Below are 144,179 nucleotides of genomic sequence, written 5' to 3' on the forward strand. Positions count from 1 at the left end.
CCATATCCCTCTCCTCCTGGCTCTGGTGGTGGCCAGCACTCCTTGGCTTGTAGGTGCATCATTCCAATCTTGCCTCTGTTGTCACATGACCTTCTACCCTTTCTGTTTCTCTGTCTTTTCTCTACTCAGGTAGGATTAGAACCCACCCAACTCTGGTATGGACACATGTTAACTGATAATATCATCAAAGACCCTATTTCCAAACAAGACCATGTTCACAGATACAAGGGGTTAGGGCTTCAACATAACCTTTTGGGGGACACAATTCAATTCATAACAGAATCTTATTTACTAAAACCTTTGAACTAATGATACATACTTCTGTCAGCTTGCAATTGAGCAAGCGGAGAACTTCCCCTAGCTACCTCAATAAGTGGCTAAACTTGGCAGAATTTTGGTGATATGGAGGGGTGCGCTGTACTCTGCTAGAGTTACAGCTTAATCCTATGTCTCGGTCTCTTAGCGAGTTGAATTCAAAGACATTTAAAACATTTAAAAATCTTTCTAAGAACGCTCCATAGGAATCTAATTTATTAATCTTATCTTTTACTGTAGGGTCCTCTTTAAATCATTTCAAATTTATTCTATGTATTCTGCAACTGTTTATTGGTCTACTAACACTCATTTTGTGTAAATATCATTTTTGGAAGGGACTTTGTAAATTAAATACTAATTTATATTAAAGTCTACTTTTTTTTTCCTAAATCCAAATTTTCCCAGAAAATAGAATTCAGAGGAGCTATGAATATTAATAGTCCTTTTCAATGCAAGTCTTAATCCAATACCACCCTATTTGTCAATTCTTATTGGCTGCATGACAGCAGTAATCCAACCTTTCCTTTCTTTGGATATTTCTTTTATTACTGTTCTTGGGCTTTATAAAAAAATGATTAATACAGTGATTTTTTTTTTTTCCCAGTAGGAAATGCAGTAACTCGTGCTGCATTGTACCGCAAACAAAGTAGTGAAATGGAAACATACAGACTACCTAATGCTTTAATAAAAGTAGACCCCAGTGGTCCTTAGATTCCTTCGAATGCTTCCAAAATCTCCAAGGTTCTTTGGAAGTCATGTCCAATGGAAAACACTTTGTAGTGCTATAGAAACCCTGGTGGCTAAGTGGTTAAGTGCTTCAGCTGCTATCCAAAAATTTGGCAGTTCAAATCCATCAGATGCTCCTTGGAAACTCTATGGGACAGTTCTGCTCAGTTTTATAGGGTCACTATGAGTCAGAATTGACTTGACGGCAAGTTTGGCTTTTTTGGTTTATACCCTACGTATCTTTAACTTCAGATTTGACACATTCGGTGTATTTTAGGCTGAGGGTAAATTAAAATTCCATATTTCCTCTCACTATTCATTCATTTGTTACTATAGTCATTACAAATACAACCCTGCAGTGGGTACCATTTACCTTTTGGTTAAGCGCTCGAAGTTAACGGAATAATGACAAATAAGCGTTCCCTGCAAGCTCTCTTGTCACACAGAAAGCATAGAAGGGAGGCAAAATGATTCAAAAGCTTAAGCACTGTGCCAGTTGATGAATTTTAGACTCATGTCTTCTGTTTTTCAACATTATTTTCCTATAATTTTCCCCATTTCTAGAGAGAGACTTGTACAATTCTAAGCAGTCCTTAGAAGACAATGAGTGAGGTACTGGACTTACAGTGGGAAGAGCTGCTTCTACTCCTGACACCACCTTATCGACTATGCTGTTGACAAGTTCCTCCAACTCTGTGACCCATAGTCCCCTTGTCTCTAAAATGGGAGTCACATAAGAAAAACATGGAACAAAATTCTAACACACAAAAAAAGACCAGACTTACTAGTCTGACAGAGACTGGAGAAACCCTGAGAGTATGGCTCCCGGACACCTTTTTAGCTCAAGGATGAAGTCATTCCTGAGGTTTACCCTTCAGCCAAAGATTAGACAGGCCCATGAAACAAAAAGAGACTAAAGGGGCAGACCAGCCCAGGGGCAATGACTAGAAGACAGGAGGGGACAGGAAAGTTGGTAATAGGGAACTGAAGATCGAGAAGGGGAGAGTATTGACATGTGTGGGTTGGTAACCAATGTCAGAGAACAATACGTGTACTAATTGTTTAATGAGAAGCTAGTTTGTTCTGTAAACCTTCATCTAAAGTGCAATAACAAAAAGTAAATTATTTAATTAAAATAAATAAGTATAAATGGATACAAAAAAAGTTGGGAAAAAAAGAAGAGACAGAGAATACAGAGAAAAAGTCAAACAAACAAAGCAGTCTCACGGGATGATTGCCATTAAGTAAACAAGAAAACGTAGGCAGTGAGCTTTCCAAGAGCGGTGCGCTTCATCAACGTAGCAGATTATCGGACTTGCCCGTGATGCTGAAAATCCAGTGTGCTTTAGAAATGCGACATCCAGGCTAATCAAGGCTGTTTGTGTTGTTGTATCAGAGAGAAAATTCGAAGTATACATTTCCAGCCTTCTTCTTTCCTGATGCTGAACAGAGACCCCCCGATCTTTGCGTGCCAAATGCAGCATGTGTGATAATACCTCATGATCATCTTTTGCAGGAATTCTTTCCAAGTGAGAAAGCACGTAATGGGGTCATGGGTTTTCTGCAGTAATACAACCCAGGTTTCTAGTGTGATTTTGATTAGCAAATTCTGTCCCTGGTTTTATTAGGGGTAAGCTGCGTTCTGTAATTTCATACATGTTCCGAAGGAAAAATAAGGGAACCCAAAACAAAACTACACCCATTGCCATGGAGTCAATTCGGACTCATAGCGACCTTATAGGACAGGGTAAGAACTGCCCCACAGAGTTTCCGAGGAGCAGCTGGTGGATTTGAACTGCTGGTCTTTTGGTTAGCAGCTGTAGCACTTAATCACTAGGCCACCAGAGTTTCCAAGGCAACCTAGCTAAAGATATTTTATAATTGTAAGAAAGCATCCTGGAATTCATGAAGGGTCATTTTAAGACAGCCTGATGCTAAGCAGGAAACCCTGGAGGTGTAGTGGTAAAGAGCTACTGCTGCTAACCAAAAGGTCAGTAGTTCGAATCTACCAGGTGCTCCTTGGAAACTCTACGGGGCAGTTCTACCCTATCTTTTAGGGTCAGTATGAATCAGAATGGACTGGACAATGGGTTTGTTTTTTGTTTTTTGGGTTTTTTTTTTTACCGCTAATCCGTTCTAGGCAATGAATCATAATGTAAAAGAAATCACAGATTAGCAGATAATGAACTGCCTATGGGGGCCACAAGTTGCCATCGCCACCACCCTCTTCATCCTCCTCCTCATCTTCAACACCCATGGTGAAAGTAATAAGATGGCAGCATGGTAGTCTCCTCTGGATTCTTAAAAATTCAATCTAGACAATGTCAGCCCAAGCCAAGTTTTGCCAAGGAAGATGTCAGTTGATACTGAGAAAGGCTTTCTTGTCTTCTCTATTCTCTTCAGTATTTTTTTTAAATCCTGCACTGAAGTATTAAATTGAATGAACGTCAGCACCTGGAAATGCATATCAGTGTATATTTCTACTCTGAAATCTGGGTGTTCTAGATCTGGCCACATTAGCTCTCATTATCTCAGAAGTTACCTGTTTACTATAGAGCCTCAGTAACTCAGCTTGACACATAACAAAAATTGAAAATATGGGATTAAAAATCTGTTTTTATTTTATTTTTTAACTACCTTTGATTTAACCTAACGCCATTCAGATTACAAACGACTTTAGTTAGCCATCCCAGAACTAGGGTTCATCCGTAAAAACAGTAGAATGCTGTATTTTCTGCAGTGACACATGCCTTCTGCGCTTGTTTTCCAGCCGAGCCCTGCCCTCTCCCCACCCCACAAGTGCTGCCATGCCAATCCTCTTCTGCAAGTTGCTGTAAAGAAAATTAGCATAGCACCCTTAGGAAAGAACTTTGCAGGGAGGAGAGGAGGGAGGATGTGGCTGGCGAACAAACACAGAAGGTACGCATTATTTGCACAAAAATACTATATATTTTGGAGCAGAAGCAAAAGCTTTTGCAATACCTTCTTTTTCAGCAGAAACCTCGCTGCCTGTAAGCTAATTTGGGATACATTGCCATCTAGTTATTTGTGGCTGGATTGTATATAGTAAAAAAGGGGAAAAAATTCATATTAAATTGGTGACTAAGAAAGAAACCCTAGATTAGCAATTCTAGAGTAATGAATTGGCTGATAATTAAGCCAGTCTGAATTCAGGATGTCCACAAAGGTCTGGGAGCTGGCACTGCTCCGGTCTTTCTCTCATTTCCTCATGACCTCTAAAAGCTTTCCCAAGGGAGACAAATGTGGGGATAAAATTTGGTGGATCTGTGTCTGCATTCGTTGCACACACAGATTGTACCTCAGACTTCCAAGGCAGCAGTGAAACTGCTGGAATGGGGACTTCACCCAGTGGCATCAACCACTCCTTGGGTGCTAAGTTGGTCCAGTATGATCAAGCCATACACAGAAGATAGGTACACAGTACAATAATAATATAACATATATTATAATAATAGTGAAAGCCACTATTATTTATAGAAAGTGAAGAGTAACCAATACTCACAGATTACTGTGGTGAACCGGTCCAGCACCACTATACCTAACCGATTTTTTACGGGGGGGACCTGCTTATGTTTCAAAGGGGAACCCCAGCTTAGCTTTCCCCAAATTACCCATGTCTATTCTTATGTCACTGGGCAGGCACACTGTGGTTCAGAACAGATGTTGTCTTCTCACCACCACTGCCTCTGGTCCTCACCACGTCGTCCTGAGCTCTTCTCACCACTGCCTCTGCTTCTCACCACGTTGTCCTGGGCTCTCCTCACCACTGCCTCTGGTCCTCACCACGTTGTCCTGAGCTCTGCTCAGCACTGCCTCTGGTCCTCACCACGTTGTCCTGGGCTCTCCTCACCACTGCCTCTGGTCCTCACCACGTTGTCCTGAGCTCTGCTCAGCACTGCTTCTGGTCCTCACCACGTTGTCCTGGGCTCTCCTCACCACTGCCTCTGGTCCTCACCACGTTGTCCTGAGCTCTGCTCAGCACTGCCTCTGGTCCTCACCACGTTGTCCTTAGCACTCCTCACCACTGCCTCTGGTCCTCACCACGTTGTCCTGAGCTCTGCTCAGCACTGCCTCTGGTCCTCACCACGTTGTCCTGGGCTCTCCTCACCACTGCCTCTGGTCCTCACCACGTTGTCCTGAGCTCTGCTCAGCACTGCCTCTGGTCCTCACCACGTTGTCCTTAGCACTCCTCACCACTGCCTCTGCTTCTCACCACGTTGTCCTGGGCTCTCCTCACCACTGCCTCTGGTCCTCACCACGTTGTCCTTAGCACTCCTCACCACTGCCTCTGCTTCTCACCACGTTGTCCTGGGCTCTCCTCACCACTGCCTCTGGTCCTCACCACGTTGTCCTGAGCTCTCCTCACCACTGCCTCTGGTCCTCACCACGTTGTCCTGGGCTCTCCTCACCACTGCCTCTGCTTCTCACCATGTTGTCCTGGGCTCTCCTCACCACTGCCTCTGGTTCTCACTACGTTGTCCTGAGCCCGGCACACTTAGGCCTCTGCCCTCTTGGTAAATGTTACAGCTCTCAGCAGGCACACCATCTGTCCTGCTGCAATAGGCCACCTACACCAGGGTGGACTGCATTTGCTTCCCCTTTAGGGGGTGCCCAACTTTGTCGGTGACTTCCTGCTTGGGGGCGCTCAGGTTCTCTCTGTGAGACAATAAGCCATCTCTGTCTTCAGTGCTACACCTTAGGGTTATAGCTCTACATCCATATTACAGCTCTTTTATTTGGGTCTAGCTGATTCCCAACTAGGGACCCTGGGTCTAAAGGACAGGTCTTCTCCAGGCTCTTCTTGATCATGACGTTCCCCAAAAACCTCTATGACACTGGCCCATTATGCAGGAAGACTCCCCATCTATTTCAAGGTGTGGTCCTCCCACCGGGACTACAAATCAACCAATCCCCTAGGTGGACCACAAGCCTTTCATTTCTATTGGGTGGATTACAAGCCACTTACGTGGCTAGTAAAGGAACCAATCCCTGCAAGCTATTTATACAGATAGTAAAAAGACCAATCAGTTGCAAGATTGTGGCTTGACCAATTATTTGGGGAGAATTACCACCCCAGGACCAGAAAGGCCGTATAAGAGAAACCCATTGTACCACAGTCTGGTTACAAAAGGAGTCTCTGGATGGTTAAAACCGTTAACACACTAGGCTGCTGACTGAAAGGCTGACAGTTCAAGGCCACTCAGAGACACCTCGGAAGAAAGTCCTGGTCATCTGCTTTCAAAAAATCAGTCACTGAAAATCCTATAGAACACGATTCCGCTCTGACACCCGTGGGGTCACCATGAGTGAGAATGGACTCGAGGGCAACCGGTTTGGTTTTGGTTACAAAAAAGCACATCCTTGGCATATAAAACATATTTTTTCAAGTGCTGTTTCCAAAATTCTTATTCATGGGGCATGAGTGTATTAGACATATAAAGGGAACTTTAATAGAAGAAATGAGGGTATGAAACTCTACAGAAAGAAGTTATTTGAATAAAATTCATCATACCTACACACACACATACACACATGCATTCTCACACGCTTGCACAGGTTGGAATCTTGCACTATCACCTTTGTGGGTAAATGGTGAATTGCAAACACCCCCAAGTCCAGAAGCAGAAGGACTTACTTTCTTTCAAGGTGGCAACTATTTGGAGTGACAGAAGACCTAAGCTTTACGGCCAGATAGACCTGACTCAAACACCAAGTAACTGCACGTGGCTGGACAAGTCACCCAACCTCCTGGATCATTAGTTCCCACCTCTGTAAACTGGGATAAAACACACACCTCAGTACATTGCTGTAAAACGTTAAGACAAGTTGTATAGATTGCTATTAGCACAGTGGTCGGCATATGGCTGGTGTTCAGAAGTGGGTGCGTATTATTAAGGTTAAGCCTGACAATCAATGCAAACTTGACACACACACTACTACAGCCAACTTCCCCAGGAAGAAAGAAGCTGAGAGAAGAATCCAATTTGAGTTCATTTTAAAAGCACAACCCAGAAGGCAACCTGGCCTGGCATCGCCCAGAGGAATGAGCCTTTTTCTTCCTTCAACATAACTGGCTACTTCTGTTTGCCAGGTAGGAAATTTAATATTCTAACAAACTACGAGTTGGTTACACATGGTTCCCCATTACGTAGACAGAACTTTGGGTGTATCAAAGCACTGATGACTGGCTTGGTCAGAAATCTGTCATGGTGAGCTTCCAATTACATTGCCATACTCCTGAATCCCTCTATAAATGGAAAGGGAACCACTTTGTTTTGACTGCCACTGTATTTTGGTTTAGAAACAAAGATCCTTGGATCACTATTAGAATTTCAACCTACTTTAATTCTTTATGGTATTGCTGACCTTGTACTTGCTTCTTTTTACTTGTCCTTTGGGTTCTTTTTATCACATTTTCAAAATATGTAGAGGCAATTGTACTTCCGTATATTCTTACTTGTTGTTAGTTGCCCTCAAGTTGGGTCTGACTCATGTCCACCATATTTATAACAGAATAAAACATTGCCCTGGCCTGTACTGTCTTCATGATCATTTGTATGTTTGCAGCTCTTCTCCAGTCATATTCGGAGTGCCTTCCAACCAAGGGGGCTCAGCTTCCAGTGCTGTATCAGACGATATTCTGTTGTGATTCATAATGCTTTCATTGGCTAATTTCAGAAGTAGATTGCCAGGCCTTTCTTTATAGCCTGTCTTAGTCTGGAAGCTTTGCTGACACCTGTCTACCACGGGTGACCCTGCTGGTATTTGAAATACCAGTGGAATAGCTTCCGGCATCATAGCAACATGCAAGCCACCACATTTCGACAAACTGAGAGAGTGGTGGTGAATTCTTAGATGTGGCCTACCGTAAAAGCAGTGTACAACAGCAGTGATGTTACAGGCTCTGATTCACTTCAAGGGACTATCAAACATTCATTTTTGCACTTAGGATTTTGTATAATTTAACCACCTCCAGGAAATTTTATTTTCCATGTGGAATTTTTTTTTTTTTAATCAGAATCTATCGTGTTGCTATATCTCACATAAAATTGTGGGGGGAAGAAAAGAAAAATGTAAAAATAAAAGGAGGAAATTTTGTTCTGTAGATCAGCTCACTGGATTTGGGAAGAGATTTGTTCCCCCTAAATTAATGAAGATTAAGGAGGACCACATATGTTTAGGTGCAAATTTTATTTCTAATCATTCCCTCTTTAGACATTTTAGACACACTGGGTTGAAAAAGTGACTCGGAGCTTGATGTATCATCTGCCAGAGAACAGAGTTCATGTTGCCTCTATGTGGGAGCCTGGTGTGTTTTAACTGGTCTACTTCTGCCCATGATTTAATAATTCACTTTGTTCTGAGTTCAGGGCATGTGTGTTCATCAAGATCCTCTTTTCTTCAAAGGAGTTTCCTATGACCTAACTCACAGGTTCTCCTGTAACTGTGTTTCCCCAGCTCCACAAAGGTGATGTCAAATTTTTATTTATAAGGACCTCTTCACCACTTTTTCCCTTGGACAGAAATAGAGGTAAGTTATTATTTTTTTTTATTTTATCTTAAATATATACATACATTTTTCCAGGGTCTTAATTTTATTGGGCCTGATGTCCTTAGGAACGTTTCCTAGAGGTGAATATTTCACATTAAAATCACCTAAAATAAAATCCAGTTGCATTGGGCTTTAATCCCTTTTAAATTCAAGGCATGTTTAATTAGCCATTTACTTCATTGCTCACCTAAGGAAGCCAGGACCCTACCTTGTCTCACAGAACCACTATCTCAGGTGTCTTAATTACCTAGTGCTGCTGTAACAGAAATACCACAAGGGGGTGGCTTTAACAAACAGAAATTTATTTTCTCATAGTTTAGGAGGCTAGAAGTCTGAATTCAGTGTGCTGGCTCTAGGGAAAGGTTTTCTTTCTCTGTTGGCTCTGGAAGAAAGTCCTTGGCTCTTTTCAGCTTCAGTTTCTTGGAGAAATGCTTGTGCCTTGCCATCTATCTTCCCTCACCCCCATCTCTGATTGCTTGCTTGATTCCTTGATCTGCTCTTTACTGTCTTGAAAGAGATTGACTTAGGATGTACCCTACACTAATAATGCCCCACAAAAAAAACAAAGAAAACCCATTCCCAAATGGGAGAGTAACCACAGGAATGTTTTGTTGTTATATGCTGCCTAGTCAATTCTGACTCATAGCGACCCTATGTACAATGGAACGAAAATCTGCCTGGTCCTGCACCATCCTCACAATCGTTATGCTTGAGCCCATTGTTGCAGCTGCTGTGTGAATCCATCTTGTTGAGGGTCTTCCTCTTTTCTCTGATCACCTATTTTATCTAGAATGATGTCCTTCTCCAGGGACTGGTCCCTCCTTACAACATGTCCAAAGTATGTGAGACGAAGCCTCTCTATCCTTGCTTCTAAGGATCATTCTGGCTGTACTTCTTCCAAGACAGATTTGTTCATTCTTCTGGCAGTCCATGGTATATTCAATATTCTTTGCCAACACCATAATTCAAAGGCGTCAACTCTTCTTTGTTCTTCCTTATTCATTGTCCAGCTTTTGAATGAAATGAAGTGACTGAATATGCCATGGCTTGAGTCAGGGGCATTTTAGTCCTCAAAGTAAAATCTCTGCTTTTTAACAGATCGTTGAAGTCTTTTGCAGGAGATTTGCCTAATGCAATACAGCATTTAATTTCCAGGCTGCTGCTTCCAAGGGCATTGATTGTGGATCCAAGTAGAATGAAATCCTAGACAACTTCAATATTTTCTCTGTTTATCATGATGTTACCTATCGTTGTCGGATTTTTTTTTTCTTTATGTTGAGGTGCAATCCTTACTGAAAGGTGCAGTCCTTGATCTTCTATAGTAAGTGCTTCAAGACCTCTTCACTTTCAACAAGTTGTGTCATCTGTGTATTGCAAGTTGTTAATGAGTCTTCTTCCAATCCTGATGAGATGTTCTTCTTCATAGTCCAGTTTCTCCGACTATATGCTCAGCATACAGATTGAATAATTACATTGAAATGATACAGCCCTGACACACACCTTTCCTGATTTCAGACTATGCAGTATCCCCTTGTTCTGTTCAAATGGCTGCCTCTTAGTCTATGTACAGGTTCCTCATGAGCACAATTAAGTGTTCTGAAATTCTCATTCTTTTCAATGTTATTCATAATCTGCTAGGATCCACACAGTCGAATGCCTTTGCATAGTCAGTAATACACAGGTAAATCTTTTTGGTATTCTCTGCCTTCAGTCAAGAACCATCCGACAACAGCAATGATATCTTTCATTCCACATCCTCTTCTGAATCTGGCTTGAAATTCTGGCAACTCCCTGCCCATATAACTGCTATAAATGCTTTTGAATGATCTTCAGTAAAATTTTACTTGCACGTGATATTAATGATATTGTTCCATAATTTCCACATTCTGCTGATCACCTTTCTTTGGAATGGGCACAAATATAGATCTCTTCCTGTCAGCTGGCCAGGTTGCTGTCTTCCACATTTCTTGCCATAGACGAGCGAGCACCTCCAGCACTGCATCCATTTGTTGAAACATCTCAGCTGGCATTCCGTCAATTCCTGGAGCCTCGTTTTCTGCTAATGCCTTCAGTGCAGCTTGGACTTCTTCCTTCAACACCTTTGGTTCTTGGTCATATGCTACCACCTGAAATGGCTGAACATCAACCAGTTTTTTTTGTTTGTTTGTTTGGTACAGTGACTCTGTATTCCTTCCATCTGCTTTTGATGCTTCCTGCATCATTTAATATTTTGCCCAGAGAATCTTTCAAAATTGCAACTCGAGGCATGAATTTTTCTACAGTTCTTTCAGCTTGAAAAATGCTGAGCATGTTCTTCATTTTGGATTTCTAACTCCAGGTCTTTGAGTATGTCATTATAATATTTTACTTCGTCTTCTCGAGCTGCCCTTTGAAATCTTTTGTTCGGGCCCTTTACTTCTCATTTCTTCCATTCACTTTAGCTACTCCACATTCAAGAGGAAGTTTCAGAGTCTCCTCTGACATCCATTTTGGTCTTTCTTTTTTTCTTCTTCTTCTTCTTTTAATGACCTTTTGCTTTCATCATGTCTGGTCTTCGGTCATTTGTGTTTAATGTGTCAAATCTTTCCTTGAAATAGTCCCCAAATTCAGGTGGGATATACTCAAGGCCATATTTTGGCTCTCGTGGACTTGTTTTAGTTTTTTTCAGCTTCAACTTGAACTTGCATATGAGCAATTGATGCTCTGTTCTGCAGTTGGCCCCTGGCCTTGTTCTGACTTGTGATATTGAGATTTTCCACTGTCTCTTTCCACAAATGTAGTCAATTCGATTCCTATGTTTTTCATTCAGTGATGTCCATGTGCCATTCATGTTGGTGAAAAAAAGTGTTCTCAATGAAGAAGCCATTAGTCTTGCAAAATTCTATCATGCAATCTCCAGCATCATTTCTATCACCAAGGCTGTATTTTCCAACTACCAATCCTTCTTCTTCGTTTCCAACTTTTGCATTCCAATCACCAGTAATTATCAATGCATATTGATTGAATGGCTGATCAATTTCAGACTGCAGAAGTTGGTAAAAATCTCCAATTTCCTCATCTTTGACATTAGTGATTGGTGTGTAAATATGAATAATAATTGTATTAACTGGTCTTCCTTGTAGGGTTAGAATTTACAACACATATTTTGTGGGGACACGATTCCATCCATAACACCAGGTTACTGTTTAGAAGAATTCCTTGAGATTGACCCTAACCAAAAACACCAAACCCATTGCTTTTGAGTCAATTCCTACTCATAGTAACCCCATAAGACAGAGTAAAACTGCCCCATAGGGTTTCCAAGGCTGTAATCTTTATGGAAACAGACTGCTACATCCTTCTCCAGTGGAGCCACTATGCATTAGAACCCTCGACCTTTCGGTTAGCATCCAAGCTCTCAACAACTGCCCCTCCAAGGATCCTCGATTGACCCTAAAAAAAAAAAAAAAAAAAAATTTGACCCTAGGATCTCTCAAAAAGAAAGTATAATTTATTTTGGAAAGTACACTGACTGGCTAAATGAAAGAAAATAGGAATGTTGATAAACATTAAAGGAAATGCTTTTCCCCATCCCTGAAGTTTCCACAAAGAGGAGTTGCCCTGAACACTCCTGGTCTTTTGCCCCACCCACTGCCCTAGGTCCTGGAAGAGAGAGTTACCTGACTGAGGATCTGGGGTGAATAACTGGGTGTGGTTGACCTTTTCTCCTTTCTCCTTGGAGCCGACTCTCCCCAGGAAGCAATTGTTCTTCTTGGCTCTTCCCTGTCATTTGTTTCAGAGGAACAAATGCTAACGGGGTCTCGCACTGCCTGTAATAGGGTGGGTGAGTCTGTCACTACTGAAGTTCAGTGTTAGGAAGCCCGTTTTACTACACACCCAAGGCATGTCCTTTGTTACTGTTAGCTGCTGTTGTGTTGACTCTGACTCATAGCGAACTTGTGTATAACAGAATGAAATGCTGCCTAGTCTTGTACTATCCGCATGGTCTTTGGTATGTCTGAGTCCATCGTTGCAGCTATTGTGTCAATCCTTCTTATTGAGCGCTTCTTTCTTTTTTGCTAGCCATCTATTTTACCATACATGATGTCCTTTTCTAGTGATTGGTCTTTCCTATTGACGTCTCCAAAGTAAGTGAACCAAAGTCTCACTATCCTTTATTCTAAGGAAAATTCAGGTTGTATTTCTTCTAAGAATGATTTGCTCATTCTTCTGACAGTCCATGGTATCATCAATATTATTTGCCAACAGCACAGTTCTAACGCATCAATCCTTCTGTCTTCGTTTTTTGTTATCCAACTTTCGCATGCATATGAGGCAATTGAAAAGACCATGGCTTGAGTGAGGAGCACCTTAGTGGTCAAAGTGATATATTTGCTTTTTAAAACTTTAAAGAAGCCTTTTTCAGCAGATTTGTCCAAGCCAACTTATCATTTGATTTATTGACTGCTGCTTCCATGGATGTTGATTGTTGGTCCAAGTAGAATAAAATTTTTGACAAATTTTTTTTTCTCTATTTATTATGGTATTGTTTATCAGTCCAGTTGTGAGGATTTTCTTTTGCTTCACCTTCAGGTGTAATCCATATTAAAGGTTGTAGAAAAAAGAAATTTAATTACAGACTTCATAAGAGTCCTCCTCCCCCATAAAATGCCACCCATATCAAAAACATGCACATATAATTAGTCTTTTGCTGGTATGTTTCTTTCTCTCAATTTCTGTTACTACCTGATCTACTAGCAAACCTCAGGTCTGGATCACAAGAATTTAGCTACAGCCATATGAGTTTATAACGGACTCAGTTTTTATAGAACTTCCCAACATCTAACCTATATCTCTCCTTTTATTGGTGGAGTAGTGAATAATACTAAGATAAGTAAAAATTACAGTGCTCTCAGCAAAGGATAATACTAGGCAAATTCACAATAGTGAAATAATAACATTGTACATTGAAATTTGAGGTACCTGGTACTGCTAATGGATGAGTTGATATAAGCCAAAACCAAACCCGTTGCCATGGAGTCGATTCCAACTCATAGCAACCCTAGATGGTTAAAATTTCTGGAAGTCAATAGAAAACCTACCGTTCAGAAAGTTGGAACTCAGATCTTGGCTCATCCTTATCATCTGCGGGATCTTAGAGAAGTAATTCCCCTCTTCTAGACCTTTATTATTATCAAAATAGAGATAACACCTAGCCTATTGTAAAAATCAGGTGAACTTAAAATTGTTAAAGAATATATTGCTATTACTATTCTAAATAGTGAATAAATAACACTTTAAATGTATGGAACCTTCTTTTAAAATCATAGTCATCTAAACTTTAATAAAATGATTTAACATTTTCTTTTTTTAAGTTTTTCTCTTAGTATAAAGCAACTCATCCAGCCAAAAAAAACCTGCTGTCGGCTGAGTCTATTCTGACTCTTAAAGCAAGTACATATTTATTGTAGAAATTCCGAAAATAAAGAAAAGCATAAGAGAAAATTAAACTCACCCATAATTCCACTACTTAGAACATTCTGTAAACATGATGTTATCTTCTTATTTAATTATTCTATGTGTATGGGACATCATATACAGGATTTATTTGGCTTTATGTTCACCTGACTGAGTGGCTCCCAAACGGAAGTGATTTTTGTCCCTCACTACAATATTTTAAAATGTCTAGAGATATTTTCATTGTAACCTGTGAGGGAAGGACTGTTACTGACTGTTATGGATTGAATTATGTCCCTCAAAGTTGTGTGTTGGAATCCTAATCCCTGTATTTGTGGATGTAATCCCCTTTGGGAATAGGGTTTTCTTTATTGTGTTAATGATGCTGTATCAATATAGGTGTGCCCTAAATCTAATCACTTTGGTGTTATAAAGAGCAGCATAAACACAGGTGGGAAAAAAAAAAAAAAAGCAGAAATGGGAAAAATCGATGCCACTGAAGATCACTATGGAACTGAAGAACACTGGGGCTACAGAAGCTGAGAAAAGGACCTTCTCCCACAGTTGATGGGACAAGAGAAAACCTTCCCCTATAGCTGGTGCCCTGAATTCAGACTTCTAGCCTTCTAAACTGTGTGAAAATAAATTCCTGTTCTTTAAAGCTACCCACTTGTGGTATTTGTGTTAGAGCAATGCTAGGAATCTAGGACACTGGCATTTGCTGAATAGAGGCCCGGGGATGCTGCTAAACATTTTACAATGCACTGGAAAGACCCCACGACAAAGAATTATTCAGTCCAAATTTCAGTATTGATGAAGTTGAGAAACTCTGATCCAATCTTACATCAGAAAGCTTCCTGCTGGTTTTTCCCACCCAGAGCAACCACAATTATCTGGTGCTACGCAAGAGCACCACGGACGTGCAATATTTAGACAGTATTTTATTCATTTAGTGACTAAATGAAGAAGATCTTTGTGAAACCTCAACTGCAATTTGGACTCCATTTTTCAACTCCAAATCCATAACAACAATAAAACATCACACAGTGCAATTAGAAAACAAAATACCAAAACCATCATCCACCATGCCACAACATGGTATAAACCATTCTCCATTATATATCTCAAAATTATCCGATTATATTAAAAATACTTACCCTGACATTTTCATCCTATTATGTGAAATCTGTAAGAATAGACTTAATATAATGTTTCCTTCCAATTAAACAAATAGCTGTCATTCACTTCCATCTCCTGGATCCTTTTGTCCACTTTCACCCCTCCCCAGTCCTGAGCTGTGGTCCCCTTGCCACTCCATTTCACATTCTGTTTCCCATTAGTTGAAAATACCCTAATGGGAGGGCGTCAACCTTCACTTTTAATTATGAGAAACCTAGGAATTTGAAGATCTGGATTCTGAATCACATTTTATTGCTTACTGTTTACAGTAAACAAGTCACTTAATCTCAGTTCTGTTTTTCTTGGATATAAATGACCCACATCTAAGAACTAGCCTGCCGACCTCAAAGAGTTGCCACAAAAATCAAATTAGAAACGTACCTTGAGTACTTCAAAAAATTTTGAACTACCAAACAGAAAATATACAAAGGTGAAGACATTATGCCTGTAGTAGTCAGCATCTAAAAAAGCGGTAGCCCCCAATGATCCATGTTTTCTGATATTTATGTTCTTGTGTAATCCCCTCCCCTTGAGTATGGGCTGGGTGTATTAATTCCTATCTAAAGAATAGAATATGACAGACATGACAGGATGAGACTTTTAAGATCAGGTTACAGGTGACTGTAACTTCTGTCCTGGGTGGTCTCTTTTGCGCCCTCTTGGATCACTCACTCTGGGGGAAAACTGTTGCCATGTCGTAAAGCAGCTTTTGGAGAGGTCCACATGAGGGAACTTGGCAGCAGATTCTCTGAGGCCTTCAGCAGTCCTTTGAGTGAGTTCTGAAGTAGATCCTTCACCATTTGAGCCCTGAGAAGACTGCAGACCTGGCCAACACCTTCAATTATAACATCCTAAGAGATTCTAAGCCAGATGACCCAGCTAAGCCACTACTGGACTCCTGATCTACTATGAGATAACAAAGGTTTATTATTTCCAGACACTAAGTTTTAGGGTTATTTGCTAAAATGCCAGCTCATGGTCTCATTGCCATTCCTCAGCCAAATGATGCCTTCTGGTTGTTTTGACTGATGATCTCCTTCTGGGGCTTAGTTGACTCCTGTTTTCATCCTTCAGTGCCAGCACCTTCCTCCAGCCCACAGCCTTCTCACTTCTTCCTGAAGAGTCATAAGAGTGTGTGTCACTGAATCCATGATGGCAAAATGAAAAGCAACCCCACACCGTTGAGAGAGACACGCTTTAACACGGCTGTTGAGAACTTGAATTTCAGATATTAACGTAGAATTTTTGTTGTTTGTCATTCACTTAGAGCTCTGTTACAAATTAAAAGGGAAAATAGAATAAAGAGAAGTATTAACTAAGTCTTTAGCATATTAATGTTAAAGAATCTCTTCAAAAGTGAATTTGCTGTGTAATTCAGTGAAAAATAGTCATTCAGGGAAATTACAAAGAGAAGAGATAAATATCTTTTGTTTATTTTCTCTCTATTTTACTGTGCTTGGCAGCAATATTGTTTATCAACATATTCAGCTAGTTGCCTTCATTTCTGTAAACTATATTTGTGTATATTTGACTTCTATTTTTCTGTATAAATCATGTCTGTGTGTATAACATGCAACTGGTACATGCATTTTGTGTGTGTATGTGAATATTACCAGTAATTCTTATAAGCCAGTTTATTCCACTATATACTTTTTTATCTCTATTCCTCAGTCGTTGAAGTCATTGATTAGTCTTTATTTTATACGCGTTTATGCCTTCTGTCTTTGGAAATGCTATCAATCCTCAATTATCTGCACAGTCTTAGTGGACCATATGAGGAATTTAAAAATTCCTGGCTGAGTTTCTGCTTCCATTCACCCAGCTCCCAGACTGCTTCTTTTCTCTACCTGTGACCAGACCCTCACTTTCATACTAGCCACAGTAAAAAAAAAAAAAAAAAAAAGATTGCACATATGATGGAAATTTGTTCGTATTTAATGTATTCCCTGAAAAAAAAAAAAATACTTGCAATGTCTCCTCAGTGGGGTTATCCCTTTATTAATTTTCCTAACTGACCTTCCTCTTTAAGTATGTTTCTGTTGTTTCCCACCTGTTAGCCAAGGCTCATGGAAAAATAAGGGAAAAGACATATAATTTGTATTAGTAGCATCTTTGACCTAAATTGACAATTAGGACAAAGAGTTGGACATGATATTAACTAGAACATGAGTAAAAATAAGGCAAATCTAGAGACACAGTAGAAAGAATGTAAGGGGAGACTTATTTTTTAAGTCCTATGCTAAAGGGCCTGACTTATGTCCCTGGAGAGCTGATTCCTGTATTCACAATACTGAACAAAGAATGGGGTTTGTTACTCCTGAACAGGTCAGAAGGAGGCTGGCTTGCTTCCTACTGGTTTGGAACTTCCTGAAATTCTCATCAAGGATGTAAGTTTGATGAAAATGATAGTTTTTCAGCCTTTGGGCTAGTCGGTATTAACACAGCACACTTGGTACCACGCCTATTTACTTAGTGATAAACGGTATCAGTACAACTTTCCCAAATGCAGAATGAGGGATAATTAAAACCAGGCATTTCCATCGCAGAGATGTGTGAACACTAATAAAGGGATTTCTGTAAAGCTCTTTGAGCTTTTGGAAAGAAGAATACAACATACAAAGTGTTATGATGTAGTGTAATTTGTAGTTACGCGAGAGAGTTTATAAGCACCTTACATCAAATGAAAAACATAATTAGTGCTACATTAATGCTTCAAAGGTCATTTTAAATACAAGGCAATAAATTTAAAGTTTGAGGATTTAATCATGAATTAATTTGTTTCACAGCATATGTTATATATAATAGATATATGTTTCAGAGTTAACTAACAATAAAAATGATGAAATACGGACAATGCAGGTGAACTATGTGGTTTTCTTCAACTTAAAACTAAATGAACCAATTTTTAAGATTTGTTTTCTGCAGTCTCTATGACTTCATGAATTCCAGGTTAAGGACAGGTTTCTGCAGACAACAGAGTCACATGTGGGAAAGAACTTACTCCCGCTGTGTTTTGAAATTTTTAATCTACATAGAGTAGATGGACTGCATTGGAGTGGAGGGAAGATGGATGTGGGAAGGTTGGATAGGACAAATGCAGGGGTTCATGGAACACGTTTTAGGGACCTAGAGTTGGATGGTGATGATGGAAGTGGAGAAACTGGAGGAGGAAAAGAGATATTGCCAAAGAATAGTCAGGTCTTCTGAATTGAGGGCACAAAGGAGAAAACGGTCATTTGGCTATAAGGAAACTGGCAGTGTGAGGATGTAGGACAGTGCTGTCTAAAGAGAATTCTCTGCAATAATGGAAATGTTCTATATCTTCACTCTCCAGTATGGATATAGTAGCCAGTTGGTCCGTGTCTCTATCAAGCACTTGAAAATGGCTAGTGCACTTGAGGGACTGAATATTTAATTCTATTTTTTTCAATTAACTGACATATACAATGATAAAGCCACTTGTGGCTAATGACTACCATATTGGTCAGTGCTGAGCGAGGAGAACTAATAGCATCAGAAGTGAGACTATCCCATTTCACCTAGATCTTCCGACTGACATTAGTAAACACAAGATTTCAATAACCAGCCATGCATGCGAAAGCTGGATGATGAATAAGGAAGACAGAAGAAGAATTGATACCTTTGAATTGTGGTGTTGGCGAAGAATACTGAATATACCATGAACTGCCAAAAGATTGAACAAACCTGTCTTGGAAGAAGTACAACCAGAATGTTCCTTAGAAGCAAGAGTGGTGAGACTACCTCTCACATACTTTGGACATATTATCAGGAGGGATCAGTCCCTAGAGGACAACATGCTTGTTAAAGTAGAGGGTCAGCCAAAAAGAGGAAGACCCTCAACAAGATGAATTGACATAATGGCTGCAACAATGGGCTCAAGCACAAAAATTGCAAGGATGGCACCAGACCAGGCAGTGTTTTGTTCTGTTGTACACAGAATTACTATGAGTCGGACCGACTTGATGGCACCTAACAATAACAGCCACGAACAGTTCATGATACACAGTCAGACATGATGCATGGAATAAAATTCAGAGAGCCATAAGAAAGGCTTTTCACAATTGTAATAATAACTCATAAAGGGACTGATGTATTTGGTGCAAAGAAATATTTTAGGTTATAGCTGCTAATTTAACAGAACTTATCTTGCTTCTTTCCCTCTGCCTCCAAATTGCCAACATTTCCCCAAGTTTACATACGATTAAACAATTTATTGACTACTAGAAGTGCGCATTTTTTCCACTTTAGCTACTTTCCAAGGAATAAATAACATGTAGTCCTGTATTGTACATGAAATTGCAAATGTTATCACCATGATAAAAAGTAATGTGCACGATGGGAAACTTTGAGGTTTTTAAAATATCAGTGAATTTTAGAAAGGTACAGAAGACTCTGTATACATAGTACATGCTAGCAGTTTATAATGTGGATCGGTTTGTACACAACTTGATTACCTCAGTACTCATTGCTTTTAATCTGCAAGCAACTTTCGAAATATGGCACATCTTTTTTAGGAGCGTGGCGTTCCATGCACCATAATAATGAAAGGGTTCACCAAGTGCAGCCCCAGAAATACGAGCTTTCATGGAATGTATGAATAAGGCTTGACCACAACGATGTATCACAGAATAAGACCCTTGCCAGCTTCAGTATCCTATGAGTGAGTCTGTAATGTTCAGTGAAGAAAAATGCCACAAGTGACTTATTAGATAATTTTTTAATTCCCAGGTTTAAAAACAAAAATATCTGTGAGATTTGTTTCTACACTCTCCCTGATAATAATGTGAACATAAGACGGGCTCGATTCACCCAGTCCCCTGCGGTAATACCTCCCGCAAACACAGTAGCCTTCATACTGTCTGTGCTCTCCAGGCAGCGGGCGGATAAAGGACTGCGCTTCAGGTGAGTCTCCAGGCTTACCTATGTTTGCCTCAACCCACACAGCTCCGTTTTTATGTTTTCTCCTTTGACGTTCCTTCTAAGATTTTGTTATAAAAATCGTTCTGCTACTAAAGCCAAAGAAAAAAACCAATATTGTCAACACACACACAGAGCACACAGCACACACAGGACTAACCACACACTCATGACACATTCACACTCACCAAACACATGCACTCACCACATACACACACACTCAACATACACATATGCACCCTCAATACACACACACTCACAACATACTCACATGTACATACTCATGACACACACCACCCACACACACTCACCACAAACTCACATATATACAATCACCACACAGACTCACCACACACCACACACAGGTGCACTTACCACACATGCACACACACACACACACTCCACACACACACCCTCACCACGCACACACATGCTTTCAGCACACATCCATGCTGAATTTTTTTCTCCGTTACTTCTTCCACATCCATTCTGCTCTCCTCTCTCCACTGCCCTGTGATCCAGGAGGCTGATTTTTAGAAGCAAATCACGAGCTGCCTTACCACACTGCCCCCCTGGCTTCCACGCAGTCTTATTCAATGGAGAGCATGGCAGGACATCTCTATAAGCCAGGTATTCACTTCCCCTTCTCCCTTCCTGTGTGCCTCAGGGGTTGGCTGTGCCCCCACAAAGAGGCCACCACTATTGTCAAATGGTCCACTTCAGAGACTATCCTCTCCAGTCTACTAAAATCTTCCTTCTCAGCTCCCTCAGGCCTAGTGCCACAATACTGCACTGTCCTTTTATCTCACTAAGCTCTTTCCACACCTCCTTTTTTATCAGTAGTAGTTCCTGATGCTCTCCCCAGATGACCCAGGTTGAGAGTGTTCTTTGTTTCTTGCTAGGACCCTAGCTGATAAACACATGCATACTTGTGCGTTCAACCATGTGCACACATGAGCACACACACACACTCATACACAAAACACACACACAAAAGCCTCCAAGCAAATTGCCACAACTACATTACGGCAAAATATCATGGGAAATTATTCATTTACCTTGTAGGAAAGAGAAGCTACTCATCTCCTCTGTCATTTCTAAAAATGAATATTATTCCCAGAATTACACAGGGAATTTACCTTAGAAGAGATGTAGTATTCTTTAGTATTAGAATATGAAAGAGTTTATTTAATATTTAATTTTCATTTTTCAATTTAAAATATCCTGCAAATCAACAATAACACTCTAGGAAAAAAATCTTTGGAAAACACACAAGTACATAAGAATATATGTTTAAGCATGTTTAATGCAGCAATCTATGTACAAGGGAAGAGAGGACCACTGTACAAAATAGGAAAAATTTGGAAAATCTTTAATGGCAATCATCAAAGAAACATAAATTTTGGTACATTTAACCTGTGTAATAGTATGGAAATAATAAAAATAATAAGAATATGATCTGGAATGGAAAGAAGTCCAAATCATATAAATAAGTAAAAACAAAAACAAACTGACTTATTATCAAAAAAGTAAAAAGATGGCCTACAGGTTGGGAGAAAAATTTTTAGGAACTGTATATCGGATAAGGGTCTAATACTCAAAATGTATAAAATACCTCTACAACTTAACCACAAAAAGGCAAACTACAGGTATTTCACCAAAGAGGATATTTAGGTGGCCAACAAGCAGATAAAAAGATGCTCAAAGTCATTAGCCATTAATGAAAACCAAACCCCTTGCCAGCGAGTTGATTCCAATTCACAGCGACAGTACAGGACAAAGTAGAATTGCCCCATAGTGTTTCCAAGGAGTAGCTGGTGGATTTGAACTGCTAACCTTTTGATTGGAAGCCAAGTTCTTTAACCACTGTGCCATCAGGGCTCCCCTTAGCCATTCCAAAAAACTCATGGCTGTCTAGTTGATTCTGACTCATAGTGTGACCCTATAGGGCAGAGCAGAACTGCCCTATAGGATTTGCAAGGAAAGGCTAGTGGATTTGAGCTGCTGACCAAGCTCTTAGCCAACCACTGTGCCACCAGGGCTGTAAATCAAATCCACAATGATATACCATCTCACCCCCATTAGATTGAAAGTTCTAAGAAGTTAATATTTCCCAAATAACATCAAACTGAAAATATTGATTATTCTTTCATTTGTGTTGGAAGTTTATATACTCTTCAAGTAAAGCTCCTTGTCAATGGTTCCGAAATATTTATTACGGTGAAAATAAGGTCAAAGAAGAAACTTTGGAATTTTTTTACTACATATTAATTTATTTTTTTTATGTCAAGTCAGAAAGCAAATAAAATTGCTTAAATCTTATAAAGAAAATTGTTTAAAAAAATATAACCTAGAACTCATAGTCATTATCAGTATGTAAACTAGAGTTTGAAATATTTACTTTAGGCTAATTTGTTTTCAGATATTTCATGCAAAGTTAGATATAACATTCAAAACACAGTTAGTTAAATCCTTGAAAAAGAAGCAAGATTGGAATAATTCTTTTAACACGAACTAAAAAACATTTACAAAAGCCTGAAAGAAGTTAAAATTACACATAAAAGTTGTAAAACTCACCCTGGGTACATTCACAGAAAACACTCAGAAAAGCCGATGAAAAGTCTGACAGGTAAAAGCTTAACAGTGCTTGAAATTTTGGAAAAGTGCCTTGTAATCCATGAAAATAGTCCATATGTTAAAGGAAAAAAAAAAAAGAAAAGATTGCCAAATATTCATTTTAACTCATTCATTAGTGGATTTTTTGATAAATCATTTATTTCCAACCTGTGAGTAATTATAAGATTCAGATGAGTAAGAAGAGAAAATTAGGCAGGAGCTGTATAGTGATGGATCTTGTATATCATTCTAAGCCGTTTGGTATGGGAGTAACGGTAGGATTTTATAAGTGAACCTTAAGATTTTTATGCACATTTTGGAATGATTTCTTTAGCATTGAGTGGGAGAAAGGTGAAAACAAGAGCAACTTCACACACACACACACACAAAAGTCATTTAAGAAACTGTTAATCTAAAAAGAAAAAAAGATGGACAAAGACGAATGAGCAAGCTCAAGAAGATTTGAATATTCTTATGAGTCGAGTCAACTCAACAGCTACAGGTTTGGTTTAAAATGATGAGTTTAATATAACTTTCATCTTGAACTGCTTGATAGTACCACAAGAAGAACCTCCTTTGTTCTCTAACATGCCATTTTCTCCTGCCCTTTCTGTGTCAGTCTCTTCCTGCAGTGCTGGGGGCCCTGTTGTGGTTGGATACCATGAGTTTATGGCAATACCAGTCATCCTGGGTACAGGAACCCAAACACAGTCAGGGTTGGCCTCCCGGTGCCTTCTGAGGCCAGAATACTATTATTCACTTCCCCTGACCATACTTTGCTTTCCCAGACATGTGTATACATCTAGTTAGAGAGAGATTTCCAGGAAATAACAGCAAAGCAAAGAGGCATCACTGGCAACGTAGACATGTGGTCTCACATTTAGCTTAAAAAACCCAACGCAGTGCCGTTGAGTTGACTCCGACTCATAGTGACCCTATAGGACAGAGTAGAACTGCCCTACAGAGTTTCCAAGCATTTAGCTTAGGAAATAGATTTCAGGAACAATATTTCCAGAAAAGCAGTGTAGTCAGAGGCAGAAAGAACAGAATCCCTAGAAGTAGTTCATGCTATTTTGGTTTCTGGCAATAACCAGATTTATTAGGAAATCAGACAGCAGTTAGGAGAAGGCACCCCAACAACAGTGCAGAGCTGCTGCAGGGTGTCAGCTGGAACTGGAGATTGGAGCTCCTTACATCACGCCTGAGAAGGAGATTGATTTGATAATCACACAAGTGGGAGGAGAGCGAAGCCATGAAAACCTACATTCTGAACAAGCATGTCTAGATGTATTTTCCCACTTTTCAACATGATTAAATAAGAATATAGAGAAATAACATTAGTGAGAGAGGAAAAAAAAAAAAAGCAAAAGAGAGTAGCACCCAAAGGAAGAACATATACTGAAAATGACAGCAACTAAAAAAAAAAAAATTCCAAGACAAATCCTTCAGAGAATCCAAGAAGACAAGCCTGAACTAATCAGGAGCACAGTACACTTACGATAGAACAGGTCAAGATAAATAAGCAACATGATCCAAAGAACAGAACAAATGAAAAGAGAAAGGCATTATATAAAGAGGACTACAAGGAAAAAAAAAAAAAGCAAACTGAAATGAAAATCCAGATTAGGTACAGTAAAAAAATAGAACTGATAAGGAATCAAGTCAGTGGCAGAAGGGACAAATTTGTGCTTACAGAACATAAGAAAACTTTAAAGAAAAAGGTCTGATTATTACAGAGGTCATTTCTATTCCCAAAGAAGAGATGAAAGTAAAGAGATCAGTAGCAATAATCAAAAAGATGAAAGAGTCCTGGCTAGGCAAATTTACAGTGGATCACCTGAATGCAGGCAAAATTAATTAAAAATATTTCCACAGGAGGGATCCTTGAACAGAGAGAATTCAAAATGTGCTATTTTGCTCTTAACGCAGAAAATAACAACAATATTGATAATTGAAAGATATTTACCTCTTCCTATGTGATTGTAACTTTTCAAAGCACATTATGTGTATTCACTTATTTATTCATCTATTATTTCAAAAAGAAAAAAGAATCATTGCCAACGAGTAGATTCCAACTCATAGAGACCATACAGAACAGAGTAGAACTGCCCTATAGGGTTTCCAAGGAGCTGCTGGTGGATTTGAACTGCCAGTCTTTTGGATAGCAGCTGTAGCTCTTAACCACCACACTCTATTATTAGTCCTAGTTAAAAGATAAGAAAACTCAGACAGAAAGGGCAATTCACTTGACAAAGATCACACAGCTAGCAAGTGCCAGACTGGAATTCAAAGCCAGCCAGTATGACGACAGTTCTAACTTGAAGAATATTATTAAAAATTAGAATTAGAAAAGCTACTGTAATGTAAAATAATATATACCTTCAGAATACTGGTGAAGATAAAAACGACAAAAATAATATGCCTATTGCAAGAGAAAGGAAAACCTTTCTGCATATACACGTAGTCAGAAAACAGAAAACACCAAAGATAACAACTCAAGTAAAATTCCATGTAAGATTATAATAAACATAAATCAATTAACTTTTATATTAAGGATAAAACAATCTTTGCCAACAATATATTCCGTAGGAAACATACACCAAAAACAGACAAAAAAGTGAGACAGTAACAGGATAGCAAAAGATGAACCTAATAAATGCAAACAAAAGGGAGTCAGGAATTGGAATATTAACATTAAAGAAAGTTGACATCAAAATTGACATAAAAAAACAAAAGAAGAAAAGGATACTTTTTTTAACAAAAGGTACAATTTACAATGGAAATATAATTGCTATAAACATGCAGACATCATATAAACTTTTAATAAAACATTAATTATAAGCTATCATTAACACAAAGATAAGTGAACAAATAAACAAATGTATTAAAAACATTAATATACTGTCATTGATCCAGTAAAGGAAAAATAAATGACAATCTCAAAGGTATAATTAGTAACACAGAGTTAAGGATATATATTAAATTTTAAAGTAAAATGAATAAATGTATATTAAATGTAAAATAAATATAAATGCATATTAGATCCAATAAAATTAAACAATAAAATGTATATTAAGTTTACATAAATACTAAACTGAATAAATATATAAATAAAAGTATGCATAATCTGTTAAATGTATATTAAATTTAAATTAATGCATATCATATGTAATAAATGTGTATTAAATGTAAATTAAATTTTCAAAATACACCTTCTTTTCTGGCAATTTGAAAATTGATAAAACTTGATCATTTATGGGTCACAAAGCAAAATTCAATAAATTCCAGTGTGAAATACATATTCACATTCTCTGGCCTCAGTGTAATTAAACTAGTAATAAATAAAAAAAAAACTTAACTATTCAAAAATGAATTTAATAAAAATAAAACACTTCTTGTGTCAAAGAATAAACAGAAACTATATTATATAGAATATGTGTAAAATTATAACTGTATTCAGGTAATTTTTATTTTTTCTTTTTGCTGGTTTATGTTTTTAAAAATGTCCAACAAAGAACATGCATGTGTTTTGAGATACCACAAAATATAATTTATAAATCGTTAAAAATAGCAACATTGAAGGCGGGGCCAAGATGGCGGACTAGGTGGACGCTACCGTGGATCCCTCTTGCAACAAAGACTCGGAAAAACAAGTGAATCGATCACGTACATAACAATCTACGAACTCTGAACAACAAACACAGACTTAGAGACGGAGAACGAACAAATACAGGCAGACAGTGATCGTTTTCAGAACTAAGAGCCAGCGTACCAGGCAGGTGACCTTCGGAGCCTGATCTGGGGCAGAGCCCAGGGGGGCAGACGGCACAGACAAGGGGCCCAGCCCTACCCCCCCCAAACCCATCCCGGGCGGGAGTCTAGCTGGTTGGCGCGGGCGGCGTAGCGGCGCAGCCAGAGGGAGAAGCACCCGGGAGGCAGTGACAGATCTTGGAGCGGGGAGAGCAGCATTCCAGCCGGGGAGCCGTCCCGCCGGGAGTTTGGCGGGAAGCGGGCGAGGCGCGAGCGTGGGGATCACCTATATTTCCCTAAAACGACCCCGGGGTGGGGGCGCCCAGACGTTCATGAGGGCCACGTCCACCCAGTTCACGCGAGCAGTGCGGCACACTGGAGGGAGAAATCCCCGGGAGGAAGTGACTGGTTTTGGAGCAGGGAGAGCAGCGTCCCAGACGGGGAGCCATCCCGCTGGGATCTTGGCGAAAGCGGGCGGGGTGTGAGCGCATTCCCCTGAACAGACCCCAGGGGCGGGCCCAGCAGTTCGTGAGGGCCACGCCCACTCAGTTCGCGCGAGCAGTGCGGCGGGCGCATGGGAAGGAGAAATCCCCGGAAGTGACAGATCTTGGAGTGGGGAGAGTAGCATCCCAGCCGGGGAGCCGTCCTGCCGGGATTCTGGCGGACGGAGGCAGAGCGTGAACGTGGGGATCAGCTCTATATTCTGTGGTGCTACACGCCTAGCTCTCTGATCCCTCCCCCACCCTCCCCAGGCAGCTCCATTACCATCTGAATACCCTGAGCCAGAAGGAGAATTCAGATAGGGATCTGACTGCATTTTTTTTTAGCTGATTACCTGGAAAATCTAGTTTCCCAGTGATGGCTCGGAGACAGCAGTCCATATCAAACCACATAAAGAAACAGACTATGACAGCTTCTCCAACCCCCCAAACAAAAGAATCAAAATCTTTCCCAAATGAAGATACAATCCTGGAATTATCAGATATAGAATATAAAAAACTAATTTACAGAATGCTTAAAGATATCACAAATGAAATTAGGATAACTGCAGAAAAAGGCAAGGAACACACAGATAAAACTGTTGAAGAACTCAAAAAGGTTATTCAAGAACATAGTGGAAAAATTAATAAGTTGCAAGAATCCATAGAGAGACAGCATGTAGAAATCCAAAAGATTAACAATAAAATTACAGAATTAGACAATGCAATAGAAGGTCAGAGGAGCAGACTCGAGCAATTAGAATGTAGACTGGGACTTCTGGAGGACCAGGGAAACAACACCAACATAGCTGAAAAAAAAATCAGATAAAAGAATTAAAAAAAATGAATCATGTGGGACTCTATCAAGAAGGATAACTTGCGAGTGATTGGAGTTCCAGAACAGGGAGGGGGGACAGAAAACACAGAGAAAATAGTTGAAGAACTCCTGACACAAAACTTCCCTGACATCATGAAAGACGAAAGGATATCGATCCAAGATGCTCATCGAACCCCATTTAAGATTGATCCAAAAAGAAAAACACCAAGACATATTATCATCAAACTTGCCAAAACCAAAGACAAACAGAAAATTTTAAAAGCAGCCAGGGAGAAAAGAAAGGTTTCCTTCAAGGGAGAATCAATAAGAATAAGTTCAGACTACTCAGCAGAAACCATGCAAGCAAGAAGAGAATGGGACGACGTATACAGAGCACTGAAGGAGAAAAACTGCCAACCAAGGATCATATATCCAGCAAAACTCTCTCTGAAATATGAAGGAGAAATTAAGATATTTACAGATAAACATAAGTTTAGAGAATTTGCAAAAACTAAACCAAGACTGCAAGAAATGGTTAAGGAGATTGTTTGGCCTGATGACCAATAATATCAGGTACCAGCACAATACAAGGTCACAAAACAGAACGTCCCGATATCAACGCAACTCAAATAGGGAAAGCACAAAAACAAAGTAAGATTAATTCTAAAAAATAAATAAATAAACAAAATAAAACACATAACATGAAATCATGGAAATCAATAGATAAACGATCACAATAATGAAAAAGAGGGACTAAATATAGGAGGCATTGAACTGCCAGATGGAGAGTGATACAAGAGGATATAGAACGATACAAGTTAGGTTTTTACTTAGAAAAATAGGGGTAAATAATAAGGTAACCACAAAAAGGAATAACAATTCCATAACTCAAGAAAAAAGTAACGACTCAACAAACATAAAGTTAAACATTATGAAAATGAGGATCTCACAATCAACTGAGAAAAACGTCTCAGCACAAAAAAGTATGTGGAAAAATGAAATGGCCAACAACACACATGAAAAGGCATCAAAATGACAGCACTAAAAACTTATTTATCTATAACTATGCTGAATGTAAATGGACTAAAGGCACCAATAAAGAGACAGAGAGTCACGGACTGGATAAAGAAACACAATCCATCTATATGCTGCCTACAAGAGACACACCTTAGACTTAGAGACACAAACAAACTAAAACTCAAAGGATGGAAAAAAATATATCAAGCAAATAATAAGCAAAAAAGAAGAGGAGTAGCAATATTAATTTCTGACAAAATAGACTTTAGACTTAAATCCGCCACAAAGGATAAAGAAGGACACTATATAATGATAAAAGAGACAATTGATCAGGAAGATATAACCGTATTAAATATTTATGCACCCAATGACAGGGCTGCAAGATACATAAATCAAATTTTAACAGAATTGAAAAGCGAGATAGACACCTCCACATTTATAGTAGGAGACTTCAACACACCACTTTCGGAGAAGAACAGGACATCCAGTAAGAAGCTCAACAGAGACACGGAAGACCTACTTACAACAATCAACCAACTTGACCTCATAGACTTATACAGAACTCTCCACCCAACTGCTGCAAAATATACTTTTTTTTCTAGTGCACATGGAACATTCTCTAGAATAGACCACATATTAGGTCACAAAACAAATCTTGGTAGAATCCAAAACATCAAAATATTACAAAGCATCTTCTCAGACCACAAGGCAATGAAGCTAGAAATCAATAACAGAAAAACTAGGGAAAAGAAATCAAATACTTGGAAAATGAACAATACCCTCCTGAAAAAAGACTGGGTTATAGAAGACATCAAGGAGGGAATAAGGAAATTCTTAGAAAGCAATGAGAATGAAAATACTTCCTATCAAAACCTCTGGGACACAGCAAAAGCAGTGCTCAGAGGACAATTTATATCGATAAATGCACACATACAAAAAGAAGAAAGAGACAAAATCAGAGAACTGTCCCGACAACTTGAACAAATAGAAAGTGAGCAACAAAAGAACCCATCAGGCACCAGAAGAAAAAAAATAATAAAAATTAGAGCTGAACTAAATGAATTAGAGAACAGAAAAACAATTGAAAGAATTAACAAAGCCAAAAGCTGGTTCTTTGAAAAAATTAACAAAATTGATAAACCATTGGCCAGACTGACTAAAGAAAAACAGGAAAGGAAACAAATAACCCAAATAAGAAATGAGAAGGACCACATCACAACAGAGCCAAATGAAATTAAAAGAATCATTTCAGATTACTACAAAAAATTGTACTCTAACAAATTTGAAAACCTAGAAGAAATGGATAAATTTTTGGAAAAATACTACCTACCTAAACTAACACATTCAGAAGTAGAACAACTAAATAGACCCATAACAAAAAAAGAGATTGAAACGGTAATCAAAAAACTTCCAACAAAAAAAAGTCCTGGCCCAGATGGCTTCACTGCAGAGTTCTACCAAACCTTCAGAGAAGACTTAACACCACTACTACTAAAGGTATTTCAAAGCATAGAAAAAGACGGAATACTACCCAACTCATTCTATGAAGCTACCATCTCCCTGATACCAAAACCAGGTAAAGACATTACAAAAAAAGAAAATTTTAGACCTATATCCCTCATCTATATTCATTATTGCATCATGAATATAGATGCAAAAATCCTCAACAAAATTCTAGCCAATAGAACCCAACAACACATCAAAAAAATAATTCACCATGATCAAGTGGGATTTATACCAGGTATGCAAGGCTGGTTTAATATCAGAAAAAACATTAATGTAATCCATCACATAAAAAAAACAAAAGATAAAAACCACATGATCTTATCAATAGATGCAGAAAAGGCATTTGACAAACTTCAACACCCATTTATGATAAAAACTCTTACCAAAATAGGAATAAAAGGAAAATTCCTCAACATAATAAAGGGCATCTATGCAAAGCCAACAGCCAATATCACTCTAAATGGAGAGAACCTGAAAGCATTTCCCCTGAGAACGGGAACCAGACAAGGATGTCCTTTATCACCACTCTTATTCAACATCGTATTTGAAGTCCTAGCCAGGGCAATTAGGCTAGACAAAGAAATAAAGGGTATCCAGATTGGCAAGGAGGAAGTAAAGCTATCACTACTTGCAGATGACATGATCGTATACATGGAAAACCCTAAGGAATCCTCCAGAAAACTACTGAAACTAATAGAAGAGTTTGGAAGAGTCTCAGGTTATAAAATAAACATACAAAAATCACTTGGATTCCTCTACATCAACAAAAAGAACACCGAAGAGGAAATAACCAAATCAATACCATTCACAGTAGCCCCCAAGAAGATAAAATACTTAGGAATAAATCTTACCAAGGATGTAAAAGACCTATACAAAGAAAACTATAAAACTCTGCTACAAGAAATTCAAAAGGACATACTTAAGTGGAAGAACATACCCTGCTCATGGATAGGAAGACTTAACATAGTAAAAATGTCTATTCTACCAAAAGCCATCTATACATTTAACGCACTTCCAATCCAAATACCAACGTCATATTTTAAGGGGATAGAGAAACAAATCACTAATTTCATATGGAAGGGAAAGAATCCCCGGATAAGCAAAGCATTACTGAAAAAGAAGAAGAAAGTGGGAGGCCTCACTCTACCTGATTTCAGAACCTATTATACAGCCACAGTAGTCAAAACAGCCTGGTACTGGTACAACAACAGGCACATAGACCAATGGAACAGAATTGAGAACCCAGATATAAATCCATCCACATATGAGCAGCTGATATTTGACAAAGGCCCAGTGTCAGTTAATTGGGGAAAAGATAGTCTTCTTAACAAATGGTGCTGGCATAACTGGATATCCATTTGCAAAAAAATGAAACAGGACTGATACCTCACACCATGCACAAAAACTAACTCCAAGTGGATCAAAGACCTAAACATAAAGACTAAAACGATAAAAATCATGGGAGAAAAAATAGGGACAACCCTAGGAGCCCTAATACAGGGCATAAACAGAATACAAAACATTACCAAAAATGATGAAGAGAAACCCGATAACTGGGAGCTCTTAAAAATCAAACACCTATGCTCATCTAAAGACTTCACCAAAAGAGTAAAAAGACCACCTACAGACTGGGAAAGAATATTCAGCTATGACATCTCAGACCAGCACCTGATCTCTAAAATCTACATGATTCTGTCAAAACTCAACCACAAAAAGACAAGCAACCCAATCAAGAAGTGGGCAAAGGATATGAACACACATTTCACTAAAGAAGATATTCAGGCAGCCAACAGATACATGAGAAAATGCTCCCGATCATTAGCCATTAGAGAAATGCAAATTAAAACTACGATGAGATTTCATCTCACACGAACTAGGCTGGCATTAATCCAAAAAACACAAAATAATAAATGTTGGAGAGGCTGCGGAGAGATTGGAACTCTCATACACTGCTGGTGGGATTGTAAAATGGTACAACCACTTTGGAAATCCATCTGGCGTTATCTTAAACAGTTAGAAATAGAACTACCATACAACTCAGAAATCCCACTGCTCGGAATATACCCTAGAGATACAAGAGCCTTCACACAAACAGATATATGCACACCCATGTTTATTGCAGCTCTGTTTACAATAGCAAAAAGCTGGAAGCAACCAAGATGTCCGTCAACGGATGAATGGGTAAATAAATTGTGGTATATTCACACAATGGAATACTACGCATCGATAAAGAACAGTGACAAATCTGTGAAACATTTCATAACATGGAGGAATCTGGAAGGCATTATGCTGAGCAAAATGAGTCAGAGGCAAAAGGACAAATATTCTATAAGACCTCTATTATAAGATCTAGAGAAATAGAAAAAACGGAGAAGAACACATACTTTTGTGGTTACAAAGGGGGGAGGGTGGGAGAGGGTTTTTTATTGATCAATCAGTAGATAAGAACGGCTTTCGGTGAAGGGAAAGACAACACACAATACAAGGAAGGTCAGCCTAATTGGACTGGACTAAAAGCAAAGAGGTTTCCAGGATAAAATGAAAGCTTCAAAGGTCAGTGGAGCAGGGGCTGGGGTCTGGGGAACATGGTTTGAGGAGACTTCTAAGTCAACGGGCAAAATAATTCTATTATGAAAACATTTTGCATCCCACTTTGAATTGTGGCGCCTGGGGTCCTAAATGCCAACAAGCGGCCATCTAAGATACATCAATTGGTCTCAACCCACCTGGAGCAAAGGCAAAGGAAGAACACCAAGGCCACACGACAACTAAGAACCCAAGAGACAGAAAGGGCCACGTGAACCAGAGGCCTACATTATCCTGAGACCAGAAGAACTAGTTGGTGCCCAGCCACAATCGATGTCTGCCCTGCTAGGGAGCACAACAGACAACTCCTGAGGGAGCAGGAGGCCAATGGGATACAGACCCCAAATTCTCATAAAAAGACCATACCTAATGGTATGATTGCGACTAGAGGAATCCCAGAGACAATGCTCCCCAGAACTTCTGATGGCACAGGACAGGAACCATCCCCGAAGACAACTCATCAGGCATGAAAAGGACTGGTCAGCGGGGAGGAGAGAGATGCTGATGAAGAGTGAGCCAATTAAATTAGGTGGACACTGGAGAGTGTGTTGGCAACTCTTGACTGGAGGGGGGATGGGAAGATAGAGAGGGAAGATGGCAAAATTGGCACGAAACGAGAGACTGAAAGGGCTGACTCAATGGGGGGAGAGCAAGTGGGAGAAGGGAGTATGATGTATGTAAACCTACATGTGACGGACTGATTGGAATGCTAAATGTTCACTTGAAGCTTAATAAAAGTTAATTAAAAAAAATAATAAAATAAAAAGGAAAAAAAAATAGCAACATTAAGAATATTATATACCAAAACTTATTGAAATAAGTCCAAAGTAGTATTCAGAAGATCAAACTCCTTATGAGATTTTTATGGAAAAAATTAAGATGAATGTATTAAACATGAATGTATTAATCTAACAACAGAATTCATAAAAATAACAAGGAACTCTAACAGATCCTGATGAAATATTTGAGATCTATGAAAGAGTAAATTAGTACATTAGGAACGGGTCAGAGAGATAAATCAAAAACAGGTTACCTGAAAATTCTGATGAACTTAAAATAATAATGCATGTTTCAAAAAATAATAGTTAAAAACAGCACATATACTCATGATTAGTAACAAAAACAAATATAATCACAGATTCTGATGACTTTTTCCAAGTATCAGCACACACTATGGACAACGTTGTTGATGTCGTAAGTTGCTGCTGAGTCAGTTCCTGCTCACAGACACTCTGCAAGTGTCAGAGCAGAACTGTGCTCAGTAGGGTTTTCAAGGCTGCGACCTTTCAAAAGCAGACCAACAGGCCTGTCTTTTGAAACACCTATGGGTGTGTTCGAACCACCAGCCTTTCAGCTAGTAGTTAAGTGTTCCTCTTTTTGAGCCACCCAGAACTCTAAAGACAACTTGAAGCTAATAAAATTTAAAATATAGCCTAAAAGTTCAACATCCAAGAAATACTAATAACTAAAATCGACACATTTATGAGTATCAAGCTTGATGATCATAAAATAAAAAGAATTTAAAGCTCTATGTCCACAGCCTAGCCAGAGAGTTTATATACTTGAATTCTTTCCGGGTGGTGCAAACAGTTTGAGATCAGGTAAATGACAAAAAAAAAAAAAGTTTGCAATATTAAATTTCAAAAGATTAATAACAAATTCCCAGTGAAAATCAATGAGCAAAGGAGCTGAACTGATAATGCAAGGAAGGGAGGAAGGGAGGGAAGAAGGGAAGGGAGAAAGAAACAGCACAGCAGGGAGGGGGAAGAGGGAGGGAGGAAAAGAGGGAGAAAATATAAAATACCCAGGAACACACAAAATCCTTTCTATCTCTTTAACAATCAGAGAAATGCCAAGTCAAATAACCTATAAAATTGGCAGATGTAAGTTGTTAGTAAATATGCCCTGTGTCGGCAAAGGTCAAACACATGGGCAGAGTTGTCTCAGATTCAGTTCCCAGGTAATGAATTGGAGAGAGACAGAGTTGGGTGTCTAATTTTATCGGGGTTTGCTTTTGGGACATTCGTCTGTAAAGAAGTGAGATGGCAGGATTCAGTATAGGGAAAAGTGGACAAGCTGTGCGGCTGCTACTGAGTCCTCATTCCATCCTACAGGGAGCTCTGAAGCTGGGATGGCCCTTTGGAGTTGCCCCAACTTGAGGCAAGGGGGCTGGGTCTGTGAATTCCTGAATCGGCCAATACCCAGTGAGAGACAGGCACGGATGAATCTTGAAAAGGCTAAAACAAAAAACCAAACCAGGTGTTGTCAAATGGATCCTGACTTGGCAGCCCCATGCGTTTCGGAGTAGAACTGTGCTCCACAGGGTTTTCAATGGCTGATTTTTCAAAAGTAGATGGCCAGGCCTTTTTCTCCAGGTGCCTTGGGGTGGATTTGAACTGCCAGCCTTTCAGGTAGTAGCTGAGTACTTAACCATTTGCTCCACCCAGGATTCCTTTGAAAACATTACGCTGACTGAAATAAGTCAGACACAAAAGGACAAATACTCTATGATTTCACTTTTATGAAATATCTGGAATGGGCAAATGCATAGAGACAGGAGCTTATTAGTGGTTCCCAGGGGCCAGGAGGAGAGGGGAGTGAGGACTAAACGTGTAATAGGTACAAAGTCCCTGCTAAAGTGATGAAAAATTTAGAAACAAGTAGTGATGATGGTTGTATAGCACGGTGAAGGTAATTAATATCGCTGAATTATACACTTAAAAAAGGTTAATACGGAAAAACGTTTGTTACATGTATTGTATCACAATAAAAAAATTTTTAAGTGGGGGGGCGGGAATCACCACCCATCAGGGGCTTTATCTCAAGCAGAATTCCTGACTCAGTCAGTGAAATGAGATGATATGGTAACTTGAGGGCTGCAGAAAGGTAAGTGTTCTTGGCTTGCTTTTAACCTCTGTGTGTTTGTGTGTGTGTGTGTGTGTATGCCATATGAGGTAACATTTAGATTACTTTCCATTTAAATGCCCCAAATTTATCCACAAATGTAATTTGGAAGCCCTTGTATTTGTCATTTCATTTAAAAAAAAAAAAAAAAAGCTATGCCAAATGTCTATTGCAATATTCAGGGTCATGTTATTACAACCTAAAAATCAGGGTACTTCTTTTTTTCTTCTAAATTTTACGTATTTTGTTTTTGTTGAGAATGTACACAGTAAAATATATACCAATTCATCAATTTTTACATGTACAATGGAGTGAGACTGATTTCATTCTACGAGTTGTGCAACCATCCTCACCCTCCTTTTCCAAATTGTTCCTTTCCCGTTGATGTAAGCTCACTGCCCCGTGAGGTTCTTGTATCATTCTGTTCTGCATTTTCCCCCTTTTGATCAGGATTCTTCTATGAAATCTTTGATCAAAATATTCAGTGATGACAGTCAGGCACCATCCAGTTCTTCTGGTCTCATGGCAAAGGAGGCAGTTGTTCATGGAGGCACTTGGCCACACATTCCATACCCACCTCCTATTCCTCTCTTCTTCCTCTGTTGCTCCTGATGAATAGAGACCAATTATTGTACATTGGATGGAAAATCAGGGTATTTTTAAAGATTCTCTACAATACGTGTAAACTGAAAGTTTAAATTTCTTAATGTAATTGATTTTAAACAGAAAAGATTTTAATGAGCTCAGTGAAAATAATACTAACCCATCATTTATCTCACTGTTAAATGTGTTTCAGTGAGAATATTGTCAAGCTGGTAACTGTGGAGAATGCATTTTTTCAAATGTAATTACAACCAAAAATTAGGAAGTCCAAAAATTTAAGTAATTTATTGTTAAAATTTTTAAATTAAACTCTACCCACTGCTATATCATTTTTTATTATTAAGTCATCTTTTTAACCTACTCATGCGTGTATCACCTTCAAAATGTAAGAGTTATCTAGCACACAAGGTGCTTTGGTGGTACAATGGTTAAATGCTCAGTTGCTAATCAAAGGTCAGTGGTTCGAATCCACCCAGCCGCTCTGCAGGAGAAAATACCTGGTGATCTGCTCCTGCAAAGATTATAGCCTGAAATACCTTAGGAGGCAGTTCTCCTCTATCCTGCAGGGTTGCTATGAGTTAAAATTGACTCACTGGCCCACATCACAACATGGAGCACACACACGCACACATTTGGTAACCTCTGTGTAAAATATTTAGGAAAAGATACTTTATTGTGACCCTGAGTCATGTTACCCAAAGAATTTTAAGATGCTCTTCTTCCTGTACTATTATTTAGACCCAAACCTTAAGAGAAATGTAGGTGTTATTTGATACTATACTATAGTCAATGTCATAGTTTACATATAATGTATCTACATGGTATAGTCAATAATTTACAAAAAATTTTTTTTTCCTAAATAATTTTGATTGGTGGATATAAATACATTGTATTGATAGAGCCATTCTTCCTTCCTTTTTAAAATCTAAGGTATAATAAAATGGAGTTACAGTCAAGTGGACCCCGATTCATGGTGACCCCCGTGTGTCAGATAGAACTGTACCCCACAGGCTTTTCAGTGACTGTATTTTTGAAGTAGATCACCAGATCTCTCTTCTAAGGTGCTGCTGGGTGGACTTGAACCTTCAACCTTTTGCTTAGCAGCTGAAAACATTAACTATTTGCACAACAAAGGGACTCCTTAAGATAAAACAGATAACTTTAAATTCAACTTTTTTGCCTCAAAATATAATTTCTGAAGACCTTTGGGTATAATCAGAGCAAGAAATCCATCAATTAAAAACTATTATATACCTTAATGTAGTCAGTTTACTAGATTCTTGTACACTTTTATACCAGGAAATACATGGTCATTCTTTTGATTTGAATAATACTTTATGATGTTTACATATATTGAAATATAATCATCTATTTGTAACTTTCAATTTCAGACTGCAGCAGCTGATAAAAATCTTCTATTTCTTCATCTTTAGCCTTAGTGTTTGGTACTTAAATTTGAATAATAGTCGTAGTAACTGGTCTTCCTTGTAGGCGTATGGATATTATCCTTTCACTGACAGTGTTGTACTTCAGGATAGATCTTGAATTGTTCTTTTTGACAATGAATGTAACATCATTCCTCTTCAAGTTGTCATTCCCAGCATGGCAGATTATATGACTGTCCAATTCAAAATGGCCAATACCAGTCCATTTCAGCTCACTAATGCCTAGGATATCGATGTTTATGAGTTCCATTTCATTTTTGACGGTTTCCCATTTTCCTAGATTTATACTCCATACATTCTAGGTTCTGATTATTAATGGATGTTTGTAGCTGTTTCTTCTCATTTTGAGTCATGCCACATCAGCAAATGAAGGTCCCGAAAGCTTGACTCCATCCACGTCATTAAGGTTGACTCTACTTTGAGGAGGCAGCTCTTCCCCAGTCATCTTTTGAGTGCCTTACAACCTGGGAGGCTCATCTTCCAGCACTATATCAGACAATGTTCTGCTGCTATTCATAAGGTTTTCACTGGCTAATGCTTTTCAGAAGTAGAATGCCGGGTCCTTCTTCCTAGTCTGTCTCAGTCTGGAAGCTCAGCTGAAACCTGTTCACCATGGGGAACCCTACTGGTATTTGGATATGTTATATAGGAGAGATCAGAAGGATGTTTATCTGTGTTTTATTGACTATGCAAAGGCATTCAACTGTGTGGATCATAACAAATTATGGATAAAGTTATGAAGAATGGAAAATTCCAGAACACTTACTTGTGCTCATGAGAAACCTGTAACCATAGATCAAGAGGCGTTGTTCCGACAGAACAAGGGGCTACTGACAGGTTTAAAGTCAGGAAAGGTCTGTGTCAGGGTTGTATTCTTTCACCATACCTATTCAATCTGTATGCTGAAAAAATAATACAAGAAGCTGGACTATATGAAGAAGAACGGGGCATCAGGATTGGAGGAAGATGCATTAGCCACCTGCATTACGCAAATAACACAACCTTGCTTGCTGAAAGTGAAAAGGGCTTGAAGCACTTACTAATGAAGATCAAAGACCACAGCCTCCAGTATGGATTGCACCTCAACATAAAGGAAACAAAAATCCTCACAACTGGGCCAATAAGCAACATCATGATAAACGGAGAAAAGATTGAAGTTGTCAAGGATTTCATTTTACTTGGATCCACAATCAACAGCCATGGAAGCAGCAGTCAAGGAATCAAAAGACGCATTGCATTGGGTAAATCTGCAAAGGACCTCTTTAAAGTGTTGAAGAGCAAAGATGTCACCTTGGGTCAGACTAAGGTACGCCTGACCCAAGCCATGGTATTTTCAATTGCCTCATATACATGCCAAAGCTGGACAATGAATAAGGAAGATGGAAGAAGAATTGATGCCTTTGAATTGTGGGATTGGCGAAGAATATTGAATATACCATGGACTGCCAGAAGAACGAACAAATCTGTCTTGGAAGAAGTACAACGAGAATGCTCCTTAGAAGCAAGGATGGTGAGATTGCATCTTACATACTTTGGGCATGTTGTCAGGAGGGATCAGTCCCTGGAGAAGGACATCATGCTTGGCAAAGTACAGGGTCAGGGGAAAACAGGAGGACCCTCAATGAGGTGGACTGACACAGTGGCTGCAACAACGAGCTCAAGCATAACAACGATTGTAAGGATGACTCAGGACGGGGCAGTGTTTCGTTCTGTTAAGCCTAGGGTTGCTATGAGACGGCACCTAACAACAATAACATTTGTAATTTATCCTTTCCTATTCTTCAATTCCAAATTTTACAATTGCTGAATATTACATTAAGTTCAAATGTACATAAAACTGAAAAAATAATCTAACTAATAAGTTATTAGCCTTAACACGTTATACGAACAGTTTAGGAGTAATACGTTTACACATCTCCTTTGCCTAATTATTACAGTGAATCTGGCATCACTGATTTTGAAATATTTTTATAGTGTAATGCACGTATAATATCTAACCAGAGACTCAAGAAATAAAATTTGATCCAGATATTAAATATTTCCTTTATTTTACATTTACAAAAAATCTGTTTGTTATAGATCTACAGGCTGAATTTTTTTTTTTACATAGCCCTCAGTTTTTTAATTTTTATAATTTTTATTGTGCTTTAAGTGAAAGTTTACAAATCAAGTCAGTCTCTCACAAAAAAACTTATATACACCTTGCTAAAAACCTTGCTACATACTCCCAATTACTCTCCCCCTACAGCCCGCTCTCTCCCTCCACTCTCTCTTTTCATGTCCATTGCGCCAGCTTCTAACCCCCTCTACCCTCTCATCTCCCCTCTAGGCAGAAGATGCCAACATAGTCTCAAGTGTCCACCTGATCCAAGAAGCTCACTCCTCACCAGCATCCCTCTCCAACCCACTGACCAGTCCAATCCATGTCTGAAGAGTTGGCTTTGGGAATGGTGCCTGTCCTCAGCCAACAGAAGGTCTGGGGGCCATGACCACTGGGGTCCTTCTAGTCTCAGTCAGACCATTAAGTCTGGACTTTTTATGAGAATTTAGGGTCTGCATTTTTTTTTATCCCACTGCTCTCCTGCTCCCTCAGGGGTTCTCTGTTGTGTTCCCTCTCAGGGCAGTCATCAGTAGTACCAGGAACCATCTAGTTCTTGTGGTCTCAGGATAATGTAGCCTCTGGTTCATATGGCCCTTTCTGTCTCTTGGGCTCGTAATTACCTTGTGTCCTTGGTGTTCTTCATTCTCCTTTGATCCAGGTGGGTTGAGACCAATTGATGCATCTTAAATGGCTGCTTGCTAGCGTTTAAGACCCCAGGGGCCACTGTTCAAAATGGGATGCAGAATGTTTTCCTAATAAATTTTATTATGACAATTGACTTAGATGTCCCCTGAAATCATGGTCCCCAAACCTCTGCCCCTACTACACTGGCCTTCGAAGCATTCAGTTTATTCAGGAAAGTTCTTTGGTTTAGTCCAGTTGTGCTGACCTCCCCTGTATTGTGTGCTGTCTTTCCCTTCACCTAAAGTAGTTCTTATCTACCAACTAATTAGTGAATACCCCTCTCCCACCCTCCCACCCGCCCTCCTCTCGTAACCACAAAAGAATGTTTTCTTCTCAGTTTAAACTATTTCTCAAGTTCTTATAATAGTGGCCTTATACAATATTTGTCGTTTTGCAACTGACTAATTTCACTCAGCATAATGCCTTCCAGGTTCCTCAATGTTTTAAAATGTTTCACAGATTCCTCACTGTTCTTTATCGATGTGTAGTATTCCATTGCGTGAATATACCATAATTTATTTATCCATTCATCAATCGATGAGCACCTTGGTTGCTTCCATCTTTTTCCTATTGTAAACAGTGCTGCAATAAACATGGGTGTGCATGTATCTGTTCGTGTAAGGGCTTTTATTTCTCTAGGATCTATTCTGAGGAGTAGGATTGTTGGATCATATGGTAGTTCTATTTCTAGCTTTTTAAGGAAGCGCCAAATAGATTTCCAAAGTGGTTGTACCATTTTACATTCCCACCAGCAGTGTAGAAGTGTTCCAATCTCTCCACAGCCTCTCCAACATTTATTATTTTGTGTTTTTTTGGATTAATCCCAACCTTGTTGGAGTAAGATGAAATCTCATTGTAGTTTTGATCTGCATTTCTCTAATGGCTAATGACAGTGAACATTTCCTCATGTATCTATTAGCTACCTGAATGTTGTCTTTAGTGAAGTGTCTAGTCATATCTTTTGCCCATTTTTTAATTGGGTTATTTGCCTTTTTGTAATTGAGTTTTTGCAGTATCATGTAGATTTTAGAGATCAGGTGCTGATGGGAAATGTGATAGCGAAAAACTTTTTCCCAGTCCGTAGGTAGTCTTTTTACTCTTTCGGTGAAGTCTTTTGATGAGTATAGGTGTTTGATTTTTAGGAGCTCCCAGTTATCTAGTTTTTCTTCTGCATATTAATAACGTTTTGTATACTGTTTAAGCCACATAATAGGGCTCCTAACGTTGTCCCTATTTTTTCTTCCATGATCTTTATTATTTTAGATTTTATATTTAGATCTTTGATCCATTTTGAGCTTGTTTCTGTGCATGGAGTGAGGTATGGTTCTTGTTTCATTTTTTGCAGATGGATATCCAGTTATGTCAACACCATTTGTTAAAAAAACTGTCTTTTCCCCATTTAATAGTTTTGGGGCCTTTGTCAAATATCAACTGCTCATATGTGGATGGATTTATGTCTGGATTCTCAATTCTGTTCTACTGGTCTATGTATCTGTTGTTGTACCAGTACCAGACTATTTTGACTATTGTGGCGGTATAATAGGTTCTAAAATCAGGTAAAGTAAGGCCTCCCACTTTGTTCTTCTTTTTCAGTAATGCATTATTTATCCGGGGCCTCTTTCCCTTCCATATGAAGTTGGTGATTTGTTTCTCCATCTCATTAAAGAATGTCATTGCTATTTGGATCATAATTGCATTAAATGTATAGATCGTTTTTGGTAGAAAAGACATTTTTATAATGTTAAGTCTTCCCATGAGCAAGGTATGTTTTTCCACTTATGTAAGTCTCTTTTGGTTTCTTGCAGAAGTATACTGCAGTTTTCTTTGTATAAGTCTTTTATATCTCTGGTAAGATTTATTCCTAAGTATTTTATCTTCTTGGGGGCTATAGTAAATGGCATTGATTTGGTGATTTCCTCTTTGATGTTCTTTTTGTTGGTGTAGAGGAAACCAACTGATTTTTGTATGTTTATCTTGTATCCTGATACTCTGCTGAACTCTTCTATTAGTTTCAGTAGTTTTCTGAAGGATTCCTTAGGGTTTTCTGTGTATAAGATCATGTCATCTGCAAATAGAGATACTTTTACTTCTTCTTTGCCAATCTGGATGTCCTTTATTTCTTTATCTAGCCTAATTGCTCTGGCTGGGACTTCCAGCACAATGTTGAGCAAGAGTGGTGACAAAGGGCATCCTTGTCTGGTTCCAGATCTCAGTGGGAATGCTTTCAGACTCTCTCCATTTAGGGTGATGTTGGCTGTTGGCTTTGTATAAACCCCCTTTATTATGTTGAGGGATTTTCCTTCTATTCCTATTTTCTTGAGACTTTTTAACACGAATTAGTGTTGAACTTTGTCAAATGCCTTTTCTACATCAATTCATAAAATCATGTGATTCTTATATTTTGTTTTATTTATGTGGTGGATTACATCTTTTTTTTGTAATGTTGAATCATCCCTGCATACCTGGTATGAATCTCACTTGGTCAAGGTGAATTATTTTTTTAATATGTTGTTGAATTCTATTGGCTAGAATTTTGTTGAGGATTTTTGCATCTACATTCATGAGGGATATAAAATCTATAATATTCTTTTCTTGTTGTGTCTTTACCTAGTTTTGGTATCAGGGATATGGTGGCTTCATAGAATGAGTTTGGTAGTATTCTGTCCTTTTCTATGCTCTGAAATACCTTTAGTAGCAGTGGTGTTAACTCTTCTCTGAAAATTTGGTAGAACTCTGTAGTGGAGCCGTCCGGACCAGGGTTTTTTTGGGGGGTAGTTTTTTGATTACCTTTTCAATCTCTTCTTTTGTTATGGTCTATTTAGTTGTTCTACCTCTGTTTGTTTTAGTTTAGGTAGGTAGTGTGTTTCTAGGAATTCATCCGTTTCTTCTAGGTTTTCAAATTTGTTTGAGTATAGTTTTTCATCATAATCTGATATGATTCTTTTAATTTCAGTTGGGTCTATTGTAATATCGCCCATCTCATTTCTTATTTGGGTTATTTGCTTCCTCTCCTGTTTTTCTTTTGTCAGTTTGGCCAGTGGTTTATCACTTTTGTTGATCTTTTCAAAAAACCAGTTTTTGGTCTTGTTAATTCTTTCAATTGTTTTTCTGTTTTCTATTTCATTCAGTTCAGCTCTAATTTTTATTATTTGTTTTCTTCTGGTGCCTGTGGGTTTCTTTTGTTGCTCTCTTTCTATTTGTTCAAGTTGTAGGGATAATTCTTTGATTTTGGCTCTTTCTTTTTTTTCGGATGTGTGCATTTATTGATATAAATTGGCCTCTGAGCACCACTTTTGCTGTGTCCCAAAGGTTCTGATAGGAAGTGTTTTCATTCTCATTGGATTCTATGAATTTCTTTATTCCATCCTTAATGTCTTCTATAATCCAGTCTTTTTGGAGCAGGGTATTATTAAGTGTCCAAGTATTTGATTTCTTTTCCCCACTTTTCCTGTTATTGATTTCCACTTTTTTGGCCTTATGGTCAGAGAAGATGCTTTGTAATATTTTGATGTTTTGGATTCTGCTAAGGTTTGCTTTATGACCTAATATGTGGTCTATTGTAGAGAATGTTTCATGTGCACTAGAAAAGAAAGTATACTTGGTTGCTATTGGGTGGAGTGTTCTGTATATGTGTATAAGGTCAAGTTGGTTGACTGTGGCATTCAGATCTTCCGTGTCTTCATTGAGCTTCTTTCTGGATGTCCTGTCCTTCACCGAAAGTGGTGTGTTGAAGTCTCCTACTATTATTGTGGAGCTGTCTATCTCACTTTTCAATGCTGATAGAGTTCGTTTTATGTATCTTGCAGCACTGTCATTGGGTGCATTAATATTTAATATGGTTATAGCTTCTTGGTGTATTGTCCCTTTAATCATTATATAGTGTCCTTCCTTATCCTTTCTGATGGATTTAACTTTAAAGTCTATTTTGTCAGAAATTAATATTACCACTCCTGCTCTCTTTTGATTGTTCTTTGCTTGATATATTTTTTCCATCCTTTGAGTTTGAGTTTCTTTGTGTTTCTAAGCCTGTGTGTCTCTTATAGGCAGCATATAGACGGATCTTGTTTTTTAATCCATTCTGCCACTCTCTGTCTCTTTATTGGTGCATTTAGTCCAGTTACATTCAGGGTAATTATGGATAGGTATGAACTTAGCACTATCATTTTGATGTCTTTTTTTTGTGCGTTGTTGACAGTTTCTTTTTCCCACTTATGTGCTGAGTAGATTATCTTTATATATTGTCCTTTCCTCATATTTGTTGCTGTTGATTTTCTTTCTGCTGAGTCTCTGTTTTTTTCTTGTATTTTATTTTGGTGAGTTGGACAGTTTGTCTCCTTTGTGGTTACTTTATTATTTATCCCTATTTTTCTAAATTTAAACCTTTTATTTCTTTGTATCACCATATCTTCCTCTCCATATGGAAGATCTATGATTACATTTCTTTGTCTCTCTTTATTATTTTAATGTTGTCTTCTTTTATATAATAACATGGCTGTTACCCTGTTTTGAGCTTTTTTTTTTAATAATTTTGCTTTGTTTTCTTGGGTTGTCTGGGTTGACTTCTGGTTGCTCTGCCCAGTGTTCTTGTCTTGGGTTGATACCTGATATTATTGATTTTCTAACCAAAGAACCCCCTTTAGTATTTCTTGTAGTTTTGGTTTGGTTTTTATGAATTCCCTAAACTTCTGTTTATCTGGAAATGTCTTAATTTCACCTTCATATTTAAGGGACAGTTTTGCTGGATTTTTGGCAGGCAATTTTTATCCTTCAATTTTTTTAATTTGTCATCCCATTGCCTTCTTGCCTGCATGGTTTCTGCCGAGTAGTCCGAGCTTATTTTTCTTGGCTCTCCTTTGTAGATGACTTTTCGTTTATCCCTCGCTGCTCTTATAATTCTCTCTTTATCTTTGGTTTTGGCAAGTTTGATTATAATATGTCTTGGTGACTCTCTTTTAACATTTACGTTACGTGGAGTTCAATGAGCATCTTGGATAGATATCTTCTCATCTTTCTTGATATCAGGGAAGTTTTCTACCAACAAATTTTCAACAATTCTCTGTATTTTCTGTTATCCCTCTCTGTTCTAGTACTCCAATCACTCGTAGGTTATTTCTCTTGATAGAGTCTCACCTGAGTCTTAAGTTTTCTTCATTTTTTTGCATTCTTTTATCTGATTTTTCTTCAGATATATTAGTGCCAAGTGATTTATCTTTGAGTTCAGAAATTTTAGCTTCTACTTGCTCAATTCTGCTCCTCTGACTTTCTATCGAGTTGTCTAATTCTGTAATTTTATTGTTAATCTTCTGAATTTCTGATTGTTGCCTGTCTACGGATTTTTGCAGCTTATTAAACTTTTCATTATGTTCCTGAATAATCTTTCTAATTTCTTCAATTGCTTTATCTGTGTGTTACTTGGCTTATTCTGCATATTGTCTCATTTCCTTCCTGATGTCTTGAAGGATTCTGTATATTAAACTTTTGTATTCTGCATCTGGTAATTCCAGGAATGCACTTTCATCTAGAAGATCCCTGGATTCTTTGTTTTGAGAGCCTGTTGAGGTGATCATGATCTGCTTCTTTATGTGACTTGATATTGACTGTTGTCTCCGAGCCATCAATAAGTTATTGTATTAGTTTATGCTTGCTTGCTGTGTCATACCTGCTCGCTTTGTTTAGTTTTGGTATACCCTAATGGGTTGCTTGAGTGAGCTATCTTGATTATTTTCACTTTTAGAGCTCTGGTGTCCTGTCCCCAGCTGGCTAGAGCTGTTATCAGGTGTATCAGTCTAGGAGTCCATTCAGGTTTCTTGTATGAATTCAGCTCAGGTTTCCACGTAGCTGATCATCAAGTGTGTGGTACAGGCTCTGTCCTACAGTCTTAGAGGGGCAGGGGTGATTGGCGTATATACCGGTATCCGATTGCAGCTGGGGGTCATGCTCTGAACAAGGCAGGGGGCTGAGAACTGATCCCCGAGTGTCTCTGAGGAAAGTGCGTCCCTGTTCCTTAGAGCATACAGGTGGGTGAGTTCTGCAGACGGACCATGGGCACCGAAAGTTTTTGGTTGTAAGGTCTGGGAGGTACCAGTTATCTCTGGACCCCTGTCGCAGGTGGCTGGGTGACCTGAGTGGAGCTACTAGTCCTTAGGTCCCTGATGTGGTTAGGTGGGGACCTTGTTTAATAGGCAAAGCAATGTCAAACATCAAACACCCACCTCTCCGCCGCACAGCTGAAGTGGTTGGAGTCTGCTAACAAGGGTCTATTCTCCTGAAATAGGCCCACGCAAGTCCATGCAGAAGGGAAAGGTGCTCAAAGTCCACGGAAAGTTTATGCCTGGACAGGAGCTGCTTCTGTCCTGAGCTCCCCCAGTTACTGGAGCTAGCAAATTATCTTTCCCCCCAAATGCAAATTTTTTCCTTTCCCAAGGCCAGGAAGATGGCTCTAGGCGCTCAACAATGCCTATCTCAGGCCCAGAGAATTCAGCCGCTGAAGCTGGTTTGCAAGTGGGGGGAGTGCATTAAAATATACGGGAGTACTTAGCTTTTGCCGAGAGCGCCCTTCTCCTCAGGTTCCGGAGGTGTGAGTGGGCTGGGTGGCTGTCTGCCTCTCCCTGAGGAAACTGCGGCTGAACACTAGGAAGGCCCGCCGCCGCCTCCGCTGCTCCAGGAATGGTGCCTGAGGGCTCCCCGCGATTCGGGTCCGGTAACTCCTCTCCACTTCTTAACGGCCTCTTCCTCCCCCGGCCCCTCAGTTCGTTGTCTAAGCTTGCCTTTGATGCTCAGGGCTCCCAGCTTGTCACAAATATACTTCTTTCCCTTGTTTTTTGAGTCTTTGTTGTAAAGAGGACTCCCCGGAAGCGTCTATTCCGGCATCTTGGCTCCGCCTCATGGCTGAATTTTTATTTTATCTAATTCTATGGGCAAATTCTGGCTTTTCTTTTTTTTTTTTTTTCCTCCCACACTTGGTGGGGAAAAAACTTACACCAATGTCAACATCCTCTGAGGCAGAAATATCTGCAGAGTTGGCAAAAGAGACAGTCATGGGCCCAAGTTCAATCACTTATCTGAGGAGAATTGATAACTACTTGTAATTATTTTGATATGTATCAATTATTTTAATATGTATCATCAGGCCTTTTTTTTTCCTAGGGTGTAATTCCGCTTTTACATCATTTCCTTGTTTCCAGCTCAAGGACATATTTTAGTGTTATTATTTGTTCCTCAAAATAGGACTATGATTTGTGTTTTAAGAGTGGTTTGTAGATTTTTTTGACAAGGACAGGGGCTCTTCATATGATACATATATTCCAGGAAATTGAAGCCAAACTACTTTTGCTCATTGTTGTGCTGACAATTTGGAGGATTCACAGCTCGTGAGCTTTGTGAGCTTACATTTCCAGTCCCTCTTTCCTCTGTTTCTCCATCATTTTGGACAAGGATTTCTCTTCTTAGCAGCTGGCCTCAGGTATCTATTACCACTGGCTTCTCCTGCCTGTATTTAAGGAGCAGTGAAGCAGTGAGGGCAACTCATCCTGTGGTCTAAGACCATCCACCTTTGAGCAAATGTGCACGAAGAGGACCAAGGTTTATTGTGCAGATTTGGACTTCTTTGATCCATATAAAGGTCTCTTGCTCTCAACCTTTTCAGGTAGGAGAATGGGGACCAGAGAAAATAATCATCTGTCCAAGTGTTTTAACTTGATAAAATAGTAATGTTTGAGGTCTTGTAAGGTCAAATGTGAATCCAGAGAGGAAGGCCAGAAAGACTTAAGGATTTGTTACCTCACAGCCTCTGGTGTTCACGGCAAGGCCATGAAGCAGGGCCAATCAGGGAGTTGCACCCACAGACACGGCAACAAGCTGGGATTTTCAGACAAGATTTATGCATGACAAGCAGGGTAGAGTTAGCTAGAGTTTCCTGGGCTTCCTGGGCATTGGGCATTTTGAATAATTAAGCAGGCTCCAGTGCAGAGGGCTGCCCCTAGTTGTTGGTCACCTGGCCCTGGGACAATTAGGATGAGCAAATGGCGGTCCAGGACTGTGAGAGCCCGATAAAGGGGTGGCTGGAGAGTGGTCTTAATCAGCTCCTCAAGAAAAGAAACTGACCTGTCTCCAGCCACGGCCTCAAAACTGGGCCTTGACAGCATTTGTGAAATATTACATTACACCAAGGGGTCCCAATTAGCTAGGGGTCAGCCGGGATTTGAATCTAGTTTTCTCATTCCCAAATGCTTGCACTTTTTCCCTAACATGTTGGGAGAAATAATACATTTGTAGAGGGTAGGGTGATGTTAGGACTTCTCCTGAAAGTTACCATTTTTGGTTGTTCAGTGGGAAAGACGATAAGAATGGGAAGACTCAGGACCCAGGACACCCCACAGTGGCCCCAAAACATCACACAGTGAAGCGCATCCATCTTAAGTGTGTTAGATGTTGCTGCTACCTATATGTATCTGGGAAAGATGATACTTCTTTCTTATGTGTCTACAATAATACCGAGACCACCCCAGGTCCTTTATTTCCTCCCTCTCACATCAGGCATGGAATACAGTCCTTACCCTTGAAAACTGTGAGAGCTTCAGGCTATCAGCCCCCAACAGAAGGCTTCCTCATAAAGGGTATTATGTCTCTTTCATAAGAATTAAAGATCTAATCTGACCATAGCTCCACCGATGCTGATCGGGAGACGGGGATAGAGGCGTCTTCAAAGATGGGAGACACATGATTACTTTTTATGGGCAAGATATTCTAATTATTCAGTGGGGATTTGTTTCAGGTTACAGGATTTTTATTGGAAACCATTTAATTTTCAGTACCTGTCAGTCGAAGTGGACAATGTAGGGGCACATTATAAGAATTACTGAAGCACGAGTCCAGGCCCTCTGTAATTTGCATACACCCATATAATGTAATTTTTATCTTCTTTTCACATAGAAAGGCAGTGAAATTACAGAAAGCATCCACAGATGGCTGCATAGTATATTGGTCATAGCAAACTGTTAATAATAGTAATAACAATGCAGAAAACTCAATTTTAGGAGCTAGGTATATTTACCCACACAAGAAGAACTTTCCCAGATGCCAGCTAGAGCAAATGAGAAGGAGAATGTGCATTTTCTCCCGTTCTTGGGGTTCTTTACTGTTCACTATGTTCAGAATTAAACCTAGTGCATAATTTCCCACGGCAACTGGATCATTTTCATAATGAAGATTAAACAAACTATAGACACACGAGTAAAAGGGGAAAAAAAAAGTGTAAGCAAATAAGTTAGAGTTGAAGTCTGTAAGTTGCTTCACTAATGTATGCTATCGGTTGATCTTAGGTCTATTAAAGCAATTTGTGAAGCTATTACATTTGATTTACGCAGCCAAGGAATATCTCCAAAGTCAGACAGCAAAAACGCTCTCTCCAAGCACTTAAACTCAGGTCTACTAATACCCTGAGAGATGCTGTTCGTCACCATTCAAATAAGGCCTCTAGAAGACACCTTGTCTTCAGGAAATATCACCTTGTCAATAAATTTGCATTTCATATGTTGCAGAATTATTCTAAGAAATGTCTTTTAGAACGGCACGCTTAAGGCAATGCCTTTTCAACTGTTTAAGATTCATACAGCTTTGCCTTCAAGCCTTCTGCCTGAACACTCTCTACACATTTCCCGTTGGCTCCCATCATCCGCCAAGCACCACCGCCACCCCAGCAATGAGGAAACGCAATTAGCTCCGTGATTTTAGAAGGAGGAGTAGAATGGTAATATTTTCCCTCTTGGAGAAGAACTTTGTGCCTGTCCACATAGAAGGTCCTCGATAAACATTAAATAAAAAAATGAAATGAGCAAATTCATGACTGAGAGAGAACTGCAATGGAAGGGCAGTGAGAAAATACATTGGTGTTGGAAGAAGAGACTGAAGGATTCATAGAATGATGGGGAAAAGGTCAGGCATGATATTGGGGATATGGTGGGATTCCTACCTGAATTCCTGCCCATGCCAAACAGCTGTTCCACTCTCTGCAGATGGATTCAATGGCTTCTCACAAGAGCCGCTCCTCACCCGCTGGAGCACCTTGACCCTGAATTCAAAAAACAGGGATTAAGTAAGTGGTCATTAGAATGAATCAGTTCTTTGATGGACCCTGAGGTCCCTGGGTACTGCGAACAGTTTGCACTCCACTACTAACCTAAGGGGTGGCAGTTCGAACCCACCCAGTGGTGTCTTGGAAGAAAGGGCTGGTGATCTGCTTCCATAAAGTGTACAGTCAAGAAAGCCCTATAGAGCAGTTCTACCCTGTAATACACAGGGTCGCCATGAGGCAGAATTGATTTGACATAATGGGTTTAGTTTGGGTTTTCTGTAGACTCTACAGTATAAGCTTTGGCAATCCTGTAAATGAGGCCTCCAGGATCATATAAGGATTAGGGGTGTGGCTATGGGATGAAGGCAACAAACTATTGCCATGGGTCAACGGGACCCGGTACCTTTCCAGTCAATACATGTTTCATTAACTGAGGCCTCAAAGCTCTTCAGAAGTTTCTCCTTTGCTTGCTCTAAAGTTAACTGTGATAGAAGCACCCAGGACCCGTGCCTTATCGGTATCCATAAAGCTTTATTAAACGGGGCCGTTTCCTATCCTAATAGCCCCTCTACCAGCACACTTAGTAACTCCCAAACAACCTTCCGGCTCCACAGTGCTCAACGCACACCACCTGTGGACAGGGCCATAAGTAGCGGGATCCAAAGGGAGCCGCATATCCAAAACTTCATATTTGAAACTTTGTGATCACAAACAGCATGGCACTAGAAGTTTTTGAACAACAAACCATTTGAGAGTGTGTAACGTGCTTGTGAAAATATTCAAGGCATAATTAGATAAATAACAGATCCAGGATCTATTTTTACTCTGCCTTGATGAGAAGCTTTGCAGGAGAGACGGCTGGTAGTTAATTCGCCTTAACAACAATCCGTGTAATCACAAACCCCAATTAGCCGCGCCTGTTCTACGCTATACAAACTATTTCCTCAGCGACTCATATCACTGCTTTGTAATTAGCTTTCATCTACACGAGCTTTGACTAAAAAAATATAAAAGAGTGTAAGTGATTGTACTGCCACTCAGTATTCTGCAAAATAATCGCCAGCGATTTCAATCAGATTAATTTTATCACCCGTATTAAGGAAAATTACCTCCCTCTTCACTCTCTACAGCTGAGGGCTATTTCATTTCCTGAGATGTTCATAAAAGCATAATATAAAGCAATCTGTGATTGTAAATATCCTTCCCTAATAACTTGGAGATATTTCCTTAATACATCTTTACATTTGGAGTTCCGTTCCATAAAATACAGTAACAAGTGCTCTATTATGTTTTAAGTGTGTGCTGTTAAGCTGGACAACTTAGTGCTGTCCTTCCTGTTTTTACATAGGGTTATATTTAACTTGCAGATAATGGGAACAAGGTTTAAAAGTGATGGAGCGGAATAATGGCGTTCCAGCAATAATATATCTTGCCTTTGTGAGGACTAGAACTTTACAGCCTATTTCAGGTCAGCCGACACTGGTGCCATTTTTCACAGCCTGACAACTTTCACCTTCACCCAAACTCCAAATGGGTTTTAAAAAACCCTTTCCAGCCAGGACATAAGCTTCTTTCCACTGGTGTCATTCCTCACGGACACCTTCCAAGAAGGTGAAAAATGAAGGAAAAAAGAAAAGGTGATTCATAGTCTCTGACCACAGATTCTTTGGGCATCCAGAAATCTCCAAATGTAACAGTTCAAAGTGTTGAGACCTTCCACTAGGTGTGAGTGATCACAGGAAAGATTTCAATCCTAGCCGTGCTGGGAACTGTGAGTCTCCTATTGGACAGAGTGCTTTAGTGCGTTTGTGTCCATCAGGCCCAGAGAAGTCTATTCTTCCAGTGTGGTGGCAGGCGCTGCCTATGCTGTGCTGAGCACTGCAGCCCGCTGCCTCCCTGACAAGACGATTTATTAGGTGAGCCGTTCCATCAGAGTTGTAACTGGAAGGTGAATTTTCGAAGTACTCAGGAATCTGAGCTCAAAAGCCCGTCAAAACCCCAAAGCTGGGGACCCTAGGGAGCCTACTTGAAATCTCACTGATAATATTACAATATAATTTGTATCCAGAGCTACCAATCCATAGTTTCATGCATAAAAAACCTACCAGCGTCCCAGACCCGACATACCTAGGCAACACACGCAACTGTATATGTCTGTCATGGTGGGCACAGGTCATTTACATTTGATAAAGACCGTGGGTGGAAGGATGGGGAGGAAGGGAAATTCCATTGCTCAGTGCAGTGGACCTTGAATTGTTCTCCATACAGTCAGGCCCCATAGGGAAATGAAGGGTTTAAACGGCTTTAATCTGCTCCCCTGTAGCAGACACAGTGGCTTTTGCCAGCTCAACTCAAAACCGCTCTCTCTTGCTTAGCATTCTTCATGCTTCTCTGTCTCCTGGCAGGTTTGCACAGTTTTTGTTTTGTTTTGTTTTGTTTTTTTACAAACGAATATCATGCAAACCAAAACTCTGGGGTTACAAATAAGAAGGGGAAAGAAAATAAAGTAAAAGCTTTTTTCTTTTTTTTATGGCTTACCAATGCTAGAGGAAACAACAGAGGTATGCATTTCTGTGCGAAGTAACATCCAATACGAAGGCTTAGGGGCCGTTTTCCCATATTGCTGTTTTTCTTAAACAGTGTCTGACCTCCAGCCACTGACGCGTGCAATGCGTTGGAGTAGCAACTGAGATCTGGGGCAACCTGTGACATCTTGCTACCTCTGAGGACAGGCCTTGCAGGATGTGAGCCGCGAGACAAAATTGAGACCCTGCAAACTAATTAGTCTTCTTAGTTTTATTTCCCTAGCTGTCTGGGTAGTCAAAGGAAAAGTGTTTAACATATGTTCTTGCCTTGTATATTTTAACATTTCCATCATGACAAAGACCTTTTAGAACGTGAAGGTGTCATTTGCAATTATGAAGGAGACTCAGCCTTGTGCATTTCACAAGAAATCAAGCACCCTCACAGACACTGCTTTAAGATTACCATTACCCAGCGCTTATTTGCAGACATCATTGGGCTACTCCCTGTTAGAGTCTAGCATAAAAATCTAACCCTGACAGGGAAAAAATGTTTTATAAGATCCAAAGATCTATGTTCAATTTTAACTTATTAACTCTATCTCCCAACACTGCAAATGTTAATGGACTATTACATGTGAAGTGATTTAAGGCCAACAAATTAGAGTCCCACAAAGTTTGTGTTGGGAAGGGGGGTGGAGGGATAATAACTTGACATTGTTCGACTAGATGGTTCAAAAAGGAAATTTCTATTTTGAATAGCTCTCATCAGTTGTTAGTAAAGAAGTAAAGTAGGCTTTTACCAGAGGTTGAATCTCTGGCTCTTTTCTCTGAGGTTCTAAGGCATAAGGAAAAGCCAGTGGGATCCAAATGGAGATGACTGGGAATGAGTCTTCAGTGAGGCTAAGGAGTGACTATTATGGAATGAATTGTGTTCTCAAAACAACATATGCTTAAATCCTAGCCTTCAGTGCCTGTGACTTTATCCTTAGCTTGGAAATAGGGTCTTTGAAGATCCACTTAGGTTACCACGAGGTCATGGTGGAACAGGAGTGGTATCCATATAAAAGAGGAGAAGAGACACAGAGCTAGACAGAGGGAAGACAGCCAGGCTGAGGTAGAGATGGAGTTCCACAGTAGCTGCAAGCCAAGGAACACTGCCTAGGCCTCCGAGAAGCCTGGAGAGACAAGAAAGGATCTTCTCCTAGAATGTTTGGAGGGAGGAGGACCCTGCCAACACCCTGAATTCCTACTTCTAGTCTCCAGAACTGTGAGACAATCAATTTATGTCATTTTAAACTGCCTAGTTTGTGGCAGCTTGTTATGGTAGCCTTAGGAAACAAAGACAGTGAGAGTTATAGACAACTTAAAGAAATGTGAGGACAGTCATGTACAATCACCCGTACTACACCGTGAGATGGGCTCACCCGGGAAAAGCTCAGCTGCTCTCTGTTTTTATGGAGATCAAATTGCACAATTATTTAACATAGTTTTCTTCTACAATGTAGAAAAATTATCTTGAGAGAAAAAAGTTTTAAATGCTTAAATATTTCTCAGCCTGTGAATTTTAAAGAGCTTATAAAAAGACAGTTTGGTTTAGAAGCATCACTTTCAGAGCACCAGAGGGTTATGACCATTCACTTCACGATGTATTTGTTTCTTAGGCAATTATTTTATTGAACGCTTACTATATGTCAAGCGATATTCCAAGATTTAGATATTAGGAAGAAAGTTGTTTTTTGCTTTTTGTTTTTTTTAAATAGAAAAAAAAAAAAGAATAGCCAGAAAAAAAAATTTTTTTTTGACACTTAATCTTATTGAGGAAAAGATACAAATACTGTAAACTATGAAATCCTTTTACAAGTTTTTGTTTCAATTGTTTCACATTATTGTTAAATATTTCCCGAAGAGGAAAAGGGTGGAGAAGCTCAATGACATAAAACATTTAAAATGTACGTTTTCTAATAATAAAAGTAACTCCAAGTAAAAACATCTATGATGATTGGAGTTACTAATTTAAATAAGACAAGTCAGAAGGACTTTATTTTATTTTTCAGTGATATTATTCAACTTTTAAAATCCAGTTTTATTAGCAGAGGTACACTTCCCTATTTTTCTTATCCTGGCTCACTATCGAACCTAGTGGCTAATAACTAAGCATATTACATTAGTGTGGTGCCATCTGTCTAAAGTTACTAAACACAGTATTTCTTGCAGTGCAGGTCTAACTTATTGCTGTCAAGTTGATTCCCTCATAGTGACCCTACAGGACAGAGTAGTAATGTTCCACAGGGTTTCCAAGGCTATAAATCTTTAAGGAAGCTAACTGCCACGCCTTTCTCCTGCCAAGCGCTTAACCACTGAGCCACCAGGGCTTCTTAATACAAGTCTACTGATAACGAATTTTCTCATTTTTTGTATATATTAAATTTTATTATCTCTTATTTTTAAGGCTACTTTTACAGGATAGAATTTTACACTGAGTATTGCTTTTTTCTTTTAGCATTAAAAAATGTTGTTCCACCAGAGACTACATCATCCTGAGACCAGAAGAACTAGATGGTGCTCGGCCACATCTGATGACTGCCCTGACAGGGAACACAACAGAGAACTCCTGAGGGAGCAGGAGAACAGTGGGATACAGACCCCAAATTCTCATAAAAAGACCAGACTTAATGGTCTGGCTAAGACTAGAAGGACCCCGGTGATCATGGCCCCCCAACCTTCTGTTGGCCCAAGACAGGAACCATCCCCGAAGCCAACTCATCAGACATGGATTGGACTGGACAATGGGTTGGAGAGGGATGCTGGTGAGGTGTGAGCTTCTTGGTTCAGGTGGACACTTGAGGCTATGTTGGCATCTCCTGCCGGGAGGGGAGATGAGAGGGTAGAGGGGCTTAGAAGCTGGCAAAATGGTCACAAAAAGAGAGAGTGGAAGGAGGAAGCAGGCTGTCTCATGAGGAGGAGAGTAACTGGGAATATGTAGCAAGGTGTATATAAGTTTTTTTTGTGAGAGGCAGACTTGATTTGTAAACTTTCACTTAAAGCACAATAAAAATTATTTTTAAAAATGTTGTTCCATTGACTCTTGACTTGCGAAGCTTCTAAACACAATTGGCAGCCACTATCTTTGTTCTTCTTTACATAATGTGGCCTTTTTTCCCTCGTCAGTTTCAAAATTCTTTGCTTTGTAACCAGTTCTAAGCAATTTGATTAGGATATACATGGCTGTAGTATTCTTCGAGCTTACCCATTGAACCTTGGGGTTCATGGAGTTTGTTAGATGAATGGATTTATAGTTTTCATTATATTTGGAAAAAAAAGTTACCTTATTTCTTCAGTTATTTTAGACCCCCTTCTCTCTCATTTCTTCCTAAGACTCCAAATACACATATGATAGGACACTTAGTATTGTCCCACAAGTCTATTAAATTTTTTTTAGCCTTTTTTTCCCCCTCTATGTTTTAGTTTGAGTATTTTCTCCTGCCCTGCCTTCAAATTCGCTAATTTTTTGTTCATCAGTGTCTAATCTGAAGTTAATCCCATCAGGTGAATTTCTCATTTTATGTATTGTATTTTTCAGTTCTACAGTTTCATTTGATTCCTTTTTATTGCTTCCATTTCTATCTTAATTATGTTCATTTTTTTTTCTTTAAATCATTGAACATATTTATAATAGTTTTAAATTCCTTGTATATTATGTATCTATCATTTTTGTCATGTCTGTATCCAGTAATTTTTCTCCAGGCTATGGGCACATTTTTCTGCTTCTTCAAATGTCTAGTAATTTTTTGTTGGATGCTGCACATTGTGAATGTTATACTGTTGAGTGACTGGACTTTCTTGCCTTTATATAGAGTGTTGGGCTTTGTGTCTGTCAGACAGTTAAGTAACTTGTAGACCATCTTAACCTTCTGAAGCTTATTGCTAAGATATATTAGGGTGGACCTAGAGTTGCCTTTATTAGGGGCTAATTTAACCCTTCTTGGATTTCTATTATATATCCTAGCTTTTCAACAAATTCTCTTCACTCTGGCTAGTTGAAACATGTCTGCCTACCAACCTTGTATGAGATCTGGGTAACTGTCAGCTTACAATTCACTGGTAATTGCTTTCTGTTCTGCTCACAAAGTTTTACTTTATGCATGTGAAGAATAATAGTTAGTCAGAGCCTCCTATAGAGAGAGATTTCTGGAGCATTCATTCTCTGTGTCTCTTTCTCTGTAATTCTCTCATTTTGGGCACTGTGCTTTGCAAATTCCAGCCAAATTATGCTACCTGAACTGAACTACAACCTCTGTCTATGCAATTTAATGACGTTACTGTTCTCTAATTCAATACCCCCTCCCTGGATTGCAGTCTGGAAATTGCATTGCAGGCAGCAAGCTGCAGTGATCATAGAGCTCACTTTGCTGTTTCTCTTCTCTCAGTGATTTCATTATTATAAAGTCTGTTTACCATGTACAAGAACAGTTAGATATTATGTCTAGTTTTATAATTGTTTATGGCATTAGGGCAGGTTAGTTACTTCCACGTGGCCAGAAGAGTCCTCTTCTTGGTTTCTAATTTTTAAACTACATAACTTACCCATGTCTACCAATACAATGTTTTTAGGAAGGTGATTATATAGAAATATTATATTTATGTCCCCAAAACTCAATACAACATATTTAATAAAACAATATATGAAAAAATTCTTGTATTATATGCCATATACAATTGGAAGAACCATGGGTAGTTGTGTCGAAATTCATGCCAAGTGTCAATATAAAAGATGTACATCTAAAATGTTGCTATAGTTAAGAGAGGTCACAGGAATGCACAAAAAATAACTGCTTGTTAACAACCAAGTTAATCTTTTGGTAATCTGAAAGCAGTTTTAGCCTTTTGCATCTTAACACAATAATTTATTGCATTTACATGGGGGTTTTAGTGGGTTTTGGTTATATTTTAGTATATTAGCTTGGCATTTTGTGTCCACATGTAAGATATAATTTTTCTCAATCAAGGTAATGGAAAATGGCTTTCTGGTGAGTGTTGTCAGACAGATACCTATTTTTCTATATAAAATTCCTGACATTAAGCATGAAATGGCTGTTATTTACCAATGGTGCAGGGTTCCCCCCGAAAAAACAAAAATTCCAAAACTTTCATGGGAGCATATTCTAATTCTTAGAATGCCTCAAATATCAGCTAAATATCTAGAGAATAGTTTTTAGGATCCAGTTGAACAAAATCATAAAGATATTATTTAAGGAACATTTCAGTCCTGACATTTTATACTGGTGGAAGTTGAGTAAACCTTGAAGCAGGATAACTCTAAACTAGCTCTAATAAAAAAACTAAAAAAAGAAAAAATTCAAGAGCGAACCTGAAACCTTTTGACCTAAAGAAGAGTTAATAGTATGAGAAGCTCTTGCAATGAGTGCACATGAAAATCCTTCTTACAAAAGAGATAACTGTTTATTAGAATGTTATACAAAACTTCTGACATAGAGTATTAAAACCACAGAAAAATCTAGTACTAGGGACTGGTGATTATGCAGAAATATGCAAAATCCACACATGATTATTTTGACCAAAGCTCCTTGATTTGAAAGGGTTAAGTAAGACTGAAGCCATTTAAAACATAAGCACCCAATTTACTAATGATTTGTGCCTACACGCAACTCAAATTAATTGCACTATTTCTGGAAATATTACAGGTAGAGAGAGAAATTTCCCATTTATCAAACCCATTTAAATCCATTTGGAACCCTTTTTGAGAGGCATTAAAAAGATTTAGCTGTTTAAGGAGTGCACAAGGCTATTTGGACACAATTATTTAAAATTATTAAAACACGTTTCTGGTTCCTCCTAAATTTAGTAGCATGATGCCCAGATCCTTCTGTAGCCCCCTCCTAGGCGATGATTCCTTCGTATGTTTGACATTGGCCTTGGTTGTTTTATTTTAGCAAAGCTTCTCATCATAAGAGTCCAGACCACTTTCCCCTTCAGGAAATATATATTATTAAGTCTTTAATTAGAAAGGAATCAAGAAATAGGCTGTCAGCTGAAATTTATGATTACTTACAAAACGTTAAGGGCCACACTGGTTCATTTTCAAATGCTAGCTGCCACTAACATTTCCTTTCCTTTTGTTGCAATCACTTAACAAAGAAAAGCCTTTCTGAGACACAGAAATTACATCTAAGAACTCACAGAAGTGATGCTCAGTGAAGTACTTTGCAGGACAGAATCTAATCATTCTAATGGGATTAGGTTTTAGTTTCACTTACCAAGCCTCTGTTTTATAGGCCCCCAAAGACTCTTTTGGGGGAAAAATGCAGCCATTTCCCCAAATTTCAAATGTCCTATTTTAGTGGTGCTAATGGCTATGTATGGGTAAGGCTAGAAGGAAGCAGAGTGGACGGGTGAGAGAGACAAGAGATATATCTTGTACCAAACAGTCAGTTGAACAGCATGCCTGCCATTTCTGTTAATAGAATGCACGCAGTTACAGCCCCATTCACCCAGTGAACAAGTACAGTACCCCGGCTTGTCCTATTACTGCCTTTTACTGGGGAACAACTACATTCTTCTCTTTCTACATTAAACACAGGCTGTACTTTGTGAAAAGACACACACAAGGTATTGGACCAGTGACCTGGCTCTACCGTCAACTTTGTGTACCACTTGGTATAGTACGTGTCTGCCCTGGCACAAGGCTGACATGTGGAGGCAGCAGGCAGCAGGTCTGTATGTGCAAACCACTGCCCTTTGAAGGGCAGGCTCAAGATTCCCAGCGGAATTAGCCTTGCCAATTATCTTATCCCATCTGCTGGTAGAGACTCACACAACCAGGGCCATTTACAGAAAAGTTTACTGGGATGTTAAAATAAACAGGCCCAGGAAATTTTTTTTTTTAATGTGTATTTTGAAATGTATAAAAATCTGAAGAAATCGCCTAGCATGCATAAAGCCAGTTATAGAGCTAACTCTTTTTTGTTTCTACATTTCTACACTGATCACCCTATTTTCAAAAAAAAAAAAATCCATTGCAGTTAAGTCGATTCTGACTAATAGTGACCGTATAGAACAGAGTAGAACTGCCTCATAGAGTTTCCAAAGAGTGCCTAGGGGATTCGAACTGCCAACCTTTTGTTTAGCAGCTATAAATCTTAACCACTACGCCACCAAAATTTCCTTATTTTCAAAAGCATTTTTAATTTACTTTTTAAAAAGGCCGTTAAGCCTAGCCCTACATGGCCTCATAAAAAAAAAAAAAAATTGGAGAATTTTCCAGGATGCTAGAATGTTGGGCAGAGTTTCTTTTGGCTAACAGATCCGTTGCTCTCTTAATCACCCAGTTGTCAAAGAGTAAAAAGGGTCCAGTTTATCCCCTAGACTGCATTCTAATTCATCTCATCTAGAGTGTAAATTTCATTATTAAGATGCTTGTAGTTCAGACAACCAGGCTGCCTTATGGTAACACCTCTTTCATCTCTATAGTGCTCTAGCCTGTTACCAATGTTCTCACATGCCAACCTTATCTCATTGAAGTTGTTGACCTTAAGCAGCAGATGAAGTGTCCGCACTGTCTGGGTTGGGTCAAGCACCACCACACCGACTTGGTCAGCCAAGAGAAAATAGTTTGCCTTTGTTACTGGCATCTTCTCTGCCATCCAATGCCTACGCCATGCCCCATGCAGCAATTGTCCTCAATCCCTTTTGAGACTTTTAGCTTTTATCCTGTCTCCAAGCCTGTATAGCCCTGCCCCACGTTTCCACTGTTTGCCCCCGCTTCATTGGACTTCCACCAATGCTTATCAGTCAACTATTAGACATACATAATCATGGGTTTTTAGAGCAGCAAAGCACTTAGAGGTAACTTCACTCAAGCTTACCATTTTACAAATGAAGAAACTGAAGCCCATATTGATGAAGTGAGTTGTCAGGGTCATTGAGATAGTCAGCGACACAGCAGATCTGGTAAATTCTAACCAAGGGTGTGCTTTCCCTATTTCAAGTCTAAGTCTTGCCCGGTAACTACTATTCATATTTATATGATAACCTGTTTAAAAAGATAATGCCAGTCAGCTTTCCCAAACAAGCATATGTTTATTTAAACAACTTTGTACTTTAACTGAAGAAATCACAATTCTGCTCTGATACACATGGGTTTGCCATAAGTCAGAGTTGACTGAACACAACTGTATTTTTTTTTTTTTTTATTGTTTGTTTTTAATGCCAGGCTAGGATTTTTCATCTGTGGTCTTCTTCTGGGTTGGCCCTCACTTCCATTGCAACTACTACTAATTAAAAAAAAAAAAAAAAAAACTACCACCAGTTCTGTTGTCCCATTGGTCTTCTTCAGGAACAAATAGATAGTCTGTGTCTTACAACCTCCAGAAAATGTTGAAGCTCTTTGACAAAGGGAATGACAACAAAAGCAAGTTTCTTATGAGGAGATTGAAAGAGTTGAAGTGCCCAGATATCCAAGGATTGTTGGAAGAAAGTATCTACTCAGGAGAAAAATCTCAACTCCCGGGAAGCTAGAAGCCACTGGAGCGACACCAGTGGTGGCGCAGCACTGGACGGCATCTCAGTAACCGCCGTGGGTCACGCTCGAGAACATTTCTCCCCGTCCGCCAACAGGAGGTTCACCCGGTGGAGCACTGCACGTTTGACTGTGCTCAAAGGCAACGGCCTTCCTGTTGCTGGAAGTCAAACCGTGGTGTGAGAGAGGACGCCTGCTCTGGGAGGGAGCCTGCACCCCACGAACGGTAAGGCTTTTATTATGGGTTTTCACACTGCTTGTTTTGACTATTGGCACTGAAAGCCATCTGTAATAGTAACCATCCCCTCATCAGGAAATATGCACACACCTTAAATGTGTGCACTTTCTCACATCAATTAACAGGCTATTATTTTTCCTATCTTATAGTTTGGTATCCCATTTTTAAGCCCTTTTTCCCCCCCCCAGAAACCAGTGGTAGTGATCCTTTGTGAGGATCAAATGAGTGCTTATATAGACAAAATAATCTATCAGAATATATGGTATTACCATTTTTTTTTTTAATTTTGGGGGCCTGGAAAAATAAAACAATGCATACATAGGCAAGAAGAGTTATCCCTAAAAAAGTAAGTAGATTTGATTTAAAAATACAAATAAACCACCCGAGGTCCTATGCCAAACACCATCACCATCAAATTAAAAGACATCTTCACACTACAAATTTTAAAAGCCTCAATACTTAGGTATGGGAAAATCCAGAATGCTATAAATTTAAGACACAGACACCTGATTTGTACACACAAATATATATTTTTGTATCCACAGAAACTTACATGTGAAAAAAAAAAAAAATCACACATACAAACACATTGGCTGCTTCCGAAAACTTGGCCCTGAAAGTTTACTATATTTTGCCATTGGCAGATGTTGTTGTTGTTTTTATCATTGGAGACATTGGTATTTTTACACATTTCAGAAAAGACTGCTGATATCACGAATGCTTTTTAAAACAAACTTAATCATTTATGTTCAGGGTCAAAAACAAGGTACCCATGGAAGCGGGCCTTGTAGATTGGCACTTTAATGAGTGTCTTTTATTTTCCCCCCTCCCTTTTTCCTTCTCTAAACAAAGGCAGAATGATATGTGATTCACTTTTCAAGCCAGGTCACCTTTAAAAGCCCAGGGATGGCTGTCGTCACTGAATTACTCGCCAGCCCTTGCCAGAGATGTCTGCCCGTGTAAAACCTGTGACAAAGGACTGAAATGACAGCACTCTGACTCACTCCTGCATTGTGTTTGTTTAGGAAGGTCCTAGAAATTGTATTTCACCAACCACATTCGCTATCAACACACAATTATCTGGCTTAATCATGTGGAACAGTGGCAAATTCACCTGGGGCTTAAGAACTAATGACATTCTCGTCTGAGCTGCTTTAGTGAAATGGCCTAGCACCTGAAGCAGGGACAGCAAGATTGCTCAAGAAAATTTGGTTTTCTGTTTTCATTTCACAGCATAGGGCCTCTGCTCAAATCAACAAACACTCCTGATTAAATAGCGGTGGTAGTCGACTTACTCGCACTTGTGTGCGTGGTTCTGAATGTACATCAAGCACCCCACCTTTTCAGGAAAAGAATTGTCTGTGACTTGTTTGTGATACATTGTCTTTCGGACAGGGGAAATAAGTAAATAAACTGGCATTGAATTATTTGGGTATTATTACAGTTATTGCTGTGAGCGACCCCTCAATGGCTCAAGACAGCTCCAGGACAGTAGCCCAGAGAATGCACTAACATGCTCAAGTATAGATTTTCATTTCCTCTCTCCATCTGCGGTGAGGGCATTAAGATTCTGCTTACTCCTGAAAAACCCAGGCCCTACCCTCGGCCTTAAACCCCCAATGTGCAAGGGCTTTGTAGAGTCACTGCTGACTCTGCGGCTAAATCCCAAAGAGGGGAGAGGCCAATTTTCAAAAGCTGGCGGTGGCAAGAATTTAAGTGTTCAGACTTCCAAATGCTTCAAAGACAGGGTCAAGCGTGGTGTTCCTCTTGGAGGGCTGCAGAGAAACGGCCTCCATCTATCAGAATAACGATTCACTTTCATTAGCATGCAAAGGGAGGCCAGAACATCACACCGAATGCCTGCTTTGTCCCTTGTTGGGTGCTCTCCACCAAACGTCCTTTTATACTGATTTGCGTCTTAACCCTCTCGTTAGCAAGGGTCATGGGGCTCAAAGGTGATAAGCAGAATGCTTTAACTTGAGCTAAATTATTTGGTGTTACTGTTAGCTCTAGAGCTGGGCTTCCTGTAGCCGGGCCTGAAAGCCAGCCCTTTAAAGAAAACGTGGAAGTCCTCAGGTTTGCCAGCTGTAGATGTGTGTGTTCTGCCTCTGATTCATTTATTCTCTTCCTTCCTGCCTCATTTCACCACCCCTAACCACTCCTCACATCACCGTTACCCCATCACCAATGAATACACGGAAATACATCAACGGGGATAAAAAGTACCTAGGGCAAAAGTAATAATGATGATAAACCCAAAAAAGAAAAGACAAGAGAAACCAGTCAAAAGTAAGAATTAGAGTCTGAAGTTCACTGTCCTACTGACTGTGAATGCTACATTTTATAAAGACTATCTTAGAAGAAAGTCTTTTGGTATTTGACAAGTTAATGGCCTTTGACTGTGCTCCAGCATTAACCTGCCTTATAATAAAATGTCTGTGGCACACACAGCTTTCCTGCAAGGCTTCATTGTGGGTAAATCACCACACTATTTTTTACCAGCCAAGTCAAGTACATATGGTTTCTTGGTAGACCCCCGCCAAAGTTACTGCTTCAAATGCTGGGAAACAAAATGCCATCAACTTTCTTTGTACAGTGCACATAAAGTTATCACACACTAATCAAAACAGTCCATGGCTGCTAATCATTGGCCCTAAGCAGCAGCTTCTGGGTTCATCGAAAAACAGTCCACAATACTGACCAGGGTTACGATGCCTTATGGAATATTTGTCATAATAAGTAGGTATTCACATATGAGACATTTTACATGTAAGGAATGGGGGCTCATTAGTTCAAAATCAAAAAGCTATCAGAAGCATGTCTACAACTTGCCTCAGTACCTTTTGCAGAATATCTATGAAGTCCCCCAAATCAAAATAACCTAGAAAAATCTAAAACCAGAGTTTTCCAAAATATTGCACATCCATAAGCCCTTTACCTTGGTAAAGAGTTCACTAATTTGTTGTTCTTGCATTTATTTTAGTTTCAGTCTGCCATCCAGCATCTCTTGCCCATTGGTCCTTGTACCCATCTCTCCACAACTTTGATGAGCATTTCTCCATTGCCCACTCTATGTACAAGCCATAAACGTTAATACAGCGCAATCCTGCCATAAAGAGGATCACAGTTTGCGTGTGTAGAGGCACAGAAAAATAAAATGAATAACTATCACTATAGGGACATACGCAAGGGCTTAAGGAACAAAGATGGAAACAATTCTTTTTTTCTGTTGCTAGAGGGAAGTGCAGAAATTTTCAATAAGTAAAAAAAGATATTTGCACAGAGCCTTAGAGTGTTGCTAAGAGATCTATATTAGTTTCTCAGAGAGAAAGGATGGGGAAGCGGCATTCCAGGTGGAGGAAACAGCATCCATTCATCCATTCATTCAATAATAATTAGTATTGCTTAAAAATAAAAAAATGTTGCTGTCGAGTCAATTCTGACTCACAGTGACCCTATAGGACAGAGTAGAACTGCCCCATAGGGTTTCCAAGGAGTGGCTGCTGGATTTGAACTGCAGACTGTTTGGTTAACAGTCATAGCTCTTAACCACATATATTGCTTTAGGTACTAGAAATAGAGTAGTAAAAACCTCCAAAAATCTCTGCTTTCAGAGCTGGAAGTCTACTGGGAAGACATAAAATCATCAGTTGATCGTATCATTGCAAAGTGTATAAACATCTCGAAGGAAAAGAGCAGGGTGCTATGAGACAGAATAATAGAGACAGCTTTCTAGGAGAGCAATGTCAGGCCACCTCGAGGTGGTGACATGTAAGTTAAGACCTAACAGATAAAAATGAGACAGCCAAGTGCACATTGCAGGGAGAACGTTGTAGGCTGAGGGAAGGACTTCCTTCTAAGAGCTATTGCAGAGAGACCTAACCTGTTAAAACCAAACCTGTTGCTGTCCAGTCGATTCCGACTCATAGCAACCTACAGGACAGATTAGAACTGCCCCACAGAGTTTCCAACTTCCAAGACTGAAATTTTTATGAAAGCCAACTGCCACGTCTTTCTCCCACAAAGCAGCTGGTTGGTTCAAACCTCTGACCTTTTGGTGTGCAGACTAGTGCTTAACCACTACACCATCAGCGCTCCTATACCTAACCAAACCAAAACCCAGTGCTATCAGGTCGATTCCGACTCATAGCGACCCTATAGGACAGAGTAGAACAGCCCCATAGAGTTTCCCAGGAGCACCCGGCAGATTCGAAACTGCCAACCCTTATGGTTAGCAGCCGTAGCACTTAACCACTACACCACCAGGGTATTTCCCTCCTATACCTAAAAAAACCTAGACAAGGTAAATCCTGACTAGTGGTGAAGAGTCGAGACCTGCAGCCCAAAATGGATAAAACCAGGTCAATAGCCTGCTTTGCAGAATGCTGATTTAAATCTCTCTTACCCTGGTGGCATAGTGGTTAAGTGCTACGACTGCTAACCAAAAGGTGGGCAGTTTGAATCTACCAGGTGCCCCTAAGAAATTCTATGGGGCAGTTCTACTCTGTCCTACAGGGTCACTGTGAGTCAGAATCGACTCGACGGCAATGGGTTTGGTTTTTTTTTTGGTTTTGCTAGATATGCCCCCTATGACTGTGAATTACCTCTCTCCAACGGTTCTACTTCGAGACAGATAATAAAGGGAGAAAGAAAGTCCAAACTGGATATGAAGTCAGAAAAGCAAATCAGTGAAAGACGATGTTAAAACTTTTGAATGAAAACAAGTTACTAAAAAAACAAAAATCCTGAAATACAATTTTTTTTTCTCCTGAAAGCTCTGTTTTTGCTTGATGTTACTGAATAACTTCTTTCCCCAGCCTTCGTGGCCTGGTGGCAGAGGTGCGTGCGGTGGGGGTCAGAAACTGTCTTTCCAACTGCCTCAAGCGAAAGGTTTCACCATCTCCCACAACAAGTTTAAATTATAAATTCCATGGAATTCTTGTTTAAACAAACAATAAAAAACCTACTTTATCTCTTTCTTCCTTGTCTTTAAACCTTCTATGTTGCTCCATAATCCACAGGTTAAAACAACAAAACTCATGATTTCTAATTAAGCAACAATATTTACATCAATTTATCACCAAAAGAACCCCGTTACTCTCTAAGCTTAGTAGCATCTTCAAAGTTGCAAAAGCAAAGTAGCATTGAGGAGCTCTAAGCTCAGAACTATCAGCTAACTAGTGGGGACAATGTACACACGCAGACAAGGGGGGAGACAAGGTGTGGCCAGGCGGAAAAGCTCTGGGTGAGAACCCACAGAAGTCTAGACTCTGATCGGCTGCTGGCCAGCTGGGCCACCAGGCGCAATCCTTGTAACATCTCTGGTTTTGACCTCAGTTTCTTCATCAAATGTAAATGGTCCCTAGTTTTCCATTCTAACTTGGGTGCTGAGAAATGCAAATGAGCTGCCACGTTTTAAAAAAACAAAAATTTTTAAAAATCACCCAACTAAACATGTCTAAACTTATTACACCACTATTACAAATGAGTTTCCTTAGATTAAAAAAGTGATTAAAGAAAAAAAAAGCTCCATCAGTCTATAAGGAAACGAAGTTGAGAACAAAACTCCAGAAGGATTAAAAGAGGTATGTGTTGCACACTATTTACAATAGCCAAAGGTGGAAACGACCTAAATGTACATCAACACACAAATGGATAAACAAAATATTGCACATATATATATACACCACAGAATATTACTTAGTTGTAAAAAGAAATGAAGTCCTGATACATGTTATAGCATGAATGAACCTTGAAAACATTATACTGAGTGAAGTAAGATAGCCATAAAAGGATAAATATTGTACAATCCCACTTATATCAAGTATCTAGAATGGGCAAATGAATAGAGACCAGGGGTGATAAAGAGAGGGAATCAGTGCTTTGGGGGCACTGAGCTTCTGTTAAAGGTTATGGAAAAATATGGAAATGAGGGCGGGTAATGGCTGCACAGGTCTCTGGGTAGCGGAAACATCTAAGAGCTCAACTACTAGCTAAAAGCTTGGGGGTTAAAACTCACCTAGAGGCAGCTCAGAAGACTGGACTGGTGATCTGCTTCTGAAGATCACAGCCTTGAAAATCCTACAGAGCAGTTCTACTCTGCACACACGGGGTCACCATGAGTAGGAATGGACCCAGTGGCAACTAATTGCATGTTAGTAGCATTTCAATGACTGAAACCGAAAAAAAAAAAAAAACGCATCTGCCACAAATCACTTTTTCTGCAGGGTGTTGTATGAGGTGTATGCTTTTTTGGTAGGAAAACCAGAAATTTTGAAAAATTTTACTTGGTATACATATGTACCACTGGACTCAGGGGAGACTCTGGGGCAGAATCAGTGAGACAACATATGCCCCTCTGGTCTCCAAGGGTAGGCTTCTGGGAGGGGGAAAGAAAAAAAATCCATACTACCTACCAAAAATTCAAACACATTCAATGATTCAGCATGCTTCCATTAATGAAAACACGGTATCAACACAAAATTAAAACCAAAATCGAACCTGTTGCCATAGTTAATTCCAACTCATGGATAACCCCACGCACTACAGAGTAGACTGCTCCATAAGGTTTGTTTGACTGTAACCTTAACAGAAGCGGGTCTCCCAGCCTTTCCTCTGAAGCGCTGCTTGGTGGGTTCAAACCACTAACCTTTAGGTTAGCATTCGAGCAAAAACCATCGGCACCACCCAGGAACCTTTACAAGTATTTATGTAAAGTTAAACTCTTTACGCTCACAATCTCTTATGCGTCCATAAAACTCAAACCAAACACAAACAAAATACAGAGCCAATAAAATTCCATTTAAAAAATTAATTTAATGTCACACATCATGTTTTCTTGCTGAACCAAAAATGCAAATCCTTCACTTAGTAGCAAAGCACTGCTTTGTATATATTATTTTCATTTAGCAATGGATTTTTTTTTATTTTGAACATGATGAAACATTTGAATAACTTATGTGGAAATATTGTTGATATTTTCTTTTAGAACAATGAATTTTTATTTTACGTGTAATTCTTCGCTTTCCAAGCCAAACCAACCTGTTGCCCTTGACATGATTCCGACTCATAGGAACTATATAGGACAGAGTAAAACTGCCCCGTAGGTTTTTCAAGGAGCAGCTGGTGGATTCAAACTGCCAACCTTTTGTTTAGCAGCCGTAGGTCTTAACCACTGTGCCACCAGGGGTTCTTCTTGCCTTTAATCAGCACCTGTTTAATACTGCACCTCAAAATACAATCTTGACAAAATGGAAAACACCAATTTAATGAAGTTCTTCAATGAGTAATAGCTATGATATGCACAATAAATATGTCATTACCTGCAGACATTGGATCCCCTTACACTATAAACTTGGTGGCAACAGCAGGGCCACATGAGTGCAACATAAGGATTCGGGTTCCTAAAGGGCAGGATAGTAGGTAACATCTGTATTTACACGTGATTTTTATTATATGTATATATACATAACAAAGATGAAAGTGCGGTAAAAGGCAAGAGCAGTCATCTAAGGGTAGTGAGATTAGAGATCAGTTTTTGGAGCCCTGGTTGCACAATGGTTAAGTGCTTGGCTGCTAACCAAAAAGTCGTCAGTTTGAACCCAGGAGCCACTTTGAGAGAGAAAGTCCTGGCAGTCTGCACCCTTAAAGTCGCAGCCTTGGAAGCCCAGTGGAGCAGTTCTACTCTGTCCCACAGGGTCTCTATGAGTCTGAATCAACTCAAGGGCAATAGGTGTGGCTTGCTTTTGGTTCCTTTAGTTTTGTGGGTTTTTTTTTTTTTTTCTTTTCCCTAAATGTGTAATATTTGAGCAATGAAAAGCTCTCTATTTTTACTAAATACCCAGTCATTAAGTGCAGCAGTTTAGAAAATCATATACAGTGTGAGCCACTAATTCTGTAAGAAATACAAACGAATGCACTTCGGTGCACTGAAAAATGTCCGTATGTGTATATCCCAAAAATGTAATAACAGCTATCTCTGGCCGATGAAATTCCAGATGATTTTTAAACGTTTTCTTCTCTGTGTTTTTATGTCTGTGGTAAGCCCCTACTAAGATGGCTCCCAAAGATTTTGGCCCCTCAGTATTCAGACTCTTGTAAAATCTGCTCTCCTCGAGTGTAGGCAAGACTTACTGACTTGCTTCAAAAAAACAGAATGTGGCAGATACGATGGAATGTCACTTCCAAGGTTAGATCTTTTAAAAAAGACTATTTGCTTCCATCCTGGACTCTCTCTGACTCTTCCCTGGATTGCTTGCAGAAGTCAGCAGCCACACTGTGAGGCAGCAATACGAGAGCTTCATGTGTCCAGAGACTAAGCTCACTAGAGTGAGCTTAGAAACAAATTCGCCTTCCCCTTCCCCTCTCCCACCAGTAGAGCCTTCAAAAGAGATCACAGTTGCAGCTGGCAGCTTGAACACAATCTCATGAGGGACCTTGGATCACAGACTCCCGGCTAAGCTGGGCCCAGATTCCTGGCTCACAGAAACAATGACATAACAAATATTTGTTGTTTTAAGCCACTAAGTTTTGGGGTAAATTTTTACACAGCAATAGATAATAAAATGTATTTTTCACATTCGAAAAAATAAAACTGAAAAAAGAAACAAACCTGTTGCCATGGAGTTGATTCCAATTTATAGCAACCCTCTTTTTCACTTTCTTTATAGGACAGAGTAAAATTGCCCCACAGCATTTCCAAGGAGCGGCTGGTGGATTCAAACTGCCGATTTTTGGGTTAGCAGCCCAGCTTTTAACCACTGAGCCACCAGGGTTCCCAATAAAATTAAATAAATGCATTAATTTTATAATCAGAAAGAAAATTGTGCCTGCTTGGTTTCCTTCCTTCCTTCTTTTCTTCCTTCCTTTTTCCCTTTGTTTTTTTCAGAATAACATGACTGAGTAGGATTACTCAGGACTCTAGGAGCCTAATCTCAATGGCCTTTGCTGACACTACAATCAAACTTCATGTCCTCTTGTTCTGATTTTGATTGGATCCTCATTTGTCATTCCCTACTGGAAATTGTTGTTAAAATCTGCACAATTTACGTCTTTTAGATAGAGAGATGAAGTAAAGTAGTAACCTTGCGCTCTCGGAAATTCTGCCCTACAGACTGGCATTGTTTTAACAGTAAGCTCGGCCTGATTCTTTTAAGACAATAAGAAGAATCTTGCCTGGTTTTTGCCTTGGGGTTACTTATAAAGATGAGTGTCAGTTTCTTTCTTTTTTTTTTAACTGTGTTTTAAGTGAAAGTTTACAAATCAAGTCAGCGTCTCATACAAAAACTTATACACACCTTGCTATGTAACACTAGCTGCTCTCCCCCTACTGTGACAGCACGCTCCTTCTCTCCTCCCTGTATTTCCGGTGTCCATTCAACTAGCTCCTGTCCCCCTCTGCTTTCTCATCTCGCCTCCAGGCAGGAGCTGCCCACATAGTCTCATGTGTCTATTTGAGCCAAGAAACTCACTCCTCACCAGTATCATTTTCTGTCTTACAGACCAGTCCAATCCCTGTCTGAAGAGTTGGCTTCAGGAATAGTTCCAGTCTTGGACCAAAAGAGGGTCTGGGGGCCATGACCTCTGGGGTCCCACCAGTCTAAGTCAGACCATTAAGTCTGGTCTTTTTACAAGAATTTGCAGTCTGCATCCCACTGCTCTCCTGCTCCATCAGGGATTCTCTGTTGTGTTCACTGTCAGGGCAGTCATTGGTGGTAGCCAGGCACCATCTAGTTCTTCCGGTCTCAGGCTAATGGAGTCTCTGGTCTATGTGGCCCTTTCTGTCTCTTGGGCTCATATTTACCTTGTATCTTTGGTGTTCTTCATTCTCCTTTGCTCCAGGTGGGCTAAGACCAATTGATGCATGTTAGATGGCCACTTCCTAGCTTTTAAGACCCAAGACGCCACTCTCCAAAGTGGAATGCAGAACATTTTCTTAATAAATTTTGTTATGCCAATTGACCTAGATGTCCCCTGAAACCATGTCCCTAGACCCTTGTCCCTGCTACTCTGGCATTTGAAGTTTTCAGGAAACTTCTTAGCTATTGGTTTAGTCCAGTTGTGCTGACCTCTCCTGTATTGTGTGTTGTCTTTCCCTTCACCTAAAATAGTTCTTTTCTACTAATTTTTTTTTTTAATTAGTGAATACCCCTCACCCACCCTCCTCACGCTTGTAACCATCAAAGAATATTTTCTTCTGTGTTTTACCTATTTCTTAAGTTCTTATAATTGTGGTCTCATGCAATATTTGTCCTTTTGCACTGACTAATTTCACTTTTTTTTTCTTTTTTTAATTTCACTTAGCATAATGCCTTCCAGATTCCTCCATGTTATGAGATGTTTCACGGAGTCATCATTGTTCTTAATCATTGGGTAGTATTCCATTATGTGAATCTACCATAATTTATTTATCCATTCATCCTTTGTTGGGCCCTTGGTTGCTTCCATCTTTTTGCTATTGTAAACAGTGCTGCAGTGAACATGGGTGTGCATGTATCTGTTTGTGTAAAGGCTCTTATTTCTCTAGGATATTTTTCAAGAAGGGGGATTGTTGGATCATATGGTAGTTCTATTTCTAGCTTTTTAAGGAAGCGCCAAATCAATTTCCAATGTGATTGTACCATTTTACATTCCCACCTGCAGTGTATAAGTGTTCCAGTCTCTCCACAACCTCTCCAACATTTATTATGTTGTGTTTTTTGGATCAATGTCGGCCTTATTGGACTAAGATGGTATCTCATTGTAGTTTTGATTTGCATTTCTTTGATGGCTAATGATTGTGAACATTTCCCATGTATCTGTTAGCCACCTGAATGTCTTCTTTGGTGAAGTGCCTGTTCATATCCTTAGCCCATTTTTTAATGGGGTTATTTGTCTTTTTATTGTTGAATTTTTACAGTACCATGTAGATTTTAGCGATCAAATTCCAATCAGATTTGTCATACCCAAAAACTTTTTCCCAGTCAGTAGGTAGTCTTTTTACTCTTTTGGTGACATCTTTGGATGAGCATAAGTGTTTGATTTTTAGGAGCTCCCAGTTATCTAGTTTTTCTTCTGCATTGCTAATAATGTTTTGTATACTGTTTATGCCATGTATTAGGGCTCCTGGCATTGTCCCTATTTTTTTTTCCATGTTCTTTATCATATTAGGTTTTATATTTAGAGCTTCGAACCATTTTGAGTTAGTTTTTGTGCATGGTGTAAGGGATGGGTCTTGTTTCATTTTTTTTGTAGATGGATATCTAGTTATGCCAGCACCGTTTGTTAAAAAGACTGTCTTCTCCCCATTTAACTGTTTTGGAGCCTTTGTCAAATATCAACTGCTCATATGTGGATGGATTTATGTGTGGATTCTCAGTTCTGTTCCACTGGTTTATATATCTGTTGTTGTACCAGTACCAGGCTGTTTTGACTACTGTGGTGGTAAAATAGGTTTTAAAATCAGGTAATGTGAGGCCTCCCACTTTGTTCTTCTTTTTTTGGTAATGCTTTACTTATCCGGGGCCTCTTCCCCTTCCATATAAAGTCGGTGATTTGTTTCTCCATCTCATTAAAAAAGTCATTGGAATTTGAATCAGATTGCATTGTATCTATAGATTGCTTTGGGTAGAATAAACATTTTCACGATATCGAGTCTTCCTATCTATGAGCAAGGTATGTTTTTCACTTATGTAGGTCTCTTTTGCTTTCTTGCAGTAGCGTCTTGGAGTTTTCTTTGTATAGGTCTTTTTTGTCTCTGGTTAGATTTATTCCTAAGTATTTTATCTTCTTGGGGGCTATTGTAAATGATATTGATTTGGTGATTTCCTCTTCAACGTCTTTGTTGGTGTAGAGGAATCTAACTGATTTTGTATGTTTATCTTTTATCCAGATACTCAAGCAACTGTTTCTTAACAAGTAACACAAATAATGACTTAGGTAATAAGATACTGTCTTAGTTTCCTAGTGCTGCTCTAACAGAAATACCCTAAATGAGTAGCTTAAAAGAACAGAAATTTATTTTCTCACAGTTTAGGAGGCGGCAAGTACAAATTTAGGTCACTGCTTCTAGAGGAAGGCTCTTTCTCTATTGGCTCTGGGAGAAGATCCTTATCTCTTTTATCTTCTATAGCCCTAGAGGTCCTTACTTCATTGGCAATATTCACATGGAATCTACTTCCCCATATCTGTGCTTCCTTCTGTGCCTAATCTACTCTTTTTATAACCCAGGAGTGATTAAGTTTAGGAGGTAGCCTGTACAGGTAGTCCCTGTATTCAAGTTACCACTAACTGCACTTACAGCTGCCTATTTATTTTTGTACGTCGTAGTAACACCCTGTCGATGTACTGCTGCTAACACTTCTGATTTTCAGCCAAATTTTACTTACAAGTGATATTAATGGTGTTGTTCAATAATTTTCCCATTTGGTTGGATCACCTTTCTTTGGAATAGGCATAAACATGAATCTCTTTCAGTCAGTTCACCAGGTAAGCTATCTTCCAAATTTCCTGGCATAGATGAGTGAACACTTAAAGCGTTGCATCCGTTTGTTGAAACATCTTAGTTGGTATTCCATCAATCCCTGGAGCTTTGTTTTTCATCAATGTCTTCAGTGCAGCTTGGACTTCTTCCTTCAGTACCATCAGTTCTAGATCATATACTACCTCCTGAAATGATTGAACATTGACCAATTCCTTTTGGTACACTGACTCTGTGTATTCCTTGCATTTTATTTTGTACTTCCTGCATCGTTCAGTATTGTGCCCATAGAATCTTTCACTATTACAACCAAAGGCTTAAATTTTTTCTTCAGTTCTTTCAGCTTGAGTGATGCCGAGCATGTTCTTCCCTTTTGGTTTTCTATACTTTAGGTCTTTGTACATGTCATTGTAATACTTTACTTTGTCTTTTTGTGCTGCCCTTTGAAATCTTCTGTTCAGCTCTTTTACTTCAACATTTCTTCCATTCGCTTTAAATACTTGATGTTCAAGAGCAAGTTTCAGAGTCTCTTCTGACAGCCATTTTGGTCTTCAAGCCAGATTCAGAAGAGAACACGGAACAGGGACACCATTGCTGATGTTGGATGGATCCTGGTCAAAAGCAGAGAATACCAGAAAGATGTTTACCTGTGTTTTATTGACTATGCGAAGGCATTCAACTGTGTGAATCGTACCAAATTATGGATAACGTTGTGAAGAATGGGAATTCCAGAACACTTAATTGTGCTCACGAAGAACCTGTACATACATCAAGAGGCAGTCATACAAACAGAACAAGGGATATTGCATGATTTACAGTCAGGAAAGGTGTCCATCAGGGTTGTATCCTTTCACCATATCTATTTAATCTGTATGTTGAGCATATAATCCAAGAAACTGGACTATATGAAGAAGAATGGGGCATCAGGATTGGAGGAAGACTCATTAACAACCTGCGATATGCAGATGCACGACCTTGCTTGGTGAAAGTGAAGAGGACTTGAAGCACTTACTGATGAAGATCAAAGACTACAGTCTTCCTATGGATTACACCTCAACATAAAGGAAACAAAAATCTGACAACTGGACCAATAAGCAACATTATGATTAACAGAGAAAAGACTGAAGCTGTTAAGGTTTTCGCTTTACTTGGGTGCACAATCAATACCCGTGGAAGCAGCAGTCAAGAAATCAAAAGATGCTTGCATCAGTCAAAGCAGCTGCAAAACACCTGTTTCACGTGTTACAAAGCAATATGTCACCTTAAGGACTAAGATGTGCCTGACCCAAACCATGATGTTTCCAATCACCTCATACACATTTGGAAGCAGGATAATGGTTAAGGAAGATAGAAGGAGAATTGATGCCCTTTGAATGATGGTGCTGGCAATGAATATTGAATATACCATGGACTTCCAGAAGAATGAACAAATCTGTCTTGGAAGAAATACTGCCAGAATGCTCCTTAGAAGCAAGGATGGCAAGACTTCATCTCATGTGCTTTGGACATGTTATCAGGAGGGATCAGTCCCTGGAGGGTATCATGCTTGGTAAACTAGAGAGTCAGCAAAAAAGAGGAAGGCCCTGAACAAGATGAATTGACACAGTGGCTGCAATAATGGGCTAAAGTATAACAATGATTGTGTGATGGCACGGGACCAGGCAGTGTTTCGTTCTGTTGTACATAGGGTTGCTATGAGTCAGAACCGGCTCCATGGCACCTAACAACAACAACGTTGTTAGTAATACATACTATATATAATGCTCCACTGCATAGTTTGCTGGTATTGTCATTCTCATGTCAACTCACAAAGTCAAAGATTGTATTTGTAAAAAAAAGACACTGATAATAAAAGTCAATAAAACGTTTTTAAAAAATGAGGTATTCAACTTACGTTAGAACCGACTCATAATGGAGTTCTCAGAATGGAACTGCATTGTGGGTTGGGGGCTACCTGTACTGATAAGGCCTCATAAATATTAAAAAGAAAGCCCTATTCTCAAATGGGATTACATACACAGATATAAAAAAAAAATAGGGGTTAGGATTCCAACACATATTTCGGGGAGGACACAATCAATTCGTAACAGATGCTAAATAAGTATATCTGTTTCTTGGTCTAGTCAGAGGCACAAAAATTGGAATCTTAAAGAGAAAATGACAGAAAGCCAGAAGGGAGCCATGTGATTAGACATCTAAATGGGGGTATGCAAGCATGTCCCATCATGAAGGATGGAGGGCACCAAGCACCACTTCCTACACAGAAGCTACTGTATATACAGCACTGATCACTGATCCCAGATTCCATATGACATGTCTGAATCAAGAATAATATGGTAATTTTCACAGCTACAGAGTGGAAAATATTTATGGTGTAGCAGCTGAATGTGTCTTTATTTCACATTCTAAAACCATGCTGCAGGATGGAACCAAAAACATTTTGAATAAGATGTGGACAAGCCCCAGAATTCCTGCCTCAGAAGCTAGATAGCTTTTTTGATAGAAAATACTCTCCCTGTTCATCAGGGTTCCTAGCCTATGGTGAACTTAATTAAAATCAATGGAGAAAAAAATTGAATACTGAGAGGCACTTATTTGGGGCTCACAAAATGTAAATGAGTCAAAATATGAAATATCCAAAATAACCTTGGGTCATGGGCTTTGTTTAAGAATCACCTGATTGATCCCTTAAAAGCCATCCTTCTGCCCTTCGTCTCTCCTGCCACATCTGAGAAAGTGAGGAGTTTGTACAGGTCTCCATCTTTGGGGCAGGAGTTCCCGTACTGCTTCTTTTTGCTCACACCGCCTCCCGTTCACCCTCCATGCACCGCCTGGTCTGCTTCTCTATTAGTAGCTTTTGCACTTTCTGTGATGCTCTCTTAGTCACACCTGCAGACAGAAGGAATGCCAGGAGTCTGCAGAAGAAGCTTGTGCTTTCTGGTGGCCTGGAATGGAACATGTATCTTGATTCTAAACACGAGATAAATGCACATTTCTTCATTGTACCTCATTTGGGCACAACACTGCCATTGTTTGCATGTGTACTCAGAGGCCAGACCGCAATAAACTGAACACGGGAGCACTCAATTCAGTGTGACAGGTATTCCTTTAGTGTAAAGGGATTCACTTAAGAGCAGATGTGCAATTTGCAAAAATGGCCAGATCACCTCTCGTTCTATCCGTGTTCTTTGTCACATGTCTTTGGAGTTTCTTAAAGATGGAGCAGGTTTCCCTAAGTCCTGTGTTTTGTGTAGTCCAATAGAATAAAGTGAAAATGTCAGTTCCAAGCCTAAGACTTAGGAGCCTGTGGGTTTCCACTTCTCACTCTTACAACACCACCATTATCAGGGGAACATTCCCAGACTAGTCAGCAAGAGGATGAGAGACCCGTGGAGCAGAGCTGAGTTGCCCTATCTGTCCAAGCCGAGGCCATTCTCGATCACTTACCAACCAACCCCCAGACATGTGACAGTCTCACCAAGATCGGCAGAGACACTTTGGCAATCTCCACCTGGCTCCAGATATGCAAGCAATAAATGCTTCTTGCTCTATGGCACTGAAGGTTTTGTTGTTCTCTGTTGTACAGTATTAGCATGGCAATAGATGACTAATAGAGCAGAGTTTGTATCTACTCTAACTAAAAATAATACCCACTGTAGTGACTGGTTTGGGAACTAAACTAGCATATAATACGTGCTAGAATGTGTATTATGTATATGTGCATGTGTGTGTAGTTGCATGTGTGTTTGTGTGTGTGAGACAGAGATAAACAGCAGTCACTGTTTCTCTAAATGGGTGATTAATGCCGCATTTATTTTTCCTATCTAATGATTACAATGGATATTTTGCCCACAAAACAGTCATTCATCCATTCATTCATTCACTTAACATTGGTTTTATCAAATAATTACAATATACTAAGTTTTAGAGATATAAAGGTGAATAGGCTTTGGTGCTTGATTTTGAAAATCCTTCAGTCTACATGAAGACGTGTTAGAAAATGAAATATAATGGAATGAGTATCTTCTGTGTCTCTCTCATGCTTTTTTAATTATAACATTAACTGGTGTTGCTCTATAGCTAATAGTTACTAGATTTTATAAATATTTATCATCTGTTTAATCTTCTATAAAGAAAAGTGTCCAAAGGAAAAATAAAAAGTCAATTTGTTTATTCCTCAGTCCATAATATCACACCTTAAGGTAAGACTCTCTTTAAAATATGAAACTCTTGACATTGGCAGTATGGGAAAATAAAGTACATGTCGCTCAGTGGGTGCCAGGGACCTATATTATGTCCTACTGTTGGTTACAGAATTTTCAATATTTTCTTATCCTTTTTCACTCATATGAACTGCAGCTTATAGCAGTGGTAATCATTTCCTGTGTTTGAAAAAGAGATGAAAGCATTCATGGATGAAAGCAAGTTGGATTTAATCTCCTTCTCTCTCATTCAGTGCACTGTACTGATCATTTTCCAGAAAAACAAGACTTAAGCTCATTTTTGTCATGACAAAACTAGTTTCATAATAATCAGATGGCAATTCCTAGTGTACACAATTCTAATATAATTACCAGGAGGGAATGTAGAGGGAGTTGCAGGTTTGAGATAAAGAAAAGCCTGTGAATTTTGTATTAATGTCTCAGACTCTCTTATTTGTGCAAGTAATCAATCTTTCAGGGAGTAGAATAGTAATTCTTTGTGGGAAAAAAAAATGACAAGAGTCAGAGGAAGAAAGAAGATAATCTGAGATCCATTCGGTACACAGCAGGTCAGCTGTGATTGACAAAGCTCATCACAAAACTCTAGCTCGTGGAGTAATCCCAGTAGCCGAGTCTCATTTGCAGCCGAAGCAGTGTTAATGACATGTTTAACAGCTGCTTGTTGAAGTTTGGAATCTGCATTAACCCGCAGAGCAGTGAACAGAGAAATGAGGGAAAGTATTGAAATCAAGCCTTCATTATTCTGACAGCCCAGGTGAAAAGGGTGTCCAGAGGTTGTGGAGAGGTGGGTAGGAGGATCTGGGAGGTGGAGGGTTCAATTGCATATAAGGACTGTCTAGAAATGACAGGGTCTGATCCATAAACACAGAGGACCAAAAAAGCAAACCAACATGCTCAACTCAGAGACAATGCGACAGAAAAATCGGGCAACTAGAACAAAGTCATGGCTTGAGACCTCAAATATTACGCTGGTATTTCAATCGCTATAGAGCCACTCAGTGGCAGATTCCAGTTCCGGTTGCCATGTTGGGAAGACCAAGTGTTGCCATATCTTCAGACTCCTTTACCCCCCAGAAATATTATTTATTCCTCCCAATTCCAAAAGCAAAGGAGTGTCTGTAGGTTAGCATATTTCCTACACGTCCTAAAGTAGTGTTTGTTGAATTAGCTGAAATGAACTACTCAATATGTTTTCCTTCAATGCAACTCTTTCCAGTGTCCCATTTGTTTTGTGGAAGCAAATCCTGGCATTTCCACTGCCAGAAGGCCTCTGTCACTGAGGGAGAAGAATGAGGATACAGAGAAAGTGTCAGGGGATCTGGCACAAGCCCAGTTTCTCCACACTTTATAAAATAGCAAACTCCCCAGTCTACAGTGTCCGTATCTGTAAAATGGGAAAAATAACACCCGCTTTACAGGGTTGTTGTAAGGATTAAAGTAAAATGTATAAAGCACCTGGCATGAGTAGAGCTTCAGGGATAGTTGCCATTATTATTACTGGAGATGACCACTGTCAGTAGCCTAGATATGGCCAATCTGCCCAAAGGACATCACCAGCACAAATTTGTACCCCAAAACTTCCCTTTGGTGGGAACCTAGAATGTCTACTCCATGAGACCAGTGCGTTTTTCCCCCTATTGTATACTGATGTATCCCAAATATCTAGAACAGTGGCTAGCACACAATAGTCAATAAAAAAATATTTGTGGGGTGACCAAACCTGTTGTAACAATGTAAAGAGCCTTTTGCTACACTGCATTCTGCTTCTCTCTCTCTCTTCTTTTAGGAAAAGAAGACAAAAGCTAGAATCCCCAAATTATAAGATTTTAGAGCTCATCCCATTAACCTCTTTATTTTGCAAATGAGGAAACTGAGATCCAGAGAGGCTCACTTGTTCTAGGCAAAACAAGGCAAAGAATGAAAATTTCACATCCTTATGGCGTTTCATATGGGGTGATGTATTCTAACCAGTCTTCTCCTGTAACCCAAGCACTAGGCAAATGAATGAAATTTTCATGGCCCTCTCAGTCATCAAAGCAGACTTGCTCCCAAGGCCTTCTTTCTATAGCCTTCGGTCATTGTACCTCTCAAGTTTTCTGTGTCCTCACGGGTAAAATAGGGACACTGGAGATAAGTAATTTGCTTTCAACCTGTTTTCTTGGATCTCTGTGGTGCTGAGGAACTGCCATGAAGGATTCCCCAGACCCACTTCCTACCCTGCATTCCCATTTAACACAGAGGCCCTCTTTTTTTTTTTTTTTTTTTAATGTTTTATATAGCAGCTTCTACTTAAGATTTGTTTAGGATTAAAAAAAAAAAATAGTTTCTCTAGTGAAATAACAACAGGGCTGGCTGATCTCTAGGATTCCTTCCTTCATAGCCATTTCGATAGTAGAAAGAACCAAGTCAACCCATTGAGAAGGCACTGGTTTCTGAACGCTACATTCACCAGCTTCTCCATCCTGAGGGAAGAGGGTACCAAAAGAAAAGGCAGAAAGAAGATGGGAGTGGGAAGAAAAGGGGCAAGAAGAAAGAACAAGAAGGTCAAGAAGAACAAGAAGTAAGAGGAGGAAGGCAAACAATTCTATAATATTTTCAACATTCGCTGTGCGGATATTTCTGTATCTGTGATCCTATTTAATCCTCACAAAAGTCTTGTGAGGTAAGCACAAGTATTACTTCCATTTGCCTCAGAGGGAAGCTGAAACACTAGACGTTAACTATTGCCAAGGTTACGCCTTCAGTGCTGGCAGTGTAGGAATAAAATTCGTATCTTGAGTTGGCGTCACTTAATACACCGATTGAAAAAGGTAACAAGTCACCCACCCCGGCTGCCCTAACACATAAAAAAAAAAAAAAAATGGTCCAAATGGCTTGCTTCTTAGGGGTCTCACAGTACTGATGGCCAGTTGTCCACCCCCACAAATCGCACTATGTGTCTAGAATAGCCAAACATCTTCGCAGAAGTTTGCCATTGCAGCCAAAACTACCTGCATTTTTCACCTCGGATCTAGTTAGCAAGTTATCTATTTTGGATCATTTATCTAGTCATGAGGCCAATAGACAGTTAATGTAGCAGGAGATATCACACTCAACTCCTTTTGGGGCATGCACATGAAAATCATAAGATATTCTTGAACTTCTGAGACACAAGACGTGTTCAGAGCACTGAGGTTCTGCATTCGACACCTCCTTTCCAGAATCTCAGCGGGTTCTTGAAATTCTCAAAATGTGTTCAAATAAATATTTTTAATTCACTTAACATATATAGTCACATATATGTTGATGTATATGTAAACAATCATTTTGCACATATTTCCACAAGTGTGTCTTTGTAAATATATCTAGGGAGGTAAGGTGTGCCACTGCACTTTATAAAAAGCAAATCTAGGGCCATCTGTGACACAGTGGGGATGTTTTGGGGTCTCCCTTGCTTCCCCTTGCTCCAGGACACTGCTTTCCCATTGATCTTAGCTTGTCCCAGCATCTCCCACTCTCAGCCCTAAATGTGGTGCCCTCCTTTCTCTTCTCTCCTTGGTGTATATATTAATAATACCTACAGTTTATTGAGCACCTGTTATATACCAGACACTGGTTTTATAGAAATTATCTCTTGTAATCTTCCCAATAGTGAGAGAGGTATTACTATCATCTGCCTTTATAACCTGAAGCTTTAAGAGGCTAAATGAATGTCTAATGACACAGAGATACTAAGGAGAAAAATTGCTATTCAAACCTAGAACTAGTTTTCCCTAAAGCCCATAAAGATTACCGTTAAACTGTGCCCTGTGTCCCACTTTCTCAGGATTTTCCGAGGCATGACTCTGATCTTCATTCACTCAACAAGTATTTATTGAATTCTTTCTTTGTCCCAGATCCTCTTCTAGGCATTTCAGATCCAACAGTAAATGAAACTGACAAAAATCCTTGTGTTTCTGGAGCTCACACCCTTGTGGGGAGATCAATAATAAAGGAGACAAACAATCTGGAACATTCATTCTTATTTAACAGATGATAAAAGTTGAATCTCTTACAAAGCAGAAGCTCTTTACCTTTTCACATGGCCCTCCTGGAAGCCCCATGCCAGACTGAAAGGAGTGGCTCCTAAGAGAAGTGGGGAGATATAGCACCATTGGCAGGCAGACGGGGGGTGTCCAAGGGAGTTAGGCAAGGCAGACTTTCCACCAACCAGCTTCTTGCCCACTCACTGCCAAAAATACTGTCCTTAATTCAAAAGTTTTGGAAATCACTCTTTGAAGAACTTAATTCCTACAGTCCTGAGAACTCAATTTCAAATGAAAACTTGGCAGCATATTTTAGTTCTCAGGCTCAATTAAGATAAAGATCACAGAAATGGTGCATTTGATGGACGTCAGGACTTAGGAGCCCTGGTGATGTAATGGTTAAGAGTTTGGCTGCCCACCAAAAGGTCAGCAGTTCAAAACCACTAGCCACCCCTTGGAAACCCTATGGGGCAGTTCTACTCTGTCTTACAGGGTTGCTATGAGTCGGAACCGACTTGGTTGCAACGGCTCAGGACTTAAGTGAGGAAAGTGAATATATCAAACAGGCATTGCAGGCAGGAAATCAAACGCCAGTTACCATCAAGACCTGGGCAGAACACTTGATTGCCTCCTACGCTCCTCCCAAGGGTCTGCAGATCAATGGCTCAGCACTTCACACTTTTGCCTTTGAGAAACCTTAATAGCTTTAACCTGAGCTTTTTACAAAAAAACAGTGAAACCTGCAAGAGCCAGAATTCAACAGGACTGCCTTGTTTTTCCAGGTCTTGCAAGCTTTCTGCCTTTGACAGGGTGCAGTCCTATCACTCTTCTATTAATGAAAAATATTTGAGTTTTCCTTCTCTGATAGGTTTCAACCTCATACAGGTACCAGTTTTTGCAGGTTTTACTGTAACATAAAATAAGAATTTAGGATGCAGTTTACTCCATTTCTTTAATTACTAGTTGATTTTTAGACATTTGATTTGTTAAAGGTTTGAATGTGGAGAAGCAACCTGGCTCCCTGAATGACTGCAATGAGCACAGCCCCCTTGCTGAGCCACAGCAGACATGTATGCAGCATGAATGAGATATAAGCTTTTGTTGGGCTAAGTCATGAAAATGTGAGGACCTTTTGTTACCATGGCATACCCTAGCTTATCCTGGCTGTCTTAGTTTTCTAGTACTGCTATAATACAAAAGACACAGTGGGTGGCTTTAAAAAACAGAAATTTATTTTCTCACGGTTCTGGAGGCTAAAAGTTGAAATCAGGGTCTCTGCCATGTAGATTCCTTCCTTATAGGTGGCTCCGGGCATTCCTTGGCTTGTAGATGATCCTCACAAGGCATCTGTCTTCCACCATGCGTACCTCTCTCCATTCTAGTCTGTTATAACTCAGTTTTACAACTCACTGGTATGACCTCATTAACATAACAAAAGAAAACCCCAGTTTCAAAACAGGATCACATCCACAGGTACAAGGGTAGGAATTCAAAACAAAAGTGGCGGGGGGGGGGGAGGACATAATTCAGTCCACAGCATTGATCCCACAGCATTGATAGAGTTGAGGATTGCCACGTTCCCGTAAAATTCAAGACCCAAGACAAAAGAAACCTCGAACTTTTGGTAATTTCACTCCTGTCTTATTCTCCACTGTAGTGTTTGTTCAAGGTGAGAGATTAACAGTTGGTACATACACCCTGTAGCTCTCAAAATCCTGCTTTAGGAACCTCATTTTATGCCTTGTTTTAGTTCACCTGCTATCTGCTCCTGAATCCCACCATTCCTCCATCCATGAAGCACTGACATTGTGGCAGAAGTCTGGCCCCGCCCCCAAAAGATCATTACAATTCACATTTGATCATTTCTTTCTGTATCAGGTAGCAACCAAATATTTATAGTGAAGTTAATCTTGCATGCTGCCTTCTCCCCTTCTAATAACTTACTGTAGAGGAAGGTATTAGAGAAGGCAAATGTAGGCAGCTGAGACTTTTTGTGGAGCTTACTTGGTTGGGTTTAAAATCCAGGGGGTTTAGGAGCTTTTACTCCTGGATGTAAATCTGAGGCCTCATTTCCATTCATAGTAGCCCAATACAATTGAGTAAAACTGTACATTAGAGTTAACATTGGCACAGTGGGGCACAGTGGTTAAGAGCTCAGGCTGCTAAACAAAAGGCTGGCGGTTTGAATCTACCAGCTGCTTCTTGGAAACCCTATGGGCAGTTCTATCCTTTCCTATAGGGTCTCTATGAGTTGGAATTGACTCAACGGCACTTGACAACAGTAATAGAAACATACAAAATATTAATCTGTTGCCCAAGGCCTTCCTCATCACGAACTTGCTGGCCTCTGTCAGATACTGGAGAAGCAGAAGTTGGTTGAACATTGACCTGAACATAATATTAAATGGGATTTTTTCTGTGGCACTGGCTGAGATCCCAAAGAAGAGAATAGAAAGGAGACAATTGCCTACAGGTAGTTGAACCATCTGTATTAGTTTTGTATTGCTTGCCATAAAAGATAACCAACTGTTTAGGAGCTTAATACAAATGTATTAGCTCATAGTTCTGTAGTTCAGAAGTCCGGGCAGGCTCAACTGAGTTCTCTGAGTAGAGTCTCAGAAGGCAGAAATCAAGATGTCAGCCAGCCTGGGCCCTAACTTGGTGACTCTGGGGAGAATCTGCTTCCAGGTTCATTCAGGATGTTGGCAGAATTCGGTTCCTGTGGTTGTAGAACTGAGGCTCCTGTTTCCTTGATGGCTATCAGCCAGGAGTCCTTCTCAGCTTTTAGAGGCTACCCACACTTCCTGGCTCATGGCCCCCTTTGCCTTCAAAGCCAGAAACAAAAGGTTGAATCCTTTTCATACTTCCAGTCTTTTAGACCTCCCCTATTGTCTCATTTGTCCTGCCTCTAGCTAGAGGCAGGTCTCCGATTTTAAGGGTTTATTTGATAAGATTAGAGAAGCCCTCGTGGCACGGTGGAAAAAGCACTCAGCTGCTGACCAAAAGGTCAGCAATTCGAGCCCAACAGCCGCTGTGCAGGAGAAAGATGTGGCAGTCTACTTCTGTAAAGATTTATAGCCTTAGAAACCCCATGGGACGGTTCTATTTTGTCCTATAGAGTGGATATAGTCAGAATCAACTCAATGGCAGTGGGTTTTGGGTTTTAGATTGTTTGCTGTTGTTGTTAGCTGTTAGTTGGCCCCTAACTCATGGTAACCCCATACACAATAGGATTGAACCATTATGATCCAAAGCGTTTTGTTTTGTTTTCTTGTTGGCTTTTTTTATTTATTTTTTGTTTTTGAGAATATACACAGCAAAACATACACCACTTCACCATTTCTACAATTCAGTAACTTGATTACATTCTTCAAGTTGTACAACCATTCTCACCCTGGTTTACTGAGTTGTTTCTCGTCCATTAACATAAACTCACTGCCTCCTAAGGTTCCTATCTAGTCTTTCCAGGTGCTGTTGTCACTTTGATCCCATATAGATAGTTCCTAAAAGAGCATAATGCTCAAGGCAGACATCTTTTACTAATTAAACTAGACTATTGTTTGGTTTTAAGAACACTTCCGAGGTTATTTTGGGTCTAAGGTTTAAAGATCATCTCAGGCCAATAGTTTCAGGGGCTCATTCAGTCTCCATGGCTCCAGAAAGTCTGGAGCCCATGAGAATTTTAAATTCTGTTCTGCATTTCCACCCTTTTGATCAGAATTATTCTATAGAATCTTTGATTGAAATGTTCAGTAATGGGAGGCAGGGCCAAGATGGCTGACTAGGTAGAAGCTACCTCGGATCCCTCTTGCAACAAAGACTCGGAAAAACAAGTGAATCGATCATATACATGACAATCTACAAACCCTAACCATCAAACACAGATCTAAAGAGTTGACCTGAGTGACAGAGACTGAGAACGAACAACCACAGGGAAGCACCGACTGTTTTCGGAGCCTGGAGCCAGCGTCCCAGTCAGGAAACCTTGGCACCAGGCTTTGGACTGGGCGCAGGGGAGCTGAGCACAGCATCCTGAGACGGCACAAACACAGGACGCAGCCCAAGCCCCCAGAAGTGACCTCGGGGGAAGCCTATCCAGTGCACGCAGGCAGCTCAGCGACGCGGCTGACAGAAGTCACCAGGAGGCAGTGACTGGTTTTGGAGCCTGGAGTGTGGCGTCCCAGCCGGCGAACCTTGGCACTGGGCTTTGGACTGGGAGCAGAGGAACTTACCATGGCTTCTGAGACAGCACAAGCACAGGACGTGGGCCTGACCCTAGGGGGCAATCTCTACCCAGCCAGCACACACAGTCAACACGCCCCTCGGGAATCTCAGATAAAACAGTCATCCCAAGCAAGATAAGTATATTCCGGGGTGCTACTCTCTCCTATTTATCTGAACCCTCCCCTCCCCTTCCCAGGCAGCTTCATTAACATTGAAATTTCCTGAGCCAGAGAGTGAAGTGCTCTGCAGTTTTTCTTTTTCCTTTTTTTTGGTCTTTTCCTCACCCATTCTCCTGGCCTGAGAGAAGCAGCTACAAAAAACCCAGGCACCAAAAATCCTTCCCTGATTGGACTAAAAACACAGAACCAGCTCCAGCCAAAAATATGTGATCCACAGTCTTGGCCTTTCATCCCTACGGGGAACAAGGTGGCTATTATAATGCAAAGGCATTTCTGATAGGGATCTGACTGTAATTGTTTTAGTGGATTACTGAAAAGACAAGTTTCCCAGGTCTGATATCTCTGCATATTCAACAGAGCCCTCACTGACCCACAACAGGGAACTGAGGGCTGAAGCTCCCCCCAGACCACCTAGCCTCCTGCCTTAGGGGTCTAAGGAGGGTGACACCTACCAATCTGTAGAGGTACTTGCATTGGGGGCCTAAGGTACAGCTGCAGAGCCCACCCCCCAAAGTGCTTTAGGAATAGAGACACACCTACCTCACTGGCACTTGGGGGAAGCCTTTCAGTATCCTGCCCCCCCTGGAGTGTGAAACCCTGCTGCTACTAGAATCTGGTGCACACAACTATCACCACTACTTCTCTAGGTGGATAGGTGACAGTCTGCACCACACACTTGATGACCCAAAATCAGATTCTACTCAAGAATAGTGAATGGACTCTTAGGCTTATATATCTGGTAACAGCCCAAACCAGCTGGTAATAGGACATAAGTGATTCAAGGACTACAACAATCAAGACAGCGCAATCTAGTAGCCCATCTACGTATACTGAAAGAAAACAAAATAAGATAAGACTCAGTGAGCAAATATAGAATAAATCGCTACAATATCTTAGAGATGGCTCAGAGACAGCAGTCGATATCAAACCACATAAAGAAGCAGAGCATGACTACTTCTACAACTCCCCAAACTAAAGAATCGAAATATTTCCCAAATGAAGATACAATCCTGGAATTGCCAGATGCAGAATATAAAAAACTAATTTACAGAATGCTTCAAGACATCAGGGATGACCTCAGAAATGAAATAGGGCAATCTACAGAAAAAGCCAAGGAACACACTGAAAAAGCAGTTGAAGAACTCAAAAAGATTATTCAAGAACATAGTGGAAAAATTAATAAGCTGCAAGAATCCATAGAGAGACAGCATTCAGAAATCCAAAAGATTAACAGTAAAATTACAGAATTAGACAACTCAATAGGAAGTCAGAGGAGCAGACTCGAGCAATTGGAATGCAGCATGGGGAATCTGGAGGACCAGGGAATTGACACCAATATAGCTGAAAAAAAAAATAGGATAAAAGAATTAAAAAAAATGAAGAAACCCTAAGAATCATGTGGGACTCTATCAAGAAGAATAACTTGCGTGTGATTGAAGTCCCAGAACAGGGAGGGATAACAGAAAATACAGAGAGAATACTTGAAGATCAGTTGGCAGAAAACTTCCCTGACATCATGAAAGACAAAAGGATATCTATCTAAGATGCTCATCGAACCCCATTTAAGATTGATCCAAAAAGAAAATCACCAAGACATATTAGCATCAAACTTGCCAAAACCAAAGATAGAGAGAAAATTTTAAAAGCAGCCAGGGATAAAAGAAAGGTTTCCTACAAAGGAGAATCAATAAGAATAAGTTCAGACTACTCAGCAGAAACCATGCAGGCAAGAAGGCAATGGGATGACATATATAGAGCACTGAAGGATAAAAACTACCAGCCAGGGATCACATATCCAGCAAAACTCTCTCTCAAATATGAAGGCAAAATTAAAACATTTACAGATAAACACAAACTTAGAGATTTTGCAAAAACCAAACCAAAGCTACAAGAAATACTAAAGGAAATTGTTTGGTCAGAAAACCAAAAATATCAGATACCAGCACAACGCAAGGTCACAGAACAGAACAGAACATCCTGATATCAACTCAAATAGGGAAATCACAAAAAAAAAATTAAGATTAATTTTAAAAAGAAAAAAAATGCTCAAAACAGGGAATCACTGAAGTCAATATGTAAAAGATCACAATAATCAAAAAGAGAGACTAAATACAGGTGGCATAGAACTGCCATATGGAGAGGGAAACAAGGCGATATAGGACAATACAAGTTAGGTTTTTACTTAGAAAAATAGGGGTAAATATTAAGGTAACCACAAAGAGGTGTAACAACTCCATAACTCAAAATAAAAACCAAGAAAAACATAACGACTCAGCAAACATAAAGTCAAATACTATGAAAATGAGAAACACACAATTTACAAAGAAAAAGTCTCAGCACAGAAAAGTAAGTGGAAAAATGGAATTGTCAACAACACACAAAAAAAGGCATCAAAATGACAGCACTAAACAATACTTATCTATAATTACGCTAAATGTAAATGGACTAAATGCACCAATAAAGAGACAGAGAGTCTCAGACTGGATAAAGAAACACGATCCGTCTATATGCTGCCTACAAGAGACACACCTTAGACTTAGAGACAGAAACAAACGAAAACTCAAAGGATGGAAAAAAATATATCAAGCAAACAACAAGCAAAAAAGAGCAGGAGTAGCAATATTACTTTCTGACAAAATAGACTTTAAAGTTAAATCCACCACAAAGGATAAAGAAGGACACTACATAATGATAAAAGGGACAATTGATCAGGAAGACATAACCATATTAAATATTTATGCACCCAATGACAGGGCTGCAAGATACATAAAACAAACTTTAACAGAACTGAAAAGTGAGATTGATTGACACCTCCACAATTATAGTAGGAGACTTCAACACACCACTTTCGGAGAAGGACAGGACTTCCAGTAAGAAGCTCAATAGAGACATGGAAGACCTAATTACAACAATCAACCAACCTGTATTCATAGACTTGTACAGAATACTCCACCCAACTGCTACAAAGTATACTTCTTTTTCTAGCACACATGGAACATTCTCTAGAATAGAACACGTATTAGGTCATTAAACAAATCTTTGCAGAATCCAAAACATCAAAATATTACAAAGCGTCTTCTTACACCGCAAGGCCATAAAAGTGGAAATCAATAACAGAAAAATTAGGGAAAAGAAATCAAATACTTGGAAACTGAACAATACCCTGCTCAAAAAAGACTGGGTTATAGAAGACATTAAGGAGGGAATAAAGAAATTCATAGAATGCAACGAGAATGAAAATACTTCCTATCAAAACCTCTGGGACACAGCAAAAGCAGTGCTCAGAGGCCAATTTATATCGATAAATGCACACATACAAAAAGAAGAGCCAAAATCAGAGAACTGTCCCTACAACTTGAACAACCAGAAAGTGAGCAACAAAAGAATCCATCAGGCACCAGAAGAAAACAAATAATAAAAATTAGAGCTGAACTAAATGAATTAGAGAACAGAAAAACAATTGAAAGAATTAACAAAGCCAAAAGCTGGTTCTTTGAAAAAATAAACAAAATTGATAAACCATTGGCCAGACTGACTAAAGAAACACAGGAAAGGAAACAAATAACCCGAATAAGAAACGAGATGGGCCACATCACAACAGACCCAACTGAAATTAAAAGAATCATATCAGATTATTACGAAAAATTGTACTCTAACGAATTTGCAAAACTAGAAGAAATGGATGAATTCCTAGAAAAACACTACCTACCTAAACTAACACATTCAGAAGTAGAACAACTAAATAGACCCATAACAAAAAAAGAGATTGAAATGGTAATCAAAAAACTCCCAACAAAAAAAAGCCCTGGTCCGGACGGCTTTACTGCAGAATTCTACCAAACTTTCAGAGAAGAGTTAACACCACTACTACTAAAGATATTTCAAAGCATAGAAAATGACGGAATACTACCTAACTAATTCTTTGAAGCCACCATATCCCTGATACCAAAACCAGGTAAAGACATCATAAAAAAAGAAAATTACAGACTTATATCCCTCATGAACATAGATGCAAAAATCCTCAACAAATTCTAGCCAATAGAATTCAACAACATATCAAAAAAATAATCCACCACAACCAGGTGGGATTTATACCAGGTATGCAAGGCTGGTTTAATATTAGAAAAACCATTAATGTAATCCACCATATAAATAAAACAAAACACAAAAAGCACATGATCTTATCAATTGCTGCAGAAAAGGCATTTGACAAAGTCCAACACCAATTTATGATAAAAACTCTCAGCAAAATAGGAATTGAAGGAAAATTCCTCAACATAATAAAGGGCATCTATACAAAAAGCCAACAGCCAACATCACTCTAAATGGACAGAGCCTGAAAGCATTTCCCTTAAGAACGGGAACTAGACAAGGATGCCCTTTATCACCGCTCTTATTCAACATTGTGCTAGAGGTCCTAGCCAGAGCAATTAGGCTAGACAAAGAAATAAAGGGCATCTGGATTGGCAAGGAAGAAGTAAAAGTATCTCTATTTGCAGATGACGTGACCTTATACACAGAAAACCCTAAGGAATCCTCCAGAAAACTACTGAAACTAATAGAAGAGTTTGACAGAGTCTCAGGTTATAAGATAAACATACAAAAATCACTTGGATTCCTCTACATCAACAAAAAGAACATCAAACAGGAAATCACCAAATCAATACCATTCACAGTAGCCCCCCAAAAGATAAAATACTTAGGAATAAATCTTACCAAAGATGTAAAAGACCTATACAAAGAAAACTACAAAGTACTAGTGCAAGAAACTAAAAAGGACCTACATAAGTGGGAAAACATACCTTGCTCATGGATAGGAAGACTTAACATAGTAAAAATGTCTATTCTACCAAAAGCCATCTATACATACAATGCACTTCTGATCCAAATTCCAGTGACATTTTTTAATGTGATGGAGAAACAAATCACCAACTTCATATGGAAGGGAAAGAAGCTCCGAATACGTAAAGCATTACTGAAAAAGAAGAAGAAAGTAGGAGGCCTCACTCTACCTGATTTCAGAAGCTATTATACAGCCACAGTAGTCAAAACAGCCTGGTACTGGTACAACAACAGGCACATAGACCAATGGAACAGAATAGAGAACCCAGATATAAATCCATCCACATATGAGCAGCTGATATTTGACAAAGGACCAGTGTCAGTTAATTGGGGAAAAGACAGTCTTCTTAGCAAACGGTGCTGGCATAACTGGATATCCATTTGCAAAAAAATGAAACAGGACTGATACCTCACACCATGCACAAAAACTAACTCCAAGTGGATCAAAGACCTAAACATAAAGACTAAAACGATAAAGATCATGGAAGAAAAAATAGGGACAATGTTAGGAGCCCTAATATAAGGCATAAACAGAATACAAAACATTACCAAAAACGACAAAGAGAAACCAGATAACTGGGAGCTCCTAAAAATCAAACACCTATGCTCATCTAAAGACTTCACCAAAAGAGTAAAAAGACCACCTACAGATTGGGAAAGAATTTTCAGCTATGACATCTCCGACCAGCGCCTGATCTCTAAAATCTATATGCTTCTGTTAAAACTCAACCACAAAAAGACAAACAACTCAATAAAAAGTGGGCAAAGAATATGAACACGCACTTCACTAAAGAAGATATTCAGGCAGCTAACAGATATATGAGGAAATGCTCTCGATCATTAGCCATTAGAGAAATGCAGATTAAAACTACGATGAGATTCCATCTCACTCCAACAAGGCTGGCATTAATCCAAAAAACACAAAATAGTAAATGTTGGAGAGGCTGCGGAGAGATTGGAACTCTTATACACTGCTGGTGGGAATGTAAAATGGTACAACCACTTTGGAAATCTATCTGGCATTTTCTTAAAAAGTTAGAAATAGAACTACCATACAACCCAGAAATCCCACTCCTCAGAATATACCCTAGAGAAATAAGAGCCTTTATACGAACAGATATATGCACACCCATGTTTATTGCAGCTTTGTTTACAGTAGCAAAAAGCTGGAAGCAACCAAGGTGTCCATCAACGGATGAATGGTTAAATAAATTGTTGTATATTCACACAATGGAATACTACGCATCAATAAAGAACAGTGAAGAATCTGTGAAACATTTCATAACATGGAGGAACCTGGAAGGCATTATGCTGAGCGAAATTAGCCAGAGGCAAAAGGACAAATATTGTACAAGACCACCATTATAAGATCTTGAGAAATAGTATAAACTGAGAAGAACACATACTTTCGTGGTTACGAGGTGGGGAGGGAGGGAGGGTGGGAGAGGGTTATTTACTGATTAGTTAGTAGATAAGAACTACTTTAGGTGAAGGGAAGGACAATACTCAATACATGGAAGGTCAGCTCAACTGGACTGGACCAAAAGCAAAGAAGTGTCCGGGATACAATGAATGCTTCAAAGGTCAGCGGAGCAAGGGTGGGGGTTTGGGTACTATGGCTTAAGGGGACTTCTAAGTCAATTGGCAAAATAATTCTATTATGAAAATATTCTGCATCCCACTTTGAAATGTGGCGTCTGGGGTCTTAAATGCTAACAAGCGGCCATCTAAGATGCATCAATTGGTCTCAACCCACCTGGATCAAAGGAGAATGAGGAACACCAAGGTCACACGATAACTATGAGCCCAAGAGACAGAAAGGGCCACATGAACCAGAGACTTACAGCATCCTGAGACCAGAAGAACTAGATGGTGCCCGGCCACAACCGATGACTGCCCTGACAGGGAGCACAGCAGAGAACCCCTGAGGGAGCAGGAGATTAGTGGGATGCAGACCCCAAATTCTCATAAAAAGACCAGACTTAATGGTCTGACTGAGACTAGAGGAATCCCGGCGGTCATGGTCCCCAAACCTTCTGTTGGCCCAGGACAGGAACCATTCCTGAAGACAACTCATCAGACATGGAAGGGACTGGACAATGGGTTGGAGAGAGATGCTGACGAAGAGTGAGCTACTTGTATCAGGTGGACACTTGAGACTGTGTTGGCATCTCCTGTCTGGAGGGGAGATAGGAGGGTAGAGAGGGTTAGAAACTGGCAAAATTGTCACGAAAGGAGAGACTGGAAGGAGGGAGTGGGCTGACTCATTAGGGGGAGAGTAAGTGGGAGTATGGAGTAAGGTGTATATAAGCTTATATGTGACACACTGACTTGATTTGTAAACTTTCACTTAAAGCACAATAAAAGTTATTTTAAAAAAGGAAAGGGAAGCAAGCAAAGAGTTGGAGACCTCATACCACCAAGAAAGCAGCACCAGGAGCAGATCACGTCCTTTGGACCAGGAGTCCCTGTATCTTGACCAGGGGAAGATTGAGGACAAGGACCTTCCTCCAGAGCCGACAGAGAGATAGCCTTCCCCTGGAGCTGACACCCTGAAGTTGGACTTTTAGCCTACTTTACTGTGCGGAAATAAATTTCTCTGTCAAAGCCAAAAAAAACAAAAAAAAATGTTCAGTAATGGTACGCGGGCACCATGCAGTTTTTCTGGTCTCACGGCAAAGGAGGCAGTTCATTGGCTGGTTTTCAGAAATAAATGGCTAGGCCTTTCTTCCTAGTCTGCCTTAGTCTGGAAGCTCTGCTGAAACATGTTCAGCATGATAGCAACCTGATAGATGGGTGGCAGCTGTGCTTGAGGTGCATTGGTCAGGAATAGAACCTAGGTCTCCTACATGGAAGGTGAGAACTCTACCATTGAACCACTACAGCTGGATTAGATTGGGCACACTGGAGTAATCCAGAATTATCTCCTATATGAAGGTCTATAACCATAATTATGTCTGCAAAGTCCTTTTTGTTGTATAACATAGCATATTCACCAGTTCTAGGGGTTCAGTTGTGGACGTCTTTGGGGACTATTCTGCATACCACATCATCCATGTTTTGCTAAAGGATGACCAAATTTCCATTCTGTGGCCCCTTAACCCTCGATCATCCTCCAGCCTACATATGAACCATATGAGAAGGCTAAAATTGGATGATAAGAGAGAGAGAATTGTTTACTTGAAGAAATACAGGCTGGTTGGTGTGTGTCCACAGGAAGACGAATGATGAGTGCTTTGCTGCCTTAGGGAAAGATACGGAGGTAGGCAGGGATGTTTACTCCCTCTCCAGGTCAAGAGAAGGAGTTTTGTGGCCTAGAGAATGATGAGAATCTTTGGGGGAAATTGACCTGTGTTCCTGGAGTTTCAGGGTCAAAAAGACAGTGCCCCTGGAGAAATCTTAAAAGAGAAAGTCTGCATATGATGACAGTACCATGAAGGGAGACTGAAGTGAGAGAGGCATGCACTCCTTATGCTGGGCAGCTCATGCAGGCCTGAAGGTTCTTGTAGGGCTTCCTGGTCAAGCAGTCCAGCAGAGAGAGGCTATAAGCAAAAGTGCAAGCTGAAGGTGTCATAAGAGGTGAGGAGAAAAGAAAAAAAAATAATAATAATACAGCAGCCACTTGATGAACAGTGGAGTATAGGAAATACCACTGTTAGGTTCTCAAAGTCCCATAAAAGCTCCCCACTAAGAAGAATACCATCTTTTGACATCTACCACCCAGGGGAACCCTGGTGGTACAGTGGTTAAAAGCTCAGCTGCTAACCAAGAGTTTGGCAGTTCAAAGTCACCAGCTGCTCCTTGGAAACCCTATGGGGTAGTTCTACCCTGTATCACAGGGTCGCTATGAATCAGAATGGACTCAGCGGCAATGGGTTTGGGTTTGGGTTTTACCCAGGGAATTCCACTGTCTGATTATAGAAGCCCAAGCCAGATAAGAAGTTGTTGCTTAACCTCTCATCTCCCCTCTCCATCCCAACCCTGGAGAAGCTAGGAGGATCAATGTGAGTCCAGAAGCTTAGAAAGACGAGAAGGAGAAACAAAACAACAGAAAACAAACCTCTTTCCCTCCCCACTGAGGTTTTCAAGCTTGTGTTGCCCTCGAGTTGGGGGCAGGGGAGAAGCTTCACACTGGAACACAAGTTCAAATTTTGATTTGGATCTGATTTAGATCTGAGAACTGGTCACCCATATTGAAAAGTGACCAGAGGAGCTGTGAGTGGGCCTGATACATTTTTCCATGTCAAAGAAGGGAATTCCATGAGAACTTGTATGTCAAAGTGGTAAGAAATAACGAAGTTGTTGCCTGCTTACTCTACCAACTCCAATCTGTTCAATAAACTAGTTGCATTTGACTTTATTACACATATGTAAAAAATTCATATAAATATATACTAACCTGTATTTTAACTTTAAATTTAGTTGCTATGTATTTATTTTGTTGGACAGACTTCTGGAAAATGAGGTATCAGAATACTTGAGTAATTCTTAGAAAGAAGTTCAGGCATATTTCTCCACCAAATACCTTATATATGTTTTTCAGCATCTTTACTCAACTCCAGGAAAAGTATTGATTGAAATACATATAGTATTAAGAAATACTAGGATGTGTTCAAGACAGGAATTAAAACTTACGCCTTCACAAATTACTACAATTTCGTTTATTTTTTCTTGTTGAAGATACTCAAAATGGCAGCAGCATTTGCTGAACCATTAATTCTCTAAGTAATACCTAATCTCTCTCATCCTCAGTTTGTTTGTTTGATTGGTTTTTTAAATCAGCAAATAGCGACATTAATGCTGAGCTCACAAGGATGCTGTGAGTATTGAATGAAATAAAGCACTGAGCATAGCATATGGAGTTGCTTAATAAGTGACAGTTATTAACACATGCATCTCTCTGCTTGGAAATATCTGTAGATATTTTTAGTGCCATAGTTGCAGTGCAGGCAAAATGGAATCTGATTCATTCTTCAAGTTTTTTATTGAGTACCTCGATGCTGGAGGCTCAAGGTGGAGAAGATCCAGACTCTACTTCAGGCCGCAGAGATATCTATGGAGAAATAGGCAGAGAACGAACATTTATTTAATTAGGGGGGGCAGACATTTAAACTGACAATCCAACGCAGTGTGACAGGTATCACGTACAATATTACAAACTACTTAGACTCACAAAGAAGTGAACAACCAGACTATGTAGGATACAGGCAAGGTGATAAAGGGGTAAGGAAAAGTATCTGAGGGGGAATGTCTCGGCTAAGTCTTGAAGGATCTTGACCAGGGGGACAAATGGGGAACAAAGTCATCATCTACGTTGGGCCGGAGACAGCCACTGTCTCAAGGGCTGCATTTGCATAATGAGAGGTAGAGGGAGTTTATGGGACCAAATTTCTTTAGGTTTGAACCCTTGGCCAAGAACTAAATAAAAATCTCTGAATTAGATTGCATTCAAATTTCAAATCCTGACTTTAAATAGGTGGATCATATTGAGCCCAAAGGAAGTGTTACGAAGACATGCAAAAATGACTCTCTACTACAGATTATGCGATGAGCATGTTGGTCTGCTGAGCTTCCCCGATTAGTGAATCCCCTCTGCCCGTCCTCGTTTGATGGTCTGAAGTTTCTCTGCCGTCTCCTGCTGCCCAGAGTCCCTCTGGCACATTCTGGTACCGCCCCCCGACTTAATTTAGTCTGCTGGGTTCTGTATGCTTTACCTCTAAGCCACATAATATGTAGGTTCACACCTGTTGCTTCCAAGTTCCTTCTCCAGCATTTCTTCCATAGAAGTTAATGTTTAATAGGTATCTACTGGTTAATTAGCTTTTTATACAAATTGTTTCTCCCTTTTCATACTCAGTGGTTAAACAGAAAAGTTTTGGTTGTTTGTTTTGTTTTATTGTTTCTGAGGCATCCCACCACCAAAGGAGTCATGAGTATAAATTTAATACCTGTGGTGAATAAAACTGTGTTCATGACCTTACACCTTCCCCAAGACTAGATGTTTTATTCCTTGCTCAAAAGACTAGTTGCTAGTTGGCGAGGCACTGGGACGAAATTCTTTGCCACTTAGCTTATTTATCTATTGCAGGATAAGATACTGGCTATGTTATGGAAAAAGCTATCTCGCTAATGGTTTTTCTTAGTATCTGTGGCAGACTGCATGACTGTTTAAAACACTCATTGCCTCCCCGTGGGAAGATTAATAATCCTCACCCCGCTGACATCATGTTTAGCCACGTGAATTAGAATGCTCTTCCTTAAAATAGGATGATCCATTCCTTTCCCATGGACACCAGTCTTCGCCACAGTACTTGCTTTGGCCGATGAACTTCGAGAGGAAGTGACGTGCAACTTCTGAGCAAAAGCTTCAAAAACCCACATGTGGCTCTGTCAGTACTCTTTACCCTCTGCCCCCTCTGCTATAAAATTCGCCAAGTTCCAGAGCGGAGCGAATCCTTTATCCTAGGTACCAGAAATGTAGCTAACCTGTAATGGATAAGTAAATCCAAACCAAGCCTGTTGCTTTCGAGTTGGTTCTGACTCATAGCGGCCCTACAGGACAGAGTAAAACTGCCCCATAGGGTTCCCAAGGCCATACTCTTTGTGGAAGCTGACTGCCACATCTTTCTCCTACAGAGCAGCTGGTGGGTTTGAATCACTGACCTTTATGCTTAACAGCTGAGTTCTTTATCTACTGTGTACCAGGGCCCTTATAATGGATAAGTGGCATGAGCCAAAAATTAACCTATATTTTTACAAGCCACTGAGAGTTGAGTGATATTTGTTACTGTCACATAACTGGACCTGAACAGACTGATATAGTACCTAAATCCTGAAGACAGCTGTCAAATCTAGTGAAAACTCAACTCTCTGAATATATATCTCAATGAAGAAGGGTAATACTGGTCTTATCAAACTTTGTAACATGGCCTAGAGTAATGGAATTTCTGTATATACCCGCAGACTGTGATATTGGCAGTTGATGCCACCAGCGAGCCTCTGCCTGTCCCCTGGGCTCTGTGAGGAGCAAAAGAATTAAGTTCAATTTCCACAAGTCATAGCAAGCCAGGCCCTTCAGATGCTCCACCAGTCAAGTTTTGTCACGTTTATATTCAGGCAAAAACTATTCTTCACAATTCAGACACCATACCAGGCTTCTCACGATGCACAGGGGTGCTCTTGAGACGGGAATGAGACAGAGGAAGAATTTACCTGCTTTAAACATCGTGTGTCCTGTCTACACTGTCTACAATATTTCAAAGAACCTCTTGCATTCTTTTTCACTGATTGCCAAAAGGAAAAAGTCATGGTGTTATTTCCACTTAAACATATTCAAAATGCTTCTGTGACCCTTTTTTTGACAGAAGAGTCCACTGTTCAGCCAGTAGGACTGTTGTTTAGACTGTCTTGTCTAACTGAACAGGTCCTAAGGGCACAGATTCAATAACACTGAGCTATTAAAATTTTTTTTTATTAAAATACCCAATTCACAAACCAAAAACGATTAAATATGTTTCCGAGCGAAATAAAGTTTGTAAATAAATTTAGTTTATCCATGTAACAAGAATGTATCTCTGTAATTACGTCTGTATAAAATAAAATTCTTTAAAATGTAATCATAATTGCTCTTATAATATTTTTCTATTATAATCTCAAAAAAGTTAAAAGGCCTGAGAAGTTTCTATTTCCCTCTTTTCCCTAGAAATACTTTATTATTTATCCTTCAAACTGGTAGCCAAAACCATATAACTTCAGAAACATTGTTATGAGTTCAACATTCCAGCTGAAGAATGGGGCTCAGAGAGTCTGGCCACAAAAAGCTGAAAGACAGCTTGTTATGGCTTGAATCATGTCCCCCCAAAATAAGTGTTGTAAATCCTAACACCTATGAGTATTATTACATTTGGAAATACAGTTTTCTTTGTTATGCTAATGAGGTCGTATCAGTGGGTGCATCTTAAACCTAATCACTTTTGAGTTATAAAAAGAACAGATTAACTAATGGACCACAACCACCACAGCCTCCACCAGACTGAGTCCAGTACGACTAGATGGTGCCCGGCAACCACTGCTCTGACAAGGATCACAGTAGAGGGTCCTGGACAGAGCTAGAGAAAAATGTAGTACAAAATTCTAACTCAAAAAGAAAGATCAGGTTTGCTGGCCTGACAGATACTGAGGAAACCCTGAGAGTATGGTCCCCAGATACTCTTTCAGCTCAGTAATGAGGTCACTCCGGAGGTTCACCCTTCAGCCAAAGATTGGACAGGCCCATGGAACTAAACAAGACTAAAGGGGTGCACCAGCCCTGGGGCAGGGACCGGAAAGCAGGAGGAAACAGGAAAGCTGGTAATAGGGAGCCCAGGGTTGAGAAGGGAGAGTGTTGACATGTCGTGGGGTTGTTAACCGATGTCCAACAATGTGTGTACTAACTGTTTGATGAGAAACTAGTTTCTTTGTAAACCTTCATCTAAAGTACAATTAAAAAAGAGAAAGAAAGAACAGATTAGGTACAGAGACAAGCAAGCACAAATGGGGGAAGGTAAATGGCATTTGAAGATCGCCAAGGAACTGAGGAACACTGGGTTTACAGAAGTTAGAACTAGCTTTTCACCTCAGAGGGGCCAGAGAGAGAGCCTTCCCCTAGAGTCAGTGCCCTGAGTTGCCAACAGCTGGCCTCCTAAACTGTGAGAAAATACATGTTTGTTCATTAAAGCCACGCACTCGTGGCATTTCTGCTACAGCAGCGCTATACAGCTACAGCTACAGCTGTATAGTGGATTTTCAGTCTAGGTCCAATTGGAATCGATTGATGCTTTACTTGATAATTACCCATTTGTTAGCTAGAAGTTGCAGTACATTGTTTTTACTTATTTGGTCCTATAATTTAGAATTTCCTTTCCTTCCATTTCCTCTTAGTATTTGTTGTTTTGTTTTGTTTCACTTTGAAATGGAAATGAGCCATAATTTACTCCTTTATATACTAAAAGGGCTTCATTAGTATCTACACGAGACATCCTGTGCAATAAGTGCTACCTGTCACTTAGTGGCACAAAGGTGTGATTTCGATCAAGTTTCTCAACTTATTTGTGCCTCCTGCCCATTTTCTTATGAGTAACACAGAGATAATAGTAGCTCCCTTGTGAAATGGTGGCACTGGGTCAAGCACTCAGCCTGGTGCCTGGCACACCATAAGCCCTTAGTAAGTATTACCTTTTATTATTATTATTGTGGTTGATTTATTGCTATTGTTATTTTTATTAATGTTTATTTATAATAATTATCTCTAAAGTGTTTCAAAGAGAAACTAAAGAATGGAAGGTGTGGAAAAGAGATAAATTTTACCCATAGATAGGTAGGTAGACAGACAGAGAGACAGGGAAGTAGACAGGTAGGTAGATAGATAGATAGACAGACAGGCAGAGAGACAGACAGATAGATAGATAAGTAGATAGGTAGGTAGGTAGACAGACAGGTAGGTAGGTAGATAGATGGATGGATGGATAGCTGTCATGAAGTCGGTTTTGATTCATGATGACCTTATGTACAACAGAACAAAACATTGCCCCATCCTGCATCAGCCTCACAGTTGCTGGCATGTTCAAGTCCATCACTGCAGCCATTGTGTCAATTCATCTCGACCAGCGTTTCCCTCACCACTGTATGTAAACTACTTCACCAAATGTGAAGCGTTCCTTGAGTGATTAACATGTTCAAAGTAAGCTAGTTGGACAATGTTCTGTTGTAAGCTATAAAGTTTTCACTGGCTTATTTTCAGAAGTACATTGTCAGGTCTTTTCCCCTAGTCTGTCTTAATCTGGAAGCTCCACTGAAACCTGTCCACCATTTGAAATACTGATAACTTAGCTTCCAGCGTCACAGAAACACATAAGCCACTGTAGGGTAACAAACCAACAGATGATTGGCGGTAATAGCAGCGGAGAATTAGCCACCATGGCACCAGGGCTCCTTATTCTACCCTTAAACCAAAAAACCCATTGTTGTCAAGTCGATTCCAACTCATAATGACCCTATAAGACAGAGTAGAAGTGCTCCATAGAGTTTGCAAGGCTGTAAATCTTTACAGAAGCAGATTGCCACATCACTCTGCCAAAGAGTAGCTAGTGGTTTCAAATACCAAACCTTGAGCTCACAGCCTAGCACTTTAACCACTGTGCCACCATGACTCCAATTTTACCCTTAAAAAAAAAAAATTCATTATTAGGTAAGAGAATAAACATCTAGAATTGTCAGTGTATACTTTCTAGATATTCTTTTATCTTTCCTTTTTAAGGTAAGCTTTCTAGTTCCTGTTTTACAGATGAAGACAGTAAGGCTGAGGGAGGTGAGAAACTTACTTAAGTTAACAAACTCTTGAATGGGGGACAAGAATTTGATGGGGGAGCAAGAATTTGAGTCCCTGTCTCCAAAAACCCAGCCTCTTTTTCATTATACAATGCTTTCAGTCAAATTCTTATACACCCAGTCCTCACTTATGGACATGGTTAGGTTCCAAATACCAGGTCATTATGCAAAAACTGGCGCTATATGAAAATGGAGGATGACCACATAAGATTATGAAATGGAGGATGACTATATCAACTTACATCATTACATAACTGCCAAATCACTGAGAATCATGATTAAGCCAAGTTGACACATAACCTTAACCATCACGGCCAGCATTACTCTTGCCTCACACCGCAGCATTTATTACTACCAGACATGCATCATTAATATGCGAAATTGTTGGAGAGTAGATTTTTTACTGTTGTTGTAAATGCAAAATGTCAGATAACAAGATAACCGATAAGTGAATAGTGGGCGTATAATCTAAGTTGGGATTTTTTTTTAAAAACTTTTGCTTACTGTGTAGTCAACATTTTCATATGTGTAAATTAGGAATAACAAAAAATAAATAACATGTGATAACAAAGAAAAACAAACCCATTGCCATGAAGTCGATTCCGGCTCATTGCAACTCTATTAAGACAGAGTAGAACTGCCTCCTCCTAGGGTTTCCAAGGAGTGGCTGGAGAATTTGAACTGCTCACCTTTTGGTTTGCTCTTAACCACTGCATCACCAGGGCTCCATATGGTAGCATGTGAAAGCAGGTTTTTATTGCTTATGTCCTATAATGTCATGTGAACCTGTTGGTATTTGAAATACCAGTGGCAAAGCTTCCAGTATCACAGCAACACACAAGCCACCACAGTATGACAAATATTAAACAATGCAGAAAGCATAAAAAAAAAAAAAAAAAAAAAATGGAAGGAATACACAGAGCCACTGTACCAAAAAGAATTAGTTGGCAAGTTCATTTTTCTTGGATCCACAATAAATGCCCATGGAAGCAGCAGGCAAGAAATCAAAGGACGCATTGCATTTGGCAAATCTGCTGTAAATGATCTCTTTAAAAAGTTGAAATACAAAGATGTCACTTTGAGGACTAAGGTGTGCCTGACCCAAGCCATGGTGTTTTCAATCTCCTCATATGCATGTGAAAGCTGGACAATGAATAAGGAAGACTGAAGAAGAATTGAGGCCATTGAAGTATGGTGTTGGCAAAGAATACTGGACTTCCAGAAGAACAAGCAAATCTGTCTTGGAAGAAGTACAGCCAGAATGCTCTTTAGAAGCAAGGATGGCAAGACATCATCTTACATACTTTGAACATGTCTTCAGGAGGGACCACTCCCTGGAGAAGGGCATCATGTTTGGTAAAGTAGACGGTCAGAGAAAAAGAGGGAGACCCTCAATGAGATGGATTGACACAGCGGCTGCAACAATGGGCTCAAGAAAAACAACAACTGTGAGGATGATGCAGGACTGGGCAGTGTTTCGTTCTATTGTACATAGGGTCACTATGAGTTGGAACCGACTCAATGGTACCTAACGACAACAAACAACCCAATGTCATAAAATTACGGATTAATATTACAGAAAAATAGAGTGGGTCATAAAAGTAATATGTTCAACATTGATGCTTATCCTTGAGCTAAATGATAACAAGAAATATTTCTTCAGAATACTGAAACTGGCCATTTTTTTTTTAAAGATTTAAACATTCCCATTAGCACTGTCTGATTACAGCTTTTCAGTGGAAAATGGAACGCTGTGTTCTTTTGAAGCTTTTTTTAACATTTCCTGTTGCAGGAGTGGCTCATTTAAACTAATTATCCTCTTCTACCCTCTTTATCAAAGTGCAATGTCCCTAAAAGGTAAAATTTTAAAAAATGAATTTATTTACATACAAAACCAATGACATAAAAAGTAAAAGGAATAATGTCAAGAGAACAGAAATAAAAATAAACAAATTGCAAACTAGGACCAGATAAACCCAAACAGAAATGCCATTGAAGTAATGATCAAGCAATTGAATGAAGCATCTCCCCTTCACTACTGCCTTCTTGCTAAGGCGTGTTTCATCACAGTTGTTCAAGAACGTCCATCCTTCGGTTGCTCCAGGCCATTCCTTTCCCCTCCTCTGGGCGAAATATCCTCTGAGCACCAGAAACCCGTACAAAACATTGAGCAGTACAGGTCACTAGGGGTTGGAATTGACTCAACTCAACCACCAACAACGTACTGTAATAACTTTGTACGAAATACTAAGCAGTGGAGTATTTCAGACCATCTGTTACCTGAAACACTGAGACAACGGCCACTGAACTTGTCCTTGAGCAGGTCGATGGTGGAGAGAAACAATAATGCGCTTTGATTGAACCACTTTATTGTAAGAGTTTCCTGATAATATGCAGTTGATTGTTACTAAAAATGTAAACCAATACCTGTGGTAATGGAAGGTTTAAGGTGTCCTGGTGACACAGTAGTTAAAGCACTCGGCTGTTAACCGAAAGGTCGGCGGTTCAAACCCGCCAACTGCTCCAAGGGAGAAAGATTTGGCAGTCTGCTTCCATAAAGATTACAGCCTCGGAAACCCCGTGGGAGTTCTACACTGTCCCACAGGGTCACTACGAGTAGGAACCAACTCGACAGCAGTAGGTAGGGGAAGGTTTGTTAGTTTGTCCTTAAAGTTTCAGGGGATCAGATTCTTCCCGGCTGAAGGAAAGGAACTTTCAGCAGTGATTCTGTTACACAACTTAACCAAAAATAAAAACCAAACCTGTTGCTGTCCAGTCGATTCCAGCTCATAGCACCCTATAGGACAGAGTAGAACTGCCCGATAGGGCTTCCAAGGAGTGGCTGGTGGATTTGAACTGCATACCTTTTGGTTAGCATCCAAGCTCTTAACCACTGCACCACAGTTAAATATGTGCCAAAGCCCTGAGAGTAACAGCTTGGCTGGAGAGAGCTCTGCTCCTGGTATAAGGCGTTTAGAGCCTAGACCAACTAATCTGCTACCAACCCACTGTCGTCAAGTTGATTCCAACTCATAGTGACCCTATAGGCAGAGTAGAACTGCCCCATAGAGTTTCCAAGGAGCACCTGGCAGATTTGAACTGCTGATCTCTTCGTTAAGCACTAGTTTACTCTCAAATTGCCTTTCACTCACCCTTCTTTGAGCAATTTCAGTAATAATACTTTCTTGACCTAAATCCCTAAGGCTAACATTTACTGAACGCTTACTATGGGGTAACTGCATCACACTGCTATCTTGCTCAGTCCCCTGGCAATCCTGTGAGGCAGATCTCTCAGCCTGGGCATCATAACGGGCTCGCCGTAGTTTGAGGTAGTGAGGACTACATGAAATCATCTAACTTAGCTGCTGGTGTTAACCCCATCTTCCTTAAATCTTTACAGCCACCCTGAAAGGTATTTTTATCTCCTTTATACAGATGAGGACAGAGCCCTGGTGGTGCAGTGGTTAAGCATTCATCTGCTAACTGGAAGGTCTCCGGTTCAAACCCACCAGCCACTCCTAGGGAGAAAGATGCATGGAAACCTGATGGGGCTGTTCTACTCTGTCCTATAGGGTCACTATGAGGCAGAACTCAACTAGGCCGCAATGGGTTTTTGGGTTTTACAGATGACAACACCAAGGCCAAGATCGCACCGACAGAACCAATGAGCAAACTGAAACTCATTCTCTCCCATGTATTTAAATAATTCAGCAAAAGCTGGTTAATGGGTAGAGGAGTGTGGCAGAGAGACAGCCAGTCCAGTTATGGCTCCCGGGTGTGGGACCATCCACTTCCATCTGGTCTGACCTCAGATATCAGCCTGATCCCACCAGCTGCTCCCAGTTTCTGCACTTCTAGCCTGTCTCCTCCTGGCATCTGCCCTCCTGGAATGTTATGTGGAAATACACATTTTCCACTGGCTTCTGTGCTTTTTTACATTTCCTGGAACCGGTTAGTTACAAAATAATCTTTAACTAAGAAACAGAACCGAAGGACCATGCCTTCAGTTGATGTACTACCTGGCCTGAACACTGACTTCACAGGGTTCACGAGGCAACAGGAGGGCAGTAAAGAAAGCGTTGGAAGCCCTGAGCGTTGAGCATGGTTGAGTGCACAACCGATAGCGGAAGGGCTGCTGGTTTAACCCATCCGGAGGCTCCTCTGAAGACTGGCCTGGCAATCTTCTTCCGAAACGTCACAGCCTCGACGACCCTGTGCAGCAGTTCTACTCTGCACACATGGGTGGACAGGAGTCAAAACAGACTCACGGCAACTAGCAACAACAACAAAGGAGTGTAATGATTGTTTTCTTAGCTTACTAGTGGTCCTGAATGATAACCCCTAACGTGGAAAGGTGGAAACGTCCCAGCGTGAGTGGCTGAATCCTCCGGAATGTTAGGTTGGCTTTAGTTCCAATTTTTAACCACAAACTTGGTTCATTTAATATGCAAACATCGTAAATGACAAAACCAGTTTTTAATCTGTCTGGATACATGGTCTAAAGATGAAGTGAATTAAGAATCACAACGATAAGTGGGAAAATGTACGTGTCTGTGTAAGTCAGGTTAACAATTATTGTGTATTATTCCTTTGTAATTAAAACCGTAGTGAATTCGGGTCATGAATCTTCTAGCTAATTAATTACTTTGCTAGCTTAAGATGTAGCCGAAAAGGGTCAGAAGGATTTTTTTTTTTCTTTGAAGTTTCCGAGGTGTTCTTATTACCATAAAAAATATCCTCACTTTCAAGAGGAAAGTTATAATTGTATTCGTGATAAAAATCATACCTGGCTTATGCCGACCTAAATAAAGCCTTGGTCATGTATTTAATATTTTAAAGGATTTTCTCTAAGACTTTTTTTATCACAATAAAATATTATTTTTTCCCCTTAAACATATTCCAATCAGTTTGGTTAATGTGATAAGACTTGTAGCGTTGAATAGCATGTGCTACGTTATCAGGCACCGAATGCCCCACGGGACTTTGCAATGGTCTCTCAGAAGGAAAGGGCACTTTGAAATAAAATGACACTGAAAGCGTTCTTGTGTGTTTGTATCTTACAACAGCGACCAGTGCTAAGTGCACAGTGTTTCTTAGGAAGTAGAGTAGCTGGGGCTAACTGCCCAAAGTACGGCTGAAAGCCGCCAATTCCTTCCAGCTTCTCGTTAATCCCCAGGAAAACTCCTGAACCCTGATGGTTATTGTGCAATCTTTTATAGACAACTTCCCAAGTATTTTGAGTTCTTGTTCTTTCCTGGAACACCTACAGCCGGCCAGGTAGTGTTTATACAGAGAAAGAACTCTTTTTCTAAAACTGTATTAAATTTCAGCCTCCCTATAAAGAACCTGGAGCCCCAGTGGCACAGTGGTTAAGAAAGCTCAGCTACTAACCAGAAGGTCGGCAGTTCGAATCCACCAGCTGTTCCTTGGAAACCCTATGGGGCAGTTCTACTCCATCCTATGGGGTCACTATGAGTTGGAATCAACTTGGCAGTAATAGTTTTTGTTTGTTTGTTTGTTTTAATGAACCCTTCTGAGTCAGAGGCTCAGAAAAAGCCACTTTAATTACTTTTTGGCTTCTCTCTTTTCAAGGGGAGGAAAAGAATGGAGAAACTTAGAAAAGTAAGGGAGGAAAGAAGAGCAAGTATGAGAAGGCAGAGGATTCAGACCACCAAAACTCTTTACTGCTCCCAGCAATCACCTAGTACCACACATGAAAGCAGTGGGGTTGCTGGTGGATAACAGAAAGGCCCAGAATAAATGCATGCGCTGTGAGGGTCTTTCAGCTCAATGAAGCAAAGCACCTCAGTCAACCACCCCAGCCAGTTAAACACCACAGATGGGGATGGCTTCCCATTCATCACCAAACCACTCAGTCTCAATTCAGCAAAGGGATGGCGAACGTAATTATCTATGTCCCCCAAATTGAGGGATTCCTCTGAACACTCCAGTGCAGTGTTAATATTTTTTTTAAAAAAATTAAAGAGTAAAGATTAATTTTTCAATTTAGGGCACTAAATAGAATTTAAAACTTCGACCTTTTCCAGAAAGGATTTTAGGTATTGCCTCAGCATTTAATGTCTTCTGAATCAGGTGTCTGATATTTAAAAGCTATGTAAATAATGGAAACTATTCTATAATTAATTACAGTTTTCCAATGTTAGCTGGAGTTCTTAGGAACTTTTAATTATCGTGTGTGTGTCTATGTGTGTGTGTGTGTAAGAGAAAGAGAGAGACCGTTGATATTTCTAAATAATCATACCATGTTCATTCTGTTTATCAGCTTGTTTTATACTGTATATGTTAGTATGCCTTTTTCCAGAATGATTTCTCTGTCTCTCGTGTTCCATAAGAAAGAAAAAAATTGTTAAATGACAATACTAGATCTTTCTGAAAATATATTGTGAAATATCACTGTATCCTTATTCTGACTTGATACTGTGAGGTTCTCTCCGTAGTTATTTCAAATCAAAGGCAAAATACTGGGCACACTGGAAGGACACATAGTTTGTTTATAAATTTAAAATAATAATAATAAAATGCTCTATCACAAACCAGCACTAACAAATCCTTTGAAGTGACACTGCAGAAAAATCTCCCTAGGCTCTTCCTCTGGAGAAAAAGGGAGAAATTGCTACCCCAGTCAAATAAATACCAAAATGCCTACATCCAGACACAGACTATCCCTAGTTCCCTTATAATCTTGTAGTAAGGTTTCCAATGTGGATTTATGAAACATGCCTTTAAATCACTTCAACGTAAGTTAACAAGCCGTGAATCAGCACCTAGGAGAAGGAGAGGCTGCCCACAGTGATTAAATGTAGAGTTTAAGATAGACTGCGATGTGGGAAATGCGAAGAGAATTATTTGGGGTTACCTAAATTTTTTTTTATTTAAGCAGGAAGGAAACCCTAGTGGCATAGTGGTTAAGTGCTAGGCTTGCTAACCAAAGGGTCAGCAGTTCAAATCCACTGGGCACTCCTTGGAAACTCTATGGGGCAGTTCTACTCTGTCTTATAGGGTCGCTATGATTTGGAATCGACTCACCGGCACTGGGTTTAGTTTTTTTGGTTTATTTAAGCAGGATAGGGATTAGAGAAATGTATTTTGAATGTTTCCTAATTTGACAATGTCTACACAAACAAGATTACAGCATTTGGCAAAACAAGTTTCATTATTTCTACATCTTAGACTTTGAAATAAATGCATAGTAATTAGTCAGCAATTCAACCAGACAAACATAGCATTGGGTCTAGTCCTCACAGTGATTAGGTCTAGGCGTGACTTTAATCACAGAACCGGGAGCCACAACTGTGGGTGGAAGAAGCCATTCTTGCACTATCAGCCTTTACAACTTCTAATCCTAAGTGAAGCCAACAATTTTAGTTCAATTGAACTTCCTCTTCTCAAGAAGATGCTGAATCCCCAAGAAGGAGAAAGAGAAACACTGTCCTTGGCTGCCTGTAGCCTTGCCCGCGGCTGCCCTCTCTCTGACGGCTCCTGGGTGACTCAAAAGGCAGCGGACCTGGCAGAAACCTGCAATGTGGTCACAAAAACAGACGGACCAGAGCTTTCACGGTAACTATTGGATGGGCAGGTATATAGTTAATTACAGTGTTTTTCTTTGACCTTTTAGAGCTTATAAACTGTTTCAAGGTCAGGGCATAGTTTTTCTGAACTTTTAACAAATCGTTTATTCCTTTTTTTTTTTAGGAGAGAAACAGGTAAATCGCTTTAAGGGAAAAACTAACAGCCTACTTTGAAAGAGAGGGTAAATGCCTTATGTTTGTTTTATTTAAACATTTCTCTCTCTCTCTTTTTCACTTTTTTTAAGTCTTGTTGTTGTTAGGTGCTGCTGAGTCAGTTCCAACTCATAGAGACCCTATGCACAACAGAACGAAACACTGCCTGGTCCTGTGCCGTGCTTACAATCGTTGTTATGCTTGAGCTCACTGTTATAGCCACTGTGTCAATCCACCTTGTTGAGGGTCTTCCTCTTTTCCACTGAACCTGTACTCTGCCAAGCATGATGTCCTTCTCCAGGGACTAATCCCTCCTGACAACATGTTCAAAGTGTGTAAGAAGCAGTCTCAAAATCCTTGCCTCTAAGGAGCATTCTGGCCGCACTTCTTCCAAGACAGATTTGTTTGTTCCTTTGGCAGTCCATGGTATATTCGATATTCTTCGCCAACACCACAATTCAAAGGAGTCAATTCTTCGGTCTTCTTTATTGATTGTCCAGCTTTCACATGCATATGAAGCAATTGAAAATACCATGGCTTGGGTCAGGCGCACCTTAGTCTTCAGGGTGACATCTTTGCTCTTCAACACTTTGAAGAGGTCCTTTGCAGCAGATTTACCCAGTGCAATGCGTCTTTTGATTTCTTGACTGGTGCTTCCATGGCTGCTGATTGTGGATCCAAGTAAAATGAAATCTTTGACAACTTCAGTCTTTTCTCCATTTATCATGATGTTGCTCATTGGTCCAGTTGTGAGGATTTTTGTTTTCTTCATGTTGAGGTGTAATCCATACTGAAGGCTGTGGTCTTTGATCTTCATTAGTAAGTGCTTCAAGTCCTCTTCACTTTCAGCAGGCAAGGTTGTGTCATCTGCATAACGCAGGCTATTAATGAGTCTTCCTCCAATCCTGATGCCTCATTCTTCTTCATATAGTCCAGCTTCTCGGATTATTTGTTCAGCATACAGATTAAATAGGTATGGTGAAAGAATACAACCGTGATGCACACCTTTCCTGACTTTAAACCAATCAGTATCCCCTTGTTCTGTCCAAACAACTGCCTCTTGATCTATGTAAAGGTTTCTCACGAGCACGATGAAGTGTTCTGGAATTCCCATTCTTCGCAGTGTTATCCATAGTTTGTTATGATCCACACAGTTGAATGCCTTTGCATAGTCAATAAAACACAGGTGAACATCCTTCTGGTATTCTCTGCTTTCAGCCAGGATCCATCTGACATCAGCAATGATATCCCTGGTTCCACGTCCCCTTCTGAAACCGGCCTGAATTTCTGGCAGTTCCCTGTAGATATACTGCTGCAGCCGTTTTTGAATGATCTTCAGCAAAATTTTGCTTGCGTGTGATATTAATGATATTGTTCTATAATTTCCACATTCGGTTGGATCACCTTTCTTGGGAATAGGCATAAATATGGATCTCCTCCAATCAGTTGGCCAGGAAGCTGTCTTCCATATTTCTCGGCATAGACAAGTGAGCACCTCCAGTGTTGCATCTGTTTGTTGAAACATCTCAATTGATATTCCATCAAGTCCTGGAGCCTTGTTTTTCGCCAATGCCTTCAGAGCAGCTTGGACTTCCTCCTTCAGTACCATTGGTTCCTGCTTATATGCCACCTCTTGAAATGGTTGAATATCGACTAATTCTTTTTGGTATAATGACTCTGTGTATTCCTTTCATCTTCTTTTGATGCTTCCTGCATCGTTTAATATTTTCCCCATGGAATCCTTCACTATTGCAACTTGAGGTTTGAATTTTTCTTCAGTTCTTTCAGCTTGAGAAATGCCGAGCGTGTTCTTTCCTTTTGGTTTTCCACCTCCAGCTCTTTGCACACGTCATTATAATACTTTACTTTGTCTTCTCGAGAGGCCCTTTGAAATCTTCTGTTCAGTTCTTTTACTTCATCAATTCTTCCTTTTGCTTTAGCTGCTCGACGCTCAAGAGCAAGTTTCAGAGTCTCCTCTGACATCCATCTTGGTCTTTTCTTTCTTTCCTGTCTTTTCAGTGATGATGTCCTTGATGTCATTCCACAACTCGTCTGGTGTTCGGTCATTAGTGTTCAATGCATCAAACCTATTCTAGAGATGGTCTCTAAATTCAGGTGGGATATACTCAAGGTCATATTTTAGCTCTCGTGGACTTGCTCTGATTTTCTTCAGTTTCAACTTGAACTTGCATATGAGCAATTGATGGTCTGTTCCACAGTTGGCCCCTGGCCTTGTTCTGACTGATGATATTGAGCTTTTCCATCTTCTCTTTCCACAGATGTAGTCAATTTGATTTCTGTGTGTTCCATCTGGCGAGGTCCATGTGTATAGTCGCCATTTATGTTGGTGAAAGGTATTTGCAATGAAGAAGTCGTTGGTCTTGCAAAATTCTATCATTCGATCTCCAGCATTGTTTCTATCACCAAGGCCATATTTTCCAAGTACTGATCCTTCTTCTTTGTTTCCAACTTTCGCATTCCAATCACCAGTAATTATCAATGCATCTTGATTGCATGCTCAATCAATTTCAGACTGCAGCAGCTGATAAAAATCTTCTATTTTTTTCATCTTTGGCCCTAGTGGTTGGTGTGTAAATTTGAATAATAGTTGTATTAACTGGTCTTCCTTATAGGCATATGGATATTATCTATCACTGACAGCATTGTACTTCAGGATAGATCTTGAAATGTTCTTTTTGATGATGAATGCAACAGTTTGTCGTACTGTGGGGGCTTGTGTGTTGCTGTGATGCTGGAAGCTATGCCACTGATATTCAGATACCAGCAGGGTCACCTATGGAGGACAAGTTTCAGCTGAGCTTCCAGACTAAGACAGACTAGGAAGAAGGACCCAGCAGTCTACTTCTGAAAAGCATTAGCCAGTGAAAACCTTATGAAGAGCAGTGGAACATTGTCTGATATAGCGCTGGAAGATGAGCCCCCAGGTTGGAAGGCACTCAGAAGTTGACTGGGGAAGAGCTGCCTCCTCAAAGTAGAGTCGACCTTAATGATGTCAATGGAATAAAGCTTTCAGAACCTTGATTTTCTGATGTGGCACAACTCAAAATAAGAAGAAACAGCTGCAAACATCCATTAATAATTGGAACCTGGAATGTACGAAGTATGAATCTAGGAAAATTGGTAATTGTCAAAAATGAAATGGAACACATAAACATCGATATCCTAGGCATTAGTGAGCTGAAATGGACTGGTATGGGCCATTTTGATTTGGACAATTATATAGTCTACTACTCTGGGAATGACAGCTCAAAGAGGGATGGTGTTGCATTCATTGTCAAAAAGAACATTTTTTTTAAGTCTGCATGTTTTAAATTATTATTATCCACCAGACACTCTGCTGAGAACTTTGTGTACATTATCATCATCAGTTTTCACAATAACTATATGAAGAAGAGATGTCAATAGTGTTCTCATTTTACGTGCTGGAGGTCAGAAAACGTCAGAGTGTTTTCTGAGGTCATGCAACCGCAAAGACACAGAGCTGAGGTTTGAATTCAGGCCTGTCTTGACTCCAAATTCCTTTATCTTGATGATTTTATTATTTTGCAACTGAATTGTACTTTTGTGGTGGATGGACTCCAACTATAAAATGAAATTTGCATTTCCCTGCCTACTATTATGTTCAGTCCAAGGATGATAGAAATAATCAACACTGTATTAGAGATTCATTACTTTGTCATTTCCTTTACTTTTGCCAATGGTCTCATGAAAGAAGATGCTACTTTTCAAAAGACAAAACTAAAAACTTCCAGTGACTATCTCCACCCCAATTCTTTTTGACCTAAAGAGAATCTTGTAAAATTAAGGAAGAGAATGGCTAACCTGTATGTGCATTGAGGCAAAGTTCTTCCAAACTACCAGAATTTTACAGTGACATGCTGAAATTATGATGGCTTTCTGTCTTACACTACGATAACGGTAATCTTTCTAACTGGAAAATTCCAATCCTCAATGTAGAAATGCCAAACCCAAAACCAAACCCATTGCCATTGAGTCGATTCAGACTCATAGCAACCCTATAGGATAGAGTAGAACTGCCCCATTGGGTTTCCAAGGAGTAGCTGGTGGATTCGAACTGCTGACATTTTCATTAGCAGCTGAGCTTATAACCACTGCACCACCAGGGCCACAGAAATGCCATAGGATAATTAAACTCACCCCTCCTGGAGCCTTGGAGGAAATCCTGGTGGCGTAGTGGTTAAGAGCTATGGCTGCTAACCAAAAGGTCAGCAGTTCAAATCCACCAGGCGCTCCTTGGAAACCCTATGGGGCAGTTCCACTCTGTGCTATGGGCTCGCTATGAGTCGGAATAACTCAATGGCAGTAGGTTTGGCTTCTGGTGTTTTAATGCTTTTGGAAATATTGAGCTGTTTGCATCTTTGTAAATGGAGCTTTTATCTCTTCTCTTCCCCGGGACTCCTCCAAAAACTTGTGCCAATACGATCACCTTGCACCTCTCACCATACACATAACACACACGCCCATCTCATTCTTAGAGCGAGAAGTAATGAATGGGGCATTTGAATAAGCAGCTAATTAAATGCACTTAGCCTCCACTGCTATCAGCTTTCTTTTCAGCTTAGTGGATATTTCTTTACCTGTGTAATCAAGGAGTCTACCTCGGCCTGTCAACACCTCAGCCCAAATAATCAGAGCAGCTTCTGGTTAATAAAGGAACAATATGCAAACAGTACATATATATCCTTATGCATTTATGTACGGCTAGAAGTTCTTAGGCATTCTTTCTGTGAATTTCTGATTCATTCATCATTGCCAAAAAAAAAGTGAAATATTATGGATAATTTCTTCTGGCAGCTTACTCCATTAATCCAAACATTTACTTAATAAAGATTTTTGTAATTTAAAAAGAGTTTTCATAATAAAAATGTAACAAAGTAACACAGAAGAATCAAAGAAAATATGTTCCCCTTTCTAAGAGTGTATCTTTAGAAAGTTCACAAATCAACAGTAAGATGGCTATTGTGACAAATCTGGCAAATCCCTATTTGTTTTACGAATACATTTCACATCGATTACTAGATCATTATCAGTCTGGAAGGAGCTGCTGTTTTACCATCTTTCAATAAATAGGAAATGATCCTCCCTAATCTGTGACCCTCTCATATCATCACTGTTCTGAAGGGGAGAATTGAGTCATAAACGGATGCGGCTGAGAAACGGGGGCTTGAAGAGAAAGGAGATGGTGTTTCTCAGCCAAGTGCAAGGTCATATGAAAATGCATAATGCAGTGTGACTTTGTTCCTAATAAAACGATGACTAGTGCAAGTGACATAAGTATACCGGTGTCAGTGGTTAGGGGCGAGGCAAAATATTCACGGTGAAATTACTTTCTTAGATAAACAACACATTGCAGATTTACATTTATGTATTTTCACTAGAGTTGATAATAGGCTAAGGTTTATGTACTTTGCAAACATTCAAGGTGTGCAATCCTTTTAACGTTATAGGCTATGCGGCAGGGAAATAAAACACTGACACAGAGCACCAGGTAAAAGCACTGATTCTTGAAAAAGTTAAAAAAGAAATATTTAATTTATCTTATACTAGTGTAGTGCTAATGTCTTTAACTAAAAATTGAAATTTTCCATATAGAAATGTTATAGTGTAACAACTTCAACTCTTGCAACTTTCAAGTGATCAAATATCTCTCTTAGCAACACAGCATTTAAAAAGTGCCAAGATTTGTTGCTTTGGGGAAAATAGACTATAAATCAACCTACCATAAAAAAATAAAAAACCCATTGCCATCAAGTTGATGATTCCCACTCAAAGCGATGCTATAGAACAGAGTAGAACTGCCCCATAGGGTTTCCAAGGAGCACCCGGTGGATTTGAACTGCTGACCTTTTGGTTAGCAGCCATAGCTCTTAACCACTATGCCACCAACATAAAAGACTATAAATCAACCTACCATAAGAACTATAAAAACACCTCTTGCAATTATCCACCTTTAGGCTCACCTTTGTCCAAGGAAAGTCTGGAGACCTTTTGTGTTCTGACACAGTTATCCCACCTTGTGACAGGTGGCCAAATCATTGCAGCAAATGCCTGGAGACTTGGTTTGTCTTAACTTACAGTTATGAGAACAAAGGAAACTTTGATTCACTGGGTTGGGATGAAATGCCTCCATATCAGAGCAACACTAGGACCTTTTAATCGTCTTTCCATAAGAAAAGATTAAAATGCCTCAGTTATGCTAGATTGAATGCTCATTCTGTAATTGCGATGGACAGTATGCTTTCAGAGTGGAGAATTAAATTAAAAGAAAGATAACTCTGGAAAAACGTACTAGTGGTAGGATTAGAGAATGTTTCATCAGACCCTGATGGCTCCACGGTAATGAATCTGCCAAAAGATAATAATTTTTTAGTGAAAGGTGTGATTGGATAAGTCACGTTATTTATTAACTGTTACCCTAAAATATCACTTTTGTCTTATTATTAACAGTGGTTAGAGGGCAGCAAGGATGTCTGACACAAGGCATTAAAAATGGATTGTGTCTATCACGAACCCTGGAAGACGTGAGCTGCTGTGTTCTGTGCGGGGTAAAGAAACTCACTCATACCTGAAGGCCAGACGCATTCACAGCCTGTGACCTGGAAAGGTCTCGGTCAACTGCCCCAGACCAGAAAACCAAACTCGTTGCTCTGACTCACAGCAACACTCTAGGAAAGAGTAGAACTGTCCCCATAGGGTTTCCAAGGAGCAGCTGGTAGATTCAAACTGCTAACCTTTTGGTTAGCAACCAAGCTTTTAACCACTACACCACCTGGGCTCCCCACTTTCTCTAAACAAAAAAACCCAGTGCCGCCGAGACGATTCCGACTCATAGCGACCCTACAGGACAGAGTAGAACCACCCCACTTTCCTCAGAAAGCCAATAATTCACTTGTTGTAGGTAAGCAATTCCCTTGACTTTTGTCCTTTCCAATGGCCTAAACAAGAGTTTGTCTTTCATTTCTAAACTTACTTTTTAAGGAATTACAAATAGATACACATGTTTGAGAAGGCTGCAGGGGCACAGGGAGATTAAGTTTATGAAAGTTGGTAGAAAAAATGCCCTCAAAGCTCTCTCCAGGGTTTGCTGTTATTATTACCCTAGAAGGAAACTTTCCATTGCCAGCTGAATTCAGCTACTGAGATTCCTAAAGAGTATATGTAAAAAAGACCAGAGAGGAGAAAATAGATGCTACCCAGGAGCAAAAAAACATAGACTGCTCCAAGCATAGCAGGCCTGGAGGCTGAGATAGCAACAGGCAAGGTGCAGTACTTCAGATTTCTGAGCGCCTAGAATTAATGCCCTGAAAGGGTGTCAATCCAAAGTCTAAGTGATACTAACAAATTGACATTCAGCTCATTCAAAAATAAATAAATAAATACAAATGCAAATTAAAAGAAAAAAAAAAAAAAAGAACAGAAATGAACTACCCCTGGATTCTCTTTCATGTAATAGTGGGCAGATATGAAACCATAGGAACTCCCTTAAGTGTGGTACCTCTTTGATGCCTCAGAAGGGGATGTCTCAGGTTGGGATGATGTAAAGAGAACAGAGATAGGTCCTTGTCAAATCTTAGTATATTTCTGCTTGTGCTGTTTATGCATCATAAAATCTAAGAAAACCATTGCAGTCAAGTTGATTCTATTTTGACTCATAGGGACCCTGTAGGACAGTGTAGAACTGCCCCGTAGGGTTTCCAAGGAGTGGCTGGTGGATTCAAACTGCTGCTGACCTTTTGGTTATCACCCATAGTTCTTAATCACTGCACCACCGGGTCTCCTTATGGATCATAGCATATTAGAATTGAAATGGAGTATGAGGGTTACCAGGGGCTCGAGGCTGACCTAGTCAGTGGCAGAGCCATTACGCTCATCTCCATTGATGGAAACTGGAGTGTACAGCCCACCTTGTCCCAGTACGCTACAGGTACTACTGGTCGACTATGCCACCCCAGAACACCAGACTTGTTGTGGCTCCCTGGAATTGTTTCCATTAGGGTTTTGTCACTTTTCATCCAAAGGCCTTGAAATACAGCTTTAGGCTTCCTCGATCAATAAATTGTATTTATTAATAGTATCACATCATTTTGGTTTTTTTCTTTCCTACTAATCACAATTCAAAATGTCCTGCAATGAATCTGCAAAGCATCTCACAACATGGATGAATCTGGAGGGCATTATGCTGAGTGAAATAAGTCAATCACGAAAGGACAAATATTGTATGAGACCACTACTGTAAAAACTCATAAAAAGGTTTACACGCAAAAAGAAACAATCTTTGATGGTTATGAGGGAGGGGAGGAACGAGAATGGAAAAACACAAAATAGACAATAGGTAAACGGTAACTTTGGTGAAGGGTAAGACAGTACACAATACTGGGAAAGTCAACAGAACTTGTACAAGGCAAGGTCTTGGAAGCTCCATAGACATATCCAAACTCCCTGAGGGGCCAAATTACTGGGCTGAGAGCTGTGGGGGGACCATGGTCTTGGGGAACATCTAGCTCAATTGGCATAACAGAGTTTATAAAGAAAATGTTCTACATTCTACTTTGGTGAGTAGCATCTGGGGTCTTAAATCCTGTGAGTGGCCATCTAAGATACTCCACTGGTCTCACCCTTTTGGAAGCAAGGGAGAAAGAAGAAAACTAAAGACACAATGAAAAGATTATTCCGAAGGACTAATGGACCACAACTACCACAGCCTCCACCAGACTGAGTCCAGCACAACTAGATGGTACGCAGCTCTGACAGGTATCACGATACAGGGCCCTAGACAGAGCTGGAGAAAAATGTAAAACAAAATTCTAACTCACAAAAAAAATCAGACTTACTGGTCTGACAGAGACTGGAGAAACCCTGAGCGTATGGCCCCGGATACCCTTTTAGCTAAGTAATGAAGTTGATCCTGAGGTTCACCCTTCAGCCGAAGATTAGACAGGCCCATAAAACAAAATGAGACTAAAGGGGCACACCAGGGGCAAGGACAAGAAGGCAAGGGGGGACAGGAAAGATGGTAATAGGGAACCCAAGGTCGAGAAGGGGAGAGTGTTGACATGTCTTGGGGTTGGCAACCAATATCACAACACAGCATGTGTAATTGTTTAATGAGAAGCTAGTTTGCTCTGTAAACCTTCATCTAAAGTACAATTAAAAAAAAAATGTTGTCTGTAGGTTGTGGTTACTGAATCCCTGCACATGTACAATGCCAAATTTCACTAAATAGAACTTTATTTACTCAGGCTATGTTTATGTTTATGTTTTTATGTTTATAGGATGCCACAGTAATATCTAACATAGCAAAAAATTCATACGTTAACTGGTTATTTCAAATAAAATAAAAAAAAAAATCACCCTTGTCATGATCGAATTATGTCCCCCAAAAATGTATGTATCAACTTGATTAGGCCATGATTCCCAGTATTCTGTGGTTGTCATCCATTTTGTGATTATAATTTTATGCTAAAGAGGATTAGGGTGGGGTTGTAACACCACCCTTACCCAGGTCACATCCCTGATCCAATGTAAATGGAATTTCCATGGAGTGTAGCCTGCACCACCTTTTATCTCTTGAGAGATAAAAGGAAAGGGAAGTGAGCAGGGTGTTGGGAACCTCACAACACCAAGAAAGCAGTGTCGGTTGCAGAACACGTCCTTTGGACCCGAGGTTCCTGCGCTGAGATGCCCCCAGACCAAAGAAAGACTGATGACAAGGACCTTCCTCCAGAGCCGACAGAGAGAGCTTTCCCCCGGAGCTGACACCCTGAATTCGGACTTCTAGCCTATTGGACTGTGAGAGAATAAATTTCTCTTTGTTACAGCCATCCACTTGTGTTATTTCTGTTATAGCAGCACTAGATAACTAAGACAACCCTCTTTCCCCTAACATCCATGGAATGACTTTGCTTTTTACTGAGATCCCTGATTTAGTTGTTCTGAAACACAGCCTGAATCATCGTCAGGGGTTCCCACAGTTTTCTCCATCAAAGACCCGATTTGTTACATTAACCATCCACGTATTCCCTGGAAAGGAAGACAGACAACATGTGAGAATCCTTTACAAGTGAAAAAATGCCAAAGATCACTACAGACACCTGCAAAAGGAGACTCACAGAAGGAATCAACAAGGCCAAGATGCTGATTTGGACTTCCAGTCTCCAGAATTATGAAAAATAAATTTCTGTTCTTTAAAGCCACCCACTTGTGGTGTTTCTGTATGACAGCACTAGGTAACTAACTATTAACTTCCTTATTTAATGAGATGACTGTCCTTGTAATTAATCTAATGACTTATTTTGGATAAAATACAATATTAAATGAATTTTTGAAATACTGAAAGTTAGCTAGTTAATACTTGATTTTTGCCTTCAAGGAAACTCAGGGTTCTATAGACCCAGATTGTGAAAATAAAATTATTAATATAAATACTATCATGACAACTAATATTTATTAGGTATTGTCTTGAGTGCTCAGCAATTGTTTTAAAATATCATTTTATCCTTTAGTAGGAACCTTTGTTTTATGTTTCCTCATTAGTTGATGTTCAACCATTTTATGAGGAAGCATATGATCAAGAATTGATGTTATTAAAGGAAGAAGTCCATGCTCCACTGAAGGCATTGGTGAAAAACAAGGCTCCAGGAATTGACAGGATACCAACTGAGATGTTTCAACAAATGGATTCAGCACTGGAGGTGCTCACCAGTCTAGGCCAAGAAATTTGGAAGACAGCTACCTGGCCAACAGATTGGAAGAGAACCATATATATGCCCATTCCAAAGAAAGGTGATCCACCAGAATGTGGAAATAGTAAAATTTTGCTAAAGGGTTAAATAAAATATTTATTAAAATTAATATCACCTTTTTGTTAATTTTTTTAAGTGACTATGAGAAAATTTAAAATCATATATGGCTCACGTCTGTGTCTTGCATTATATTTTTGGCCAACTCTACTCTAGGCTGACACATCATGGTGTTATTCCTAGCTCACATCCCCAAGAACAGCACAATCTGTCCCCGTCTATGTTGCTGTCATGTGTTCTTTAGATTGGCTGAGATTTTGCTCTTTTTGCTTGATGGACTAAGTAAACATGTCTTGAAATTAATAGACAGTAAACAAGACAGAAGACGGGGGGCCTGGAGCCTAGTTCTTACGATTCCACTGAGATGCTTGGGCTCCATGTAAACAAATGGAATTGAACCAGACCATCACTCTGGACCCTCCCAGCCTTAACTACCCACCATATCTCACCACATGTGGAAAGGGCACTTCTGCAATTTGGAAAGTCATGTACAAATTTTACTAGAAGATTCTCCCCACCCATACCCCCCAAAAATGATTCAGGATTTTTAAAAATCACGAATTACTATATGAATCAGTATCATCCCCTAGATTAGCTATTAAAGAGTAGGGGGAAATGTCCTTAGGAGAGACACGTGGTTAAGCTGGGTGGGCATCCCTAACCATGAGGCGGCCTGCCTTCATATGCCTCCCGGTGCGATTCAGTGGACCCTTCCCAACAGCACAGGAGCGATGTTCTCCTTGGAAAAAACTGGTCTGTGTCTAATAATGGGGAAAGAACAAGGCACATCCAGAATTTGGGATGTCCTACAGAGCGTGTCAAGCCTTCTGTATCTTGAAGAACACAGGGTGGGGTGGCGGTACTGTTCTAGATTAGCAGAAAGTACAAAGATCCAGCATGAAATGCAATGATTAGAACTTGAATCAAAAAGCAACATAAACAGAACAGCTATAATGACATTTGGGAACCACTGGGAAATTTGAATATGGATTGTGTGTTAGACCATGTTTCTACATTAAGGATGTTCAAGGGGGTGGTCTTGGCGAAATGGTTGTGTAGGAAAACCCTGATGCATTGTGATGACTTCTCATTCTATCTGCTAGCTACTTTCGAGTGGGTTAGCAAAGCAGAAGAAAGAGAGAGAGAGGGAGAGAGACCAGGAGTGGCAGGATGCTAAGAGTTGGCGAATCTAGTTGAGGGATGAAGATATTCATTATGCTATTCTTTCAACTTTTCTGTGGGTGTGAATACATTTACAAAATTTTTCTAAAACGTAAATTACGAATCAAGAAACAATTACTTCAAAAACAAGTTAATAAAACAAAGACTTCTATAGAATTAGTATGTATCATGTTAATCTTAGCGTAAAATTTTATAACTGTTAATTATTATTTTTAAACAGCAGGCTTTCTTTAACTACACTTTATCTGCTCTTCTCACTTTTTACTTGGGTCTCGAGCAAGCTCACTCTGGCAGTGTCTACACCAGCTAGTTCATTCGTGAACCAACTAAGACTTGCTTAAGCATCGTTCAAAAACACACTGTTTTATTAAAATCAAAGTAGGTGTTTCTTAACCTTGTATTTATTTTAAATAAAGAACTTTCTTCTCAGGCACTTTTGCCAAATTTATCTCCAGGAGTTTGTCAGATATTCAAGTTTTGCCTCCCCACCAATAAGGAGGTCAACTTTCCACAGGTGATTTTTTTGCCCTTTATCTACTATTAATCTCCATCAGCCTTTTTTTTTAACAAGTTACATTTCAGAGGAAATTTTCACTTGGTTATATTTGTATTACCTCAGCTATATGATAATAATTATTTTTACTTTCTTTTATTAATTATTTACTAAGGAATCCACTTAGTGCCACAGTTAAGCACTCTGCTGCTAACTGAAAGGTTGGCAGTTCAAACTCACTCATTGGTTTCCTGGGAGAAAGACCGGGCGATCTGCTCCTGTAAAAATTACAGCCTGGAAAACTGTATGGTGCAGTTCTATTCTGTCACATGGGGTCACTACGAGTCATAAATTGACTGAAAGGTACACGACACAGCATTGCTTATTTGATAGATAATGGAGTTGAAAAATGCATATAAAACAAGTAATGAGCTAATGCTTACTGTGCCATTAACAATGTGACAATAATGTTTATTGTCACATTGTTAATAAATAAATATGTCAGTAAATATCTGGATCACAGTTAAAAGTTATAGATTAATAATCAATACGTAAAATATGGAGGCACATTTTGTTTACGACATTCCTCCTAGAATGTCTAACTCCTTCACCTGACGCCAGGTAATGCCAATGACTAGCTGCAGTCTACCTCTCTGACATTACTTCCTCTTTCTCCCCTTATACAAAATATTCTCCTTTCAGATCAGAATGCTCTCAGCCTTCTGAATTTTCTGCACTTCCCGCCCTCTGTACTTCGCTCTCACGTTTTCTCTTCAAAGCTGGTCTCACCGTCTCCTCCTGCAACACTTTCTCACACTGTGAAACCCAGTTCAGAAGACACATTCTCCGTGAACTTCCTTGTTTTTTGAAGCAGGCTATGATTTGCCCCTTAGTTTTTCTTCCTGACCATGTAGTTCCGTTTTTCTTTCCTTTTTTTTTTCTCTTAATATCATCACATTCTGCTTTGTTCTCAGAAATGTAATTTTCTCACTTAGGTGAAAACAGAGACCAAAACGTATTCACCTTTTCTAACCCTGCATAACACTTTTCACATGTAGTTGCTCATAAAACATTTGCATTGAAAAGTGTAAAAATATTTATTCCCTCATTAATACCTCCCAAAAAAAATCAAAACACAAACAAAATACATCAAACAAGGCTTCAAGAAGTTCCATCAGGACAGATAGTTAATCAGATTCAGAAGCCTTAAAGTTAGTTCACATTTGTTTGGGTGGCATCTGAGCCGGTCCTCGTGGTTCCTGGGGGTTCACTTCAATGCCTGGGAACCAGCTACTCTGGAGGACTGCCCTTGCACTTGAAACTCAGATCACAGGAGCACTCCGATCCACCCTGGGTTTCCCTCTCTCTTTCTCCAGCTGTAGAAACCAAGGCTCCATACCTGTGCATTGCCTGGGTTCTCTGAAAGCAGACACAAAGGTGGGATCAGCTGTGCAAGAGATTTGTTGGGGAGGACGCCACCAAGGGAAAACAGGAGGCAGCCCGAGGAGGCTGGGAGAGTTCTCAGTCCGCAATGCAAGTATGATTCCCTTGAAGGAGAGGGAATTGAGAAAAGATGGGAAGAAGGGAGGGAGGGGAAAAAAAAAAGGATGGACTGAGACTGAAGTTCAGTTCTAAATTTGGCTAAGTCGATGGGGAGTTCTTGAGCCAAAGTTGCCCATCAGAGGAGTCCACCACCTTGTAGTAGTGGACAGGTTTTAGTATTTTTGCCATGCCCGACTGGTGGGGAGCCACAGGTGGGAAGTGTGCTCGTCAGTGCACACCCAGTGATGGATTGAGCAGTAGCATCCCTAGGGGGATGCAGGGGGTACAGACCACATCAGGTGACACTTTCAGAGAGGAATGACACCAAAATGACTGCCTATAAAATTTTTGCACAGTGTTTCAGCAGACACGTATTATTTATAAAAATATCCCAGTAGTTAGTTATAACAACAAAAATTTTTTCATATGCCCGGCTTACATGTTATCAATATACCCACAAGGCCAAAGCTCTATGCTAATTTATTTTTCGAACCTTCTAACGCACTCTGTTCAGAGCTGCCGTTATTACCCGGCTACAACGAGGCTTCAAATCATGCGATCCTGCCCGCGTGTGCCGGAAGCACGCACCACTGTTCCCATTGCTGCTGCTGTTCTTACAGGTGCTGATTTTGTCAGACGTTCCGCTGGTTTAGGCACAATATTGTGGTAATCAGTATTTGTGAATACTATCAATAACTTTGAGAATGAAGTAGTAATTAAAGGAAAAGGAGAAAAATCAAAAAAGGCTTCCGCTGAGTTACTAATAATGTTGTAATAATGTAATCTGCTGCAATTCAGTGTAGAAGGATCTTCTAAGACGGTTTTGTTACGATCCATATAATCTAAGAAATATTACATTTAAGCAATTTACAGCTATATCACATATTATTCTGATTAAAATTGATAGTAAAGTTACATGTATAATAATTATTGATTATATAACTTTTTGATAAATCGAAGTTGACAGTTTAAAACATGAAGTGGGGAAAATTCCATGTCTTGATACATGTTTAGAAACATAACTTAAATCTTAAATTCAGTTTTGTTTAAATTTTAGTCTTCTTTTAGTTTTCTTTAAAAACTTTACTACCTTGCAAATATATATCTGACTTTAATAAAATTTTCAGGGTTTAAGTTTGAATTACAGTTTAAAAAAATATTGACCCATTAAAAAGTGAGCTGGCAAAAGACATTGATTTCAATGAAGTCATTCACAAGCTTGCAACTTTGAAGGCCAGGAAAGTTTTAATTTAGTCCAGATGTTCACTAAGTGCTGAAATCTTGTGTATCTGTTCCTGTTTATTTTTATGGCATTATTTCACTTATGAATATCATCCCATATGTATTTGTCTACAACTTCTACGTTATTTGGGCCCGTGTTGATTATGCAAACCTAAGCCATTAATGTATGGCATGTAAGGGTAAAGTTTAACATTTAAATGAACATCATTCTGATGTAGTTTTTAAATGCTTTTACTTCGAATTCTATTTTCTTACCAAATTTTCACTTGAGCCACATGGAACTGTGTAAATGTAAATACATTTAGGTTATGCCTATGATACTGTAATTTAAAGGTGTAACTTGAATTTTGCTAGTTGTTTATGTCAGTACTATTGCCATTACATTCAGTGATATACGAGAATCACGATTTACAAGTAACATCAGCACAGAAAACATTACTAAGGATTCTGTATGGTCTGGTACAGGAGGAGGTCCATGGCAGGGAGTGACACCATGAGTTACCACACTGGGTGACATCAACCCTAGTGATGCCACTGGGATTGAGAGTGCAGAAGCTGGAGCCAGCGGTCATCTGCACTCTCCTGCAGAGGGAGATCTGAGCAGTGCATTCTCACGGCCGACACAAAGGATGTCAGGTGTCCGGTGTCTGCCCTGGTGCTCAGCTTGAGGTAGTCCATCTGGGAACTACCATTCCTGAAGTTCCATGGAATAAACAGTGCTCTTCTCCTTGATCCAGGAAAGCCAGCATTCACTCTGTGAGGTCCACTCAGACACTGGAAACAGCACCAAGCCCTGCAGAATCCAGCTTCTTATAACAGAATTATAGAGAACTTCCTGGGGCCTCAATTCCATCCTCCTAAATTTTACTACTACTTTATGATTGTTGTAAATAACATTCTACTTTATTTTATGCAGAATAGAGCATAGGCTTCAAAGGCTCAGAACGGTGGAAATCCCAAATAAGGAAGGTACATTTCTCCTCTGTTGGTTGCTCATGGGTCCTCCAAAACCAAATCAACCCCATTGCCGTCAAGTCAATTCCAACTAATAGCATCCCTATAGGACAGAGTAGAACTGCCCCATACGGTTTCCAAGGAGTGGCTGGTGGATTTGAACTGCCAACCTTTTGGTTAGCCAAAATCTTAACCACTATACCACCATGGCTCCCACAGGTCCTCCAATCACCTCCAAATAGAGTCCTCATTGGAAACCTATTTGATTGAATTCCTGAGCAAAGAGTGACAGCCTCTCCTCAAAAAGAGAAAGATAAAAGGAAATCAGATTAAAATGGACCTCTCAGAGTCCCCAACCTGAAGAGAAGGAAGTCACTGTGGAAACGGACTCTGGAAGGACCTTGCAGAATCGTTTCTTCACACAATAATTTGTTTTAACCTTTCAGCTTTTCTCAAACTGGACCAAGTGGATAACTATATGAGAAAAACAAAAGATTTTAAAATAAAATATTAAATTAGGCCCATGTATAATTGCGTAAGGTGGGGGGATTTGTGATACTGCAGCACAAATGGACGCTGTATCTGAAATATTTCTCTGCCAAAATAGCTATGGTGGTCTTTCAATGATCCTAATCTCATGTATAAAAAAATTGTATACATTAATGCTGACTTAATGTTATATAACCAAAACATACTTATAAATTAAATTCACTGTGGGAGTGAGACACCATAAGTATGCCTGGGATTTGTTCACTCCCTCGCACACAGTAAGCACTTTTTGAGTTTATCCATTGGTCATATACCATGTTGCATTATAATGACCTTGTTTTGTGTCTTTACAGTACAACTGTAACTCCGTAAAACCCAAAAAACCAAACCCATTGCTGTCGAATCATTTCCGACTCATATCGACCCTATAGAACAGAGTAGAACTGTCCTATTGGGTTTCCAGCTGGTGGATTCAAACTGTCGACATTTTGGTTAGCAGCTGATCTCTTAACCACTGTACCACCAGGGCGACAAGTCAGCAAAGGAAGAGTTTTTATACTCTTTTACACTCTTGGGTGTATCTACCAGGATGTGAATTCTATTCATGTAAAATAGGTAGATGGATGCTATTCCTTAGCTAATAACCAGAAGAGAGTAAATATTTCATCTGCTTTCACCACCTGCCTCCAGCCATGTCCCACCCCCAACAAGTTAACGAGCTTTAACAATTTCCAGGAAACAGATTTTACTACCTTCCTCAATAACTAATTCCCAACGTAATTCAGAAATCCACCTGCATGCTAGAAACGATGTTGGCTTGACGGCACAGATTATTCTAGTGAGTTTCCATCTCAGTTAATAAGACAGTAAAAACAAATACATGCATGTGCAAAATTATTCAAGATTTAATAATTTGTCTAACATTTGCCATGAAAATTCCTACAATTAAAATTTGTTAAAAAAAAAAGTTTTGTTTTGTGTTTTTGTTTTTTCCCCCTCTCTCAAAATCAATTTCAAGAAACCGTTGATAGAATCAGCTCGTTAATTCTTGGCCTCCTTAACTAATACCACGTTTGAAGTCACGTGTTATAAATCGGTTTCAGTAGAGATATTAAAATCAGATTATAAGAGAAAATCTTTGTAAATATTTGCCTCCAAATGAGTTTAAGAATAAATATATATTCAGTGATTCATCAATATTTAGCTGATATTAACAAGACAAAGCATAGCTTTAAATTCACTTATCTTTTAATACAAAGGACGAGATAGGAAATAGGCCTGATTAGCTTGTTTATTCTTGTGTTTGGTAATACCTTATTAAAATTTGAACCTTACAATTGATATAATCAGTTAAATGTGAGCAGAAATATTTATTTTGTAAATGAAGCTTTAGTTAATAGAACTTGAATTTGAAGTGTTTTACATTTTCTTCTCCATAAGGAGAAAGGAAAAGGGAATAGGGAAAATCCTGTTGGAATGTAAAATGTACAGGGAAGTTTGAATTTTCTACCTAGGTCTTTGCAAACACTAGAGGTCAGCAACCTTCCAGAAATGATACATCAATTCTTCATTTATTCACTGTAATTTAAGATTTTTGTTGCAAAAGAACCACAGAATTTTAGGGCAGGAAGAGTTCTTACTAATGATTTCGTGTACTGTGTTTCAGACATAAAGGAATTCAGGCCTGGTGTTACAGATTGAATTGTGTCCCAAAAAATATATATCTCAGTTTGGCTAGGCTATGATTCCCAGTATTGTGTGATTGTCCACCATTTTGTCATCTGATGTGATTTTCCTATGTGTTGTAAATCCTATCTCTATGATGTTAATGAGATGGGATTAGTGGCAATTATGTTAATGAGGCAGGGCTCAATCTACAGGATTAGATTGTGTTTTAAACCAATCTCTTTCAAGATATAAAAGAGCGAATCCAACAATGAGATAGGGGGACCTCATACCACCAAGAAAACAGCGCCAGGAGTAAAAGTGTGTCCTTCAGACCCAGGGTCCCTGCGCAGAGAAGTTCCTAGACCAAGGAAAGATTGATGACAAGGACCTTCCCCCAGAGCCAACAGAGAAAGAAAGACTTCCCCTGGAGCAGAGGAACTGAATCCAGACTTCTAGCCTCCTAGACTGTGAGAAAATAAACTTCTCTTTGTTGAAGCCACCCACTTATGGTATTTTTGTTATAGCAGCACTAGATGACTAAGACACCTGGTGAGATCCTGGGACTTGGCCCATCTCACAGTTAAACTGAGGCCTGATTGTGCTCAGACACTGTGTGCTGACCAAAAATTCTTAGGATTGGCCACTAGGATCCAGAGAAATGATATGCTATGTGCTTTTGTGGATTGATAATGTTGCAAGAGACAGGGGAAGGAGACAAGAGAAGTTGGCTCCTGGAGAGGAGACAGGGTTGAAAAAGCTAAGAAACATGCACACAGTTTAGGGATGTCTACGTCAAAGCTTCAACTGCCTCTTCTTTCTTGATCTCCTTTCTGTGTGGTCCCATGGCTTGGACCCTTGCTTCATTTCTTTCCAAACTCAAGTGGACATTCTCACAGAGAGTTGCTCCAATGTCTAATTAACCCAGCTCTTCAATAGGTTCATGGAGTCCTTGGTTGGTACAAATGATTAGCGGGCTCAGCTGAAGGCTGAAAACTTAGAGTTTGGAATCCATCCAGATGTGCCTTTGTAGAAAGTTCTGGTGATCTATTTCCAAATAATCAGCCATTAAAAACCCCATGGAGCACAGTTCTAGTCTGACATGCACGGGGTCATCATGGCTTGGAATCAGCCCCGCGGGAACTGGTAATGCTTTAGTAGGTTCATAACATTCAAATCACATCAAAAGCCTCCCTTGGCCTTGGGGCCCTCACTTGCTAGCCCTGTTCCAGACTCTATGTGGTAGGGTTCATTTTGACTATGGCCTTGAGCCAAATCACTGTGACTCCCCTCTCCCTGATGGTGCAGCCTACCAGAAATTGACATCAGCTGGAGGACATGTGGAGAAGTGGCTAAACATTGCGCTTTGGAAGGCCAGGGACCCATTCTGAATTCCTTCCCTGCCAGTAGCAATGTAACTTCAAGCAAGTTACTTAACTTCTTTCCTTTTCTTTTTATTGTGCTTTAGGTGAAAGTCTACAGCTTAAATTAGTTTCTCATACAAAAATTTGTACACACATTGTTATGTGACCCTAGTTGCCATCTGTATAATGTGACCACACATTCCTTCTTTCCAACCCAGATTTCCCATGTCCATTCAACCAGCTCCTATCCCCTTCTGCCTTCTCATCTCGCTTCCTGACAGGAGCTACCCACCTAGTCTGGCACAGCTACTTGAACTAAGAAGCACAATCTTCACAAGTATCATTTTATGTCTTATAGTCCAGTCTATTCTTTGTCTGAAGAGTGGCCCCCGGGAATGGTTTTATTTCTGGGCTAACAGGGAGTCAGGGGCTATGTTTTCTGGGGTTCTTCCAGTCTTAGACCATTAAGTCTGGTCCTTTTTACTAGAATTTGAGTTTTGCACCCCACTTTTCTCCTGCACCATCAGGGACTCTCTGTTTTGTTCCCTGTCAAGACAGTCATTGGTGGTAGCCAGGCACCATCTAGTTCTTCCGGCCTCAGGCTGGTGGAGTCTCTGGTTTATGTGGCCCCTTTTGTCTCTTGGGCTAATATTTTCCTTGTGTCTTTGGTGTTCCTCATTTTACTTTGCTCACAGTGGGTTGGGATCAATTGATGCATATTAGATGGCCGCTCGCTAGCTTTTAAGACCCCAGATGCAGCTCACCAAAGTGGGATGCAGAACATTTTCTAAATAAACTTTGCTATGCCAGTTGACCCAGATGTCCCAAGAAACCATGACCCCCAGACCCCTGCCCCTGCTACACTGTCCCTCGAAATGGTTTGGTCCTCTTCAGGAAACTTCCCAGCTTTTGGTTTAGTCCAGTGGTGCTGACTTCCCCTGTATTGTGTGTTGTCCTTCCCTTCACCCAAGATAGGTTTACTTCTAGCTTTTTAAGGAAGCGCCAAATCAATTTCCAAAGTGGTTGTACTATTTTACATTCCCATTAGAAGTGTATAAGTGTTCTAGTCCCTCCACAATCTCTCCAACATTTACTATTTTTTGTGTTTTTTGGATTAATGTTAGCATTGTTGGGGTGAGATGGTATTTCATTGTAGTTTTGATTTGCATTTCTCTAATGGCTGATTGTGACTATTTCCTCATGTATCTACCAGCCACTTGAATGTCTTCTTTGATGAAATGCCTGTTCACATTCTTCACCCATTTTTTAATTGGGTTATTTGTCTTTTGGGGGTTGAAGTTTTGCAGTATTTTGTAGACTTTAGAGATTAAACTCTGGTCAGATATGTCATATCCAAAAAAATTTTTCCCAGTGTGTAGGTTGTCTTTTTACTCTTTTGGTGAACTCCTCTGATGAGCTCCCAGTTATCCAGCTTCTCTTCTGGTGTTTGTGCATTGTTAGTTTTGTGTCCTTTTTATGCCATGTATTAGGGCCCCTTGCGTTGTCCCTATTTTTTCTCCCATGAAGTTTATCAGTTTAGACTTTATATTTAGGTCTTTGATCCATTTTGAGTTAGTTTTTGTGCATTTTGTGAGGTATGGGTCTTGTTTCTTTTTTTTTTTTTTTTTTTGCAGATGGATATCCGGTTATGCAAGCACCATTTGTTAAAGAATTGTCTTTTCCTCATGTAATGGTCTTTGGGCCTTTGTCAAATATCAACTGTTCACAAGTGGATGAATTTATATCTGGATTCTCAATTCTATTCCATTGGCCTATGTATCTGTTGTTGTACCAGTACCAGGCTCTTTTGATTACTATGGTGGTACAATAGGTTCTAAAATCAGGTAGCATGAAGCCTCCCACTTGTTCTTCTTCTTCAGTAATGCTTTGCTTATCCAAGGCCTCTTCCCTTTCCATATAAAGTTGGCGATTTGTTTCTCCATCTCACAAAAAATGTTGGAATTTGGATCGGGACTGCATTGTGTCTGTGGATTGCTTTGGGTAGAATAGACACTTTCACAATGTTGAGTCTTCTTATCCATGAGCAATGTATGTTTTTCCACTTACGCAGGTCTCTTTTGGTTTCGTGCAGTAATGTTGTCTTGGTCATCTAGTCCTGCTATAACAGAAATACCACAAGTGGATGGCTTTAACAAAGAGAATTTTATTCTCTCACAGTCCCGTAGGCTAGAAGTCCAAATTCAGGGCACCGGCTCCAGGGGAGGGCTTTCTGTCTCTGTCAGCTCTGAAGGAAGGTCCTTGTAATGCATCAGTCTTCCCCCGGTCTGGGAGCATCTCAGCGCAGGAACCTCAGGTCCAAAGGACGCATTCTGTTCCTGGCGCTGCTTTCTTGGTGGTGTGAGGTTCCCCTGTATCTCTGCTTCTCTCTTTTATATCTCAAAGAGATTGACTTAAGACACTATTTAATTTTGTATATCTCATCAATATAATTGCTGCTAATCCACCTTATTACATTATAGTAATAGGATTTACAACACATAGGGAAATCACATCAGGTGATAAAATGGTAGACAATCATATAAGGGAATCATGACCTAGCCAATTTGACAGATATTTGGGGGTCGGGGGAGGGAGACACAATTCAATCCATGACAAATGTCTTGTAGTTTTCTTTGAATAGGTCTCTTATGTCTCTGGTTAGATTTATTCCTAAGTATTTTATCTTCTTGGGAACTATTGTAAATGGTATTGATTTGGTGATTTCCTCTTACAAGTTCTCTTTGTTGATGTAGAAGAATACAACTGATTTCTGTATGTTTATCTTGTATCCTTATGCTTTGCTAAAATCTATTAGTTTCAGTAGTTTTCTTGTGAATTCTTTGGAGTTTTCTGTGTATAAGATCACACTATCTGCAAATATGGATACTTTTACTTCTTCCTTATCAACTTGGATACCTTTTTTTTTTCTTTTTCTAGCCTAACTGCTCTGGCTAGGACCTCCAGGACAATGTTGAATAAGAGTCGTGATAAAGGGCATCCTTGTCTGGTTCCCATTCTCAAGCGGAATGCTTTCAGACTCTCCAATTAGGATGATGTTGGCTGTTGGCTTTGTATAATTGCCCTTTATTTTGTTGAGGGATTTTCCTTCTCTTCCTATTTTGCTGAGAGTTTTTATCATGAATGAGTGTTGGACTTTGTCAAATGCCTTTTCTGCATCAATTGAAAAAATCATGTCATTCTTGTCTTTTGTTTCATTTATGTGGTGGATTACACTAATTGTTTTTCTAATGTTTAACCACCCCTGCATACCTGGTATGAATCCCACTTGGTCAACATATTTGTTTGATATGTTGTTGAATTCTATTGGCTAGAATTTTGTTGAAGATTTTTGCATCTATGTTCATGAGGGATATTGGTCTCTAATTTTCTTTTTTTTGTGGTGTCTTTACCTGGTTTTGGTAACAGGGTTATACTGGCTTCATAGGATGAGTTTGGGAGTATTCCATCCTTTTCTATGCTCCGAAATACCATTAGTAGTAGTGCTGTTAACTCTTCTCTGAAAGTTTGTGAAGCTGTCAGGGCCAGGGCTTTTTTCGGTTGGGGATTTTTTAATTATCTCTTCAATCTCTTTATTTGTTACAGGTTTATTTAGTTGTTCTACCTCTGTTTGTGTTAGTTTAAGTAGGTAGTGTGTTTCTAGAAATTTGTCCATTTCTTCTAGGTTTTTAAATTTGTTAGAGTACAATTTTTCATAGTATTCTTTATGATTCTTTTAATTTCAGTTGGGTCTGTTGTGATATCACCCATCTCATTTCTTATTCAGGTTATTTGCTTCTTCTCGAGTTTTTCTTTTGTCAATTTGGCCAATGGTTTATCAATTTTGTCGATCTTTTCAAAGAACAAACTTTTGCTCTTGTTAAACCTTTGAATTGTTTTTCTATTTTCTAATTTTTATATTTCCTTTCTTCTGGTGCCCAAGGGCTTCTTTTTCTGCCCTCTTTCTACTTGTTTGAGTTGTAGGGTTAATGTTTTGATTTTGGCCCTTTCTTCTTTTTGGATGTGTGGATTCATTGCTATTAATTGACCTCTGAGCACTGCTTTTGCTGTGTCCCAAAGGTTCTGATATGATGTGTTATCATTCTCATTTGATACTGTGAATTTCTTTATTCTCTTCTTAATTTCTTCTATAACCCAGTAGTTTTTGAGCAAGGCGTTTTTTGGTTTCCATGTTTTTGACCTTTTTTTCTTGCTCTTTCTGTTATTGATTTCTACTTTTATGGCTTTTTGGTCAGAAAAGATGCTTTGTAATATTTCAATGTTTTGGATTCTGTTAAGGCTTGCTTTATGGCCTAATATGTGGTCCATTCTGGAAAATGTTCCATATGTGTTGGAAAAAAAACTATACTTCGCTGCTGTTGGGTGGAGTGTTCTGTCTATATCTATGAGAGGAAGTTGGCTGATTGTGGCATTTAGATCTTCTGTGCCTTTATTGAACTTCTTTCTAGATGTTCTGTCCTTCACCAAAAGTGGTGTGTTGAAGTCTCCTACCATTATCGTGGAGCTGTCTATTTCTCTTTTCAGTGCTGTTAGAGTTTGTTTTATGTATTTTGGGGCCCTGTTGCTGGGTGTGTAAATAGTTATTATGGTTATGTCCTCCTTGTGTATTGACCCTTTAATCATTATATAGTGCCCTTCTTTATCCTTTGTGGTGGATTTTGCTTTAAAGTCTATTTTGTCAGAGATTAATATTGCCACTCCTACTCCTTTTTGATTGTTGCTTGCTTGTATATTTTTTCCATCCTTTGAGTTTTAGTTTGTGTCTTTAAGTTTAAGGTGTGTCTCTTGTAGGCAGCATACAGATGCGTCATGTTTTTTCATCCATTCTGCCACTCTCTGTCTCTTTATTGGTGCATTTAGTCCATTGACATTCAGTGTAATTTTTGATAGGTATGAATTTAGTGTGTCATTTTGATGTACTTTTTTTGTGTTGTTGACAGTTTCTTTGTTCCACTTAATTTTCTGTGTTGAGCTGTTTTTCTTTGTGTATTTTATTTTCATCTTTTTCATTGTTGTTGATTTTGTATTTACTGAGTCTTTATGTTTTGCTTGTTTTTTATTTTGTTGTGTAGAATTGTTAGTATCCTTTGTGGTTACATTATTATTACCCCTATTTTTCTAAGCTTAAACCAATCGTTTATTTCTTTATATCACCTTGACTTCCTCTCCATATGAAAGATCTATGACTACATTTTTAGTCCCTTTTTTTTGTTTTAACATTGTCATCTTTTACATATTAACATCTCTGTTTCTCCATTTTCGGTGTTTTAACTTTGATTTATTTTTGTGAGTTCCTATCTGGGTTGATATCTGATAGCTCTATCCTGTGTTCTAATGTCAGGTTGTTATCTGATGTTATTGATTTTCTAACCAAAAGACTCCTTTTAGTATTTCTTATAATTTTGGTTTGGTTTTTACAAATTCCCTAAACTTCTGTTTATCTGCAAATGTCCTAATTTCACCTTCATATTTGAGAGACAGTTTTGCTGGATATATAATTCTTGGTTGGCAATTTTTTTTTTTCCTTCAAGGCTTTATGTATGTCATCCCATTGCCTTCTTGCCTGCATGGTTTCTGCTGAGTAGGCAGAGTTTAGTCTTATTGACTCTCCTTTGTAGGAGACTTTTCGTTTATCCCTAGCCACTCTTAAAATTCTCTCTTTAGCTTTGGTTTTGGCAGGGTGATTATAATATGTCTTGGTGACTTTCTTTTGAGATCTACCTTGCATGGAGTTTGAAGAGCTTCTTGGATAGCTATCTTTTCATCTTTCACAATATCAGAGAAGTTTTCTGCCAATAGATCTTCAATGATTCTCTCTGTATTCTCTGTTATCCCCCTCATTCTGACATCCAGTCACTTGTAGGTTATTCCTCTTGATAGAGTCCCACATAGTTCTTTAGGGTTTCTTATTTTTTTTTTTTTAATTACCTTATCTGGTTTTTCCTCAAATAATTTGATGCCAAGTGCTTTATCTTCAGTCTCACTAATTCTGACTTGCATTGCCTCAATTCTGCTCCTATGACTTTCTATTGAGTTGTCTAATTCTGAAATTCTATGGTTAATTTTTTAGATTTCTGTTTGCTGTCTCTTTATAGATTCTTGCAGTCTGTTAAGTCTGTCATTATGTTCTTGTATAACCTTCTCAAGCTCCTCTTTTTCTTTGTCTTTGTGTTCCTTGCTTGCTCTGCATTTTGAATTCTACCTCCAGTAATTCCAAGAAGTTATCTTCCTCTGGAAGATTTCTTAATTCTTTGTTTTGGTGGCTTGCTGAAGGCATCATGTTCTGCCTGTTGATATTGGCTGTTGTCTCCAAGCCATCAATAAGTTATTATATTTATTTTATGTTTGCTTACTATGTCCTAGATACTTGTTTTGTCTTGTTTTGATATGAACAAATAGGCTGGTGGTGTGAGCTAGTTTGATTATTGGTGTTTTTGAAGCTCTCACATCCTGTCTCCAGGTAGAGTTGTTACTAGGTATGTGAGCCCAGGAGTTCATTCACTTTTCTATTGTGGATTCAGCTCAGGTGTCCAAGTCTTCAGGCACCAAGTGTGTGGTATGGACTCTCACCTGGAGTCCTAGATTGGCAGGGGTGATAGGAGTTGGCACAGGTATCTGGCTGCAGTAGGGGGTCACATTCTGAGAAAGGCAGGAGGCTGACTGCTGCCCCTGAATATCTGGGTGGAAGGCAGGGCCCTGTTCCCTAGAGCACATAGGGAGGTGAGTTTTGCAGTTGGACTATGGACACACAGTGCCATTGGCTGTAGGGCCTGGGATTCACCACTTATTCTTGGACCCCTGTCTTGGGTGGTTTGGCAGAGTGGTGGAGTCACCAGCTCTCAGATTCCTGTTGTGGGTAGGTGAGGACCCTGCTTAATGAGCAGGGTGGTATCAAATGTCACAAATCTGCCACTTCCCCTTATATCAGATGCAGATGAAAATAGGCTTCAGGTATCTATCCTGTTATACTGTGCCAATGAGGGCCTACACTGTTGAAATGGGCCCACAGAGGTCTATGCAGGAGTGAGAGGCATTCAAAGTCTGTGGACCCCTTATGCCCGTGCCCGACAAAGCTGATGTGTCTGCCCTGAATTCCCGGCTTAGGGGAGCTCGCAGATTATTTTTTCCTGTTTGTTAATTTATTCCCTCTCCAAAGCCAGGAAAATGGCTCAGGGAAAATGACAGGTCCTACTTTCAGCCCAGATAGCGCCACAGCGTTTGCTGAAGGAGACTGGGACCTGTAGCAGAGTGAGAGGGGGTAGGTTAATGGGAGAAGGGGGATACTTCCCAAAAAGGCTTTTTGTTTTGATTTGTTTTTGTTTTGATCCACGTGGTAGATTAGACTCTTGTATTTATCTTTTGCTGATTGTGCACCATTTCTTGCTGGTTCTGGAGGATTGAGCAGACTCTCTACCGCTTGGTCTCTCCTAATGTGGAAAACTCATCCTGAGTGCCACTTCTTGCCTCCCTGCTCGTGCCAGCTGATCCAGCCTACAGGGTCCCAGTGCTGGCCAGATCTGGCAACTCCTTGCTGCTTCTGAACCCTTCCCCTGCCACTCAGTCCACTTTCTCAACCTTGTCTTTGATGTTCAGTGCTCCTAGGTTGTCATATATTATGGATTCACTTGGTTTTTTTCGGTCTTTATTGTAAGAGGTACCACAGGAAGTGTCTGAATACTCTACCATCTTGGCCCAGCCTCCCTAGTTAACTTCTTTAAATATCAGTTTTATCATCTGTAAAATGGAAATCATAGTACTGGCCTCACAGGTTTTTATGTGGATCAAATAATATATATATATATGTATATATATATATAATCTCAAAGTCCCTGCATAGTGCAAATGTTAACCTGCTTGGCTGGTAAACAAAAAGTTGGAGGTTTGAGGCCACCTAAAGGCACCTTGGAAGAAAGGCTGGTGGTCTACTTCTAAATAATCAGCCATTGAAAATCCTATGGAACACAGTTCTACTCTGACACACTTAGTCATAACCATCTCAATGGCAACTAGTTGGTATTTTGGTTGGTATATATTTCAGGAGTTGTTTGTAAGTGAAAGAAACTTAAACCAAACTGTCTTATTTAAAAAACAAGATTGGGAGTAGAGTGGAGAGGAAATTCTTGGCATGTAACTGGCAAGCTGAAGCTACAGGGTCTGCCCTCATCACTGCAGCCCTCCCAAGACTCACAATCTCACCCCACTAAGTCCAGAAGAGAATAGTGTCTGTGCCAGCTAACATCCTTGCAATTCCTATCATCTGCCCTTCTTATTGCAGACACCTCCCCCTTAATCAATAATGAGGGGAAGAAATGGAAATTATTGATCAGTATAGATCTGTGCTTCGCACATGGTAAAAGTTCAATGTCATCAATCCTTATAATTATAAGATATATTCACCTATATCTTGCTTACTCATGACAACCTGGGAGGTGTTATTACCACTGTTTTTCCTGATGGAGGCTCACAGAAGTTAATAAATTTGCCTGAGGATTCAGAGTATGGATTCATCCTGATGCCACTCTCAATTCTGTCCTCATTAACAGACTTTACCACCCTGGCTTATGACTTTAATTGATGTGAGAGATGAAGAAAGAATAGTTCAAAATGCATCTTTGTGTTGAGAATGCCAGTATTGCTGGAGAAGTGAAATAACCTAATACTCCAAATGCTATTGGGGGACCATGATAACAAAATAATTGGTTGATGATTTGTTTTAGGATGGAAATAAAAATTTTACCCAAGTGATTAGGTTGTCTACATCGTAATGTAGACATTTTTTTTTTTCTGATAAGATCTACTCTATTCCAGTACTTTCAGTACTTTTTAGGCATGACCTTAACACAGTGATTTTGAAGAAAAATTAACATCCAAATCTATTCCAATTCAAATTTGTAAAATTATATCTACTTATTCTACAGAAGGAAATGTTCAATATTAGCCTTAGGATACATTCAAAGCTTCCCACTCCGTTGGATTCAGCAGACATATTACATTACGGAGGCAAAGACCATATTGTTTTGCTCAACTGCGAGGAGAGGCTCAAATAGCTAGGCTTTTTTTTTTTTTTTTCCTCCCTCTCTCCTCTTGACACTATACCTTTTGAAAAAACAAAAGAAAAACATCTGTTTACAGCTCCTAAAGAGGTCAAGTAGAGAATCACTTTAAGTGAATACGTAATACAATCTAACTACTCTAATTCTCAAATTAAATATTTGGTGATAATGATATTTAAAAAAAAATTAAACACTATCATAAGTAGATAAATCAAGTGAAACATCGTAAGTAAAAACTACTTTTGAGTTTTGGAAATGGACGAACTACATCAAGAAAACTGAAATGACTGAATGCTATCCATAATGATCCACTCATAATTCACATTTTTTATGTATAGAAACTGACTAGTATCTCTCAAGTATCTTTCTATTTTTTTCTGAGTCATGCACCAGATCACAAAAAAATCTATGTTAAAACGAGATTGTTAACCTTACTATGCATTCCTTTCTTTACACCAAAAATGTGCAAATGGACTTCCAAATTTTGCAGAAATTGCTCAAAGGAAAAAGCTTTATCAGACCAGAATTTTTGAAACGTGTTTTGTATATCATTTTATTAACATTTTCTACTCCTAAGTTTGAATGTCTCCTGTTTTTCAGTAATACTGTCATTTTAACTTTCTTAACTGATGAGAAAAATTATATTTTAATAAAAACAACTTTTCTATTTGCCCGTGTAGCATTATGCTGACATTCAAAAAAAAAAAAAAAAAAGACCCAAACCCATTGCCATGACGTCGATTCTGACTCACAGCAGCCCTACAGGACAGAGTAGAACTGCCCGACAGAATTTCCAAGGAGCACCCGGTGGATTCCAACTGCCAACCTTTTGGTTAGCGGCCATAGCTCTTACCACTATGCCACCAGAGTTTCCATAATATGAGTTATTAGGAATCCAGGTGGCACAAGGGGCTTGCAATTTGCTGCTAACATAAAGGTTGGTAGTTTTAACCCATGCAGGGGCTCTGCCAAAGAAAAGGCCTGGTAATCTGCTTCTGTAAAGATTAAAGCCAAAAAAGAGTAGTCCTACTCTGTAACACATGGGGTTCCCATGAGTCGGGGGCTGACTCACCGGCAGCTAACAAGAACAGCAACCCGGTATTATTTTGCCTCTCTGAATCCGTACCTGCCCAAGTACTACAGTTGTAGATACCCACAGGATTTTCCTCTCCAACTCAAATCACAAACTTTTTTAAAGAATGCCTGTATGCTAGGTAGAAACCCTGGTGGCACAGTGGTTAAGTGCTACAGCTGCTAACCAAAAGGACACCAGTTCGAATCGAGCCCTATTGGGTCACTATGAGTCGGAATTGACTCGATGGCAATGAATTTGGTTTTGGTTTTATATGCTAGGTAATTCCATTAGGTTAATGACAAAAAGATGTTGTTGAGGTTTTTGTTTGCTTGTATTTGTTTTTAACATTTATACTACTTCTTTGAAAATGTGCACATATAAGTCCTTCATTAGACATTAATACCACAGTGAAGATAATGGCATAAGACCCATTTGGTATCACTTTCAAGTATGGTGTTTGGCCTGTTCATGAGATTACAATGTCCATTTTCAGTGTAGCCATTCCCAATATTCACTAATTCATCCATGCCAAATGATTACGTTGGATGGTTCTACATGAAGCAAGATAGGGCCCAAAATGGAATGGTTGGGTAAAGGGGACTGAAAGAAGGCTGCTATAGAAGCATATCCTAAGTCACTCTCATACATGAAGGTTTATCAATTTTTAAGTGACGATCAATCAGAATCCTCTGATTCACGGGGTTTTCTCTTAATAACATCTACACAAGAGAGAGAGGGTTAAAAACCTCTTACACTAGAATATACATGATGTTTTTCAGAATCTAGCAACGTTGTTTTTGCGTAATCATCATCAAAGACAACCTAAGACCAGGTATGGCAGAGACTGCTCATTATTCCCTATTACCTGTTGTTTTTTGCCCAATTAATACAATTTTTAGGTACGTGGTTGCTTAGTGTGGGAACTACGTTTCCCAATTTCCTTCATAGCTAGGTCAGTAAGTTCTCATCAGTGAAACAGAAAAGGAAACATCATGAGACAGTTTCTGGGAACCTCCTTCAAGAAACAGCCCTTTGTTACTTCTTCTTCCCTTTCTCCATCTTTTAGTCTGGAACATGGACTATGGAGACAAAGGTCACACCTTGGGAATATCTGGAGAGAGTTCAGATCCCCGAAGACATTATGGAGTTGATAAGTTAGATCTGTCCTGGGGTGTCTACCTCCTGATTGTTTCGAGAGTGAGAAATAATGTTCCATTTTATTAAAGTCACTATTCTTTGAGGATTTTCTTTTACTTGCAGCCAAATATAATCCTAGCTAATACACTCGATTTACATAGACATAGTGAAGTGGTGATGTCAGGTAATTATCAAGCGCCTAACTGTATACCTTAAAGTAGCAAGAAACTTTACAGTATTTTTAAAATATAGGTGTTTACAAGCTAGATGTGCATTTTCTTAGACCAGCATAGTGTTAAAAAAAAAGAATTTTTTTTTTTTTATTTTAATTATTGTCATGGGGCTTGTATGTCTCCAGTGTGGGCCTGCTTTACACATCTCACCACCTCCCTGGCTTCTTACACATTTGGAATTGCAACAGCTGATTCATACTAATCAAACCCTTTCTTTTACAGATGAGGAAGCAGAGACCCAAAAATGTTAAGTGACCACACCAAATGTGAGATTATAGAAAAAGAAATAACAGTATACAGTACTACTGACAGGCATCTTTCCATTGTTTGAGCACAAATAATCCCATGTGAACTACCCTGTAAATATCCCCCAGGTAAACGATTGCCTCTGCATCCCCACAGCTCCCCTGTGAGTCTAGCCCTTTCCTACCATAGCATTCCAGCATGTGGGTCAGCGAGAGGAGACTCATCCTGCAGATGAATTCAAGTGTAATAGCTGAAGGCCTCTCCATGCTTCACTGCCTATGTCTTTCCTCAGTACCCAGGCACGTGGAGAGGCTGCGTGTCTATCTTTTGGCAGTTCTTTATCAGCACTCATTTTTTATCACATAGATTGAGGGACTAGAGTATTACATTCTCAACTCTCTGTCATCTCATATCACATTAATGTGATATCGTTTTAGTCTATTAGAGTGTCGTTACAAAAAGAGAGGTGTTAGAACATGACGGCACCTGTCAGGGTGTTGCAAATTTTTATTTGAAATATTGGATTAAGCCAGTTTCATGTGACATTAGTGGTGGCAACTTGTCCCCACAAAGTAAGTTCATTTATTTGCACTATGTAAATGAGGGTGCCGTGTGCAGATTATCATTAAAGAAAATGTCCCCTTAGGTAGTTATGGGATCAAAAAAGTCTACCATTGATAGGAGCTGAGAGACAATTAATGACCATGCTACAGCATTTCTTTGGTGGAGGGCTGGCTAGCTCCTCATTTTTCAATGTTGAGCCTAACAGCCACCTTCCCTGGGAACTCTTGCTAAGCTTTTCCATCCGTATACATGAACACAGAATATACTTTGCCTATTCAATTTTTTTTTAATTCAAAAATATAATTTTAAAACTATTATGGTCTACCCTGTAATCTAGCTCCAACTGTATTTCATTTGTTTTGTTTTGTTTCCTTAGCTGGACTGTAGATTCCTTGAAATCAAAAACCTGAATCCCATTGCCAACAAGTCAGTTTTGACTCATAGAGACCTTATAGGACAGAGTAGAACTTTCCTATAATTTTTCCCAGCCTGTAATCTTTACGAAAGCAGACCGCACATCTTTTTCCCACGGAGCAACTGATGGGTTCGAACCCCCAAGCCTTTAGTTTAGCAGCTGAGCACTTAACCACTGTGACACCAGTGTTCCTTGAGACAGAACAGAATGATGTGCCCTCTTCTTTTACACCATAACCTCTAGACCCAGACTTTATGTACGCCAAGAGCATAGTGTTTATTGAATGATTAGTCTAGTGCAATTTTTTTTTTAATAGATAGGCAGAACAGTCAATTTACAGAGTTACTCAATGGGGACGAATAATTTAGTCATATTCTTCAAAGCACACATTTTTCTGTTCTTTGTTTTCTTTTGATAATTTTTATTGTGCTTTAAGTGAAAGTTTATAAATCAAGTCAGTCTCTCACACAAAAAACCATATACACCTTGCTACACACTCCCAACTACTCTCCCCCTAATGAGACAGCCAGCTCTCTCCCTCCACTCTCTCTTTTCGTGTCCATTTCACCAGCTTCTAACCCCCTCGACCTCCTCACCTCCCCCCCAGGCAGGAGGTGCCAACAAAGTCTCAACTGTCCACCTGAACCAAGAAGCTCACCCCTTACCAGCATCCCTCTCCAACCCATTGTCCAGTCCAATCCATGTCTGAAGAGTTAGCTTCGGGAATGGTTCCTGTCCTGGGCCAACAGAAGGTCTGGGGGCCATGACCACCGGAGTACTTCTAGTCTCAGTCAGACCATTAAGTCTGGTCTTATAAGAATTTGGGATCTGCATCCCACTGCTCTCCTGCTCCCTCAGGGGTTCTCTGTTGTGTTCCCTGTCAGGGCAGTTGTCGGTTGTAGCCGGGCACCATCTAGTTCTTCTGGTCTCAGGATGATGTTGTCTCTGGTTCATGTGGCCCTTTCTGTCTCTTGGGCTCGTAATCACCTTGTGTCCTTGGTGTTCTTCATTCTCCTTTGATCCAGGTGGGTTGAGACCAATTGATGCATTTTAGATGGCTGCTTGCTAGCATTTAGGACCCCAGACGCCACTCTTCAAAGTGGGATGCAGAATGTTTTCTTAATAGCTTTTATTATGCCAATTGACTTAGATGTCCCCTGAAACCAGGTCCCCAGACCCCTGCCCCTGCTACGCTGGCCTTGGAAGCATTCAGTTTATTCAGGAAACTTCTTTGCTTTTGGTTTAGTCCAGTTGTGCTGACCTCCCCTGTATTGTGTGCTGTCTTTCCCTTCACCGAAAGTAGTTCTTATCTACTATCTAATTAGTGAATGCTCTTCTCCCACCCTCCCTCCCTCTCCCCTCTTGTAACTACAAAAGAATGTTTTCTTCTCAGTTTAAACTATTTCTCAAGTTCTTATAATAGTGGTCTTATACAATATTTGTCCTTTTGCAACTGATTAATTTCACTCAGCATAATGCCTTCCAGGTTCCCCCATGTTATGAAATGTTTCACAGATTCCTCACTGTTCTTTATCAATGCGTAGTATTCCATTGTGTGAATATACCATAATTTATTTATCCATT

Source organism: Elephas maximus, chromosome 17 (genome assembly GCF_024166365.1).
Source record: "Elephas maximus indicus isolate mEleMax1 chromosome 17, mEleMax1 primary haplotype, whole genome shotgun sequence".
NCBI classification, from domain to species: domain Eukaryota; kingdom Metazoa; phylum Chordata; class Mammalia; order Proboscidea; family Elephantidae; genus Elephas; species Elephas maximus.